General features: G+C 26.0%; 5 protein-coding genes and 1 pseudogene across 5 annotated transcripts; 3 read left to right on the top strand and 3 right to left on the bottom strand.

The window, feature by feature from the left end:
- The first annotated feature begins 3,758 nt into the window (after window positions 1-3,758).
- On the top strand, window positions 3,759-12,499 carry LOC145831706 (uncharacterized). The gene is made up of 7 exons (XM_082939021.1): window positions 3,759-4,629; window positions 6,671-6,779; window positions 7,915-8,140; window positions 8,779-8,876; window positions 9,502-9,672; window positions 11,234-11,321; window positions 11,657-12,499. The coding sequence occupies exons 1-7, from the start codon at window positions 3,770-3,772 to the stop codon at window positions 12,412-12,414; spliced, it is 2,310 nt and encodes a 769-aa protein (XP_082795147.1). The 5' UTR covers window positions 3,759-3,769; the 3' UTR covers window positions 12,415-12,499.
- A 1,171-nt stretch (window positions 12,500-13,670) lies between these two features.
- LOC145831810 (uncharacterized) lies at window positions 13,671-21,158 on the top strand. Its single transcript, XM_082939150.1, has 7 exons — window positions 13,671-13,772; window positions 14,878-15,010; window positions 17,173-17,254; window positions 17,632-17,703; window positions 18,805-18,939; window positions 19,606-19,688; window positions 20,573-21,158. The coding sequence occupies exons 1-7, from the start codon at window positions 13,700-13,702 to the stop codon at window positions 20,733-20,735; spliced, it is 741 nt and encodes a 246-aa protein (XP_082795276.1). The 5' UTR covers window positions 13,671-13,699; the 3' UTR covers window positions 20,736-21,158.
- A 9,938-nt stretch (window positions 21,159-31,096) lies between these two features.
- On the bottom strand, window positions 31,097-42,715 carry LOC145832567 (glutathione S-transferase C-terminal domain-containing protein-like). The gene is made up of 11 exons (XM_082939880.1): window positions 42,510-42,715; window positions 41,584-41,842; window positions 38,076-38,264; window positions 36,948-37,132; window positions 35,915-36,082; window positions 35,265-35,397; window positions 34,431-34,547; window positions 33,032-33,186; window positions 32,497-32,649; window positions 31,878-31,981; window positions 31,097-31,553 (listed from the first exon to the last, which is right to left on the bottom strand). Exons 1-11 carry the CDS (start codon window positions 42,713-42,715, stop codon window positions 31,414-31,416), a joined length of 1,809 nt encoding a protein of 602 aa, XP_082796006.1. The 3' UTR covers window positions 31,097-31,413.
- Window positions 42,716-92,804: 50,089 nt separating this feature from the next.
- Window positions 92,805-96,240, bottom strand: LOC145832568 (uncharacterized). The gene is made up of 5 exons (XM_082939881.1): window positions 95,845-96,240; window positions 94,794-94,936; window positions 94,468-94,606; window positions 94,083-94,202; window positions 92,805-92,953 (listed from the first exon to the last, which is right to left on the bottom strand). Exons 1-5 carry the CDS (start codon window positions 96,083-96,085, stop codon window positions 92,805-92,807), a joined length of 792 nt encoding a protein of 263 aa, XP_082796007.1. The 5' UTR covers window positions 96,086-96,240.
- Window positions 96,241-101,785: 5,545 nt separating this feature from the next.
- On the top strand, window positions 101,786-122,825 carry LOC145831486 (synaptotagmin-15-like). The gene is made up of 12 exons (XM_082938759.1): window positions 101,786-101,898; window positions 105,457-105,607; window positions 105,969-106,039; window positions 106,948-107,012; window positions 107,567-107,657; window positions 110,377-110,479; window positions 110,911-111,060; window positions 116,714-116,872; window positions 117,893-118,019; window positions 118,429-118,584; window positions 121,497-121,629; window positions 122,130-122,825. Exons 2-12 carry the CDS (start codon window positions 105,533-105,535, stop codon window positions 122,224-122,226), a joined length of 1,227 nt encoding a protein of 408 aa, XP_082794885.1. The 5' UTR covers window positions 101,786-101,898; window positions 105,457-105,532; the 3' UTR covers window positions 122,227-122,825.
- On the bottom strand, window positions 111,687-114,246 carry LOC145831623 (growth hormone-inducible transmembrane protein pseudogene; annotated as a pseudogene).
- Window positions 122,826-144,179: the final 21,354 nt, after the last annotated feature.

The raw sequence follows: 144,179 nt of genomic DNA on the forward strand, positions 1-144,179 counted from the left end.
AGAACAACATTTAAGGGCGTAGAGGGGGTAAACACCCTTTTTTGGTTTTTGATCTTATTTTATATAGTTTTTACTAAGCTTAAAGATGCTTTTTATAGATTTAAAAAAATCAAAATAGTTTTTGAGATATAGCCGGTCAAAGTCAAAGCCGACAATAGGATCCTTATGGGAGGGGCAAACTAAAACGTCAAATAACTAGAAATCACTAAAAATCTATCTCCTCCTACGTTTTTTGAGATAACTACCTCAAATTTTCAGGAAATGTTCCTTGCAGTATTTAGAAAATTCTGTCGGAACAGAATTAAAAAAAAATAAAAAATAATAAAAAAACTGTTTTTTTTGTTTATTTTTTTATATAAAATTTTATTTTTTTATTTTATAAAAAAAATCTTTCAGACAGAATTTTTTAAATATATCAAGGAACATTTCCTATAAGTTTGAGGTAGTTATCTCAAAAAACGTAGGAGAAAATAGATTTTTAGTGAAATAGTCTATTTTTGCCATTTTAGTTCGCGCCTCCCATAAGGATCCTATTGTTGGCTTCAACTTTGACCGGCTATATCTCAAAAACTATTTTGATTTTTTTTAAATCTGTAAAAAGCATCTTGTAGCTTAGTAAAAACTATATAAAATAAGATCAAAAACCAAAAAAGGGTGTTTACCCCCCCTATGCCCTTAAGTTGTTCTAACCTATAACATTTTTTAATATTCTATTGTTCTATATTTACTATAGTCCTATTTACAGTTACTGACATACTGGGTACTGTATTTTTTATCTAAAAGTATTATTGACTTTAATATAAAGATTTAAGTTATAAATGTTTAGTCATTTTTTCAAAGAATAAAGCTTTTGAGTTGTAGTCAGTTTTTTTTTGTTTTTATTTTAAATGAATGGACCATGTTTTTTGTCAACTATGACATTATTAAGGGCATAGGGAGGGGGTAAACACATTTTTGAAATTTGATCTTATTTTATATAGTTTTTACTAAGCTACAAGATGCTTTTTACAGATTATAAAAATAAAAGTAAGAGACAGCAATCTAATCCTGGGAGGTGCAAACTAAAACAGCAAATAACTAGAAATCACTAAAAATCTGTTTTTTCCTACGTTTTTTGAGATAACTACCTTAAGTTTTCATGAAATGTTCCTTGCAATATTTAGAAAATTCTGTCTGAACAAAATTTAAATTTAACTAAAGTTAAAGCTTTTGTTTATTTTTATATAAAATGTTTATTTTTTATTTTATTTTAAGTTTTTTCCAACAAATTTTTTTAAATATATCAAGAGTAATCCTAAAAATTTGAGGTAGTTATCTCAAAAAATATAGGAAAAGATAGATTTTTAATGAAACAGTTTTGCTGTTTTAGTTTGGGCTTCCAATAAGGATCCTATTGCTGCCTCCAACTTTGACCAGCTATATCTTAAAAATTATTTTGAATTTTTATAATCTGTAAAAAGAATCTTGTAGCTTAGTAAAAACTATATAAAACAAGATCAAATTTCAAAAATGTGTTTACCCCCCCTTATGCCCTTAATAATGTCATAGTTGAACACCCCTATGCCCTTAACTTTGAAATTAACTGTATGTTTTTGACATTCTTGGTATTTGTTTTAAGCTACTCAGGTGATAAAAAAATCTTTAAATAATTGAAAATAAAATACAAGTTAGAAAGTTTAAATATTGCAAAACAAAACCATAAAGGAACAAAAAAAAGAGTAGTATTAGTAAAGAAAACCAATTTTTGTTTCAAGTCAATGTAGGGTGAGTTAAATGTAAGTTTCAGAGTAGCTGTAAGAATTTGATAAGTTAAAAAATGATCTCCTGAATAGATGTTTTTTATTATTATTATTGGAGTTTATTGTGCGAAGATGGACTAGGGCATTAAAACCTGAGCCGCTTAAACAATACACACAAAAAAAGAAACAAACAAATTACAATCAATGTAAATTAAAAAACTAAACAATAAATAGTTAAAAATTACAAACAAATAGTCCTGTATGATCAAATATAACTTAGTATGCACAAAAATAAACAAAATAAATTCTTATATACAAACTAAGGGGTTGACTATAAAAGATTAGACATTTACAAAAATTGTATATAACAACTTATAATCTGTAAGGGGAAGGCGTTTAAAGTTAAGTTTTTTATGGTAATTTGTTTTGCATAAGGAACCTATTAAAAGTTAAAGAGTTTTTTTTTCTCAAGTTACTTTGAATTTTGTTTGATAGTAATATAATTTTTAAAGCAAAAATAAACATTACAAAATAAATTGTAATAAAAATAAACAATGTTGATACTCCTATGGCTTTACAATTTATGCTAATTTGGTTTGCATATGGATCTTGTTTATAAATGTTCCATATGAATATTAAAATAAAAATTTATTGTTAAAATGTTTATTTAAATGGGTAAACTGGTTTCAGAAAACATTTTTAATCGTTAAATTAATGAAAATAATTTTTAGTTAATTTGTACTTGTGCTTGATTAGTTATTTTTATGTTAGTTTTGATGATTAAAAAAAAAGTTTCTATTTTATTGTAGTTAAGATTTGTATTACTAATCATGCATTTTGTTTTTTTGATGGTATTTCAAATTGTTATTATGGATGGTTGTCTGCCTCTTTTGATTTTTAAAACTTGACTTTTTTTCAAAATTTGACTAAATAAAAATAAAAAAATGGTAAGGAACCATTAAACAACCACTGTCTCTGTCTTTTACAAAACACCAACATTGAAAAGATATTTTGTTTATTAAATTAACTTCATCAATTCTTATTCAAATAGATTTTTTTAGTTTACAAAGGATTTTAAATAATTAAAAAGAATCTTATCAAACATGGTCTTATAATTGCATTTTAAAGGTTTTGTAGCTAACTTAAATTTTTTTAACAGTTTTCTTTTATTGGATATAATGAATTTACTGTATTATTATTACTATTAAATCTTCTTTTTTATTGTTAATACATGTATTATATAATAACTTATGAAGACATTAAATTTTTTATTTCTATAAAAACTGAAATACAGTACAAATATATTTTATACTACTAAAGTTCACAAACAACATTTTAGTGAAAATATGCATACTTTAAAAAATATCTGATTCAAAGAAATGTTAAGACAAATATTTTTTGGTCTTTTTTATCAAGTCTTGCTAAATTGTTTTACACATGAGTAAACTTGAATACTTTTACTGTATTGTTTTTATAAATATTTTTATAAAATTAATACAACAAATAATATGTATTATTTCATATTTTATTAAATTTTTACAAAAATTTACTGATAACACATGTAATGCTGCTTCATATTTTATTGTATTTACATAGTATGTCAGTTTAGTTAAAAAAAAATTTAAATTACTGATAAATATTCAAGTGTTTAAATCAAAAACTGCGTGAGTTTTTTAAGTATGTAATGTCTCTTCAGTAAATTTTTAGTGAACCTTGTTTACAGCAAAAAATATCAACAGAATTTCAACAGTTTAATTACTAATTGAAATTATTTATAAAACATAAAACTGATAATATATATTATTCTAATAAAAAAGTTAATACTGCGTTCAAGGTTTATTAAAATTATTTTTTTTAGTACCAGTTCAATATGAATTGTAGGTTTTTAAATAACAAACTAAAACAAAATGTAAAATTTTAAACCTTTTTTTTTGTTTTGTCTAAAATGTTTTTTTAAATAGTTGATCAAATCAATCTTTTTCACTTTAATATAAATAAAATTGTAGGATAATTAACAAACAAACACAAAAATGTTCACGCAAGCCAACCAGCTGCACTTCAACTTGGACCGCAACGATTCAAACTCATGCTTGCTGCCGGGCCAGCGGTCCGTGGACAACCTCATCATTATTGAGAAGGTGGCAAACGACAACAGGAGAAGGTACAACGCCAGCAGCCAGTCCCAGTACAACGTGTCTGATAAATTAAAACTGGCCAGCAAGCTTGCAAAGTTGGACGTCTCAAACAACAGCTTTGGATCTTTTGCAGAGCAGCCAACAGCTAAAACAGTGAGGCCACAGCCGAAAGCAAAAGCTGTTGGCAGGCCAGTCAAACCAGCAAAAGCATACGTGCCAGTCAAGGCGAGGAAAGTTGACAGGCCAGTGCAGTACAAGAAGCCAAACCAGCCGACGTACTTGAACTCTAAAAAAGTCCCAACAGCACCGATTGTTCAAAAAACAAAGTTCTACAAAAGCAAACCAGTGCAGAACAAAGTGAGCTACCCGAGCTTTGAGAACGCCATGGGTGGTTATGACAAGGAAATAAGTTTAGTGGAGGACTTTTCAAAGAAGCTGAGGCAAATAATTAAAAAGGAAAAGGTTATGCAGCAGAAAATACTCAACAGGAGCTTGAACAACTCCTTCAACAAAAACAACAGCTTTGTTGCTCAAAAGCCAAAACCAAAGAAGCCTAAATCGCCAGCCAAGTCACCAGTGACAAGGTCCCCAGTAATCAAAAAGAAAATGCCGCAGAAAAAGAAATTAGAAGATGCAAAGTCACCACAGAAAAAAAAGGCAGAAGAACCAAAGCCAGCAAAACCGAAACCAATCTTGCAGAAGTCTTCCTCTACTGGCCAGGGCAAAGTGAAGAAGATTGACTCTAGGAGAGCAAAGTAATTTTACATTCAATGGTTTTTAGTGTAATTTTTTTTGTTTGTATAGCTTTTTATTAGGTTGTTAAGAGTTTTGTTTCTGGCAACCTTGCTGCAAAGCATAGTTGCCATAATGCAAAAAATCTAAAATTATGAAGACTTAAAAATGTATTTGTTTGTTTTTACTAAAAGTTTAATGCTTAAGATTTTTTGGTCTCTACAATTTCAGTTAATGTGCAAAGTCACATTCAAGATTTATCTGAGCTATCAGACATTTTTAACCCCTTGAAAAAATTCGAAGTAACTTTTGAGGTATGAGCGATCAAAGTTGGTGACCTCAGTAGGTTCCTAATGGAAGGTTTTAAATTAAAATGCATAAAAAAACCATTTCATTTAAAATCTATCTCCTCCTTAATATTTTAAGCAATCTTCTTCAAATTTTCACAAAAAGTGTATTAAATTTTAAAAATATTGAATACAGGAATTATTTTAATTTTGAGAAATTAAGTTTTTATTATAAAAATAACCAGTTTTTTTGTTTTTCAATCTAAAGATTTTATTTTCAATTTTTGTAAAATTACAACATTTAAAGTCTTTTAAACTGTAAAAGAAACATTTCCTGAAAGTTTGTGGTCTCTAGCTCCAAAAATGAAGGAGAAGATAGATCTTTTAAAATTCTGATAAAATTGACCCCCAAAAAATATGTGGTTGTCCATTTATTTGTATCAGAAATTTTATATAAAAATTACAATATCTCAAGCGTTAAATAATTATTTTTGATTCTATAAAAATTGGCTTGTATTTATACTTCAAGCTTTCATATAAGATCCAATGTTATTTTTAGTAAAAAAAAAATGTTGGACCCCCCTATGCCCTTAATGTTTAGATTTAAGTAATATGGTTAGGGTCCACCTTGTTTTATAAATTATCATGTTTTTTGTTAAGTCTTATCTTAGCTTTTAGACATTATAAGTGATAAAAATTAGTGAGATAAACATTATTTTTGTAAGACAAGAACTTAAATAACTACAAAATATAATTTCACTAATATTTTTTTGCTGTTTAAAATTTTATAGATAGTCCATTAATTATTCTTGGAATCATTAACTCAGAATAAAATTTTAATTTTGAAAAAGAATTTTTTTTTGTAAATTACTATTACCTTTTTTCTGTTTTATTCTAAGATTTTAATTTTGATATTAATAAAATTATAATTCTAAAAACAATAACCTGTTTAGGTAATGTTTTCTGAAATTTTAAGTTCTATAGATTAAAAGTTCAGATATATTTATATTTAAATTTTGAACTTCCAAGAAAATTTACTATGAAAATGTTTTGGTTCACATAGATTTGTAACAGAAACAATTTATAAAATAGATTATAACTTAAACTTTAGTATTATGATAAAATGCCTAATATTTAATACTTTAAGCTTTACTCAGAAAGTCATTCTCAAGTTTTCTAAATAGTATGTTTTGACCCCCATGGGCTTAAAAATATAAAAAACCAAAAAATTTGTTTATAACAAAAAGAAATTCAACCTTAAATAGTAGGGCATAGAATAGAAAAAGGTTTAGAGTATTTTTTTACAAAAATTAATATTTTTTATTAATATGAAAACCTGAAGTATGAATTATTAGTTGTTTTGAAAAAATAAAAACAAACTATAGTCAGTTTTGTTAAAAATTTCTGAAAAAAACATATGAAACAAAATTTTCTTATTGTGTATGTTTAAAAAAAGTACTTGAAGTCTGTTTTACCAAGACTTATAATACTTTAAATGCATAATTATTATTCAAAGGTTTTTTAAGTTTATTTTCAACTAAAATTGAGTATTACATCTACTACTATTTTAAGGTTAGGATGTTTTTAATAAACGTATAGACTGTCAAGTTTAAAAATAGTTTGTAAAAGTTGATAGACTTATACTTTGGTAACTTTTTTAACATTTTTAATTACCACTTTCAATACAGAAACTATTAAACTGTCCAACTGTAATACTTGATATATCAATACTGTAATACTTAATATCTTAATATTGTAATACTTGATATATTATTAGATTTATTGAGAAGCTTTTAGATGAGTATGACAATGAAGTAGAAAATAACTCAACTATGATGTCTGTGGAAAGCATGGAAAACCAAGAAGTTGAAAAAGCTGATTATGAGGTTAAATGTATTAAATGAGGCAAATAGATTAACAATCAATTTAAAATAAATAATTTGTATTCTCTCATTTATAAGTGTTTATGTTAGTACCAATCTTGTTAAGGGCATGGGGGATCCAATATTTAAAAATAAAAATTGGCTCTTACATGAAAGCTAATAGTATAAACTACAAGCCAGCTTTTATAGGGTATAACATTTCTAATTAGTTTTTGAGATATAGTTGTTTTTATAAAAAGTTTCTATTACAAATGTATTGACCACGAAATTCTCAGGGTGAATTTTCTTGGATATTTAAAACTTTGTTACCAATCTATCTTCTTTATTTTATTGCTAATTACCTCAGACTTTCAGGAAATATTCCTTTTATAGTTTAAAAGACATTTTATGTTGTGATTATAAAAGTATTAAAAATGTTCAAAAACATAATTTTTCAATAAAAAAAACAAAATAGCGGTATTATTTTAATAAAATTAATTTTTTATAAGCAAAATAATAATCCTGCACTAAATTAATTTAAATTCTTGTGATAGACTTACTGTAAAAAATTGAAGAAGATTGGTTGAAAAATGAAGGAGATAATATACTTTTAGTCAGTAGTCTTATTTGTGTTTTAGGTTTTTGCCTTGCACTAACAACCTATTGAGGTCACCACTTTTGATTGCTTATATCTCTTAAGTTATTTTGAATTTTATTAAACAGTTAAAAGTGTCTGATAGCTCAGATACTCTACAAAATAATATCAACTCTTAAAAACCAAGGTGGACTCCCCTGTGCCCTTAAATTGAGATATTTTGAGAAAAAAATTATAATTTTGAACAATTTTAACATGTTTAGAAGTAAAATTTTAATCTGACTCAAAAAATCTATCATACAAATAAAATTTTCATGTTATTATCAAAATGTTTTTTATATAAAAATCACATATAAAGTAGCTTTACAGTATCTTCTAAATGTTTTATACAATATTACTTAACTTTAAACTAAAAATAGATCCAAAAATGATGTGTACTTTTAAAAACCTGCAGGAAATTTTGAAAGCCTCAAGAAAATTTGTCGAAAATTTTTGGGCAACCCTGTATTTAGTTCTTATGATTTAGTAAAACAAACTCAAGCTTAAATAGTTTCACCCCCACAGAACCAGGCGGAGATCCCTGCAAGGTTCGAAATGGCCGACATCCGCAAAATGCTGAACCGCATCAAGGAAATAGAAAGCGATGAGCTGGAAATCAGGAGGAGGCACGAGAAGCTGAGCTACGGCTCGGCGGTTCGACCGATCAGGAGTCAGGGTGATTGTGACGTCACCATGCAGGATGACGTTGACAGGATGGAAGTGAACGATGGTGGAATGCTGTGCTATGAAGGTTCGGAGAAATAAAATAACAATATACTTTCCAGTTTAACATAATGGTTAAGAATTTTCGTTTATCTTTTACATATGTAAAACTGATAAAAATATGGCAATATCCCAAACTTTATTATTTAAAGTTTAGTTTCTTAACACCTAAACAGCCATGAAAAAATCCTTTTGTTCGATTAAAATAAATATAATACATTTTTTGGTTTAATTTAAGTGGAATATAGCTGTTAAAAAGTTACTTTATTTTTGGAAAAAAGTTAGTGTGATTAAAAAAATTTAATTATTTTCCTTTAATTTAAAATGATTAAATTATTGGTTTGTAAAATTTTGAACCACTAAAGTTTTTAATAGAAATTAATTTTCTACGGAATGAGAATAATTTGTTTGTTTTTAATTTTTCTTACAATGACTAAAAAGTTTATAACAAAAAATAAAATAAATTTACACATTTGTTACAATTTTCTTATATTTGTATCATGTTTTGTGATAAAGCAAAAATGTAAAGCTTTGTTTTTGCATTTCATTAGTTATAATTTTTACTTAATTATTTATTTTAAGTTACAACCTGGTTATAAGCATCTTTCCTATAATTTCTATTCAAAGTAACATGTAATCTATAAAGAATATTATTCAAACTTTTAGGAGAAAAAGTAGACGCTGAAAAAGAAGTGGTGAATAATAAAAAGAAAGTTGGAAAAACTGTGTTGAATTTGTCACCTGAAAATCTTCAGTCCATTCATGTTAGTTTGAATTGTTTTGTATGCTTTTATATATTTATATTTTACTATGCATAAGTTCAAAAATAGTTGGTCTGTGAGTTTTTGAAGGCATAATTTATTACAGGCATAAGAGCTTTACAAATTTTGTTATAAACAAAGAACATGAACATAACTTATTATAGCTCGGAATAAAAATAAGTGCTTTAAAGTCTCAAGCTTTTATAATTGAAACTTTTGTCTGTAAAAAAGTTTAACAAAAACTTATACATATTGAAATTATACATAGACTTTTTTATTCGAAAAAAGTTAAAAAGAATTTCTGTTAAATTGATATTTTATAAGAAATGTATGTTTATTTAAAGTTATACAACATTTGATTTTTTTATCTTCAAATATTTCCAAAGATTTCAATAGAAACAAAATTATCTTAGTAATTGTAGTTAACGAAATTAATTGAAAAACAAAAACTTAATTAAATTTTTGTATTCTATAAAAACTGACGTTCAAACTATTAGTGCTCATCAATAAAACAATAAAATTAAAAAATAAATCCCACTATATCAGTAAACTTTTTTTCACCTGACTAAAAGGCGTCAAGCACTAAAACACTGTAGCCACGTAATTATTTGGATATTTCAACCAACAGGACGGTAGAAAAGACTTTCTCCACCACCTGAAGCTGTCCAACCACCAATCAAAAGGCAGCTTCGACCCGTGGAAGATGGTGGGAGAAATTGCCGATGACCTCACAAGGGAGTTGTTTGACAAGATCGTCGAAGAGGAAGTCAGCGACACCTGCGATCACGTTGTTAAACAGGTTAATATGATATTGATATTGAGAAATTAATAATGAAAATACTTATGAAAATTTTAATTGAATAATAAAAAATGAATTTATAAAATTTAGAATAGCTTGTAAGGATTTTTTTTGGTAAAATAACAAAATAAGCTTGAAAAAAAAAACAGCTAACACAACAGCTAAAAACAGCGTGTTGATAAACAGGTACATAATTGTGTTTAACCTGATTGTTATGCTTATTATCATAAAATGGATTAAAAATAGTTTTTATGTAGTTTTGTAGCTCTTTGGGCTAAAAGTTGTCTAGCAATAAGATCTGCTACATTCTTGTTTGTTTACTATAGACTATATTTTTACACTATACTTGTTCAATTGTAAGGCGTAAAGTTAAAATAACAAACAAATAGTTCAGTTTTATTTACCCTATATAACGTTGTCTTAAAAATTTATTAAATTTTAATAATTTTGTTTATGTAAATACCAACTAATACAAGTTTAGCAACTAGTTAGGTTAATATTTCTTTGTCACTATCTTAAAAGTTTATGTTTGTTAACAGTTTTCACAGTATAAAAAGTGTCTTGTAATTATTTCTTCAATTTTGTGTTTAGTTTTAGGTTTTTGATGAATACTTTATATTGATTTACACAGGTTTACTAAACTTATTTAACTTGTAATTTTCAAATTGAATTTTGTATGTTTTAATAAATTATAATTATTAGTAGGTGGCCAAAAGACCTGGAATCCTAGAGTTTGACAACTTCGGCTAAAAACCTAAAATTTTAAACAATTTTTACATGTTAAGTAGTAAAAATTTGATTTGACACAAAAAATATATTATGTAATATAGATATGTTTATTATCTTAATATAAATTTACCTTAAACTTTATTTTAACATAATTTTAAAATAGAAATAGGCCCAAAAACGTGTATTTTGAAAAACCTGGAATAAACGCAGAAAACCTAGATATGTTTCTTTAAAATAGTTAGCCATTCTGTCATTGCAACTAGTTTTAAAATGATCATAGTTAAATACAGTTAATAATATATTTAAAAGAAGATTTAAGTTTTTATAAAAGTTTCTGCACAGCTGTGCTAATTAACTTATACAAGCTAACTCATGTTTAAGTTTTTAAAACATTATTGAGCGTATTTTTATGAAGTCTTAAATAACAACAGCAATAGGAATTATTGTAATACTCATTCTTTTAACTTAATATACCTGTAGTATACTAATTTTTTTATATATTTTTTTACACTAGTTTTTTTAGTAACTATTAATTAAAAATCTCTTGATAGTACACCAAGCGCTACAATGTTTTATTATTTATAATATTCAGTTTTGCATTACTAGAAGCTCTAGTGTTTCTAGTAGAATTTTTGAAAAGATAAATGACAACAAACTATAAAAAAACTCAGTAATAAATATTTTTAAACTGTTTTAGGTACAATATTTATTAGGTTTGTGCTACAATATTTTATAACATTCAGTTTGGCATTACTAAAATTTCTAGTGTTTCCAGTAGAATTTTTTTTAAATAAACGAAAACAAAAAACTCAGGTATAAATATTTTTTACAGGTGATAACGCAGGAATTTGCGGATCCTGGTAAAAGCCACTACACCCCGCCTCCAAGTATGAAGTCGTCTGTTAAATCTTTGAAATCAAGTCAGTCTGAACTTTTATATATATATCTACATAATAATAACTACAACTACACAATTTTTGTCAAAGTAAAATAGATATGTAGTTTGTGTACTTGTAAAAATGTTTATTATTAAAAGCTAAACACATTAAATTATGATAAGACTCAAGTAGTTGCATGTATAAGTTATTTTTATTTGATAAATGAGTTCTTTTTTCGTAAAAAATAAATGAGACCTTGTTAAAAGTAGCAGTAATGTATAACTTTTTAAAATACTTTATTACAACAAACAAATAAATTAAATGTTATTAAAAATAATAGTAATATATACTCTTTTTTCAATTACTTTATTGCACAGCCTCATCAAGCGAATCAAAACTTCTGGTTCCTTCCATCGAGTCTTCATTGAAAGCTGTTGACAAGAGCCCGCCCAAATCATCAACTGCAACCAAAAACGAACCCCTCACTCTCGTTTCTTCCAGGAAGACTTCCTTCAGGTACTCTCCGCTGAAGCTGTCTCCCGCCAAATCGTCGTTCACCAAAGACACCCGATCCACGCCGCAGGAAAAATCGTCCAGCGAAATTTTAACCGAGAAATCTTCTTCCAACGCGACTTCAACCCCCGTGTCATCGCTGAGAAGTAGGTCGCATCTGTCATCGAGAAGTAGGTCAAATCTATCACCGAGAAGTAGGTCAAACCCGCATCTTTCAACAAAGTCGCTCTCGTCAGTGGGTCAAAGGTCGACTTCCACCGTCACTTCGCAGCAGAGCACCCCGAGCTCATCCGGCAAAAGCGGGTCAAATTTAAGGTCGTCAGCTTACAATTACTCTACAAACTACGAAAGCGACGTTTCTGTGGCAAAAAGCAAAACTTCAAAGTCGGTCGGGTATTCCGACAATTTCGAGTCTGAGGTCTCTGGCGTTTCGAAATCGAGACAAACAAAAAGCAACGTCACCTCTCCTTCTAAATCTGCTGATGTCATTTCTACTCATGTGAACTCTACCAACGACAACTCAACTAATTACGAAGATGACACTTTTGAGTCAAAGGACCAGACTTCAAGTTGGAACGACGTCATTGACAGCTCGTTTTCCACGATTGCCACCAATAATTAACTGTGGTATTAAATATAACATTTTTATATAATTATGGTAGTGTTAAAATTGACTGACAAAAACTTTCGCTTTGAAAAAAATATGTAGTGTCGCTTTTACTTTACAAAATTTAGATTAATATAAAAACACTTTTTATTTTGTTAATTAAGCTTACATTTTTGTAATAAGACTCATAATTTAGCAACATTTCCACTAAAAATTAACTGTGTTTATAAGTTTTGAATAAATATTACTTTAGTAGATACATTTTGTTCTGCTTGATATGGTTTTCAACCGTAAGTTTTTTTACAGGGTAAAACCAAACAATTTACCACAAGTAAAAAGTATATCTTAGATATCTAGATAACTTCTTAGATAAGTTTGAATATTCTAATTAACGCTTTTATAGTATTTGTCTAAAACCGTATAATCAATTTACATACTTAAACTAAACTAACTCTTTTGTTTCTCTTCTTTCTATTTTTAAATTTGTGATATATGCTGCATTAATATTTAGAGCAAAAAAGTTGCAACAAGTTTTATGCAGTTTATTTTGTAGCATGTATTTGTAAACTAATACTGTAGTTTTTAAGTATCTTCACTAACCAAACAATTTAAAAACTACAAATATAAAAAAATGCCCTCAAAAATACCCTCAAAATCTACCTAATTTTGTCCTCTAAAGTTTTAACTGTTTTCAATTTGTAAAGTTAAATTTAGCATTTTATGAATATCAAACTGTTTATTTATGCTGTTTATTTTCATCTTTTATCTGTTGTAACTAAAAGTATAAGTCTCTTGTATAATGAAAAAATGTTAAAATCACACGCTGAGTCTAGTTAATTTAATATTTTTTACTTTAAAGGTATTTTAACATTTTTATGTATAATTTGTAAAAATATGTTAAGTTTTACTTTTAGTCTTATAGTTTGTGTCAATTGTTTTATTTTAGCTGCTTTCTATAATCTTCAATAAAAGTGAAATTTAAGTTCAATAAAAAACAGCATTCTAATTGTTATGTTTCAGTGTACCTTGTACACTTGTAAGTAACTGTTGTATAAATTTAGCGACTGATTTTTATCTTATGTGTTAAAATAATTTAATTCACAGATACTACATCAAAGTCATTTCACAACTACATCAACCTCAACATTACTTTTAACTGTTTTGAACTTTAATTGTCTGTATTGTATATTTATTGTTTCTATATAACTCAACTGTGCTTATACTAATTCTTCATTAGAGTAGCTAGCTGATGTATTAAACTGTGATTTTTTAGATTTATTGAAGTAGAAATTAATTAAAAATGGTGGTTCTTTTGAAAGAAGAGAAGAAAATCAAAAAGGAAGAAGAAACCAGTGACGACTCAGACTCTTCCGGTTTGTTTTATAATTGATATAATTAAAGTTATTGAGAAAATAAAAAAATTTTAATTAAATAAGTTTTGTTAAAAGTGTTGGCGATGTAAAAAATTTAAAAACATTTTTAACATTTTTAAGTGAATTTTGAACTTTCTTATTTGTAATCATAACTTCAAAAAAAAAAAGATTTTTTGTGATTTTACAATAAAACGTTTGATAGTTTTAATTAGACACAAATTGTTTGAAAAATTTAAACTCTACCACTCACTTAAAAGTATAAGCTGATAAAAATTATCAAAATAAAATAATCACTTTCACATTAAGTATGATATAACTTAAAAATATTAAGATGTATAACCTTTAAGTGCATAGGGGTCCCCAACATTTTTTTTCAAATTAACATTAGCACTTATTTCAAAGCTTAAAGTATATACTGTAAGGTACTTTTGATAGAACACAAAAATTCATTTAACTTTTGAGATATAACACGTTTTGTAAAAAATTTCGATACAACCCTATCAAATCAAAAATTTTCAAGTCCGATATTTTCAGAATTTTGAAAAATTTATTAAAATTTTGTCTCCTCGTTCATTTTTTCAAAATTTAATTCAAATATTCAGGAAGTGTATTTTCAATATAAAAAAGAACTTGTAGATGCGGATGTTTGAAAAAAATTCATAAAGGGATTAGTTAATATTTTAATTTTTTTTTAACAAAAATAAAAATATCTGTTTCCTACAAGTTGTTAAGTTTCTTAAAGATTACTCTGAAAAAGTTTTAAAACGCTCAATAACTTTAGGAGGAGATCGATTTTTAGTGAAATAGTCTATTTTTCCCCATTTAGCTTGCGCATTCCGTAAAGAACTTATTGAAGGCTCTAGCTTTGATCGCTTATATCTCAAAAGATACTTTGAATTTAAACAAGCGGTATAAGTAACAAGTAGCTTATCTAATTGTGTTAAAAACAAGACTGAATTTGAAAAAAAAAAGTGTTATCCCCCTATGCCCTTAACCCAAGCATCCTTAAATGAAACATTTGAAAAGTTATTAGCGCCAAAGTCTGAACTTTTATGTGCTACAGGTTGTTGTAATATATAATATTTTTAATAAGTATATTTCTCAGGATCATCTTCGAGTTCTTCCGGATCGTCATCTTCATCTGACGGAAGTTCATCTTCCAGCTCGAGTTCTTCTGAGAGCGAAAGTGAGCAGAAGAAGAAAAAACTGGTGAAGAAGAAGCAGGTTGAAAGGAAGAGGTGATTGTTATGTTTTTTATGTTTTTTTGTTTATTATATTTATTATTTTAAATATAAATTAGTCAAAAAGAAGCAGGTTGATGGTAGGGAGAGGTTCAAATATTTGTTTTGTTTTTTTATGTTTGTTCTATAACTTATTATGTTGTACTTATTTTATAACTGCTTTATTGATAATAGTTTGATGTAAGATAAAAATGAAGTAGTTAGAGTAATTTTTATCTTACCAAATTTAGAATAACTTTCTTTAAATATCAATAGATTTTAAATTAAAAAATGTTTTAACTCATTGAACATTTTATAACTAAAAATTAAATGCAACCATTAGATTAACTTGATGTATTTTAAAGTTTTTTGCAGATTTAATTAATTTTTTTATGAATTATAACAGTTAAATTTATATGAGGTAAGTTTTTTTTTTGTTTCTAGAAGAAGAAAAAAAAAAGCTTTTATCAGATATTACAAAGAAAATAAGAACTAAAAGTAATATTTATTATTTTACTTGGTGTTTCTTGTTAGATAAATTTATAATTATAGTTAAAATTTATTTGTTTACTTATGTATGTTATGCCGTAAATTATTATTTTATAAAACAGTTATAAAGTTGATAAAAGTAGACTGCTAAAGTTATTAAAATAAATAAAGTTCTTGTCATAAAAAATTAAGTCAGTAATTTTTTTGTTGTTTAAAAGCAGAGATCAAATAACAGGCTTGTCATATCTACATTCTACTTCTAGCTCAATATCATTTAGTGTCGATGACCTTGGAAATAATTTGTGAGATTAAATAAAAATGATCAGTTGTTTACTTGAGTGTTATTTTTTAATAAAATCTAGTTTTATATTTAAATTGTTTTTTATAATGCACCAGCAACTTTTAAAGTTTTCAAATGAAAAGGACTATTGTGTGTACAGTATTATAAGAGAAAGTTATAGAATATTATTTATTAAAATTTCCAATTAATGTATTTGAAAAAGAAACAAGTACTATTTTTTATGTACTGCCTTTAACTTGTAAATTGTTTTCTTAGTAATAACATATGTTTATAAACTAACATTTTTACATATTTTTTTATTATTATCTCATGTACACCTGAAAAAAAATTCGAACCGTTAACAATAAATATTTTATAACAAATCATATTGATAGTTTTACATATCTGCATTGGATATCTATCGCTACATGTATTTATAATTAAACGAAGATAATTTTATCACAAATTTTTGTAAATAATAACTTATTTATATAAGCTAAAACTCTTTACACAGATCCCTGTCAAGAGGTGATTAGTTATTTTACACATGCGTATATTTTTAAAACCATTTTCATCTGCCAACGAATACTGAATGTTTTCTTATAAACATATAGTTATTTAATATAACCACACACTTACAGATCGGTATCGAGAGGAGTTTATTTATTTAAATTATTTACAAATGCATCAAGTACTTATTATATGTAATATATAATGTTTAAATTTAATTTAATACAATCAGATCGCTATCGAGAGAAGCTTAATTATTTACATATGCATCAAATATTCATTATATGTATTTTTGTTAATTTTAATGTTTTTAATAAATCTCACTTACAGATCGGTATCGAGAGAAGCTTAACTATTTGAATTGTTTACATATGAATTAAATATTTATTATATGTATTATTCAATGTTTAAATGAATCTTACAAACAGGTTGCTATCGAGAGAAGCTTAATTATTTACATATGCATCAAATACTTATTATACGTATTAATTAATGTTTAAATTAAACAGATCAGTATCGAGAGGAGCTTAATTATTTACATAGATATCAAATATTTATTGTATGTATTATTTTATGTTTAAATCAAACAGATCGGTATATCAAGGAGCACAAAAACATCAGACTTGATAACCCTCTGCAACTATATACGTTTTTTGAGGGTTAAGCAAGTAAAATTCATCATTTGTAATTCCACCTTTTGTTGCACCTTAATATTAGTGCAAGAACTACTGAGTGTTTTCTTACAAACATATTTTCACATTTTTATTTCAAATTTATAGCTATTTAATATAACCACACACTTACAGATCGGTATCGAGAGGAGCTTAATTATATACATATGCATCAAATATTTCTAATATGTATTTTTGTTAATTTTAAATGATTTTAATAAATCTCACAGATCGGTATCTAGAGGAGCGCGCAGAAGGAGGTCGAGAAGTCCGATCCACGACAGAAGAAGCGGAGGGTCAAGAGCTATTCAGGTTGAATATATTATATTGAAATACATATGAATAATAAACTGATAAAAAATTTAAACGAGTAAAATTATATAAATTGTATGTTTTTTGGTTTTAGATATAGCAAAATAAAAAAAGTTCTTTGCAAGTTTTTGATTTTTATATTTTTCAAGTGATATTTTTTAATTTAAATAAAAATATTTATCTATGAACACGTTATTTTAAATTTCTAAAGTATTTGTTGTTGTTAAATAAAGTGTTCACATATGTTTTTGTTGTATTTAAATATTAGCTAATTTTATAACATACTTATTTCTATATACCATTTAAAAAAACATCGGTTACTTGCAATTTTTCACACACCAAAACATCAAGTTTCACTTATTATTACGTCATAACAGATTGCAGTTTCAAACCTGACCAAAAATGTCAATAAAGACCACATTGAGGAGATTTTCTCTAATTTTGGAGAGGTAAACTTTTATTTTTAATTATATATTTTCTATTTGCAACTTACTAAAAATCAGCATAAAGACAACCTATTAGTGATATATACTTTATGTTTATGTGTTAAAGTGAATAAGTTTTAGCATGTTAATTTTTTAAGCTGCTATACTAACAAAACATAGTAGTAAACTGTAATAAGTTAAGCCCCTAAGTAAAATTGTTTTGTACATTTTTTTGCTACAACTAAAGCGCCTATCAGGTGTAAATTACTTGACTTTTTCTCAAAGCTTTATTGTAATAGTTGATGTTTTTTACGTCTAAAAAATTTTAATTTTAACTTTTAATGCATATTATACTCATTGACAATAAACGTTAACCAGTAATAAGTAAGAGAGATAATTATACTAAATAGCAGTGGCGTCGCGTGGTATTTTTCCACGGTGGTGCAGAAAAAAAAATCGAGTTGCCGGTGCTTGGTTTGCCCTTACTTGAGTTGCTTCTGCTCGAGTTGCCTCTGCTCGAGTTTCTTTTACTCGAGTTGCTTCTGCTTGAGTTGCCTCTGCTCGAATCGCCTTTGTTTGTGTTGCTTCTGCTCTGCTTAGCTTTGTTTTCATTTTTTGTTTACAATAGCTTGTGGAATGATACTTAAGCCTGTACTGTTTTAGGGAATTTTCAACTTAGCTTACTACCGCAAGATATTGATTTTGCGGTAATTCTTGAAGAAATTTTGTTTTTTTTGAGTTCATTTGCGGCAGCCAGCTAAGAGTTTGCGGCAGTGAAGTGAGCAAAATGGTCGTTTTCTAAATTTTAGTTTTATAAGAGATTTTGTTCTAAAAGATAACGAAAACGTTATAGATACTTAATTTTTTCTTACAAAATTTTAAGGTGGTGCAATTGCGGCAGTGCAACACCCCACGCGACACCCCTGCTAAATAGTATTTCATTTTTGTTCATAACCCAAAAAGTGATTCATTTTCCCAAACTTAAAAGATATCATACATTAAATTTGTAATTTTTTTAAAATAGATGTGAACGGTTACTTTTACCAATGTTAAAAACCAATGTTCTAACAAAATAATCACCTAATCAATGTAAAAACTTGTATAATACATAAATGTAACAAACAGGTTAAGCAAGTATCGCTACCAGACAAGTTCACACCGAACAGGGGCAACAACATAGTGGCGTACGTGGACTACTTGGACAAAATGGAGGCTGACAAGGCCGTCAAGTACATGAACCACGGACAGATTGATGGACAGGTAAGTGTTTTGAGTTTGTATATTTTAACATAATAATAAATTAGTTGTTTGTTAGTGTTACACAAAGTATACATATTTTTAGTTTTATCGAATGTGTGAACCTTTTTTTATTCTTTAGATGTGTTCCATTTTTACATTAGCTATTTATACTCGCCTTATGCTTATTTTAGTGTCCTAAAAATATATGTTTCGCAGCATTTAGTAAACTTAAATAAAGTTAACTTAACTGTATATTTATTTATTTATTTTAAGTTACCCAAATAGTTTTAATACAGTAGTAGTGTTTATACGAAATCAGTTTTTAAACATTTAATAAAATTGTATGTATAAATTACTTTGAGTAATATATTGATTTCCATAAAGTTATTAAATGTAACAAATAATCAATAGTTTATTTACGATTTCTTTATTAAAAGTATATATTTTGTAATTATATTTGCACTTGTTAAAGCGTTTTGTACAAATATTGAGGTAGCAGCTATATAGTTGTTAAATAGTAATTTTTTTGTAAAAACTAAGACTTATATATAAAATATTGTAATTTTCAACATGATTTTTTAGTAACAGTGCGTATATTTTATGTCGTACTCTAGGTAGCACAAGTACTTACAAATATTATCAGTTTTATACTACTACCATTAACATACTTATAATTTTTTTTTGCAGGTGGTAACAGTGCGTTCAGTGCTTCAACTTCAAGATAGAAGGCCACCAATGAGAAGGCCCATGAGAAGAAGCCCGCCTCCAAGGTTTGTTAATAAATAAATAAATAATGCAAATGCTCTATAATGTATATTTTCAATGAGAAGCCCAAGTTTGTTTTATACTTGAATACTATTAATGTCTGGTACTTTTTTTAGTATCGTTATTAGTTTATAAAACACTTTTAAGAGATACCAAGTTCATTCATATAATCGATTACATATTTACTATGACCTTAAAATTCCTATTAAAAAAAGTTTTTACTTAATGGCACACATTTATTATTATAAAACTTTAGATTTAAAACGTTAAATTTACTACAAAATTTCCTAAGTTGTTTTATTGGAACCATATGAAATAGAAACAATTTTTTAAAGAATTCTGCTGATATTTGCTCCACACTTAAAAGCTGATAAATTACAGATTCATCACTTTTGCACAGAGCTTTTATTAGATTATTTTACCAGATTTAAAATGGTCAAAGTTATTTGAGTGTTAATTATTTTAGATTTAATACAGATAAGAGAATAAGAAGAATAAGTCTTCCTTTTAAAAGCGCGCTTAAGTAGTTAACATGCATTGTTTGGCTGTATTTGAAATTACTATTGTGGTTATTCTGCATAAAATTATAGGATTGTAAGGGATCATCTGCTCATAATCATGTAAGGGATAAAAAATATAAAGTTCTTCAAAGTATGATAACCACCTCGCTAATTCAGGTTCGGAGGGCTTTCAGCTCAGACATTTTTTTACACTTGAGCCTTATTATGTATTGAAAATACTTCTACGTTCTAAAACCTGTAAATTTCTTGCCAATTAAACATTGGCAACCAAATCAAAAACATTGGGAATAAATCAGCAGTATTGAATCCAAAAGCAACTATTAATAATATGCCTTTCTATACTTGACATGACATTCGTAACTGTTCAGGTTCGGAGGTCCGGCGCCGTGGAGGAGAGGAGGACCGCCGAGGGGCGGCAGGAGGAGCCCCATGATGAGAAGGGGAAGCCCCCCGAGAAGGAGGGAAAAATCCCCGGTTGTGAGAAGGAGGAGGAGAAGAAGCAACAGCGGCAGTGGAAGCAACTCGGATTAGATGGAGGTTTTTGGTGGAAATTAAATGAGAGTTTAGATAAATAATTATGGTTTTTATTATTTTAATATTTGTTTTTTCTGCACACATTTGAAATAATAAAATGTTTCAAGTTTGTTAGAATTTTTTTTTGATCTAAAGCAAAAATATGTAGTGAGCATTTAGATATAAAGTATGTAAAAGATAAATTTTTATAAATTTTAAAACTTTGCTCTTGCTTGATTTTCACCAAAGTCTTTATTTTCTTTTTATAAAAAGCTGTACACACAAGTATGCTTATTTTATTCCACGAAGTGAGATGTTTCAAAGAAAGCACAGTGGATTGTAAATGTTTTAGTATAAAGTTAAATCAAAATGTATGTTAGGATATTATCTCGTTTTAATTGTTAAGTTCTGTTGTTGTATATAATAAATATTTTTCTTAGTTTTGTATTGTAGTATATAACAATAATTGTTCGTTTGAAATAAATTTCTGAACTTTTTATTACTAAGCCAAACATAATAATGTATTAATCCAAAATAATGGTCCGATTAGTTTAATAAAAGTTTTATGTTACTTTATAAAAACTGCTGCAAGTAAATACTAAACAAAATTTTTTATACAAACTTTCGGATCAAGATCTTTTTTTTGTTTGGTGCTAATTTTCAACACTAGTTAGAGGCTACTAACTTTTTACTAAAGTTCAAACTAAATTATCCAGTAGAGGTACACCACAGATATAACTCAAAGCCATATATGTTCAATTTCCATTGGTTCGACTCTTGCACAACTAACTGGTAGCGTGAAAGAAAGACTTGACAAAAATTTTGCATTAAAAAGTAACCAACAAAATACCCTTATAAGGGGATCGTCTGTTTTTTCTGCAAGGTTGACCGAACTTTCATTCCATAAGTTGAATTTCCCGCTCTGAAATGAAATCTCAATCATCTTGGACTAGTCAGTATACGCCCTCTATACGTTGTTCACTTCCATTATACAAAGTATGATAATTTTTGTTTGTGAGTTTTATGTTTTGTTCGGACTATTAGATTTTAAAACTTTAACTATTAAATCCAAGGTTAGAATCTTATTTTCAATTTTAAGAAAAAAAAAAAGGAATTAAAAATTTAAATAAAAGTTTTATATTATTTTACAAATAGAAATCAATTTTCTTAACTAATTTGAGTAAATTAACAACAAAAATGCCAACAGTTTTTTAATTATCAGGTGAGTATGGTGTAACAACAATTTTTTCCTGGGATGTTTTGTAATAACTTTATTTTTTTCTTTTACATACGTTAAGTATTATATTATAGTATATTTATAGTATATTATAGTATATTTATTCCTTGAATATTTTGTAATTATGTTTTTTTACATACATTTAGTACTTTAAAGTTCAGTTAACTGGCATGATTTAATATTAAATAGATTTAACAAAAGGGTTGATCATACCTATTCGATCATCAGACCAGTAGACTGAAACCGGTTTCGTCCTGATTAGGACTCAACAGTCAGCCTCAGCCAAAGAATTAAATTAATCAAAGTATTCAATACAAAGTATGAAAACTTTACTTTTTGGACTGAATTTATTTACTTATTGTTTTAACATTTTGTAACAGTAAGTTAATTCAGGGCAAAAATTTTTGAAAGACTAAAACATGTAATGTTTAAAATTAAATAGAAATTCAAAGATTTACAAGCAAACTTATAACTTTTAACTATCTCTCATGTCTTCATAAAACTATGATTAATATAATAACAACTTAAAAAAACTCTAACAGTAACTTTTTTTTTCAAGTTTATACAAAAGATTGAATAATTATTCTCTTATAATGCAGATTAGTTTAGCAAGGTTGCAAAAAAACTTGACAATTAAGGCAAACAAAAAACCGGAATTTCAAACAGTTTTTACATGTAAAGTAACGTAACTTAGACAACATACTAAAATCTATCGTATACAATATCTTATAACATCATATACATACTTTAATTATCATATACAATAAGTTTTTTCTAAAAATCAAAAGGTTTAATATACAATATCTTATAACTTAGATTAAAGTTTTTATCATAGAACACATTTATAGTAGCATTACAGTGTATTATCAATACTTTTATACTGTTCAAAACTTTGTTTTAATACTTTAAAATTTAATTCAATACTAAAAACCTTGTAATTTCAAAAACCTTGAAAAAGTTTAAGAAACTTGGAAATTTTTTTAAAAATCGTTGAAAAGCGTGATTAGTTATTAATTAAAGTTTTAAAATTTCAGAAAATTTTATTTTACTTAGTTAAAAAAAACTGCCATTTAAAAACATTAATATGTAACCAAAATAACTTAAAACTTAACATATAATTATGGAGGAACTGTTATTTTGTTGTTGAAAAGTAATGATTTGAAGGCTGTGAACTAAAATTGATATGATTTTTGAGTGTATTAGGATCAAAACATTTTTTTTTAATGTTTTTTTTGATTAAAGTAAATAAAACTTTTAAATTCCATGTAAAATTGTTTTATTATATTTTATCGTTAATTCTAATTAATGATAGTTTTGTAATGTCTTTACTAGCGTCAGTTTTTTGAAAAAAGTTATAATGATGCAAGATTTTTTATTTATTTTTAACCAAATTAAAATGAACTAGGTTAATCTTAAGTTAATTTTAATTTGTGAAACAAATGTTTTAATTTATCAAGCGTTAGTTTATATCGTTAAAGTACTAATGAATAGAATAGTTTTAAACGTGAAAAACACTGAATTTCAATTTGCAGTGCGGAATTGTAATCATTTACCTGATTTTACTTCATTGAATATTTTAAATCTATAGAAGTACAACTCTTTAATAAACATAAGTGGGTATGCTGCTAACTTGATTGATATTTTATGGGTTTTCATCACTTTTTTATAATTTATTTCTTTATACGTTTTATTGTCGTAGAATCTGTATGTTAAACGATTGAAAAAAAGGCTGATGTTTTTTGTTAATTTAAGTAAAGTTTCATTTGCTTACAACTTTTGTTAAAAATGTTTAGTTTTGTGATTTTGAGATCCTTACTAGTTTAGATATTTAGTAGTAAGTAGCTATATGATAATATATTGTAAGAGTCTCTGCAAAAAAGTTTATTCTTCACTCTATTTAAACTAAAAATTAAAAAAAAATTTCAAACGACTAGTCAAAGTATATGTACATCATTATACTACTTTTCAATAATCAGTATAGTATATAGTGTACTATAAATAGACGACTATTGAAGTCTTATATTATTTTCGGAAGAAAGCTCAACGCGTAACCATTAAGTCTGAATAATAACCAATAAGTGGTAAAGTGCTCGATTTATACATATTGTTTATTGAACGACAAAAGTAAGCGCTCAAAATTTTTTTGTCCTCAGACCTGTACACATAAAACATTTCGTTTATCGAGTCGCACACCACTTGGATACTTTTAAACAATTTGTCTGGGAGTTATTTACACTAAAAGTTTACTTCCTTAGTATAGTCAAAAAAAATGCAATTATTCTGAGAACTTTTACATTTGAACTTACTTTTAAATAAGTTAAAGTCTAAAAAATATTAGTTGTGTTACAAGGACAAACTTATTTAAACTAAAAATACTTTGTCATTAGATGTACAACTAGTTGGCTAAAAGGTTTTGCATTTTTACTAAAACTATCTATCAAATCAAATTATAAGTTGTCTCGTAAAATCATATTAAAAACTGTAGTACAATTTTTTTTAAGGTTGATTTAAACAAATTTTTGGTTTGATTAAAGTTTAGGTGTATAAATATTAAACAACATTACTAGAAAACAGCATAAAAACTTCAAACTGTTATTAAGTTTCTAAAACTAAACTTTCTAAAAAAATAAGATATCTAAGTAACCTTAATTTATCAATTACACCTTCAATATTTAAAATAACTTTTAGTTGTTTCAACAGTTATAGTTTTTAAATGTTTTGTTTTCTTAGCTTCAAAAGTAGTTGTTAAAAACATGTTTGTCTTTTTCAGAATATATCGTTAATCTAATTAGTTTATACTACTACAGAAGTATTTTATTAGACATTGTATTTTCGCTTTCGCAAGTATTTTATTATATAAGAAATAAACAAAACCTAGTATTTGTGCAAAGTTATACAAAAAACAGAGGGCTGATAAACTGCGGTTTGCGGACCAAATGTGGCCAGCCAAGCAAAGTTTCCTGGCTTAAAACCGCTTTTTTAATGAAAACCAACTAATTTAGATACAGCAATACTAAGCTATTTTATGATTAAAGTTTAAAAAATATTCTCATTTATGTTTGTGAGGAGACAAATATTTAATTTTTATTTTTCCTTTAATACATTAAAATAAAATTTTTGAAAGGCATAAAAGCTGACTATATGGTATAAAGGTAATCGATTTTTTTTTTCATTCTTTTGATGTGTTAAACTAAAAAAAATGCTATAAATATGGTCCGTTCGTGAAAAAGCCTACAGACTTCTACTTTAAGCAAAGGGACAATCCAAGACATACAATTACAATCTACAAAATAAAGTTGAGAGACTAATCTTTTTGAGTTAAATTTTTTTCAATTTTTATAGAAATAAAATTATTACAATTTGCTGTGGTAGAACAATTCATTTTAGTAAGATTTTTAAATTTGTAGTTTTAAACTGTGCAAAGTTTTTATCAATATGTTTTTTTGTGTTATCAATCAAGAAGCTATCACTATTGACACATTTTTTGAAGTGTTTTATTATGAAATACATAATTGAAAAATGTTTTATTAAAAGTTGAATTAGATCTCCCATATTTTGAACTGTTGCACCGAAAATTCTTCTAAACTTGCATAGGTAAGAATAACTTCGAAGCTAGTTATAAAATTGTACAAACTTTTTGAAGCGACCGTATTGCAATACCTTTCGAATTAGAGTTTGCAAAAAAAACAAATACTGCGCTAAAAAACTTAACTACTTAAAAAAAAAAGTTTTAACAAATTTTCTATGAAACTAAAGCATGAAAGTAACTTAATACATCTTTGAATTTGAACTCACTATTTAAGGTAAAAGTATTTGGACAAAAGTTTGTTGTTATTTTTCTACACCAAGCCCAACATTTTATTTCAAAGCCTCGTAGATTGTAGCTTTTAGACTGATACTTTTCATGGATTAAAGAGGTGTAATTGATGGTTTGTGATTACTTAAACCTATTTTAATATTTTTACAGTTTAAAAATGTGTTAATCTAATAGTTGTTTTAAACTAAACAATTCAGAACTTTTTTTTGTTGGTCAGTATTACATTGTATACTTTATATTTTAAATGCTTAAGTTTATCCTTATTGTAGTTAAAGTACTTTATTAAATCTAATACAGATAATTTTTTTTTATTACAACTACTTAAGTTTTTACTGGCTCTTATTGCTAGTGTCAAAGTAAAACATAAATTTTTGCAACCTATAAAAACTCATAACAAAAATTGAAATTGTTTTCTTATCGAATCAAGTAGGTGTTTTGATTTTTTTGTATTCAATGTAATGTTAACTTTTTATTTCTTAGTTTTAAACGTATTTTTATCTAATGTGAAACTTTTAATCTTACTTTTGAGACTTATAGAACGTTTTAATTTTACCATATAAATATGTTGCTACTTGTGTTATACTATTCAAAGACTTTAAAAAAATAAAAACGGACTAAAGTGCTTTTAAATTAATAATTATAATTATCAAACATTTATATAAAACATAAATATTAAATATTTATGTGATATAGTATGACATACACAGCTTAAGAACGAAAGATGACCAATAATAAAGTTAAACTCAGAAAATAACAAGCTAACTACTTTTTAGTATGAAATAAAATTTAACATTAAAATAATTTTTAAAATATAACTTTCAATTTACAGCAGATACTTATGTATTCTTTTTTTTCTAAATAAGTTTAGTATTGGCTCTAAGTATTAAGTAAAATTAGAAATGCTAAGCACATATAAAACTCTAAGAACCACTAGCTTTTTAAGTCAGAAATATTTTAAATGATATAACTTTTAATACAATTAATACAAGTATCAACTAGATATAGTAGTAAAATGGGTATACTTTAATAGAATTTAAAATAGAAGTTTTACAGAACACCAGAGTTAAACTTAAGACAAAAAACGTTTAAAGTATTGGTGTAAGTTTTGTTCTAAAAACTTGATTTGTTTCAATATCATTTTAAAATTTGGCGAATAAACAGTGTTAAACATAAACGTACTAGTGTTAAACCATAATGATCAAAATAAATTATTATTTAAAAGATCTGCAACAACTTACAAGCTTGCAAAAAACATGTTGTTGAATTTCATACAACTAGTGCTTTTATATTGTTCCTTGAACTATTACTTACTTCTCTAATTTTACATAAAAACCGTAAAACTTGGTAAATATAAACATTTGTTACAACTTTTTTTAAACAGTAAGTTATAAAACTCTTTTACTTTAGTTACAACAATACCTTTATTTTAACTATTAGTTTTAAAATTGTAATAGTTTTGGACAAGAAACTTAAATACATAGCATAAACGTATAACCCGAAACAACTTTTTGTTTCTCAAAACAGTATTTTTAATTTCTTAACTTAAGCTATAATTAGTTTAAAACACATTGCAGTTGTTATTGCAGTAGTCTTATTTAATATAGATAACAAAAAATGCTCATATGATAGCTAAAATGATGTGTACAGGTCGCTTTTTTATCAGTAAACTTTTTTTCATAAACAAATTTGAGGATTTGCTAACTTCCAATATTTTTTCACGTCTCTTTTCAGTATAAATTTCAATTTAGGAAAAAATGTTCATTGTCTAAAATTACTCAAAATATATTCAATTGATGTATTGAACACTGTTTTTAATTTTATTAAACTGTTAAAGGTCTTATCGAAAGACTATTTAGCGCTAAGCCTGCTACAACAAAATAGTAACAATATAGTTTTAAAACTTTCAATTCAAGACTTTTAATTACTTCATAAAACATTAACAATTTGCATTGATTTATTTTTCCAAGTAGTTGTAAAGTTTTTTGTTAATTATCTCAATGAACCAAAAAGTTGTTAACAAAATAAAATTTATAGTTTGTGCAAACTTTCGTGCTACGTAACTACACTTTTAGAATTTTTAACGTCTGGAGACAGTCTTTGAGAAAACAAAAATTAGCTATCGCAACTTAGTTTACAAAAATCCAAGTATATTCAGTTTTTTAAAACATCAGAAAAAAAACTACTACTAGTAGATGCCTTTGAGAATCAAAGAAACTGTGACACCTTTTGGAGTTGTTTTTGTCTGGTATTATGGTTTTGGCAGACTGTGGATTTCAAAACCACTATATCCAGATAAAGATAATTTAGTCTTTTCTCTGCATAACTAACAGTAATAATAAAAGTTATTATTTATTGGTCAACAAAAAGCACTAAAAAATTTTGGTCCAAGGACCTTGTGCACGAAAAAACTTTTCGGTTATCGAGTCATGCACCAAAACAGTTTAACGTCATGTCTAGGACCTGTAATGAAAAAACTTTAGAATAAGATATAATACAAAGAGCTTTTTTCTTGTAAGTTTACTTGCTTACACAAATTAATAAAGGTTATTAAATATTCTTTATAGTACATATTTCTTAAAAAATAAAATTGATTTTTCTACATCCATATAAAAACTAAATATAAAAATATACGCTGGTGTTTCATATTTTATTCTTTAAAAAGTTAGTTATTAGTCATTACTAGCATATTACTACACTAACAGCTTTATATAGTAGTGACAATTATTGTTATTAGATAGTATGTACAACTTTATATTTTAATTGTTTTGTAGTTTCACCTCTTATAACAATGTTACAGTAAAGCTTAAAATAAATAAGAAATATTGAAAAATATAACCCTGTGTAAATTGTTATTCATATATTCATTTCGCTTAAACAATTTTTACCAGAATTTAGCTTTTTTATTTAAGTCTTTCTTGATAATTTTCATAACTTAACTAATTATAAGCATATACAACTTTTCTCTTTATTATCATTAATGAGCTTTTTTAGTTAAACTTGGTGTTGTTATAACAAAAAAAAATAAAAAGAAATAGTTTTTACTATTTCTTTAAATATATTCTAGTTCTATAATAAACTAAAAAAAAGACGCTCAGTATAGTTGGTCCTGGGACATAGTGCTCAAAAAATACTCTTCTGTTATCGAGATTGTTAAAACAAAATTTATTCGTTTTACTTTTTAATATACTAGCTTGGTATTAGTATACTTCCACAAAACAAATTAATTATATCCCAACATATTGTGTTTTTTTAACTGGTCATGACACAAAAAACAGTCCGATATATGAATTGATATATCGATATGATGTGAAACTTGCACGAGCGTACAAAGTTGCACGAAGACACTTTTGCACGAGAGGATAAATTGGTTGGTAATTTATTTTTTTACTATTACACTTAACCCTCAGTCGGTAGTTTTTTTTTATTAATTTATTTCAATTAATTTATTTTTACTATCACTGTTACCCTTACCCTCGGTCAGTAACTTTTTTTATTTCATTAAATTATCTTTAATTTCTTGTATTTTTAACTCCTGTTCAAAAATGTAATCCGTGCAAATTCGGCAACGTGCAATTTTGTTCTCGTTCAATTTAGACCCGTTTCCGTGAATTTTTTATTAATTTGTAATTATCCAGAGTTTACAAAACTAGTCTCTCTTACAAACATTATGATAAATATTTTTACTCTTAACTTGTGTACAAGTTTGAAGATAAAACAATAAGTTTCTGTAAACTTTTGAGTTTGAAAAAAAAAGTTATAAATTAGGGATCTCTAATAAAGTAAAGCAATATTTTTTTAACAGTATTCTTTGTAATATAATAATTGAAAGTTGTAAAAACAATTTTTTTGCTAAGTTCTTAAACTCAATGGTATTTTACAACAACGTGTTTAAGGTTTTATTTTTCGAAAACAAAAAATTATTTAGTAATTTTATTTATTGTTTCTTATATTTCTAAAACTTTTTAAATATAATTATTTTGTTGAAAGTTTGGTATATAAGCTGAGAAAAAAAAACAGAAAAGCAAAAAAAAAGATCAACTGATCAAAAACAGAATTTCAATGTTTAGATTTCGTCAATAGTTATAAAAGGTTATAGATCAGATATTCATAGATATACTTTACAAATAATGTGAAGTGTTAGGTTTGCAGAATTTCATAAATTTAAAAAAAAGTAAAAAAATCAAGACGAAGCAGAAAGACTTTGATTATTCATTATCCTTGTTTAGCTAATTATAATTGTTTAGAATTTTAATTACATTTTTTTTCGTATTTTGCTTGATTAACTAATTTTTCATGCAGTTATAAGGCTATATAAGTTTAAACTTTTCTTTATCTGTAACAATTGTATCACACTGATGAAAGTTTGTAAAAATATATTTGTGTTTAGAATAAAAAAACCTTGTTGGTTTTTAATAATATTGTATTGCAATAACATTGTAAAAAACAACAAGTAAAAGCTATTAAATTATATTTATAAATAATTAGTGTTTTTATATGTGTAGAAAAGTAGTTGGGTAATTTGTCTTACATTTTGAAATAAGTAATTGTTAGTTCTACAGAAGATTTTTTATATTAATTGAACACATGGTAGTTTTTATATACAAGGTTGCCACTCGTTTTTTCAAAATTTTTTCCAGGTTTTCCAAATTTCTTCCGTGTTTTTAAAAGTACACATTTTTTGGGTCTATTTTTAGTTTAAAGTTAAGTTTAAGGTAAGAAACTGTGTTAATAAAAACATTGAAAAGAAGCTAAAGCTATTTTAAATATATTTTTTACTAAAAATAGTTTTAGACGATGACAAATTTTTTTATTTGTATGATAGGTTTTTAAAGTCAAATCATAATTTTGCTACTGAACATGTGAATTCCAGTTTTTTTTTAGTGATTTTTGATCAAAATTCCAGGTTTTTCCAGGTTAGTTTCAAAATTTCTCAAATTCCAGGTAAAGTGGAAACCCTGTATATATAACTATTTTAAAATTTAAAACTAAATTAATAAATTATTTGAAAACAACAAATTTATCAACAGAAAAGTTATTATAAATAACTGTATCTAAACTTACTTTTATCATTTCGACTTTACTTTAAAAAATACAAACCAGCACTGTTATTCAAAATTATCTTTTTAGTTAATTATTTTAAAATTTAAACAAAACTTGCTAACCTCATATATAAATACAATATGAAATTCAAAAAACAGTTTTAGTTAAACTACCTTATTAACAACACAATTAAAAAAATAACAATCAAATGAATAATTTGCCTAAATACATACATCTATATTAATTGTAGTGTACCAGAATTAAAATGTTTTTATGTGTTTGTGAAATAAAATGAAAATCAGTTTTAACTAAAAAGCTCATTACATAAAAACTTTAAGTATTTAATTTAAACATTAATAAAAAAAATCTCACGGTGCAAAAATATTTTGCTAACTAACCAAAATAGCTAAATTTACTTTTTTGGCATTAAACATTAGCTAAAGTTCAAAAGATTTTAAAAATGTAATAAATCAAAAAGTGCGTCAAAATTTTTTGATGTCATCCTTTTTAATTAATCATAGTTCATCAAGTACAATTGACTAATTAAAACTCAAAACTTTCTAAAAACAAAAATAATTATCTAAAATCGATTCCTACATAATTCATCTACAACTCTTTCCTACTATCATGTTGTTCTTGGGCGTGCATTCCACGGGCATCATAGTGTTCAGTGTTGCTTGGTAACCCCTGTCCTCTGCTGCGCCGTTCCTATCCACATCCACCAATCCCATGCACATCTTTCCTATGAAAATATAGATGCATTAAATTTAAGTAAATATTTATAAAATAAATAAATATATATATATATATACATAATATATTTATACCGGCGTGCAATTTTTTATGAAAGTGTTTGATTATTGGTTATAAATTTTGAAAAAGTCAAAAAACTATGTACAAATAATATTTCTATTATCATCTACCAATCCAATACACATCTTTCCTCAAAATTTAAATATACTTTTAAGTATTTTAAAATATTCCACAGCTTTTTAGATGAGTTTATCAGTTTAAAACTTAAAAATCAATGCATATTTTAAACAACAGATTAGTACACATGACAGACCTTCGATGGCTTGTTGTTTGTCGAAGTCCCAGCAAGTTTGGTCTCCGGCTTGTCCCAACAGCTTCAATTCGTCGTAACTTATTTGCTTCGACTTGTAATTCTTACTGTGCAAAATATTATAGCAAAATACATACTTGTAGAGAAGTTCTTTTTTGTTATTGGTTACATAGATAATTTTTACAGTGTAAAGTATTAGTAAGTTGTTAACAGGTTAAATTTTAGGATAAAATTGTTATTAAACAAACTTATTGAACTGATATGCACAAGAGTAGTATTTCATTATAAGAATATGGATCAGTATGTATGAAAGACTTAAAAAAGCTTTATTTAAAGCCTAGTTTTTGACAACAAAGGTATAACAAAGTTTTTATAGATAAAACTATATTAAATTTCTGATATTGTATTCTACATAAAATTATCGTTGATGCAATTTAAAAAATTTTTTTTAATTTATCAAGTTGAAACAAAATTCTTTGACAAACCTTTAAAAAAAATTAAGAGAGTTTTAAAACAAAAAATAGTAGAAAACATTTAAATTTATTTACTTCTAGTTTTTACTCAAACATTTTAGATAAAAAACATTTTTCAAAACTTTATAAAAACCAAGCATTAATGCAACCTCTGCGGATACGATATGTCGTCAGTTTTGTTTATTTTTCCGTAGCAACAAGGCGACATGACGTACGAAGCGTTGCTATGGAAACACTTGTGCAGGCACATGTCGGTTGCCACCCCACATGCGTGCAGTGCCACCCCCACGTCAAAACTTCCCCTGAAATGAAACTCGCTTTACCGATTGTTATGAGTCCATAGAATCAAATAGTTTGAAAAAACATTTAACAAAACTATAAAAATTTTGAACATTAGTCAATATTTCTAAAAACAAAAACTATTATTAAATCCTCGTTACGTAAAAAGGTAACTTGATACTAAAATGTTGTTCACATAACTTTCTTTCAAACATTTTAAACAACTTGGTTATATTTTTTACTAAATACTATACTCACAAAAACAACTAATTTTCAAACTAACGTGTAGTAGCCGAGGTTGGTGTGGTATATGACCACGTTTTTCAGCTTGGGGTGCAAACATTATATATAACTATATTTATTTTCTACTAAACATTCATAAAAACAACCAATTTTCAAACTAACGTGTAGTAGCCTAGGTTGGTGTGGTATATGAGCACGTTTTTCAGCTTGAGTTTTTCCACCCTCATGTGCGCTCTCTTCAACGACTCCTCCTTGTTATCCAGCAACACCACTGTGCACTCCGGCATCAGGTAAGCGAGCACTATGCCTACGTGGCCCTAATATTTATAAAAAAATTATTAATAACAAAATAATAAAAAATAAACATTAATTAAAACACTTATAATAGTTTATTTTGAAGACTCACATCAAGTAAGCGAGCACTATGCCTACGTGGCCCTATAAAAAATAAACACTAAGTTGATGGAAACACTTTTATAACTATAATAAACCCTATTAATTAACTTTATTAACACATTTGTCAGTTTTTCTTACGTGGCCCTTGGAGTTTATAAGAAATAAATATTAAATAAAAGCGAGTAGTATGCTTACGTGGCCCTTTAATTTATAAAAACTTTATTGATAATAAAAAGTAAACATTAATAAAAACACTTTTAATAGATTATTTCGAAGACTCGCATCATATAAGCGAGCTTATGCCTACGTGGCCCTAATAATTATCACTAAATTGATAAAAACACTTTTAATGGTTTTAACTATATATTTATTAAGGCCCTAATAATTTGAAAAACTTTGTTAACACACTTGTCAGTTTTTCCTTCGTGGCCCTTGAAGTTTATATGAAATAAATATTAAACTTGTAGAAACACTTTTAATAGTTTGTTCTTATAAATTTTTAGGTAGTTCGCATCAGAAAAGCGAGCACTATACCTACGTAGCCCTAACAGTTTGAAAAAAATTAACACTAAATTAATAAAATAAGCGCATCAACCAAGCGAGCTTATACCTACTTAACCCTGTAAAATTAAATACAATTTTAAAATGTCAAATTAAATTGAAAATAAAATGGTAAATAATTTTCTAACTTTTTAAATCTTTCATAATGGTTGGCATTAAATAAGTATACCTACGTGTGCTTTAAAGTTTTAAAATATTCAAAATATACTATAAAAAAACTGGCTAGAAATTTACTTTACTTAACTTAAAGAATCTTATAATATGATATTGAAAATATCACTGAACTAGTAGTTTGAATACTTCAATAAAAGGTGGTTGTAAACACAATGATTTGCAAGCAAAATAAGTTCAAACCACCGACTTTTTTAATCAAAAACAGATTTCTATCAATTTAGTAGTAGAAATTTTAAAATAAGTTTTAAACTAAAACATTTAATTGCAGTAAATATTTCAAAAAAAGAATATTACAATAGCTGATATCATTTAAACAAAAGTTATATCTACATGACCCTGAGTTTATTAGTAAGAAATAAAAAAACATTTCTATTTAACCACGTTTTAAAGATGTTATATTACATTTATTTTACAATTCCAAACAACTCACCCCACCACAGCAGAATTCAACAATGGTGTCTCCATGTTTGCACACTTTTCTCACCCCGTGCACCAGGTTTTCTATCTGCTGGCACTTTCTCCTCGCTCTCAGAGTTGTTAGTTCTCCCTGAAAAATTAAATATTTTTATGGTTTTTAAACAAACTGATAAAACATAGTAATGTTTTCACATGGCCTTACGTTTCAAAATGGTAAGGAGTTCTCTTACTGCGAAATTTTAAGAATTTTTACAAAGTGAAATAAGTTACTACAGCATTGTAAAGTAAGAATTTAAAACTTGCAACCTCATTGCTATTTGGAAATTAAAATGGGATGAAGGCAGTCTTCCTCTTTTGATTTTAAAGACCGGAAAGGATTGAATTTTAGATAAACAAAAATAAAAAAGGGTTAGAACCATCAACAAAAATTAGTCAGTCTTATACAAGCACTTTGAAGAGATCTTTCTTCTATTAGAAAACAAACATTTTCAATTCTTATTCAAATAGATCTATTTGAATCTATATCTATTTGAATAAGAATTGAAAATGTTTGTTTTCTAATAGAAGAATGATCTCTTCAAAGTGCTTGTATAAGACTGTGACTGATTTTTATGTTGATTAAATATGATTAAATATGTTGATGGTTCTAACAATTTTTTATTTTTATTGTTATTTGTATTGAATTATACTTGATTACTACAAAAAAAAAGATTTTAAATTCAAATAGTAAAATAAAAACTTTTATTTTTGTTGAATAACGGCTTACCAACAACTTATGTATGAAAATTATTGAATTAATTAAGAAACTACATCTATGTTTTGTTCTCCAAACAGTCTACCAACTCACAGTGCAAGGGTGTGTCTCATCAGGAAAGTTTTCCCAGTCGAGGTTGATGTCTGTGACGTCATAATTGTCGAAAGTGACTTCGGTTCCGGTCTTCAGCAGCACCTGCTTCAAATCCCGCTTTATCGTCAGTGGCCTGTTAAACAGCTTGAATAGGAAAGAGACTACTTTAACATGAGTTATTTACCATTTTAAACAGACTCAAATAAAGTGTTGTAATAATTAGTAAAATAAGCCTTAAAAAATATTTATTTAGTCAAATTTAATCTTATATACACATTACATAATGATTTCTAGGGGGAAAATGATTACTTGACAAGTTTTTGGAATTAAGGTCATAGAGGGTAAGGCATTTTTTCACATGTTGACCTTGTTTTAAAGATCCTTAACTGAGCTAACAGTTACTTTATACCATTTTGTAAAATTTGAATTAGTTTTTGAGATATGAGGGTACAAAGTCGGAAAGCTCAATAGGTTTCTTATAGAAGGACTTTAAAAAAAAACACAGAAAAAACTATTTCATTAGAAATATATCTTATTCTACAGTTTTAAACCAATTTTTCTGAAAGTCTCTCAATTTAATCTAAATTAAGAATAAGCATTTCTATTACAGATTTTTTTTCATAGTTTAATTTTTTAGAATCAATACAAACTTAGTAGGCTTCTGATGGGGTTGTCTCTTTCCCTTCTTGTACTCCAGCAGCTGGTATTCTCCGTCCATCTTGCTTATTTTGAAGTCCCTGGACGTGGCGGGCCTGAACGAGAACACTTGGACTTTGCACAGCTCGAACGCTTCCAAAACGCCCGCTACTTTCTGTATTCTGTTGGTTGTTTGAATATTAAAATGTTATGACGATATGTGCATTAGAAAAAGCTAAATACAATAAAAACTAACAAATTATCCACTTATTAACACACTCAAAAAAAGTATTAAATTAAAGTAACAAATCATGTTTTTTATAGTCTAGTGTGCACAGAACTTGTTTTCAATAATTTACACAGCTTTAAAAAAAAGGTTAAAGACCATTGGGGTTGTATCACAGCTGCCAAAAACAATCGTTTAGAAATTTCTTGAAAACTATACTCTTACGAAAACATTGATCTCTTAAAATAATAAAAACATTTGGCTAAACAGCTACAGTGAACTTTATTTCTGGCAAGTGTTTTTTATTGTTAGTTGTTGAAAACTGCTGTGCGATGATTGTATAAGATTGTTTAATAAAAAGTACAACTTAATTGTTCATAGGATTTTTTTATTACTTTTTATTAAATTTATCGTTCTATTCTTGAGAACAGTTTTCTTTACAAGTAAAAACTTTCAATTTATACTTTCTAAATTCATTAATAACTTTCTTCATTTCTTGGTCACACACATTTAATTAAAATACTTATTATAAGCTTAATTTTATTGTTTTTTTTATGTTTTATCAAAACCTAATTTTACATATTTTGTGCAGCTGATATATTTTTTTAATATTTAAAAACTTTTAATGATAACAAAACAACTATTACTTTTTTAAAACACTTATTAATATGTTAAAATTTTTCAAAACCTTGTTTTCATAAAACGTTATTTGCTTTTTTTCAAACTTTAAATGCATGTAAGTGAAACAGCAGATTCATCACAAGTGATCATACTTTTACTTTATGACAGAATTACAATTACTTAAACACACAAACACCAACCTATCATACCACTGGGTTATCAGAGGTGTCCTCTCTCTGATCTCAGTTTGGGGAAAGTACCTCAACAGATAGTTGTGCACGCAGGGTATCAGCGAAACGTCAGAGAGCATGAAGTCTATGCCGTCTGCAAACACGTGATTCAGTACTGGAAGGTCTTTAGTGTCGACTGCTGGCGCTTTCTTTGCCTTTGTTAATAAACAATGTTTGTATTAGAAAATATACAGAAAAACTTTTGCTTGGTTTCAAAGTTTTAATATTGAAGTTTATAGAAATAACTTTTTGATTTTAAAAAAATGTAATCTGAAAGTAAAACATCGTACAAAATATAGCTTTCTTTGCTTTTGCAAACATGTAATATTTAGTCAGTTTTTAAGAAATATAAACGATATTCTAAAAATAAATTATAAAGAGTAAAATTCTGTTCTATTTTTGAATTTTAGGTACTGAATTGTTACAAATAATAGAACTTTAAATAAATAAGTAGTAAAATTCTTTTTTTTTTCTTCGAAATCATAACGTGAAAACAAAATTTCATACAGTTTTACATTGTAGCTAAATAATATTAATTTTTATTCAAACTTTAATGTCTTTGCTTCTAGTGTATTAGCTTGTTAATGCACCATTTAAATTAACTATTTTTATAAAATATATGTACTTAATTATTTAAACTAATTTTTCTTTTTTACTTAAATTTTGAACAGTTTACAAAATAATGTAAATTTCACAGCAGGGTTTCCCAAAAGGGCGGCTATCAGACCCCTTACTTTAGAAACCAATGATTTTGCGTAAAAGAAGATATTGAAAAATTGGTTTATAAAAACTGGTCAATATAGATTTTTAAGACTAGCATTTAAAAAAAGGTGATGTGTTTAAAATAATTTGACCACTTAAACTTTAGTGGTTAAAGAAATAAAATATAGTATAAAATGAAATCCAAAAATTGCAAGCAAAACAATATTTTGTCAAATATCAGTTTTACACAAAATACTTTACCTACCTTTTCATGATTAACCGGCTTTTTTTCAAATCAAGGTACGTGTCTTAGTAAAAAAAAGGGTAGGCTACCATTTATAAGAAATAAACTTCATAAATTAGTACAAGTAAACTTAATAATCTTTTTATTCAAACCTTCTCATCGAGTTTCTGCTGTTTTTTCGGTCTCATCTTGTGACTTTGGTGTTCCTGAACTTTGGACAGTATCTTTCGCTGGTACTTGTCCATGTTGTGTATCTTTATCGGTTGATTCAACAAATCTTCGAAATCTTGCATCACTTGAGGCAGGTAGCACGCTGGTTTTTCATGCGTTTGCATCGATTCCTAGGTTGTTTTTTTGTTAAACATACAAATATTTTTAAATTCAATTTGAATAGCAAGGTGAAAAATAACATTATTTTAATTTTTACACGCAATTAATTTTGTAGATTACGGGCTACTTGTTGAAAACTAAAAGCTTTACTTAAGAGTTTAGCGCAAAGTTTACAAAACTCATCTTCACAATCGCCACTTGGCAATCAAAAAATGACTGCCTCCCTTTATTATGTGTTGCCCCTTTACTAATTAATAACTTCTATAAACTATCTCCCACATTGGGCTAAATGAACATGGCTTTGAATCAAAAACTTAAATCTGAAAGTTTAGTACGACTACTCAAAAGTATTTTCAGACATTAAAGATTTTTAGTTGTCGCATTGATATAAGATGTAAATTATATTTACCTTTTTAGTTTTAAAGTTTGTATTAAGTTCTGCACCAAGAAACTTCTGTAAATTTGCAGTCTAAAACTTTTTTAAACTTTAACAAAATTTGAATTTAATTTTTTTCAACAATGCTAATATTAAATTAATAATTAATTTATAAATCTTTTTTGTAAAAAATGCATCTGAGTTTCTAGATGTTTAAGTGATTTATAAATACTTTTTATTTATTAAAAACTATTGTAATTATTTTTGTTGACTTATACTTTACTCCTAATAAGTTTAATTATATACAAGGTTGCAAAATGTTTTTGGAAACATTTCTCCAGATTTCAAAATTTCCTGAAGGTTTGTTAAAGTACACAATTTTGGGTCTATTTTTTAGTTTAAACTTAAGTTTAAGGTAAAAAACTGTGTTAAATAGTATTAAAACATTGAAAATATACTGTAAAGCTACTTTAAATGTATTTTTTAATTAAAAATAAATTTGTTGATGATTTTTTTTTTTATCTATATGGTAGATTTTTGTGTCAAATCAAAATTTTTCTACATAACATGTAAAAAATTTTAAAAATTCCAGGTTTTTAAGTCTAAATTGTCAAACTCCAGGTTTTTCCAGGTTTTTAATTTTTTTGACAACCCTGTATATACAATAATTTACTTTATTGTTAATAATCTGCCATTCAAAGCATTAGGATTTTAAATTATTTTTGAAAACTATGTGTTCAAAAAGTTTTATTTAGTTGTGGTAACAAATCAACATAAAAGATAAAACTCATAAAGGCGGAAAACAAATAAATGGATAAAAAATTGTGACTGTAACCTTATGATTGTTTTTCAGTTTAACTGTTTAGTTATTATATATTCAAAATGTGTTCAGTGTTAAGTCAATTTCTATTAAACAAAAAAAAATAATTTAGATGTTTAAGGAAACTATCAAAAAGTCAATTCAAAATTTCAAAAAACATTTTGAACCAACAATTTGAGACTCAAATTACAAATTTACTGTATGAACTGTAGTAAGAAAAAACCAAAAAAATAACTTTAAAAATATTTAAAACACAGTAAGAAATTTACAGGCTTGATAAAATGTAAGTTATACAAAATGTAGTTTAAAGTTTATAGTCAGTTCAAAGTTTTTTAGAAAATATATTCCAGGTTTTATAGATTTCTTCCTAGTTTTTGAAAGTGCAAGTTTTTTAGTCCATTTCTAGTATAAAGTTAAATTTAAGGTAAACAATTGTCTTCAGTGGTGTAGAAATATTGAAAGATACTAAAATGCTACTTTAAATGTGTTTCATACCGAAATTCATTTAAATAACACAAAAAAATAATATTTAAGATAAATTGTTGATAGCAAATTTAAATTTCTCTATTTTACATGCAAAAATTGTTTTAAATTTAAGGTTATTTTTTTCAAAAATTCTCTAACTCCTGGTTGTTACAGGTTTTTTTACAATCATGTAAATAAAAAAAAAATATTCAATGTAGTTGATTTTGCCAACTTTCACATAAACTACATGTTTTAAAAGAAAATTAACTAATCTAAACTTGTAATCAACCTAAAAAAGTGTTGATCAAAATAATTGGCAGATTCAATTAAAATAATTCTTTTATGTACTTGTTATTTTTTTTTCAAAATACAAAATATAAATTTATCAAAACTTTGCAATTTTTACAAACAGAAAAGACAACAATAAAAAAACAGATAAGTTGTTAGTAAACCTTTTACCCAAGTTTTTTTTTTTTTTTGCAAAATAAAAACTGTTAATGGTATTTCATTTTCCAACATTCTGATCAGTGTAATTTGAAGCTGCAACCTCAAAACAACAAAAACCAAATTACAATGAGTATGTTGTATATAACTTATTTTAAGTGTCTTCAGTTTTAAATAAATTTAATACTAACAACCAAACCGACCTGATCAATGTAGTTTGAAGCTGCAACCTCAAAACAACAAAAAAAAGAAAAATACTTTTTACTTTCAACCGACCTGATCAATGTAGTTTGAAGCCGCAACCTCAAAACAACAAAAAAAAGAAAAATACTTTTTACTTTCAACCGACCTGATCAATGTAGTTTGAAGCTGCAACCTCAAAACAACAAAAAAAAGAAAAATACTTTTTACTTTCAACCGACCTGATCAATGTAGTTTGAAGCCGCAACCTCAAAACAACAAAAAAAAGAAAAATACTTTTTACTTTCAACCGACCTGATCAATGTAGTTTGAAGCTGCAACCTCAAAACAACAAAAAAAAGAAAAATACTTTTTACTTTCAACCGACCTGATCAATGTAGTTTGAAGCTGCAACCTCAAAACAACAAAAAAAAGAAAAATACTTTTTACTTTCAACCGACCTGATCAATGTAGTTTGAAGCTGCAACCTCAAAACAACAAAAAAAAGAAAAATACTTTTTACTTTCAACCGACCTGATCAATGTAGTTTGAAGCTGCAACCTCAAAACAACAAAAAAAAGAAAAATACTTTTTACTTTCAACCGACCTGATCAATGTAGTTTGAAGCCGCAACCTCAAAACAACAAAAAAAAGAAAAATACTTTTTACTTTCAACCGACCTGATCAATGTAGTTTGAAGCTGCAACCTCAAAACAACAAAAAAAAGAAAAATACTTTTTACTTTCAACCGACCTGATCAATGTAGTTTGAAGCTGCAACCTCAAAACAACAAAAAAAAGAAAAATACTTTTTACTTTCAACCGACCTGATCAATGTAGTTTGAAGCCGCAACCTCAAAACAACAAAAAAAAGAAAAATACTTTTTACTTTCAACCGACCTGATCAATGTAGTTTGAAGCCGCAACCTCAAAACAACAAAAAAAAGAAAAATACTTTTTACTTTCAACCGACCTGATCAATGTAGTTTGAAGCTGCAACCTCAAAACAACAAAAAAAAGAAAAATACTTTTTACTTTCAACCGACCTGATCAATGTAGTTTGAAGCTGCAACCTCGCACATGTAGGTCCTGCTGCTCACCTCGCTCGAGCACTTGAAGCAGGAATGCTTGTAACCCAATAATTTCATGATGCTTTCATCTTCATGAGCAGATGATTTTACCATGTACCTCAGTATGTGGCACATGCCGCTCACAAGGTACGTGTTGCAGGGTTTCACCAGCACCGGCAGCTTGCACGCAGAAACTGTTGCCGGCAGGTCGGTTATCAGTTGTACGTTGTTGAACCTGTAGGTGTATAAAGTGTAACGATTTTGTTTTATAAAGTATTTTAACATTTAATTTTTGAACTTATAACTCATTAAATATTCTAAAAATTTTCAAAAAAGTAAACAAAATAATAAATTTAAATATATATTAGCTTAGTTTGTTTCAAAAACTGTAAATATAGTTTACTCAAATTGCATGCTGATAAAAACGAGAGCTTTCTCTAAAAAACTTTACAATTTTCTTAAAATTACTTAAAATCATAATATAAATATTAAAATTTAAAAAAATTTTTTGGTTGGTTTGTATTTGTTTACAGTAGCATCTTTTTCAATCTGAATAAAACAATATGTACATATTTGCATTAAATTATTTTAAAAACTAGAACATTTTTGTAGACATTGTGTTTTTGCTCTAATACATTTTAAACCTTCTTAAATAGGAAGTTTTTGTTAGTATAACAAAATTTTATTTTAGTTATATGTTTTGGGATTTAAAGACATAACTTTTATTTATTTGGTGATCTTTTAAGTTTTAAAGTCAATAAATTTAAATAATTGAGTAAAATGCTTCAAACCAAACATATACTATACAATCATTAAACTAAACAAGTATGAAATAGAAGTTATTATATATAGTTGTAAAAAACAAACTCAGTTTTAAACCAAAATACCATACAAAAACAAACCTGTTTTGTGGAATTTGAAAGCCGCAGTTGACCTGGTTGAAATAGTCTTCAGTTGACTCGTAGTTTCCATCAACCACAACGAACAGGTTCATTGGAAGCGGCTTGCAGAACGCAGCCACCAAGCCTATGACCTGAGTAGTGTTGACGTTCGCAACTTCCTCATTGGTTGATGTCAGCAATGTGCCGTCTACATAAATTGCCTCCATTTTATGTTTGATAAATTTTCTGTGAATGTCGATTAAGCTGTGAATGTTGTGAAAGTAGTTTACAAATATTTGGATATGTAGAAATGTTATAGTACACACTTGAGTTAGCTTTGGTGGTTAATTTAATTAGGATGTACAGATAGTTATGAAAAAAAAACTAACAAAAAACATTGTATAAATACTTTAAAAATATACATAGCTTCCATAAAAAATAGTTTACTGTAAATGAAAAATGAAGTGATAATAAAAAGGTGTAAACATTGCTGTAAATGTAAAAACAGTTTCAGTTATTTAAAATCTGAAAATGTGAAGTAGTTAACATTTGAATTAGCTTAGTTGTTGATTTTTTGAGATGCACATATATGAGAATTATACTTTTTAGTTAATTGTTATATAAACTTTTTTGAAATAAAATTGTTAAAAAAATGAAAACAGAACTATTTTTGTTACAGGAAGAAACTTTGTTAACTTGAGTTTAATAAAACTTAACTTGTTTATAGAAAAAGAAATCAAAAGCGGAATCAAGGAAAAAAACAATAGTAAGTAAGTTTAATTAATTTTAATTGTTGCCTAGTTCTTTTTGTCTTTTATTACTATTTTGATTACTTTTTTACAATATAAATTTAAATCTAGATAAATAAGCAAAAACTTAAAATTTAAAGGCAAAAAGCAAACTACATGTATGTTTATATATATTATTGAAAAATTAATTAAGTTTTACTAAACTTTTGACTTAGATAATTTTTTTGTAGGTAGTTTAGTTCCCAATCTAAGGGTGCAATAATGTTCTGTTTTAAAAACTATTTATCTAATTTTAATTATTCAAGAAGTATAGATGTTTTACAAACTGTCTTCTTGCTTTTATTGGTTGCACCTTCTATAAAGAATATTTAAACTTTTACTGCTTCTATCTTTTGATATATATTTTTGAGCATATTATTATTTTGTTTATCTGTAAAAAGTATCTTAAAGCTTAAACAAAACCAGGGTTGCTAAATGTTTTTATCAAATTTTTTCAGGATTTTAAAAATTATTCCAGTTATTAAAATTACACGTTTTAGAGTCTACTTATAGTTTAAAATTAAGTTTAAGGTAAAAAACTGAGTTAAATAGTTTAACAACATTGAAAAGATATCTTGAAGGATCTTTAATTGCGTTTTTAATACAAAGATTTTTTGTGTCAAATCAAATTTTACTACTTAACATGTAAAAGTTGTTTAAAACTCCAGGTTGTTTAGTGGTCTTTGTTTGAAATTCTAGGTATTTTCAAAATTTATCAAATTTCAATTTTTCCAGGATTCCAGATTTTTTGGCAACCCTGCAAAACACCACAAAGTAAGACTAAGTTGTAGAAGATAAGTAGGACCACTTAACCACAAACTTAACTTTTAAATAAAACTTTAATCTTATTTCTTATTTAAAATACAAGCCTTTTTTTATTTTTTAAGGCATAAGAAAACTTCTAAAACACTACAGTAAGTTACTTAAACTTTTTAGGTAAACTTTGACAATTTTTGGGAAATAGAAGTAGACAGAATAATATTTTAAAATTAAAGATTGCTGATTATATATTTTTTTGACTTCAAATAGTTGTTTAAAGTGAGTTTGCAATAATTACAGTACTTTTTATGTCAAAATTGAGAAATGTAAAAAATTCTAATGAGAAAATTATTTCAAATGACTTACTTTGGTATATAAAACTTATCAACTATGAAAAAAGAATGTACAGTTAGGTACAGTTGTTATTATTTAAAAGTATACCCTAGTTTTCAAGAAATGTTTTTTGTTTTTGTTAATTTTGTTAATGTTTTTTAAGAATCTAAAAGCTATAAAAGTAAACAACTTAAAATTTACAAACAAAGAAATTAAACTACTCAGTTTTACAAAACAAAAAAACTTATACTGGCCTATTTAAAATTTATGATTTTGAAAGAGTGACATTAAACAGTTTTAAATTGTAAGAAAAAATCGACCTTAGGGGGGTGGTACTGCCCACTTTGGGGAACCCTGGTTTAGATTAATAGAAGACTAAAAGCAAGAGAAAAATAAAAACAGCACCAAATAAAAATATACTATGTCTTATGCCCTAAGTATATAAAGCAGCTATAATAAATCTTACTTTATAGTATAAATTACAAGTCATTAGTTGTGCCTGGTTTATTTGAAGTAGCTATAATAAGTATCATTAATTAGGTTTAATGCTTTTATTTAATTATGGTTCATAGTTTCGATTTAGACTAAAGTTCTCAATAATAAAACTTTATTTGCTTTAAAAAATGTTGTTTAAGACTAGTGCAAAGTGAATAATTAAAAGTAAAAGACAAACGTAGAGCTATAACAAAACTAAAATATTTATACTTTATAAATTTTATTTTAGTTCTTGTTTTCATTTTTTTGATTTTATATTAGTTGCTCAAATTTTAATATTTTTTTTATATAGATTGGTAAATAATAATAATAATAAAATAAAAACTACCAACAACTATTTTTATGGTTATTTATGCTATTTATCAACATAAAGTATTTAAAACATCATAAGAGAATAACTTTGAAAAAATCGGTTTTAAATTATAGTACAGTTTGCAAAAGTATAAAACAGAGATTAAATGTTAGTATCTTTGTATTGATCAAGTAATTAAAGTCTTTCACTAAGCACCTTTTTTAACTTGAGATGAATTTATTACTAAGAATGGTCAAAAAAAGATGAACTTTCTTAAACCTAGAAGAAATCCTGAAATACCTAAAAACTTTTTGGAAATCTGTTGAAAATTTGTCAATAACCATTTGCTATCCTGTGTAAAAACATATTAAAGATTACAATTTGTTTTACAACTTTGTTTCATAGATTATTAATCCAATCAACAGGATCAATCTGAATTTGTGCTTTTAATTTTGAAATTAGTATAGTATTAAAGAAAAACGGCTTTTGAGTTGAAAAAAATGTTATTTATTTCTAACTTTGATATTTTTTTACCAAAAAACAACTTTGCTTATTTATCAAATTCCTGGTTAAACCTTGTGCCATAGGAGCTTAAAAACCTCTCTGAGTTGTAGGTTGCAAGATAAAAACTTAATGTATTACACATATCCTGAAAAAGTTTTATTATGATAGAATGCTTTGTGAAATAACTTGATGTAGGTTTTTTATAATTTAAAACAATAAAGCTTATTGAACTTTATAAATTTTACACAGCAAAAATTAGCTACTGTTTGTTTCAATAATTGTAAAATGATTCTGAGAATATTTGAAGCTTTTCTTTTTTCTTTGTTCCTTAATACTTTGTATGGAAAATTAAATGGTTAAAACTGCTGATACTGTTCTGCTACATAGACTTCTTAAGTAGCTTTGATGAAAATATACTTTGTATACATTTATATAAGTTTAATTTATTTTATTTGTAAGGGTGTTTATATTTGTTAATTATCAAGACCATTCAACTTTTATTAAAAGTTCATTTTAAGAAATTACAATACATACAACTAACAGCTCTTTCCATAGTTAACAAGAGGTCATAATTTAAAGTTTTTAAAAAGTAAAATTTTGCTTGATGTTGTGTATGATCCTTCAAACTTTTTTCTGTTATTTTACTTAAATGTGTATTTTTAACATCAAAACAAGTTTTACTCTCATTTAGTCAGAAAAGTATATATTTTTTAATATAATGTTCAAGATAAGCTTGAAATTTTGATGGTTTATGATGAAATCATTTTTTTTTCATAGGCATAAAACTTTTTATCAGTAGCTTGAATCATGTACTTTTTACTCAGATCAAAAAGCATTTTTGAATTTATTTTTTTTAGAATTCCACCTTTGAAGTAAAAAATAACCAACCTATATAATTAAACTTGTGAGTATAGCTGTTAGGCTTTTTAGCATCTTTATTTTTTTTTACAATTAAAAACTTTTTTATATTTTTTCTACAATAAACATATTTCACTCATTCAAAATCAAAAAAAAATTAATAAGGCTAGTATATGTTTTCTTTTTGCAAAACTGAGTAGTTGAATTTCTTTGTAAATCTAAAGTTGTTTACCTTTATAACTTTTAGATTCTTAAAAAAACTTTCTTGAAAACTAGGGTATACTTTTAAATAAAAGTATTTAACTGTATAAACTTTTTCCATAATTGATAAGTTTTATATACCATAGTTAGTCATTTGAAATAATTTTCTTAGTAGAACTTATACAATTCTCAACTTGACATAAAAAGTACTTTAATTATTGCAAACTTACTAAAAAGAAATATTTTAAGTCAAAAAAATTTATAATCAGTAAGTTTGGGGGCAATAATTAGTAAAGGGGATTATAAAGTTTTGAAACATACACTAGATATTCTTGAGTTGCAGATGAAAATTAAAAATTAAAAAAAACGTCTTAGGTGTATTTATTAGCAATTTTGAAACTAACACTAGATATTCTTGAGCTGCAGATGAAAAGCAAAAATAAAGTCTTAGGTGTTTTAAATGGTAATCTTGTTGGAGAGGGAAAAAGCGTTTTTAATTTCTTTGAAGGGGACAATTTGAAAAAAGAGTTTAGGAAACCCTGATCTAAATTCTATAAGGTTGCATTAGTCACAAATACATTCTTGTTGACTGACTTTACATGACATTCAAAACAACGGAAATACAAGTAAAAATGTAGTTTTATTAATTAAAGTTATAATCTAACTAAAAATTTGTAAATTACTGATAAAAAACTTTTATTATCTTTTTTTAATCCTAAAAATGGTAAAATTTAAAAACTACTTTACGTAATAATTGTTAAAAAACTAAAAATAAAAAAAAATTGATGTTTTTAAGGATTTTTGTATAGAAATCCAGGTTTTTCAAAGTTTTTTATGCCTAAATTGTCAAACTCTAGGTTTTTCCAAGTTTCCAGATTTTATGGCCACCCTTCTTACAGCAAAAATATAAAAAGTAATAAACTTTTCAAGTTTTTTTCATAACTTTAAAACTTTAGAATTTAGATTAAATGAGAATTTTATAGATTTGGAAAAAAAACAAGTGTTATTAAAAATGTTTCTATTAACTTTATTTGTTTCCTAAAACATTTGTTGTAAAGAAAGCTTAGCTGTATATCAGTTGACCACTGGGTTTCAATCTTGCAATGTCCAGCTCAAAGAGTTTTTTCAAAGCTATTATTAGGACCACTACAACATCAGGCCACTGTAATAAATTAGTGCTTTTTTAAGTTTCCTAATATCAAAGTATAATATCAAATTTTACTTTATTGTAAGAATATATAACACAGCCTTTAATAAATTAATTGTTCCTAATGTACAGACAAACTTTGATGTAGAATTAGATGTAGCTACTATATTTCCCTTAGTTGAGAAATTGAAGAATGCTGTGATATTTATAATATTCAACTAAAAAAATTTACTATTTTTGGACTGAAAAGAAAAGAATAAAAATCTTTAATGCCTTATAATATATAATGCTAAACCGATAACAGTTTTTGTCTAGTAATTTTTTAATTTATAAGCATCTTTTGCTCATCAAAAAAATATTTTGTTTAATTTATACTAAAAAGTGTTCTTAAGTTGGGTTTTAAAACAAAAAAATTTTTTAGTTTCAAAATTAGTTTTTTTTTTTTTTTTAATAACGCCACCGTCTTAGATACTTTTTTTAAGTACGGCCCGTAAAACTTTTTTTATTGTACAGCTAGCCGGTAAACTTAAAATCTTCTAAGTACAACCTCAACAATAAATCATAATTACAAAAATTTAAAGTTTTATAGTTTTACTATAAATAACTGCTGATATTAAATTTATGTCGGCGAGTGTATAACTAATTTATTATTATACTTTTTAATTTAGAATTTATAGCGTAGAAATATAGAATAAAAAACATTACAAATTGTTTTTTTTTTTTTGAGCTGCAAAAAGTTATAAGAAAAATTTGTTAAGAAATATGTTTTTATAAATTTAACTATTTCATATCTTATGCTTTTTTTTTGTTTCATTTGATTTGTCATACCTAGCACTTAAAAATCTAGCGTTTGCAACAGCTAAAATTACAAAAAAAATACTATGGTTTTGGTAATATTTAGATTATTTTAGTTACTTAAAATTAAAAAAAAGTTCTTAAAACTGCACAGGTTTATTTAATTCGTAAAAAACTTAAATTTTTCTTTTATCTTAAACAGAACAAAATTTATAACGGCTGTGTTTTCTTTACACGTTATATAATGTAAAAATAGTACACTAAGAAGGTTGTACTTACAACGTCACTAATGTATTAAATTTGTTTACTTTTTTTTAGTATATGGTTGTTTAATTTAAATTGTTTTTAATGCTGTAAGTTTTTGCTTTTAGTGCTGCATTATAACATAGTGCAAATAAAAATAGCTTACCATTCTTCTTAATATCAAAATCGGCACCTAATTATTCTTCAATTAAACTATGTTGCTATTACACATAATATACTAAGAGTAGACAAAAGTTTAAAATAAAATAGATTTAGTCAAAAAAGTTCTTTACGTTTACAATATTGTAATAAAACATTACCTTAATTAAAATAAGATTTAGACTTTAATCATAATAAAACTACAAATAGTTTATTAAAAAAATCAACTGACCTGTATAAGGTAAAATATATTTTGAAAAATTTTGATTAAAAAATATAATATAAGGAAACCTCGTATTTAAAACTGTTGTTAACATACATAACTGCTTATGTAAACGATTTCAATTTTTAACAGTTTTATAAACAGTTGGAAATAAGCATACCTACATATTATACGTTTTTGTAGCTATATTCCCATTCTAGTGCAACGTTTGTTACAACCCAGGTACTTTAATAGATTTAAACTGACCACGTTTGTTTGTCGCTTCGCTGAAACTTGACGTCCACTCTTATTTTTCCTAAACGTATACTAGAGTCGCTTGGTCAACAATTCCGGGCTTTAAAAAAGCTTGTAATTGAGACAATGTCAGTAATCAGAACAGTAGTTTAAACTCTAGACCAGTGTTAGTAAAATGCTGTTAGTTGTCACGCCTATTGAGCACTGACACAATTAAAATGAACAGTTCCGAAATTAAAGTACATACAAATGTAAAAAAAAAAACATCAAAAATTTAAATGCATTGACTAACCACAAAATTTAAAACCTAAACTCCAAAGCACATTTACAATACAGGTCAAATAAATATCTATCGAAAACATTACAAACATTTTATTATTTACAGAGGAAAGGCGCTGCTAACTATAGAATGAACGAAGTCCTAAATATTAAATCAAGTGTTTGGAAGTAAAAACTGGTTAAATTACTGATAATTTATAGTAATTCAATTGATATTTTAATTAAATTGACTTAAATAAAAGTTATTCAACTTTTTCGAAAAGACTAGTTTTGTTTGGAAGCAAAGTCCACATTTAAACTGTACGATTAAAAAATAATTTTTCGCCAAACATCATTTTAATTATAACTAAATGCATTTTTTTTAGTAATTAGTTACTGATAAAATTAAAAAAATGGATTATGATTTTATGGTAGATATATAGTTTTAAAAACCATTGGAAAAGTCTAAGTATTTTGTATTCTACAGAATAAATGTAAGTTTTGTTAGTATTTAATTTAAGAAATACAAGAAATTGTGCAGCGGTGAGAGACTATTCTGTATTTTTTTGAAGAGGTTCTATATGGTTAATATATATTATTTAAGTAAGGAGACCAGATTGACTTATTATTTTCAAACTTAAGACGAATGTATACGAAATACAATTTCTTAAGAATCATAATATTAGTAGATATAAAACTTGAAATTAAATAGTTGATAAACTTTGGTAAACGTTTTAAGTATGGTGGCTTTATTTTAAATTTTTATTACTAAAATTCCAAGATCTTAAAACAAAAGCTTATATTGTTTAGTACAAAGTCAAAAGTATAGGTAGACGTATATATCAAATATTTAGAACCTGTCACTTACTTAATTCTTTTTTTTAGCCAGAGTTAATTATATCTAAAGACTTTTTAAATTGAATTAGAAAAGATAAAATTTTTGTGTTGTTCACAAAGAGATTAATTTTACTACTAACATCACGTTCATTTATGATCATATAATTAAAAAAATTATAAATAAGAGTAGCCAATAACCCTATCTCTAGGCACTCCAAGATAAAAAACCTTATAATGTGTTACCAATTACTACTTTTTGATTTCTATCATGAAGGAATTTTTTGAACCAACTTACTAGAAACTATAAGTTTTATATTGCTAAAAAGTTTTAATGAACTAAAAATAAAAGATAGATTCAAAAGCTTTTTTGATATAGGTACAAATTACTTTAGTAGACTTATTGCTAAAAAGATGCATAAAAACTTCGATGGAGATTTTTTGAGCTTCGGCTTAGATTATTAATTTAACTATATTTTTTTCTGATTTTTTTTTTTTTCAGTTTTTATTCCGTTTTTACCAACGTTGTTTCGATTCTTATTACTAAAGTAGATTTAAAAAAGATACTTGCCAGCTAAGGTATTAATTTATGTCGTAATTAAAATATCTTAGATACTATATAAACTTAAGTAAAAGTCGTAAAGAAGATTAACTAAACGAGATTTAATTACCCTCGGACTTGTTATAGAAATAAAAATGTCAGTCTAAATTTTAAGGGACACGTTCAAAATCCACCCGCAATCAAAATCCACTCGCGATCAAAATCCACCCGATCAAAATCCACCCGAGTCAAAATCCTTCCGATCAAAATCCACCCGGGTCAAAATCCACCCGATCAAAATCTACCCGGTTCAAAATCCACCCGATCAAAATCCACCCGGGTCAAAATCCACCCGATCAAAATCCACCCGAGTCAAAATCCACCCGAGTCAAAATCCACCCGATTTAAATCAACCCGATCAAAATCAACCCGAGTCAAAATCCACCCGATCAAAATCCACCCGGTTCAAAATCCACCCGATCAAAATCAACCCGAGTTCATTTTTTTTCGAAATAAGAATTAATTTCTAATAGAATTTTGTAATATTGAATAAAGTTATATGTTTAAACAACTATTGCTATAAAAAAGAGTAAGTATTTATAAAGAAAGAAATTTTAATTTATTTAATAAAATAATTAAAAAAATAAGTTAAACAATATAATTAAACAGCATTAAAAAAAATATTCATAGTAGCTTTACAAGTATTTAAAATGTTTATAATTAATTAATGTAAGTAGTGTTGGTGTTACTTTTAAAAAAAGAAGTTAAAAAAAATTAAAAAAAAATACGCTCAGTTTTAATCCATTTAAACTTCCTTCTAATTTAATTTCCCAAAGTCAATCATAATTAAATAAAAATATTTACTAAGGATAACTCATTGTAAATTAAAATATCAAAACTATAGAAGTTTATAAATTAGAAGAATCTTTAATAACATTTATTAAACTAAAGAAAATTACAAAAATCAAATACCAAATAATGTAAATTTATGAAAATGTTAATAAAATGTTATATAAAGAAAATTAAAATATTAATCTAAAATTTTTGAGCTTTTTTTTTTGATGTAAAAAGTTTTGTGTTTTGTGCTTTACTTAAATTTCAAAATAGTATTACATACAACATTTTATTATATAAAAAATTTCAACTAACAGTGTTTATAAAAAATAAAATATAGATAAAGAATTATATAAAATTGCTACGTGATAATAAAATAAAAATCCTTTGTTAAATTTGGAAAAACTATCACCTATTAATTATATTTTAAACATTATTGTTTTCGACGTGGAAAAGACGTTAAAAGATATTTTTGGTGTGCGACTCGATAACTTTAAGGTTTGTTCGTGCAAGAGGACTTAGGACCAAATATTTTGAGCGCTTTTATTTGTCGTTTAGTAAACAATTTATTGACGTTTCTTTTATTAGTAATTTTTAAAAACAGAACATAAATTTTAATATAAAAATACGAAAACTAATTTACTAAAAATATAAATGAGGAATATCTAAGAAATCAATAACTGTTTTAAAACAATTTTATTGTTTTCTATCTAGTTTTTGTTACAAATATTTTTTAGTTATTTTTTTTTAATTTATACAATAATTTTAGCTGCTATTATCTTTTTTTCAAAGTGTTTAAGTTATTTGAATTTTATTTTTTTAAATGTTTTTTTTATAAACCATCTATTTTTGAAAAAACTAAAAATTGTTTCGTCTAAAGTAACTAAAGTTATAAGTTATTTTTAATTAGATAACAACTTAATTTGCTAGTTTTTAACTAATACTACAAATTAAAAAGCTAAACATTTTTCTATGAATTCTAAAGTCCTTTACATAAAACAAATATCGACTCTACAATTCATTGAGTTTGCTCAAATAGCTTGTAAATTGCAACTAAAAAAGTTAGTAGTTAGACTTGAGCTAGGGAAATTATATACTTTAGAATTGTAGTAGTAAACAAATAAGTTGAGTTTTTTAGAAATGACACTATATTTATAACAAATATTACAAAAAAAAAACTTATAACATTTTTAATTTATTATTAAAATGTTCTATTTTTACATATGTTCATTAAAAAAAGTATGTATTTCAGACAAGAGAGTTTAAATTCAAGTATAAGTTATTTTTATGAATTTTTGTACCCAACTTAAACAATCGTATTATTAATTTTATTAATAGGTTAAGGCCAGTTTTGAAACTGATTAATTAATTGGTTTTATAAAATTTAATCTCTTTTGGTTAACGTTTAAATTTTAAATTTAAAATTTTCTAATCTAAAACTTTTAATTTACATGCGATAAATTTTCTTGAATTAATTTCCGACAATTTAAGTTAAAAGCTATAACTGCGTGTTTTTAATTAATTAGTTGTAAACGTTTTATGTTTTTTTATAAATATAAAGTTGCATAGAAATTGTAATTAAGTAAGATAAATTATTATTTACTGTTCAATATTATATTGTTAATTGATATTTTTTAATTCATAGAAATGGAAATGTTATAATTTACCACTATTTTTTTTAAATATAATCTTCATATAAAAAAAGTCCATTTGTAAAAACTTTAGAAATTTTAAGTAATTTAATTAAAAATGAAACAATATTAAAATTAAACAAAATTTTATATTGGTTATAACGAATTTAAACGGTAAAGACAACTATTGTTATAATAAATTGTTTAGTAGACAAATTAACTTTAAAAGCGTGAAAATTTTGTCTAACAAATAAAACCGAAAATTAATAAATATTTAATTTAAAGTTAATATTGAAAAATCTTTAAATGGCAATACAGTAAAGGTAACTATCTAAAGTAAATTAGTGACCTTTTCTTAACAAAGACAACTTTTATAGATAAATATCTTGTTAAGACCTTTCACATAATAAAATTATATAAAAAAAACACAAACTAAATGAATTTTAAACGTTTGCCTTTTACTTTTTTGTAATTAAAAGTAACGAAGATGCAGTTGGATTTAATCAGAGTCGGCAGACAATTGTTTATCTCGGGCCGAATTTCATGTTTCAATTTTTTCCGCGAGCCGTTGTTTTATTCAATTTTTGTTTTTAATCTGTTTTAGTCACGTTTATCTACTTATAGGGATCAGGCCTGGCATATTTAAAATGTATATTTTTTCTAAAGTCGAAAACTATTTTCTTTAAAAACTTGTGTCATATTATTATTTCTATCACTATTTACAAGGTTATTTAAATTAAATAACAAATTTTTAATTTTCATGACCACTTATCTGTTTAATAATTAAGAAAGCAATCTATGAAACGTTTTGTGTTTCAGAAAACAACACGGTACACAACAACACAGTGATGCAATAATACAATTAATAAAATTTGATATCCATTTCCTCTTCTGGTTCGGTTTCATAAAGTGTTGTTTTTTATCTTTCTTTTAGTCTTTTGCATTTTGTTGATAGCCATTTCAGGTTGTCATTTACAAGCAACTCTCAGTGACATCTGAAAAAAACTAAGCTTAAAAAACAGGTGTAGATCATTATGTACACTTTTTATAATCAATTTCTATTATTTATTTGTATTTTCTTTTTAGTAGTTAAAAAATATCTTTTTTTATTTAATGCACAGCATATCACGTATTTAAAATTTTAGTGATTTTGTTAAACTAGTTAAAATATAAACAAATATTAATACTTTCATTTTAAACAGTGTATGTTTTTCTTTTAAAACCTTTAAATACCTTAATAATCTATCTAAAGTTTTTCGGGTTGCAACTTTTTGAAACAAAAAAAGTGCAACAGTTACTTCAACCCAATCACCGTGTTTTTAAAAGTTAAAAACATGTAAAATTGCCAATTAAAAAAACTTTGCAATATTATATAAGTAATTTATCCAAGTATGTAAACTTTTGTTGTTTAAAAGGAAAAGTAAAGTCTAAACTTTAAAGAAAAACTTCTAGATTTACTATCTGTCTTTTTTCACATCTAAGGCTTAAGCATAATAAATGGTTTTTAAATGATATTCAGGAACTTAAAAACAAACTATTATAATTTCTTTTTTTTTTTGAAAATTTCAATTTAAATTTTGTTTTGTTTAGCGGACCAAATTTACATGATCGAGGGCCACATATTTACACTTCGAGGGCCGCACTTTGCTGACCCCTAAATTAAATGGATTAATTTGTAGTATAAATGGTAGCTTTCACTTGTAATACTCAGTTTTTATAAAAATTATATCGTGTGACGTATTTGTTTAAAAATTACTTAAAAGTTCTAAATTATTAAATTTTATACCTAGAAACAGTAAATTATAATTGATTGTCGTGTAATTGTGATTGAGATAATACAAGATTATTTTTTCTGGCACATCCTTTAGTTTTCTAAAAGTTTTAACATAGTCATATTTGTATAGTAAATTTTTAATTTATTTATCCTGACGTTGTTTAACTTTTATTAGCTCTTATAGTTATACTTATATCAAAAACAACAGTTCCTTTAAAAGCTGCTTGCCGGCTGTAGCTATTCAAAATTATATTCAGTAATCAAAAAAACAAAAATATTTTTGTCAAAAATTCCTTATAATAAGCAAAAATACCAAATAACAACTCAAAAAACCTCACAAAATAAGTTCAATCTGTAGTACAGTTTTTATATTCTTAGGTCAATTTATAAGGGACAAAAATACAAGATTTTATAAGTGTTTTTTAAATAAAACTTGTTTAAGTTGGTACTTTAGAGTGGTGAGATTTGTTTAAATGATACTTGATTTAAAAGGAAATAAATAAACAAGGTGCTTGTTTCGATTCGGTTGGATTTTGACTTTGGTTGATTTTGTGTCGGTAGGATTTTGACTCGGGTTGATTTTAACTCGGATGAATTTTGATCGGGTGGATTTTGACTCGGGTTGATTTTGATCGGGTGGATTTTAAACCGGGTGGATTTTGATCGGGTGGATTTTGAAACGGGTGGATTTAGAGTCGGGTTGATTTTGATCGGGTGGATTTTGAACCGGGTGGATTTTGATCGGGTGGATTTTGAACAGGGTGGATTTTGATTGCGGGTGGATTTTGAGTCGGGTTGATTTTGATCGGGTGGATTTTAACTCTGGTGGATTTTGATCGGGTGGATTTTGATCGGATGGATTTTGAACCGGGTTGATTTTGATCGGGTGGATTTTGACTCGGGTTGATTTTGATCGGGTAGATTTTGACCCGGGTGGATTTTGATCGGGTGGATTTTGAACCGGGTGGATTTTGATCGGGTGGATTTTGAACACGGGTGGATTTTGATCGGGTGGATTTTGAACGCGGGTGGATTTTGATAGTATAACAAATTTTAAAGACTTTTTTTGCTCTAGGACTAAGTAGGAATTTATAAATTATTATTTAAATTCAAGACGGTCAATTGACGTAACATACTTTTGCGGTTTGTTACATGACATATATATTTTATTAGCTAGGTAATATCTAAAAACTATGATTTTTCACTTTATATAAGAAAATTATTTAATTTCTCCTAATGTTTGTTTAAATTCCAATATCTTAATAGCCCTATGGAAATTAGACAACAATATGTATAAGTTTTAACATGTAACTAAAAACTAACCGATAATCAAACAGTATAAGATTAGTCAAGAATAATACAAGGTTTACGCAAGACTTAAAATGTAACTTATAAACCGTAATATAATGATTTTGTATCTCAATATTACATTTGTAAAGGTTTAATTTCTAAGAATTTATTTTTGTTAAAGTTATTCTAGCTACGTAAGTTACAAGAAGATCCAACTTAAATAGAATTATCACTTCTACTTTATGAGTCCTACGAAGAAGAGTTCAAAATATAGTCAAACAATATAGTGAGTTGTATATAATCAAAAAATAATATCTATTAACATAGATTAAAAAACCACAGTAAAAGAAATAATAACGATTAATTAAAATAGTTTTAAGTTAATACTAACTAATGCTAAAATTATATTTTAAGTAACACAATAGAATCTTTATGTTTTAGAGTAAAAATTTAGAGTAAAAATTAAAAATATTTTATTATATTAATTACTTTGTAAGACTAGTTTGTTTTCGAATTAAATCCCAAACTAGAAAAAAATAAATATGTTTTTACAGATTGGGTTAGAAACGATAGGCTTAGAAATGATCGGGTTAGAAATGATTGAGTTAGAAATGGTCAAGTTAGAAGTGATCGGGTAAAAATGATCGGGTTAGATATGATCAGGTTTGAAATGATTGGGATAGAAATGATCGAGTTAGAAATAATCGGGTTGGAAACGACCAGGTTTTAAATGATTGGATCAGAAGTGATCGAGTTAGAATTGATTGGGTTTGAAATGACCGGCTTAGAAATGATAAGCTTAGAAGTGGTCGGGTTAGAAATGATCGGGTTAGATATGATTGGGTTAGAAGTGATCGGGTTAGAAATGATAGCGTGTTAGAAATGATTGGCTCCCATTCTGATCAGTTTTTAGCAAGCTTATTCTGATGACGCGGTAAATGAAATTAACTAATAAAGGTTTTTAAATGAGTGACTTTTGTTTGAATTTTTTAGTTAAACCAATTAAAAGACCTAAAACTTGCTATTTTAAAGTTTAAAATAGAAAACAATTATGCTTTTAAACTTAAAGTTATGTAGTCAAAAACTTTAATGAAATAATAAACCTTATAACTTCTAATAATGTATGATTTTAAAGCACCGTGGAAGCCAAGTTTTATGAATTCAATGGCTTGTGACGTCAAATTACTGCAACGAGTAAGCTCCGAGTGAGCTCTGACGTTAATGCATCATACTTTTTATATAAATATCGAAAAAGTTTTTTCTAATCAAATTTTCATTGAACTGTGAAGATATTACTTATTTGAACTTATTTAACAAAATGCCTATAGATTTAGGTAACAAAAAATACTTGATAATCAAAGTAAATGTAGTATTTATGATAAAACTACGAATAAAACAAGCTGAAAGATAATTTATTTTAAACATTTAAAATAACAAAAGGAAATGTTTAAGGAGCACCATTATAAAACATTAGTATATGCAACCACACATTAGAAGTACGAGTAAAATTTAGAAATAAAATGATAAAGAATACTGCAAATTTTTTTTTAACTTTTCAAAATATTTAAAGTTTAGAAAGTTTTACTTAAAATAAAGTTTAAGCAGAAATACTAGTACGTTTTAAAGAACTTTCAACCAGTATTTTTTGTAAACATAAACAAATTAAGTTTTAAATTTTTTTATCAAATTCATTTAAAGTAAGGAATTTTAAAAACAGTTAAACTAAGTGGCTTGTAATGTAATATCTCAACAAAAAATCGAGTTGTACTTAGCGTTATTAGATTTTGTATGTATTTTATTCTACAATATAGATATTTAAAGAAAATAACAATTTAAAAGAACTATCAAAATTACAAATGACAAAAAAGCTATAAGATACCTTTTATTTAAAAAAGTTTAAGTTTAATTTTTGTTTAAAAAAATTCTTTAACTATTTTAAGACTTCGAATCAAATTTAAACGTAGCAACATTAAGATAACAAAACAAAGCTTTTTAATATAAAAATTAGGACAAAAAAAAAACTTAATATTTGAACACATTTATGTCAAGATAGAATTCACTTTAGCTTAGAAACATGTAAAGAAGAAGAACTTAAATAATCTTATAAACTCTTGAAGCTTAAAAAGATATGATGAGCACTGACAGATCGAAAAAATTCAATCGTGCAGCTTTTAAGAGGTCGCAGTTCAGTGACGTCACAATTAACGCGTGTCGCCGTAATCCGAGTGAACTCTGACGTCATCAAACTCGTCATCGTCGAACTGCCTCTGTTCAAAGTAACTCTCCTTGAACTGATCGTATGCCCCCATTTCAAGACATACAACGTTCTTCTTCTTCGTTGCCGACTTCCTCTTTCTCCTCCTGTACAAGATGACGGAAACTATGATGATGGCGATGAGGAACACGAAACCAGCTCCTCCATAAATCAGGTAGTTGGTAGGGATACTCACGCTTCCTTCGTTTTTAGGGGGTATGTCTGTAGGGTTGTCAGGTGGTATGGTTGAACCTGGAGGATTTTTAGGAGGTATGGTTGAACCTGGAGGGTTGTTAGGAGGTATGGTTGAACCTGGAGGGTTGTTAGGAGGTATGGTTGAACCTGTAGAGTTGTCAGGCGGTATGGTTGAACCTGGAGGGTTGTTAGGAGGTATGGTTGAACCTTGAGGGTTTTTAGGTGGTATGGTTGAACCTGGAGGGTTGGTGGGTGTGGTTGTCGAGTTGCTTGGTAAGGAGGTCGATGAAGGTGTTTCGGTTGGAAGTGTGCGGCTGGGAACTTCTGGTGGGTTACTGACTGTTGTGGGCTTGTTCGTATTTGTTGTACCTTCTGTAGCCTCTGGTGTTGCAGTCGGTGTGGTGGTTGGCACAGTGGAAGGATTTTCAGTCTCAGCTGTAGGCAGTTGTGTTGTCTCTTCAACTGGTTCAGTCGGAGCAACGGTTCCTGGCTCTGCAGGTTTTTCTTCAACTTCTTCCATGCAAATGTAGCTCAGCTCACTACTGTAGCCATTGTTACCAACCGCCCCGCAATTATAGCTTTCGTGATTTTTCAGAATAGACAATTGCTTGTCGAGCGGGTTTAAAACGATTTTCTGATCTTTCCTAGACGTTGGCTTTGGCTGGCAGCCTTTCACGAAAAAGTCCTTCATGCTTTCGGTGTACTTCTCACCGTCGGGAAAAACACTTTTAGTGTCAACCCCCGAAACGTGCCAAGCTTTAGGGGAACCGAAGCACTTTTTGGCATGAGAGGAAAGTGCTTCAACAGTGTCTTTGTCGTGAACAGTAGCCAAGCTCTTGCCGTGCTTCTCGCAGATTTTCTGCGCCCTTCCCCTTTTAAACGGCTGGTCGTGAAAGGTGAACAAGTTGCTTCCTATTTTCAACTCGTTGCAATCCATTTTGAGACTATTAAATAAATCTAATAAGTGTTATTAAAGCTTTAAGGAATTTTAATTTAGTACAAATATACTTTTTAATGTAACATAATATAAAGCAGCAGCTTCAAACTTAAGGAAATAACTATCACAAATTTATAATTTGTTATTGCTCTAAAAAGGATTAACCCCTTTTGCCTCATTGCAACAAGGTTTAGTATTTCCAAAGTTTAAGAAGATTTGGACTAGTAACTTTAAAAGTAAGGGGGCTGCAAGCCCTTTACTTTATTGAAAACTTTATTTAAATCTTTATTGGCCTAAATCAGAGTTTCAAAATAGTCCCTTTGAAGAAACTAAAAAAGCCATGACCTTACGTAATGTGTCTCACAAATCTGTTGTGCAAACTCTTTTATGTCTTTAATGTAATTTCTTGCACACTAGTGATCTACAAGAATCCCAATCCAGATCTTATTTTGAAATTAGGATTCTGCTAGATCCTATAAAATTTTCAAAAATTTTCCCAGTGTCTAATTTTAGTGATTTTTTTAATTTAAGGTAGTTTTATTACCATTATCAGATAGTTTTTTATGCTAATCATCATGAACTTAAAACATCTAGTGTAAACTTCATTTTTTCCTTTAATATAGAGTGTAAGTTCAAAGGTACCATATTATACGCCTAAGAACTTTATTAAGACCTGTTTTTCGCTTATCAATTCCAGACTACTACTGTAAGTTTCAAAAGTCTTAAGTAATACACTGGATCCGGATTTTTATTCTAGAATTTACAAAATTCAATTTGAATCTTAACCAAGGGAAAAAAATTAAACTTTAAACTTAAAATACTTATGCAACTATTAATGACTGTCAAGGGTTGAAAACGGCCCCCCTTTGCAGCTTATGGCCCTATGACTTACTAAAATGACGCCCCTCGCCCCCAAAGTGAAATATGCTCCATATTCTTGATCTCAATATTGTAAAATTTTAATGAAAAATTAATGACACTGACCCCGGATGCAGTATGACAAAAGAGATGATCTTTTTTTGGGCAATAATCATCACTCCATGGCACATTTCTTAAAAAAATACTGGGACACTAAAAGGGAGATATCATACCCTAATCTCATCCTTCCTACGGAAATGAATGATTAAAATTGATTAATAACATCACCATAAGTTTGTAAAATAACATTTTTTAAAGATTACTATCAAAAATTTCAACTAAAACCTTTTAGATTTACGTAGATGAACCTTTTATTGCACATTCATTAATTTTAAAACTCAAGTTGCATGTTTTTAGAAACCTTTTAATTATGTTTAGAAAATTCTTTTCAAATCAAGTATGAAAACTTTTATACAATAAAAAAAATATTGACCTTTGATTGGAAAATCGTATTGGAAGCAAAAAAGATAAATAATGATATTAATAACATCATGAAGCTCGATTTGAAAGCAATTTTTAAACAGAATAAGTGATTAAATTACTACTTTTAGAACAAACCTAAAAATTAAAACATTAAAAATTAAAATTTAAAACAATCATGTTTAATTAATCGACGCTGCTGTCTCCTATTTTTAAATGACATTTTTTTTGTTTTAATAATTTCAAAATATAATAACCAAAGTATAAAACATATAAAAATATTATATAACTAAAACTTCAAATGATTTAGATAGTCTTGAGAAGCGTTTTAAATTTAACACTTTTTAACTCTAATAAAAACGCTTAAAAAATTTCTCTACATATATGACAATACAGTAAGTTAAAAAGATTATTTAAAGTATGCTTAACATTTTATAACTAAAAAAGTGTTTATACACAGCAAAAATTGTTCACAAAATCAGAATAAAAATTAATAACTTCATTTGATGGTTTGATTAATTTTTTGGTAAAACGTTAGAAAACAAAAAATAAAAAGACTAGAATATTATTACAATAAATAATGAACAAAGAGATTAAATAGATATTATAAACTTATTTAAAATAAAGTGTTTACTGTAGTTTTAGTTATAGAACAATTGTTACAATACTTTTAATATTTTATTGTAATGCTAACGAGATAATAGTAGCTTTTAAAAATTTAGATCAAAGTGTTTATTTAAGCAAATTCCCAAAAAATTAATAGCTTTTTGTTTATTTTTAGTTTTAAAATGTTCAATTTTGTAATTTAAACTGATACTTTTACTATAATAATTACATCAACCCCAACATTACTTTAGTAAAAACATAAGTTTAGATTTTAAACTAAACCATGATTAAATACCTAAAGTTAGCTCCGGTAATATTAACATATCTTAAAATTTAGTCACTTTTAGTAAAAGGAAAAGCGTAAAAAAAAGTTACTACATCACAATGCCAATGCCGTGGTCGATTCCTACTAGTCTAAATGGTACAACAAGTTTTTATCAAACTTAAAAAATAAGTTATTAACTTTAAAAAAATCTAAGATTATTATTTAGATATTGAGCTGAAAAAGTTGGCTTTAATATAATCGAATAAAATTTACACCTTAAATTTATAGCTATAAACATTTTTTTGATAAATCAATGCAAAACTTAAAGGTTGATATTAAATTGTCTGCAGCTGTATAAATGTAGGTCTGCATAAGGTGTTATTGTATTCAAATATCGATTAAGTTTTAACTTTGAAAGTAAACTTCTATCATTCAATTCAGTCTTTTTTTATAATTTTTTGCTGACACAAAAGATTTCTTCAAAGATTTTTTTTCTACTTTTAGTAGTTTCTTATAAGCTGCAATGCAGTAATGTAACTAACTAAAACATTCAGTGTTCAAAACTATTTCAAATGATAATTACACTTGAAACATATTTTTCATAATACTGTTGTTTAAATATTTAACTGAAATTCAATGCAAAATTATTCAAAAAAATTAACATTTACTCAAAATTAAACAAATAAGTATTTCTTATCTAAACCATAACATTGGCACTTTGAACTTTTTGTAGTATTTTCGTAGCGCCAAATAATTAAATAACTTGTTAAATGTTCAATTGTTAAGTTTTTTGCTTAACAACTAAAGGTCAAAATTTTAGTATCAAATATTAAAAACTTATAATTTATATAAAGCTTTTATAAAACTTGGATATTGTAATAAACATTTTTAAGCAAGAAAAAAACATACTATAACAAAACAATGAAAATACTTTAAAACAAATTTTTTTCAACAAAAGTTAGGTGCAAAACAATTTGGTTAAGCTTTTACAGTAAAAAAGTAGTTTTAATTTTACTGTGTCTATATTATTTTTTTTAACTAAGCTTTTTTAACAGTAAATAACACTGCTTTAATTGAAGTTTATCTTTTAAGTTAATTTTTCAAACCAATAAAAAAAGGATTTCAAAGGATTAGTCTTGTTTTATTATAAATTAAGTCTTTTAATCTTAGTAAACAAAACAAGATTAAACTACAGTTTTTGTTAAGCTTTTAACAAACTGCAGCTTTTAGTTATTGAAGTAAAGACTAAACAAAACTTAAGTGAAGTCATATTACATTTTTTACTTTTTAAGTTTTTTAAACGTGGTCCAAAATTTCTTCAAAATAATTTCTATGAGTTTTACACAAACAAGTCAAATTATTTATAATTTTAACCTTTAAAAGGAGTTTTAAATTTAATTACTTTTAAAATATAAAAAAAACATACGAGCTGTCAATGTAGGAAAGTTAACTAACTTAATGATCTAATTAGTTTTAATGAAGTGTTTTAGAATCATAAAACTAAGTTTAGATAGCTTACTAAGTATAAAACTTGGTTAAATTAAAATTTTTAAGTTTTAATACTTAAATAAATCCTGCATTTTCGCAGAAACAGGTCTGCTTTGTTTTGAATTATAAAACTAAAATATTTTATAATTATTCATGAATAAAGCAATATTCAGTTTTTGAAAAGATTTATACACACTAACTAAAAGTTTGTTCAATAAAAAAACAAGACTTATTTTCTAGGAAACTAAAAAACAGTATCTAAATAACTGTGAAAGCTGTGGTTTATTTAAAAAAAGTAGAACATCAGTGTTTAAGAGTGTTAAAATAACAAAACAACAGATCAAAAAAAAACCAAATCAGTCTACTTAAAGCAGTTTCATAGCAATGCTTTATCAAAAAAGTATAAAAATTGACTTAAAAGAAGTTTAATTATTTCAAACAAAATAGTTTTTCAACAACTGTTCTGCAATATTTTAGTTTTATATCATTTAGTTAGATATAACTTCATTATATTAAAAAAATATATAAAGACGTTATACACTAAGTCATCATCTGTGTCTTATTTTACAAACATTTATTGTTTTAATTCAAACGAAAACTTATGAGTGGTATTAAATGTACCTTGACACTAGAACAAAAAAAAAAGCTTAAACAAATAAAACACAATTTTAGTTCAATATACAAAAAATTAAAGTTCATTTTACAAGTTATTATTCAACTTGTAATGATAGAACAACAGTAAATTTTTCTAATACGTATCACAAATTTAGATACATGATAAGTATAAAGAAATACTAACTAACAAAAACATAAGTGTAGGTTTAACAGACGACTACTTCTAAATAATAAAAAACATATACTTTTACTTTTGAAACTTTATCCTACTTTAAAACTGTTTATCAACTGACTCTTAAAACAGATTAGTTTAAAACTTATACAAAAAATAAGTAATCATGCCATGCTTGAATAGTTATAAGTCAAACTTTCTCCCTATATTAAAATCTGTTAAACTAATCTTTTTACAAGCTCAGGTTTTTTAAGCTTGCAAAATAACGCCAAGTTGTTATTATATTAAATATAAGCTGATGCAACTTTGTGTTAGTTTTTTTTTTTGTAAATAAAACTTGAACATATTATTACAACGAGCTGTAATATTAAATAAAAATGCTTGAAAATAATAAAAAATAGTCTAGTAAACACTATCTTTTATTTTTACCTAATTTTGCTAAGTTAACTAATACAAAAAACTAACTTAAACTTATTGTGAGTTTTTATTAACTCAACTATCAGCTAAATTTTAAGCACTCATCTGCAAAACAATATACAATTTACTAACAAAGAGCAAGTTATGAGACTTACAAGCTACTAAGGTAAAAACTTTACCTTTGCTAAATATTTATATAATAAAGAAAACTGTTAACATCAATAGTGTATGATTCAAAGGTTGTATTAATGAAAAACATATTTTAAATAAGTGTGTTATGCTAGTGGAACACTTTGAGTAGTATAAAAATTTTATTTTCAATAAATATTAACTTAATTTAATCAAAATTAAACTATTTTGTTTAAAAAATAACTTAACTAAAAGAATCTAACTCTAAGTTTTTTTTTTGTTCCTTAGGGTAAGTTTTTATTTTATGCCATAACGCTAGTAAAAAAAAATTTGTTAAACTAACTGCAATTAAACTTATTTTGCAGAAATAATTTTTTTAATTAACCACTTTTTATATACTTAAAAAAAAACAGAGATAAATAAATTAGTGAATATTTTTTACTTTTCAAAGCTTAATACCTTTAGCTTTAAGATTGCATTTTACGTTTGTTTAACCTTTTAATGCTTTTTAACATTTTAAAGTTTTAAGTTGTGAAGTTTTTATTGTGAAAATAAACTTTTAACTGTAATACAAACTTTAAGCTTTACAATCTGCTGGTTTTTGTCTGGATAAAGTTGAACTTAGAATAAACTTAGAAAACAAAAATTTTTTAAATTTTTCTTGCTAAAGTATCAAATAACTTAAAAATTGTACTTGCTTTTTATTTTTCAAATTAAAGCTTTTAAATTAATTTTTGTCAAGTTTATTAAGCGCAAAATAAAATAAGAATATAAATAAGCAAACTATTGTTTAGCCAAGTTTTTTTTTCTTATTTTGTAAAACTTATGAAAATGATCGCAAAAAATGTTTCCGATTGTTACCCCGATTAATTACTTTAGGTTTTAAGAATGTTGGTTATTAGGGATAAAGTTTATTTTTGAATAATTCTAAAAGTAAACTGTTTTCAATTTTTTCGTGTTAAAATATCAAGAATGTAATTCAAAATTTTACTTGCTTTCTCACTTTTGTGGTTGAAAATTAGTAGTTGTAACTTTGAAAAAAAACTTAATTTATAACTAATTGTTTTAAAGTATATCAAGCGCAAAAAAATATATAATTAAGCACATTAACTTATACCCAACGTTTTCTTAGTTACTTTGTAAAACTTTTGAAAATAGTTACAGAAAAGTTTTTAAATTTCTAACCTTGAGAAGTATTCTTTAAACGACTAGCTATATAAAAACACAACAGATTTATGTTTTTGATCCAATGGAATTATTTTTATCTAATTAAATATACCTTAACACAACTTAACTAAGTAGAAACTTTTTTCATATGAATTTCAATGTACTAATACAAGCTAAATTAAATAATAGAAAGAAAAAGAATTAATGATTTTAACTTGTAGGTACTTTATTTTGAAATAAAAAAATAACTCATAAACATAACTATTGCTTTCTATAAATAACTTGTACAAAAAACAGCTTAACAAGACTTAGTTTCAGTTTTACATAAACTTTTGAGTTTTACATTGACTCATCTAATTTGCAGCAACTTCGTATTTTAAGCCATTAAAAAACTAACTTATTATTTTTAACTACAAAGCAAATAAAAGCAAATTTATCTTACGGTTTTAACTTTACACCTTTGCTTTAATAATAAAACTTATATTTGTTGTCAGCAGAGTTTAGTTTAAAGGTTAATTAAAATTAAAGTACAGTAAAAAAAAAATATATGCTTATTAAACTTTCATTTATTTTTTTTTAGAACTTGTATTTTACACAAAGTAGAACTTTATGTTTTTATATTTAGTTACAGTATCTATTATAATTGGAATAATAAATTCAAAAGTATTAAAAATTCCTTATTTGAAATAGTTTTATATTTTTACTAAGCTGTAGCTCCTTTCTCTTTTATTCAAAAAATGAACTAAAAAAAGTTTCATAAAAACCTATTTGGACGATAACTTGCTAGATTCTTGTATCAAAAATTACTTAAAACATCGAAAAATTCAATGCTTAAGCTCAAAATAAAATCTCATTTTTATTAATCGAACTAATAAGAAAAAATTCCTGAAATCGAAATATTTATCGCATTTATTAGGATTTTTTTCAAAATGAGCACTTTTATCTTTAAGTGTTTGTCGTAGTTTAAATATTTTCGTTTATCTAATTACTTTTGAATGTTTTGTTGCTAATGTTAACTTCGGAATGTAAATAACGTTCGATACTTTTGAATTTTATTGTTTATTAATAGGAATTTATTTACAACTTTTTTTATACACTTTAATTAGGTACAATCATTTACAGTTCTTTATTTTTAAACTTATCTAAACGAACAACTTCATTAAAATACTTCAACAACTAATAATAAATTACCAAGTAAAACTATACAGCATTATGACTAAGAAAAACAACTAAACTTGTAATTGAGTTTACAATTTTTCGGTTTGCATATTACGGAAGCACGAACCAAAACTTTAAAAGTGCTCGATAAACATATTCTGATCTTAAATATCTTAATTTAAAACTTTTTATGGCTAAAGTGTTTATGTGCATCTATCAAGTTAACTTACAGTATAAAGAAATTGACTACATAACATATATTAATAATGTTTATAATTTTAATAGATTTTTAAAACAACAAAAATCTAACACCATAAGCGAAAAAAAGAAACAAGTATTAGTATAATCGCGTAAACCAACAAAATCTTTTTTCAATAGACTTATCTGTCAACAACTAGCATTAGAGAAATCGTTGAAACAAAACTTGCTAAGAGAATAACATTTACAAATAAGAAAAATTTTAACTGCACTTTTCATCTTTAAACTTTTTTTAATGTTGTGCGAAAATAACTTTCTTTTCCGTTTAGAATGTCTGTCGGCCGAATACTTCTCAATACTTTAAATTTTTATTGTTTTATGTCGCAGTAATTGAAAGAAAAAAGTTAAATTTAAACTTATGATGGACTTTTTTAAAATAAATTGTATTGATCTGCAAGCACTGGTGTATTACCTTGTTATGAACGGATATCTAATTTAACATCTGTTGTATTAAAAAAAAAAGATTGCCATACTATACAAATTAATAGATTTTTTTCTTACATTGACTGTTTTTATGAATTTAATTAAAAAAAAAATTTATTGCTCAAATGGTAGTTAGTTAATTTAGTTCGAAAGTTTATAAATTTTTATTTCGACTTTTTAAGGTTAATTGTTAATTCATAAGCTTTGAACAAACAAACATAAATTTTCACGCTAAGAAAAATAAACATTTTTTTTTTAAGGAGAAGTTTATGAATATCAAAAGGTATTAAACTTTTATACAACTGTAGTAAGTATAAACCTAAGCTTTTTAAATTAAAAAAAAAATTCAAAATACTTTTAATAAAAAAAAAATATTTCTTATACATTATTTACTATAAAAATAGTTATAAAAAAATGAAAAGCCTAGAATTTTCTAGCAAATTATTAATTATTATTATAGCGTATTTAGCTAATCTAGTAGTATCCAAGCTATTATAATGTAAACTGCTTAATGGTACGTCAGCGAAGAATAGTTATTTGTTATTAATGGCAAAACTTGTTTTCAAAAAATAACATTGTTATACTATAATACCCACAGACTTTTTCTAAATACAAATTGCTTTAATAACATACAATTTTGTTTCTGTGTAGTAAACTAAAAGTTTGTCGTAATAAGCAGCTAATCTTTTAACTGTGCTTGTAATTTATCATATATTTATATATTTTGTTTAACATTTGTTCTTGTTAGTACTATATGTACCATAAATTCTTATTTTAAAAGAAAATTCAGTATTTAGTTGTTATACTTTACGTTAAATTTTTGAACTTAAGAATATATTCACTATCAAATACACTATTTAGCGTTTATATAGCTATATAAAATTATTTAAAAGCGATTGAAAGTTTTAAACTAAAGCAGAAATTACTTTATTATAGTAAAGTTTATAGGGAATAACTATATTAATCAATTTTATATAAACTTTAAATGAGATAGGAGTAATTTACCAGTATATTTTAGTCACGAAATTTTTGAGAAACTACGAAAAAAATATTATCTCTACTTGAAATTTTCTTCAGTAATTTTAAAGAAACTTGTAAACCATTATAAATTATGCTAAGTTGTTAAAAGCATTTTAAAAGATTATAAGTATTGTTTATGAAATGCTGGCGTCTCTACTTTTCAATGTTCTTTTTATTAGTTCAAGCTAGGTAATAAGTACTTTTGCCAACCAGTTTTGATTGTTAGTTTTTGAGAAAATAAAGCCTACATGACATCGAACTTAAGAAATATTACTAACAACAAAGTTTTAATTCAGTAAAAAAAGCTATTTATTTGTTACTTTCCGTTAGTGTAAAATATTTTAAAGGTTATTTTACAACCTGTATATTTCATTGTTTATGACTTTAGTTTAAGTATGCTACTTGTAAAGAATTTACTCAAATACTAAATATATAATATTTGAAGCTCTTTAATAGCAATCTAACAAGTTTTTAATTAATTTTTATATAAAATTCTAAAAGTTAAAATTCGACTTAATTGGAAATAAAGATGATAAGAAACAATACATTACAATAACATATGTTAAAAAGACGTCAGAGATATTAGCCAGGAACATAAAAGCAGTATTTGAAAGCATCGGGGTAAAAGTACGTATTGCTTATAGATCAGAAAAAGTAGGGAAATATTTCTCACTAAAGGATTCAATAAGTCGCTTATATCATAGTTGTATTGTCTATAAATTTACGTGTCCAGGTGATCTGAACAACCAGTACATTGGTAAGACAGAAAGACAACTTTTCATAACAATTAAAGAACATGTGACTCCAACCAACAGTGCGGTATTTAAACATATTGAAAGTTGTGTATTTTGTACTAATTGTAAAAACATTTATAATTGTTTTGAAGTTATTAAAACGTGCAGTTCGTATAATAAATTATTATCTTCAGAAGCTCTACTAAATAAAAAACTCAAGCCAAATTTGAATAATCAGCTTGGTCCTGATAAAGGATCAAGAGTAACTATTAATATATTTAAATAATCCATTTTGTCTTAATTGTTTATAAAAATCAATTTTTGTTAATTACTTGTCATTTTAATTAGTTGTGTTTTTTACAAAAGATATAATTTCACTCTATTTATTTTGTGTTTGTTTAACTAGGTAGTGTTTAGCATTTTGATAAGGGAATTTGGACATTTAGAAAGCGCTTAAGTTTTTAATAAAGTTTATAATGAAAAATTTGTTTGTCTTGTAGTAAAATGGTACTTAATTACATTAAAAGGTCTAAATATATCTGAAGTATCAACTAATGTTGAACTTGTACGTTAAACATTTAAACTTAAGTATGTTGTTATTGTAAACTTTAACATAATAGTTTTGTTTAGATTTTTGATAAAATTATAAATCACAGTGTTTTTTGATTAACTTACAGTTTTGGTATAAATTAAAACTCAAAGTATTTAGTGAAAGCTTTTAAATCAAGTTTAAAAGTTCGCAAAATATTCTAAGCCTGATCCAATATTTAGCTTATTGTTTGAAAATAAAAATCAATACCTGTTTCTATTTGCATAAAGTTAAAACACTATTTTGCTGAATTAACTTTTATTAAGTTTTACTTACTTACTCGGTGTTTATTTTGTAATTTAAAATAAATATTTTTAATCTACTTCAAGTAAATTTAAGTTAGATTTTCAAACTTTATATTTTTATGTTTAATAAATTAAATTTTCCTATTCTTAAATCCTGAAATTAACTGTCTTAAAATTATAAATTGAAGCAAAAGGAAAATGTTTAACTGAATGAATTACGAAAAAAAAAAAGTATATATTTATTTTTCTAATAAGCTTTTAGCTCAAAAGTTGTAACAATGAATATACTGTTATCCAGGTAGTATAATTTAGAATTTTTTCTGTTTCTACTCACAGTCAAGTTATATCACCAAAGTTTTGATAAACGAAAATTAGCTGTCTAAGAAAAGAATCAGTTTTAAAGTTGTGTAACAAGTGTTTATACAAAAAAACATATATTTTTTGACCGTTACTTTTTGAAAGGAACTAAACCGTTATTATTTCAGCTACAAAGTAAAGAACTTTTTTTTTGTTTTTTAGAGCTTTAGCGTAAAACTAAAGAATTAAAAGTTTAACACGGTGGAATTTTAACTTAAGTGGTTGCACATGTTACGGTTTGGGGCACTTTTCAAATAAAAATAATTTTTCTTTCAGATCAAACCATAATTAAGGACAAAATAATCAAGGAAAAAGACGAAAATACTATGAATATAGCTTTCCACTTTAATACCTTTTATAAAGGAAGACTATGCATACAGTTGAAAACAAACTAAAAATTGGGAACATCAAAATCCGATCTCAGCTACAAATAAGCTTTAAGAAAACAGAAAGAAATGAAAATTAAAGAAAAAACAAAAATCAAATATTGCTAAAAAAAATGACAAGGGACGCTGATCTGAAGGGTGACATAGAAGTCACCAGGAAGAAATACATTATAATATTTATATTATATTGAAATATGTTTTAACTTTTGTTTTAAACAATGAACTTTTTGTGTTATTTTTTTTTTTGTTTTGTGTCTTTCGTTTAAGTGGCCTGGGTTTTGATGCCTAGGTCCATCCGATAGACTTGAAGTAATAATAATATAAAGCTCGCCAATGCTTAGAAAAGGCTGGAGGAAGAAAATGAGACCTCTAACGATCGTTCGCGTGAACTAGATAAGATCTGGAAATCTCCCACTACGCGCTGCAGTTGAGGACAATGAAAAGATCAAGAGAGAAGTACTGGAGCTGAAAACCCCTGCGGTCAATACCTGCAACAATTCCTTGCCAAAGGGCAAGATCTAAGACAATGTCCTGCAGCCGCAGACAATGAAAAAATACTGAGGGTTTAATCTTATTCGAGAAGAAAAATTGAACAAGAAGGTTAAGAACGAAGTGGAAGCATTGATGAGAAAAATGATTAAAGTTTATAAACAAGCTGATGATGGTTAAAGAGCGCTCTAATCAAAGACTAAGTTAAAGAAAAGAATGACTTTTTGAAAGAAGGAAAGCGTATTAACAATGCTTCATCAAGAAAAATGCAAACAATCTTAATTGAGGTGGATCGTATACCTTCAAAGTAAGCGAGACAAAAACTCACCGAATGCGCAATGTCAACTCGCGACACTTCTACTTAGTCTTCTACACTAAAAAGCAGAAAAGCTCACCGGTTCTCCGCTTTTAATACCAGTTAACATGTACTTAACATCTAATGTATTTTAAGAAACTACAAATAAATTCTCAACGAAACCGAAATGTAGATGATTGCATTGGTAAAAAGAATATAAATATCATTGAAAAGCTGGAAATGATTGGAGGAGTTGTTGAAGAGAGCGAAAAGATTAAAGAAATTGCTGATGAACTAAAATCATACGGATGCTTGTAACCAGTAAATAATACAATTGAAAAATCTGGTGATTCAGCTTTTAACTCAACTTGTAAAGAAGTAAATTTTGCTAAATCCAAAAAAAAAGTTATGACAAACTGCTTTAATAACTCAACTACTTTTGCTTTAAATACATGCTTAAAAATTCATAAACAAAGGACAAACCTTTGTTAAGTTAAAAAAAAAAACTAAATACTTGTTGTGTGTTTGAGAGACAGTTAAAAATCTCAAAAAAAGTTTTTCTCGGAGAAAGCTCCATCAAAAACCGATCAGAATGAAAATCACGTCACTGAGCTGCAAGTTATGAGAAATCCCGTAGCTGAAAAAAAAGTCTAGAAATGGAAGCTAGATCCTCTAACAATCCCTCGCCAAAAGGAAAAGAACAACTGAGTTCGCGCTGAAGTAAGAAAGAAGTGACTGACAACCTAAAATAAAAAGCTGATGAACATATCTTGCATAAGATTCGTGCACGTACATGGTTCAATGTAGTTACTCGTCTGTTAAGGTCTTGCCACTAAAAATGTGTTAAAAACAAAATGCAAAACATATTCAAAGATAAAAAAACTCCTAGGAGCAACAACTTGAAAAAATGCAGCACCAGATGGCAATAAAAGAGCTCAATTCAAAGCATGAAAAATGGCTATCCAGGACCAGCTCAAAATGGTAAAGACAAAAAACGCTGACCTGGAGGTTAATATGGAAGCTTTAGTTCTACCTGAAAGACCAAGATCGCCGATGATCAAAATAAGTTGAATGAAAAACAAGCGGCAACCAGAAGTCTTCTACAATCCTAAAACATAAGAAGCTCTGGAAACCTACAAGTCCGCGCTGTCAGCTGCAATCGGCGAGACAAAACCCACCAAATGTCACCTCGCGACGCTTCTACTCAGTTTCAATCTAGATGACAAATCTACTCAATGCACAACAAAGGAAGCAGAAGCGTCAATTATAAATGAGAAGCTGAAATCTGCACAAAACACGATGACGGAGCAAATGACTGAAAAGAAGAACTCTTCAGAAGAAAAACTTCACAGATTAAAAGAAGCTATTAAGAGGAAAGCTGTAAGAGCTTGAAGCAATGAAACAGTTGAAATGAAGGAGCTGAAAGAGCTAAAGGCAATGAATTCTCTAAGCAAAATGAAAAGCGAACAAGCAACTGAAATGCAAACCGTACAAGAAGCGAAACAAAATAGGAAACCACTCGGAATGCAACAGCCCGAAAAAAAGCAGAAGTGTCACTTATGAATAAGGAGCAGGAATCTGCACAAACACGATGACAGAGAACTCTTCAGAAGAAAAACTTCTTTATTTAAAAGAAGCCCTTAGAGAAAAGCTGGAAGAGCTTGAAGCAATGAATACCCATAGCAAAATGAAAAGGAAATGCAAAGCGAAACCGCTGGAGTGAGCCACCTGGAAGGCAACAGCCCAAAGGCTTCCCAAAAAAAGCCATAAATGTTGAAACAGCAGGCCTGCTGCGTAGAATATTCAAAAGATATAACGCTTCACTTCATTTAATGTCAAGTGTAATATGTATTGTATTCAGCAAAGTTTGCTTTTGTTTATAGTTAAAATACAATAATAGTATATCAAGAAGTAATAGTTCCAAAATCCAAAAATCAGAATAAAGTAAAGAAGGCCGGTCTTTTCAAAATTATCAAAATACAAGCAGATGTTCGTGAAAGGTATAAAGACTAAGCTAGAACAAGTTATGAAAAAATATGAGAAAATATTATTTAAAAAAGAAAAAAAGAGCTGAAATTAATTTAAGTTGAAACAAAATAATTGTTTGTTCTGCATTATACTCTAAACATGTTGAGTGAAATACAAAGTTGAATACTGCATACTGTTATGAATACACCATGCACTGTATTGAAACTACTTCTGCATAAACTGAGTTTTATTTGAAGCATTTGCAAAACATCATCAAGATTTTTTCTCAGTATTTGTTTAAAATTTCGACAAAAACCATGTAATTTAGAAGATATTTCCTAAAAATAACAATAATTTAAAAGCATACCATTAAAGTTCAGATGGAACGTTTCTGAGGAGATTTTAAAGAAGATCAAGTTAAAAGTCACAAACTTATGTGCTGATATTGCATCTTTAAGTAAAAAGAACAACTATTTGTTATCTTTTTTAAGTTTCAGATTGTTTAAAATAAATATCGAGAAAAGAAAACTTCTTCTTGTGAAAGGAGATCCAAGTTAAACAAGTTTTAATTAACTTTTATTTATAAGATGCTTACACAAATGTATATGAATTTGAAGGTAATACTTTTGTCCGTTGCTTGAAACAAACTGTTGTTTTTATCTGAAGCAATATTTGCATTTAGAGATTTCAAATTTACACTACATAGAAATCCATAAGCAGTACTGTTTCTTCTGAAGACATATTCCCAAGACGCTTACTAACTGCTCTCTAAAACGAGTAAATAAGTTTTTCAACCCATTATAAATAATTGTAAATTTAGACATAAAATGAAAAGCAACTTGTTTGTTTGCAAGTTTAAAGTAAACAGATAGTTAAGAAAGCCAGAAGACAAGTTTAGTTAATTTTATAGTTACGTCACTATGCTAACTGCAAAAATTTAATGTAATACAATCTTTTCAAATAAATCTACCTTTTGAGTTCGAAACTACTTTTGTCTTTAATATATTTTATAACCTTTTTAATTCAAGTTTAAGTGTCTTACAAAGTAATATCTTTCAAATAGGCATAAAAGTTGTTTAGAATATGCTTTTATAATAAAAAAATATTTATAAGTGTTTTCAAACTTTAAAAAGCTTATAAAATCAATAATAACTAATCGACTATGCAGTTTTAAACCCTTGTAGTAATATTAGAAATTAAAATTATTAGAATCGAGTTGTATACGTTTGAGATTGAGACACTTTTAAGTTTTAATAAATAAAGTCTTTTAATGTGAAAAAAAAGGAAGCCTTTCATAACTAGCTTCAAACTTTTAGTTTTTACCAAACTAATAAGAGTACTTTATCATTACTAAGCTATTAAGATTTTGTACAGAAACTCCATAGATATACATTTAAAAACTATTAGTAAGCATTTAAAAGTTGTAGTCAAATAATCATTAAAGGTCTTTTTGATTTTTTTTTATCTCAACTTTCTAAATACAACGCTTAATTTTATTAAATATATCATTTGAACTCCGGCTTTTACAAACAATAAATTGATTTTATTTAAAAATAGAGTTGCTAAAATGATTGTTAATTGTTTAAAATTTTTGTAAGTGTTCAAATTACTGAACATAAAACTCAAAGAAAAACTAGAGCATTAGATGTTTTGTTCATTAATTTAAAAATGCTAATATAACTGTATCAGTTCTAGTTATCATTTTTTAATACTAAAAAAATAATCAAGAAAGATTTTTAAAGTTAAATAATGTATAACAAAGTATTTCTACTTTTTTGTAATACTTATCATTTTAATTATACTATTGCAATCAGTTTTTTAGAATTAATATCATTATATGAACATCTATAAACAACATGATAAACTTACATTATTATTTATGCAGATAAGGGTTTCCCAAAGTAGGCCATGAGTAGCAAAGCGGCCAAAGGGGGGCCATGAGGTCATTATCTGAAACTTACACTAGTAATCTGGAGTTGAAAACTAAGAACAAAAAAAAAGTCTTAGGTGTTTTGAATGGTAGTTTTTTGAGTAATCTTGTTTAAAGGTGCCATAGCTTTTTTTTATTTCTTTAAAGGGGGCCTTTTAAAAAAAGCTAAGGAAACCCTGTTGTAGATAAAGTATTTAAATAAATTTAAACTATGTATTTCAAGCTTGTCTTTGTTATCAAAAGCTTCTCTTAGCTTAACGAAAATTCAAAACAATTTGCAATATTTTTTCGCAAAATATAGAGCGAATTAGTTATACTCAAACAACAATGCTATTTTAAAATTTATATAAGACGACTTTGCTAGCTTAATTTTATATATAAAGTTAGAGGCTAGCGTTAAGTACTACAAAGCTAAAGTTTAATAAAAAGAAGAATGTTATACCAACAAAAGTTAAGCTGTTTTTAAAATGTAAATAATTTATAAACAGTACTAGCTAAAAAAGAGAAAGTCTGAGAAAGAAGTTGCTAAATAAAAAGTAACCTATATTAATCTCGGAAAATAAAAAGTTATGTTTTTATTATTCTTGATATGGTATAGAAATTAGAAAGTGTAATATATTTAAAGAGATTTACAAACAGTTTTACAAGTTGTTTTATTGAAATTGTACGACTTTATGGCTTTGTTGTATTTCAATCATCAGTGAATAAATTCATTTTCATTCAACCAAAACACAAAATTTTTTTTTTTTAAGTTAATTTCAGTTTTTATAGTAGAATTATTTTATAAAAACACATACAAGAGTTAGAAAGTATACATTTTGTGCTGTTTTGTACAACTTATCTGCTTCTTTTGTGTTTGCTTCCCGAAGAAGGTGATTTGATCTTTATAAACTTTCGAAGTCTAAAGATGTTTTTCTTAAAAATGACATATTTTATAAAAAAAACTTAAAATAAAAAAAAATTTAACTTTATAATGCACTTTTTATTCAAATGTAGTTATTACAATTTTAATTCTTTTGAAACTATTTAAAAACCTTATAAAAAAAAAGTCTTCCCTGATAACGTCTTCAATTATTAATAAACTTATATGTTTTACTTATATGTTTTGTAATATATACTTAATTTATTGAATTGTATTTTATTAACAATGATATCGTTACTAATAATTTTTTATTGGTTTCTCTTAAAAAGTAAAAAAAAAAACAATTCTAAATACTACATGTGTTATGTTTGTTATGATATATTTACTTTCGATTGCTTAAAGTTAAAGGTCTTTGAGTTATTAGATCTTTAAAGTTGTTAATTTTCTAAAAATGTTCTAGATATTTTTTTTTATAAACAAAATAAAGTTGTAGTATTTTTATGAAATACTTGTTTAATTTTTTTTATTAAATACTTTATACCGTAAAAAATTATTTTAGTTGATGAGATTATTTTTTTATACAACTATATCAGTTTACTCGTATTTTATAAACTAAACTTAAGGGTTTGATTTTTCGAAAACTACCTACTTTAATTTTATAGTCTTGAAAAAAAAATCAAAATACACAACCATTCATAAAGCATTGTTTTTAGTTACAGATGTATTGATTAACAACCTAACAATAACTCTGGTTATTATTCATTTTAATTGTAAATACTCAAGTAGGCTTGTATATTAAATAACTTTAGCTTTTAAGTAACAACCTTAAGTATTGTAGCATGTATTATATAAAACAAACTACTGAAGTTTATTGGCGTTAAGGATTTTTTCTGTGTAAAATTTTAGTAATGTAAGGTTAAAATATGTGTAGATTAAGTTTAATATAATTTCATTAAAAAAAAATATCATTTTTTGACTACAAGAACCATTAAAGAAAGTAGTCTAAACTAGTAAATTAAACTACAAAAACAAATATTAAATAATAAAATAATAATAAATAATATAAATAAATAAATAATAAAAACAAATAAAAAAAACCTATTTAAATAAAGTACATTACTAGTTTTAATAAAAAATAAACAGTTTTGTCTAATACTGATTCTATATCATAGAACACTTCGGCACATTTTTTGAATTGATTTTTTTTAATTTTCAAGAACTTAGTTTTATAATTTTCAAAAACTTAAAATGTGGTTTTGATCAAACATCATTTATAATTTTTCTGTAGTCATATTCCTGTAGGAGCACTTAAACACTTTTATTAAAGTTTTTTTTATTTTTGAAGTTTTATTTTATACTTTTTAAAAACTTTCAGTAAATGAAAAAACTGTTAGATAAACATTTACTGTAAAACTTAAATAACAATAGTTGAAGTTTAAATAGAAAATTTTTATAAATTAATCTTTGAAGTGTATAAGTAATTTTGGAAAATATTTTTATTCTAATGTAGGTATTATACTTTAAAGTAATTAAAAAAATTAAATAGTAGTGAAAAAATAAAAATTAGTTGTCAGTGATTTATAACCCAGTAAGTTTTTTAAACTCATTCGCTTTACAAAGAATGATTTTATACATGTGTTGTTAATATATCTAAAATTTTGTCTTCAAATGTAATTTCTAACAAAAGTTTCAAAAATTAATACTTTTGGTAGATTTGAAATGATGTAAAACTTGATCTAAATTACTTTATACCAATAACTTTATTCTAAATGAAGATTGCGATATCACGTTTGTAATTTTTAAAATAACCGAATGACTTAGGCCAATTCAGTCGAGTTCCTGCGACTTTAAATGTGTATTTTTGTTTTGTTTTGTTTAATACTTTAACATAGTTTGCTTTTTTTGAGATATTTTTAAACACTCAAGCATTAAAATCATTAATAATTTTCTGCTAATGGATAATTCTAACTTTTTAAGTTTACTAAAGATTACTCAGGTTTTGGCTACTCGGCTTATTTTTGATTTAATCTTAGACTTAAAAATTTGTTTTTGTTTTCTGTACAGATTAGTTTAGTTTTAGATTTCTTTCACATTGATGGACTAAAACAGTTTTATAGGCTGATTAACATTATATGTAGTTTAAATTAAATAAAAAACATAAAAAATAAAAAACTTAAAATAAAATTGATTAGAAAAGAAATGTCTAAGCATTCTCCAACTTAATTAAATAGTTTAGAACTACCAGTTTTAATGTGAATTAATTTTTTTTTAATCTGTAAGTTATAGTATAAAGGTTTAAGGTTTTAAAGTGTTTGTAGTAGTTAGATTGATTTAAGGTTAAAAATCTTAGTAAAACAACTCAAGCTAAGAATTAATATTTGTTAAAAGAAATATTAACATTTTTGACTTTATAAATATTTTAATACAAAAGTAAAAAAAAACCGAACTTTAATAAAATAATAAACAAAAATATAATTGTTTTTATTAATGAGCTTTTAAGTTGGCTGTTGGAAATCAATTCTTTTTTAATTTTTATAGAATTAATTATTATACAAAAAAATCTAAAAAAATTTTTTTTTTCTGAATAATAGTGATTTTTTAATACCTTTTGAAATATAATGTTTTCAACATATATAAAAATTAGCTTCAGAATTGCTTTCTACTGCTTGGTTTTAGAAAAACAAAATTGTTGCATCCGGATTACACCAACAAGTATTAGTTTTAAGACCTTTTATGTCTTTCTGTATTGAAATAATAGTTAGTATAATAAGTCAGGAAAAATCACTAAATAAAAATATTGTACTTAAGATTTCTTTCTACATGTTTAAATACTTTAAAAAATACTGTTTATGTATTGAAGATTTTAATAGTAGTTTTTGCTGATATAGAACAGAAAATATTTTACATGAGCTTTGTATTCTAAAATTAATGCAATCATTTATACAATTGTTAATTTTGAGCAATGTAAGTATTTGATTTTATGTAACATTTATCACTTTTTGTAATTTTTATTGAATTTTCAGTTTTTTTGTAAAAACAAGAATTTCCAACAGAGTTTTTTTTTAAATGGTTTTAAATTGTTCACAGTGTGTTTGTGTTACAATTAGCCTCATGTAAAACAAATTTGAGCTTAGAAGTCCGAGGTCGCAATTTTCGGATCCAATACATTTTGCATTGGGTAGTTTTTAGAAAATCCGTCGGTGCCAATGTGAAAGTTTCTTCAAATCATCTAAAATTTTGTACAGAGTGTTTTTATGATATTTCCGAAACATAAAATTTCTTTCAGCTGGAAAATCAAAAGAACCTGTATAAATAAGAACCCTACTATATAGTCATGTTTATATGCAAAATTACTTTTATTTTATTTTGGATCAGTTGTAATAAATTTTGAAACTTTTTAGAAAAACAGTAAAACAAAACAAAAGTTAACAATAAACTACAGTGACATGTCACCTTGGTACGCACTACCTAGGTACGAACTACCGGTATGATACGCATTTTTAAGCCAAAAACGCCTTGTTCAAAATATTTTTACGTTAAAATTAAAAATTAAATCTATATGTAGTATTAAAAAGTACTCATTTAAAAAAAAAATTAAACTGTATTTAAATTAAACAAATAAGAATTAAGTAACTTAAAAATAAAGTATGAACTAACAAATTTTATATCTATTACAATATTTTAAACAGCATATTATAGATTATGTTTTTAACGATATATACAGTGCAATTTAAACTTACTTACCCCAAGGTTAAAAAATAGAGACAAAAATGCTTAAAATCTCATACACAACTTAGATAATAGTACTATTAAAATTTATATACTCAATGATTGAGCGATAAAAGCTTATAAAATTCTAAAGTAAAATTTAGATAAACAAAAGTGTGCACATACGAAACAAAATGTTAAAAGTACACTTATAAAGTAACTAAGCACTCTCTCTTAAATAAATTTTTGCTAATATTGATTTTAAACCACAGTCTAGTATGAGCACAATACCATTTCTTCCTAAAAGCATCACGCCATTTTATTCTTTACTCGTGGGTTTTCTACAAAAACAACCAGTTTAGAAAATAACGACCAATGTTTTCATAAATTTTTATTTATTAAAAGTTAATTGTTAATTACATGTACTATCTTATTTTTTATGATACAAGTAAAGAGATAGAATAAAAAAAAAATAAAATTAATATAAACTGCAATAAACGAACATAAACAATTACTTACATATAGATACTTGGATTGATCAAATAAACAAGACTTCTAATATATTTTTAGCAGTATGTTTTGTTTTTATTATGAAAATTTAGTTATATTGAAAGTTATGAACATATTATGAAAGTATTTAGCTTTAAGATTCATTTCTAAACTTATGAGGCGTTTAACATGTCTGTATAGAGCTTAAAGTAATTTATTTCAGACCAAAGTTTCTCAGGTACGCAACGCAGGTCGGGTACCCACATTTGCGCTGTGTATAAATTGCGTACCTAAGTAACAGGTTACTGTACTTTAACCGACTGTACTCTAAATGACTTGCTATTCTATAAAAACTATTATCTTAGCTAGATTTATTAAGACAATGCATATTTTTATTTAAAACAATAGTTTACTCATATACTTTAAGTAAATATTCTTAATTTAAAAAAACAATGTTAAATTTTTTTTTATTCTTTTTGACATAAAATAACTGAAGTTAAAGCTTATATAAATGAAAAATAGCGTGTGTTTACTTTTGAAATCTATTAGTTGTACAACCATAGAAAAGGTAAGGTTGCTGAAAGGTTTAATGTGTTGTCATAGTCTGACAAGCACAACAAAAGATAACATTCTATTAAAGATTAATAATATCTTATTAGCTGTTTTTCAACAGCTTTAAAAATTATGATGCCAAAGGTTCTACCCCAAGAAATATTCTATTGATCAACGGGAATCTTCTTGTATTTATACTATATGCGTGTAAATGTTAACGGTTTTTATATTCTTACGTCACAAAAAGCTCTCGACGCTGTTAGCTATTTTGACTAAAATTTATAAGTAATTTTCTGCACATTAAGCATTTTAATATGTATTTACAATTATTATTCAATACTACAACTATAAAGTTAACTTTTTAAAAAATACTTAAAAAAAATAAAATTTTAAATCAAAACAAATTGTATAAATTATATACTAAAGCTCAGATTGACACAAAACTATCTTATAAAAGTTATTTTTACTTTCTTTTATTTGTTACGACATCCATTGTCAAAAAGTAAAGATCTTCAAAACAGTTTTGTTTACATACAAAGTCGAGTATTAGCGAGTGCTTTATATTTACTTTAAATTTTTAGATAGCAAATGTTAAAAGTTTAAATTTTATAACAATTAAGTCCTTTTTGTGTTCGGGTTTACGTGTTAAAATTTTCTCCAAAGTTTAAAATTTCAAAGTTCTTATCAGCTTTAATGTAATTCAATTCTCACAATTGTTCTAAATAAACAAAGATTTAAGAGTCATTATAATGTTTTTAATAAAATAAAAAAAATACGTCTCTCAGTTTACGATTTATAAAATATGTTTTATATTTTAGTTTTTATTTATTTTGTTTAAACTGCCGACATTATTGCATTTGATAACGAAAAAGGAAAATTTATTTAAACACTACTTTCATACTTCAAAGAAATAAAACTTGATTAAAATTACTTTAATTTCTTTAAGAATTTAAAAATTGTTAAAAAGTTATTGTTTTATGCATTTATACATGGTAATAAATACCTTATAAAAATTATTTCAGACTATTTACTTGATTTTGTTTTGTATCGTTTTTTATTATTGTAAATAACAAACTTTCCAATTCTTTTAATCTACTCGCATACCGACTTTATCTAATTAAATATATTACAAATATAAAACTACTACAAACTAAATACTTTAAGTTTATTTTCACACGAAGTATCTGAAAACTCTTTTATTTTTTAAAAAAAGTTACACCATAGTTGAGAACTTTTTTTGCAATTATAAAAAGGTACAAAAAATAATTATTGTGTACTATCCTAACTTATTAAAGTAAAAGAATAATTAATTTTATAAATTAATGTAATATAACAAAATAGTGAGATTTAAATGATAAATTGCTGGAGAGCTTCACAGTTTAGGAGCCTTTACATATTTAAGATATAAGTTCTATTGAATTTACCGCTTTACGAATGTTTCTCGCTTAAGTTTGATCACAAGCAAATAAACTAACAAGTAGCAATGGTGTAGCAATGGTTTAAAACTTTTTATAGTTCTAGCCGGGTATTTAGGTGATTAGGTAATTAAATAATTAAGTGAGTTTACGTATTTTTCGGTTAAGTTAGTTACCGTTAACATAAAATACAACAGTAAAGCAAAATATGAAAAACAAAATTATAAAATACTTAAGAAAAACAAAGGTAGGTAAACTAAACTTAGACTTAGTAAATTAACATTTTAAATAGGATATTGTGAAACGCCTAAATTTCCACACCAAAATCGATCTAAAATTTAAAAGTTTATTGTTGAATGCAAACTCAAGTTACTCCAAATTGCAGAGTGTACACATTTTTCCTGGTCTAAATTGGTTTGTACGATGAATGATCTCCCATTTGATTATTTTTTTTCCAACTGATGTTGTAATTTTTGATTTTGTGGATGAAATTACTCAGTCTTGTACTTTTTTTCTTTATTGCCATTCTAAAGGATTGCATATGATCTTAACATCTAGCTTTAAATCGTCTTCCAGTTGATCCAACAAAAATATTTTCTTTGCTTTTATGCATAACTGTTACTTTATTTATGACTTTTTTATTAAGACATTATCAGTTAACTTGACAATTAACTTTACATCTACATGACTTACTGTCTTCAACAGTTGTTTATATGAATTTCGAAGTGTTTTTTAATTGTGATTGGAAATTTCTTTTTACTAGTTAGACATACAGGATTATGTAATCTTTAATGTTTTTCTATTAAATATTACTTCGAGAACCTGAATTTGGAAAATGTCTAGATACACCTTTTAAAAATTCTGTTTCTATATTTTTTATAGGATTACTGGAAGGGAGATTGTAGTAAATCACCTTCTTTTTCCTTAACTCTCTTCTTGTTTATCCGATAGGATTATCTTGAACATACGATAGTGATGTTTTAAAACCGCTATTTTTTAAGGTATTTTTATAAGAAATTAAGTTTTTTTTGGTTTAAATAAGTATTATAATCTTTTTTGGATCATATATATAGTGTCTTCTTTTATAAAATATGGATGATTAAAATTTATGTTCATATAAATGTTCTCAGCATTCTCTTTTCTGAATTGTAGATATTCGTCTTTTTCCAGGTTCATAGTTATATCTAATAAGTCCACTCTTTGTGAACTTAATTCAATTTTTTACTTTTAGGTTATGTTTCTGAAATGATTTCGTTATACATTTCCTTAGTTGGTCAATAGTTTTTGGTGGTCTAACTTGTTGTCATCACGATAAAGGCCACAATTAGTTTTGTCAATTTTCTTATCATCAGTTAGCTCATTTAAAATAATTGAACTCACAAACCTCTGCTCCGTTATAGCTTCCCATTGGAATCTCAAAGAGATCATGCGCAAAATTCTTTGTGATCCAACAGTCGTTATTGAAAAAAAAATGTTTTACATGAGTTAAGTATGGTTTTAATTTAATCGTTACTAACATCAACATATTTCAAATTGAAAGGAATTTATTAAGAGATCTTTAAAAATGCTTTTCATATATTGTTTTTCAAATGTTGCCTTATTTTTGTATTTTATGTTAAGGGTAATTAACTTTACTGAAATTTACTTAAATTCACTAGATTTTCTAGTTACTTTATCACCTATTTACCTGTCTAAAACTATAAAAAGTGTTTATCCATTGCTACTTGTTAGTTTATTTGCTTGTGATCAAATCTAAGCGAGAGACATTCGTAAAGCGGTAAATTAAATATAATTTTTCTTTTAAGTATAATATAACGAAATTTCATAACTACAATTGCTAAAAAAATTAATAAAGTTTTTAAATTTTCAGCTGAAGTTTTTTTTTGTTGCAATTGTACTGACACTTAACTTATTTCTTAACAAACTAACTTAAAAAATAAAATACAACAAATAACTTTATGCTTTTTTTACAACGTATTTTTTTTTAAATTAAAGTTTTTTACATTTTTTTTGTTATCTAATTTAGAATAAAATTTAGCTAATCACTAAACAAAGACTAAAAACCACTAAAAGACTTGTCATCATTTGATCACACAGTAGAGTTTAAAAAACAAACTATACTTATTTATTTTAGCAAAATTTTTATATTTAATGTTAATATAAAATTTTAAATTACTTGAGGGTAACCGAACAATAAATTTTTACTGTTTTTACTGTTAAACAAAACAAATTCGATAAAAAATAACAAACGATCTTAAAATTATTATGTATTTATTTATTTTAAAGTTTAAACTACAAATGATAATTTTACACAACGCTTGTAAAATCAGAAAGTACCTAGTTATAGAACTAGAAACTATTATTTTTTATTTAGCTAAAAGTGCTTTGATATTATTTTAACTTTTATTTCTTTATATTAGCTCATAAGGAAAAAAAATATTTCAAATTAATTATAATTAATACGTGTTGAACCAGTTTGTAAATAATTTTTTGATATAAAAAACATGTGTCTGAGAATCAAGTGATTATGAGTTTTTTACTTGTCAGCAGTTTAATCATAAGTATTTTAATATGTACTTTTGACAAAATAAAAACTAGTCTCTAAGAGAATAGAAAAATATTAAAGAGAGTATAAGTTGAATAAAATTATAAAAATTAATAATGTTATTAGAATAAAGAGATAAATGATTAGAAGTTTAAGCTACATCTTATAAAGTCTAACTAGATATGTTGTAATTTTTGCTTATGAAATTAATTAATGATAAAATTTAACATATATATATATTTATGTATAAGTCATGTTCTTTTTAAATTGAAAAAAAAAATATTTTACTTAAAGTTAAATTAAATTACCTTAATATTCAAGCTGACAAAAACTTAATCGAAAAACCAATTTTTTTTTGTAAATACGACTAAGTTTTATCGGCTGCGTACTTCTTTGTCCATTCCCTGCAAACTCTGTCGTGTTTCTTGCGATTATTAACGTACTGTTCCGCAATTTCTTGTACAAGACAGTCATCAGGGTTGCAGTCGGTAAGATAAGATTGTATTGACAACAAAACCTTTTCTACAGTTAAAGCTGGCGACCATTTACAACAAAGAATGTCTAAACCGATGTGGCCTTCAGAGTCAATATTGCAGTGGTAGACTTTGGTCCTGAAGGTAACTTTCGGTGGCTTGAACGGATAATCCCCAGGGATGCTCAAGTCTAAAATGAATTTTCCACCTTCAAAAGGAGTTCCTGGAGGTCCTTGAATCGTAGCTTGCCACTCAAACAAATTGCCTTCTTTCAAACAAGCATTGATGTAAGTTGGTGAATTTATTCTAATATTTTCAAGCTCCATGTGAAGTCTTTCTGTTGCAACGGATGTTAGCCAATGATCGTAATCTAGAGAAGCAATATCTGAATCACTATTTGTTTCAGTATCACAATCGCTTTTTGTTTCAGTATCAGAATCGCTTTTTGTTTCAGTATCGGTATCTCTTTTTGTTTCAGTATCAGAATCGCTTTTTGTTTCAGTATCGGTATCTCTTTTTGTTTCAGTATCAGATTCGCTTTTTGTTCCAGTATCAGAATTGCTTTTTGTTTCAGTATCAGATTCGCTTTCATCATCCTCACTAAAGCACGCAAATATATAAATTGGTGGATTTGCTGCATATTCATTAGGCTTTTTACAAATTCGTTTAAGTGCGAATTTATCTGATGAAAGAAAATTTTCCTTAGGCTCAGTAGTTTGTAGCGAGCTTTCAACTTTTTTTGTCTTAATTTCTTTAAGTTTTTTTAAAGAAGTCATTACTTTTTGTTCTTTTATTTCAATTTCAAAAGGGTCACTTTGTATAAAACCAGATACTGAAAGTATTTTTGGTTCATTTTCCATCATTTCTGAAGAAGATGATGGAGCTGAGATGTCATTTGTTTCCAGATCTCTTCCTTTCATTTCATTACATTTACTCTCACAAGCCATCACTTTATCCTGTTTAACCTCATTCTGATCCAGACTATTCCTGAGAAGTTCAGATAAATCAAAGACCAGTTTCTTTTCAACTTCTATTGATGATAAACACTGTGACGTCATTTTACTAAAATATATACGTCTATGTTGTTTTGTAAAATATTAACTTTCAAAAAAGACACTTTTGGAAACAAAAATTGTTGCATTAAGTTAATTACAAACTTCTTTGCCGTATAATTTAGCTTTAAAATTCTACAAGCAGCTTAAATAATAAACATTATTTATATTTTCCAAGTTTCATTCTTAAAAATATAAATGAAAATACATTTACATTATAAAAAATAATTTAGATAATGTATAGTCTTCACGGATAGAAAATAGAACAAACTTTTTAACAAAAAAAGCTTGTTTTCAAGAAAAAAATTATCATGGTTTTACTACTGTTAATAAAATGATTTTCCGATAATACAAATAACCTTTAAAGGTTATCGCAAATTTAAGCATTGTAGTGTATCAGTAATTGGTTATAAACTAATTTAGCAAATACATGACTATAAAAACAATATACTTACTAATTTTATTAAAGTAGACAAAACTATAAAAACAATGAGCAAATAAGTATTAGTGTATATCATAAATTTACTCATAAAATTCTGAGTTTAATTTTAATTTAAGTTTAATTAATTATCAAAAACTGGTTAAATCTTATATTCTATATAAACCATTTCAGTGCTATTTACAAAAATTCTTTAAAATCACATAAACAAACAACAAAGTTAATTTTGTAGAAAATAAACCATTTAATAACTGAATTTGTTTCTGTCATTTGCACTACTTTAAATAATGATTACCGGAAGTAATACAGTTCTCAACCACATTTAATTTGTTTTTGAAGCAAGAAAAACAATTTTTTATCTGTTATGCAAAATAGACTGTTTTAAATGGCACGTAAAAAATAAAAATACTAATAACTTTATTCAAAATTCCAATGTCTCCTCGATAAAGCCTATAAAACTATCATTTTTAAAACAAACAGTCAGATAAAGTAACAAACAGTTTAAAAACTGCTTAAAAAAAGTTCAACGAACGATGTTTCAGTAATGCAATACAATGAATTTACTAATTATAAATTTTAAAACTTATAAATATTAATACTTATCTAATAAACTTAAAAATTGAAATATTGAAATCAACAACATCAGAAAAAAAAAGTGGCCGTATTGTATTAGTAGTTTAATTTAATTTTTTTTTCTAGATATGTAAAAGTTGTAATATTTTTAACTTATTTGTTTTTATTGACTAAAAATTTACAGAAAAATATATAACGTACTTTTAAAAAGAATTTTCTAAAACTAAAGTTGCTTTAATTTTAGCTTAATTTGTACAAACTAAGCTTATATTTGTAAGAATTTATAAGTATTCACTACTTTTGTCTTTCTATACAACATCTTTTTCTCAAAACTGAAACTTATGAGCTCTTTGTTAGCTATATATTTTCATTAATAGTCTAAAAATAAAAAAATTAAAACTCATTAAATGTAAAACTAAATACAAAGATTAAACTTTTGCTTAACAGTTGATATGTAACTTGTTTTTAAGAACCATTGCTAACAAAACTGTTCAAAATAAAACAAAAGTAAGGAAAAAGGTTTAAACTTCTCTCTTTTTTTTTGCTGTAATATTCAGAAGATAAAACCATTCTTAGTATTTTTATAACGTAGTTGAAGTATTTTTAATATACTACTTCGTGAGTATGTTTCATATTTGCCAAGTAACTTATTTTTATTTAGCTGTGTTAAAACAGCTTTTAAATTGTGTAGACACGATTTTTGCTATGTATGCATCGTAGTAATTCCACATGTATTTGCTGTATTTATACTCTAAGCTATCAAGCATTACCAGTATTTTTATTATTACGTCACGAAAAGCTTTTAGTGTTTTTAGTTATTCTGACATGAACTAATTTTTGCGAGTACTCTCTTCTAGTACTATTTAGTTGAAGTAAGTGTTTTAAAAACTATATATATATATACTAATATTACAAAGTGAATACATAAATGTAAAATTAGTTTAAGTTTAAATAGTAATTTTATTAAACATTTTATAATTGTGTCATTACAATTGTATCAAAACTTAAACCAGCAAATAGTGTAATATAAATTGTACTTAAAATAGCTTTATGTTCCTTTCCTTTTAGCGTAACCAAACTACTGATAATAATAAAATAAATAAAAAACAAGTTTTCATTACGTACAATGTTTAAAATTTATGACTTTTTATCTTAATCTTTAATATTTCAATGTTAGCTGTTTAAAACTTGAATGTGGTGTACGACTCGATAAACGAAAGGTTCCTTTGTACACCAGGTCCTTAGAACAAAATTTTGAGCACTTTTTTTTTGTTCAATAAAAAATATTATCATTGAATTTTTATTGAAGTTGTGTGTATATACAAAAAATATAATTAAATATTTTAATTTTTGTCCTCTATGCTAGAAGTTAAATTGTTTTACTAGTTTTATTAGTTGTAATGCTCAGAAGTATTAAAATCGTAATAAAAAGAAATTTTAAAAAAATGTTTTGTTATTTTCTATTTGGCACATAGTCTAATACATTATATGTTATAATATTTTAACGACAAAAATAAGATGTTAATATTATTTGGTCCTAGGACCTACTGCTACTACTGGGACCTACTAGATTAAAAAAATTATAAATAAAAATAGTAATAAACCTAACTCACATGGAAGTTAGTTGCAAAAAAAAAGGGTAATAATTAGCTTAAAGTTTGCAATTGATAAAGGTTTTACTTAGAATGTTGAAGATATAAGTTCAAAGTTCAAAAATCTAATCTAGCTTTATGACGTACTTATCTTGCTATTTGAACTGATATACAAATTAAAATGCTTTGTTTTTGCTATAAATTCATAAAATTTAGTTAAATTGTTTTGTTGAAGAAGGTTTATATAATCAGAACTTATATTTTGGGATCGTATTTTAATGTAGAACAAGTTTCTAGAGGTGAATATATTTCCTTACGATTACAAATAATTCAATTTACTAATTAAAAAGTGATAGTTTAAGTTTTAAAGCAGAGTTTCTGAAAATGCATGCAGATTACAAACAGTTAGTACATATTGTTCAAGTTGATCTTTTTGTTAGCATTGGTAACCTCTGTTATTCTAAAATACAAGTTTTGCAGATACTGTATACGTTTTTAATTTTCCGATATTGTTGAGGATGGTACATTTTATGTCGTAATGTGCTTTAAATGCTAATTGTATTTTGCTAGTTCGGTTGCAATTATAATTTTTAAAGCTGTTATTGTGCCTGTACCATCTACTTTTAGAATTGTTATTGGTTGAATCTATATATTTTTTTATTTCCTTAGATGACCTCGTTGTTTTGTACATATTTTTTTAGCATTATTGCCACAGCTGTTTGCAATTTCTTAGACATAACTTCAAACCTGACTAACAATATCTACAAACCATACCGTAAAAAAAAATTCAGAAATAAGATATGTAAACATCAAATAAAAACTCTGTTTTAAAACAAATTTTAAAGTAAAGTTATGAATTTGAATTGGAATAAGTTTTTGAGAAAAAGTTAACATAACGTTAATAGTTAAAGGTAAGAAAAATAGCAACTGTTTTCTTTTTGATAATTAATATTTTTTTAGTACTACATAAAATAACGTTGCAATAACACTTTTTTCTAATACACAGTTAGTTTTTTGAACAATAAAAAAAAGGTCAATAACTTTGGTTCTAGGACCTAGTGTACGAAGAATTTTTCGGTTATTAAGTTGCAAACATGAATACCTCTTAACGTCTGGCCCAGGACGAAGTACAGTGTAGTTAAAAAAAGATAAATTTGATAATATACTACAAATTGTGTTTTTTATATCAAAAAGACTACTTTTTGCTTTTGGTCATGCTTTTTAATTCTAAAACAAAAATTGTTTTAATTTATACTAGTTTCCATTAAAGGAAAAACAGCCATTTTCTTAAAAAAATATAAATAAGTAAGACTTTTCATTCTCATTTAGAAGTAACTATTGTTTCATAGCTCATGATTTCCCAAATTCACTTTTATAAACGCCCCCTTAGTAGAAAATAAATAAATAACTGCCCCTAACCATTAGAAATCGCCCCTTTACAAGTTAACTTTTACTTTTCTGCTTAATATATGCCCTCTGATAGTAAAAGTCGTTGCTAAAGGATTACTTTGCCTACTTTAAGAAACCAAATTCTTATAACTTATTTAACTTTTTTATCTGCATAATGACGATTAAGTTCAATTTCACCAGTCTTCTATTAAATAGTCGTGCGTAGTGTTTCCGTTTTGTATTGTTAACATTTGTCACGTTTATATTACTAACTTCCGTATACCGTTATTCTGTCGTCAATTTTTTTTCTTTGTTAACAAATGCACATGTATCTTCATACTTTTATAAATTATACTCGGTTTAAAAGATTTAACTCAAAAATATAAAACTATGAAACACTTTAATACTCTTTTTTGAAAATGGTTAAACAAACAAAATTGTTTTAAGTTTGTGTATTACTTTGGATCTTTATCAATTTAGTTTTCAAATTTCCTTGTTTGTTGTGCAAAGTATAAGGATATGCTGACGTGTTAAGAGTAATAACGGAATAAACTCAGAAGCTATTTCAAACCGTATGTTGTAACTTATAATAAGCTTTCAAAAGTATAAAAACTGCCATGAAAAACTTTTAATACTAAATATACTTTGTTAGTTCATACAAAAGTAGATATTCTTTATCAAATTTACGGACACTAAAAAATAATTGAGTAAATTGATTAAACATGTAGAAAATTTTTAAAAGAAAGCTCATCGTGCGAAGAGACGTAAATATAAAAAATATAAGTTTGTTTTTATGGCATCTTTAACAACTATCTAAAACTATTTTTTTATTTAACTTTTCTTTATGATTAAAAGTAAGAAAACGATTTGACTTGTTAAGATGTAAGTCAGTATCTACAAAAAAGCATAGCTCAACATTTTATTATAACTAGGCTATATTTTGTTATTAGAGAAAACAGCTATCTTATTTTAAAATAACATGTTTTAATATTATTATATTTTTAATGTTGAATGAGAGAAGTAGAATTCAAACTTTTAACAATTTGACTACGAAAGCTGACAATTTTAAAAACATAATTTCGAAAACGATTTTATAAGATACGTGTACATTAATAGCAATACTAGTTTTGTAAAGTCAAACAAAATGTTTACTTAGAAACAATAAGACATAATCTTTAAAAAATTTTCACATCAGCTATGTTTTAAACGTATTTTTATTTATTTTTTGACAGTTTAGAATAATTCAGGACTTAAAAAAGTTAAACTTTTTGAAAGTTTCAAAAAAATAAAATTTCTTTCGATTTTAAAACGTAATTTACTACAAATTTTATAAAAGCAACAAATCGAATGATATCAAACTTTTTACAGTCATGCGATAGAAACAAAAGTTGAGATAATTGCTTCATAGAACAATACTAAAATGATAAAGAGTGTTCAGGTCTTTATCAGTTTCAACAAAAACATAAAAACTGTAGTAATGACCAAGAAGTCTTATAGTATATACATAAAAGCTTGAAATTTTTTAAGAAATTCAGATATTTAATAATAAATATAAAGTTGATATTCTTAATGTATTTTGATAGAAATTACCAAAAACATTCAGTTCTTGTTTGGTTGTAACTCAATGTAATCGTCTTCCTGGTAAGTATTAAATTTAATTACCTCATAGTCATGCACAGTGGTCATTTCGACATCTACATAGTCTTCGTTAACGTTCGTAACATCTCCGTACTTATTTTTACTTTCAACTGTGAACAAAATTTCGTTCAGATGTAAGTACATACTTGTTTAAAAACAATAGTTAAACTAACTCTTAGAGGGCAGTCTTTAAGCTCATGTTTTGCAAAAAAAAGATGTATATAACAAAGAGTGGCAATTGTTTTTAATTTTCTTCCAAGAAGCTTAATAAAAAATGAGTTCGGAAAAACCTGATTTAATTCAAAAAATGATTTTTTGCTAGATAAACAATATGTTATAAAGAACTTATTGACAATTTATTCCAAATCCTAAGATTTTAACTTAATATAAATAAAAACTTTTTTTTTATATTCAGTAAAAACAAATGTAATTACAACATAAAAACAAAAATATAAAAACAGTTTTATAAAATCAACATTACAAAACCTTAAACCAATAATTATAAAAATATTCAATCATATGTAGAACACTATAATGTCGTAAGTTATAATGGATGACAACCTATGAAAATTAAACAATACAAATTATTAACTCGATTTCATCATAATATTTAGTAGTATTTAATACAAAAGCAGTATAAAATAACCCGAGTCTGCTTTCTTTAAAGACCTCAGCTTTAAAACAAATGCAATAATAAGAGCTATTAATAATGGTACTGCGACTGCAAGGGACACATGCCCTTGATTTATGGTTGATTTTAAAGGTGCAGTTATAACAAACTGCGCAGGAATGATAAGTGGTTCGTTTGGAAACCGTGTTGTTTTTCTGACTTTTATGATTGCGTTAAATGTTAAACTTTTTGTTATTATGTCCTGTAAGAAGCATAGTGAGCAATTAACACATTTCTAGCATCAAAAAAAATTTTCAATCAGTTTTTGGTAAGTTTAGATAGAAGTTTACTTAAAGATTTTACTTACTTTACACACTTAAATAATTTATTGTTGAACATAATAACATAAGATGCTTTGTATATAATTTTTAGGTAATGTTGAACGATTCTACTTATAATTAGCTGAAATATCTGACTTCTAAAAACGTCAAAGAGACCAATTGTGTGTAACTTGACAAATTTTTATAACCCATTTGTACGTTTGCTCTAAAGTTCTTGACACTGAAATCACCTATAAATAAACTTAAAATGAGCTAATTATTAAGTTTAAATTATGACATTTAACTCACTAATCTCTACCGAAACGTCGGTTGCTTGTGGTTTTGATCGTATTTCAAATATGCAGCTGTTGTTAGTTAAACCCACATTCCAGTAACATATAAATTTTGATAGATTAGCAGTAGGAGAAGCTGCATGAAAGTAAAAACTGTTTTGAAGATAAATTTTAAGGATCAGTCTTTCTGCTGACTTGTTAAAAATGTTTTTTTTTTAGTTAAAGCTTAAATAAAATTTATATAACTAGTTTTACAATAATAAGAAACCGGTGTTTTTAAATTGATAGAAAACTGTTTATATAAATAAAGCAGAAACTAAAATTAAACAGCTGTTTTAAACTATACTTTTATATTATAATCTTGTATCAAAGGTCAGCACAAAAAGTCTGATGGAACTCACATATAACGTTAAGTTTTCGCACAGGTGATATCCCTTGGTTGCTATACGCATCTAATTCAGAGAATAGTGATAGAGGCTGACATGTAATATTTTTTCCATCGTCATCAAGTGTAACCAACTTTGAGTAGTTTTGCATGCTCTGTTGACAAACATTACCTTAAATGATCTTTTCAATAGTTAAGAACAATATTCTAACTATTAGCTGTATGTTATTTTTAAATACAAATGTATGTCTAAACATGAAATAAACGAAAGTAAAAGCATGTATTGTACTTAAAATTTGTAAAGTTTATTATCATGTTAGTAAACGAATGTTTGATACTTACAATCGGTTGTGTTGAACAAAAATCATCAATACAATATTTAACAGATTTTATATCTGGAATAGCTGAACCGCAAGAACAAGATATCTCAATGTTATTTCCTACTCTTATATTTAAATTTCCCACAATAGTGACATTTTTTGGAGCTGTCAAAATTTATATATGATCAATTAAAAAGAAATTGTTTTTTTATGTGTTTTATAAACAGTTGTGAAATAATACTCTGGTATTTGTATGAACGTATCGTTTTAATGTATTGCTTTAACGAAAAAAACAAAAAAAAAAATTTACTTTAAAAGATATTTAAGTATTAACATTAAAAAAAAAATTTATTAAACTAAAAAGTTAACATAACTTTTGGACAAAAAATTGAAAACAAGCATAAAATAGTTTCAAATTAAAAACAATTTATGCATTTTGATTAAAGGAAAAAAGTGGATGTACTTTAAATATATCAAAAACAGAATTTAATTTTAGTAGTGTTTTTAAATTTATAAGTAAAATATATGCTGAAATCTAGGCTGACTTATTTGAAAAGTATTTAAGTTTTTTTAAAATTTATTTATTAAAGTTGTAGGACTCTTTTAATAACATATATAAGTACTAAATAAAAAATGAAAACATGTTTTTAGTTATCTTTTTTTAAAATATTCAGCTAAAGAAAATATGTAAGTTGTTCTTTTAACTTCAAAAATATCAGTTTTAATTTACTTGACTGCAATAGTATACCTTTATATTAAAGTTTAAATTTTATTACTTTTATACAACATGTTATTACTTGTTGATTTGGGGAAAAAAACTTATCTATTTGAAACGTGTAGGAGTCTATTATGCACGAATAAACTTTTGCACGAATGGAAATTTTGTACAAAGACATTTTCGCATGGCGTTAATTTTGCACGAGAGGTCACTTTTGCTCAAAGATACTTTTGCAAAAAAGGGTCAACTTCGTACAAAGAAACTTTTGCGAAACATTAAACTTTCTTAATAGAAAAGTATTTATTAAGTTTTTGGTTAAGTTTTAAACATTAATTAAGTATCGAAAACAACTAACTTTCAAAGATTATGTTATTTATTCTGCAACTTTTTCCTACCGATTTATCATCTACCAGCGAAAACGTCAGGTTAATTTTTGTATCTTCAGATGAGTTTTCAAGCAGTCTGACGTAAGAGTATATGACATCATCACCGTTGTGAACCCTATTTTCAACTTCAAACCATTTTAAACGTTTTTTTTTCTTTTTTCCAGGAAAAATAGTTACTACTTGAAAAATAAAACTCCTCCACGTTTCCATTTCGGATAAATTTGCATTTGTAGCGTCTGACTTAAGATTTTTGTGTCATGTAAGCGACAAAAAAACTTCCTTCAAAACCGCTCGCCTTTTGCGTTTTGGTTCTTTCTCCGTGTCCTAATAGATAGTACCCTTCTTTGACTAAGTTCGTTCCACAGTTCTCTAAAAAGATAAAAAAGTTTTTTTATAAGAAAATAAAATCTAAAAATAATTCTACCTGGAACTCGAATGCGATTTAATAGTATTGTACCAGCTGCTAAAATTAAAAAAAAAAAAAGTTCATTTTGTTAAACTTGTTGAAGAAAAAGTTAAAAATTAACTGCAATCTTTTGATGAGTCATTGTGCCTTTTTTGCATTTGATAAGTATAGAGAAACGAATTTTAATACTTAAACTTTATTGCACAACTATTTAGAGCTTTTGAGATTCATTGTGCAAATCATTGTGCCTTTTTTGCATTTGATAAGTATAGAGAAACGAATTTTAATACTTAAACTTTATTGCACAACTATTTAGAGCTTTTGAGATTTGTAAAAACTTAAAATACGCATTTCTAAAATACAAGATTACTTTATTAACTTTAAATTAGCGAAATTATGAAAATGTCTTGAACAATATACAAAGTAATTAAAAATGTTCAAACACTTATCCTTATTATTCACACTTAGTATAAGTATCAGGAAATTCATATTATTTTTTATATTTATAAGCTTAAGTTTTTTTTTGTTTTCGTTACAACTTTAAGTTGTTTAATCAATTTTTTAGCATCAATTATAAAACTAAGTGAAAAAGTTACTTTATTACACAAAAAAATATTTTTGCACAACAGAAATAAGTTAAGAGAGTTAACTATTTAAGCTAAATATTATCTAAAACGTAAAAAATTTCCTTTTAATGGATCGAAGCCTGTTATAATTCAATGATTCTGTAAATTATATAAAAATAGAAACGCTATTAAGTATTAGGTTTTTAAACTTTACTGAACATTGAAAGAAGTTTGATTTTAGAGTTTTGCTTATATTTAAACAAAGCTAAGATTAGTTGCTGTAAACATAAATAAATATTAGATTTTTTCTAAGTTAAAACTTACTTTTTTATTTTTAAAATACTTAATCATAAAGTATATGCATATAGACTTCGCTATATTTGTGTGTTAGTTTTAATTAATCATTTATATACATTTCATAAATTTTGAGATTATATAACTCTAAAAATAAGTTGTTTTAAAAGCATAAAAACTATTTAGTTCATCTTACGTTTTATATCTAAATGCATTCTAAGCATTTAGTTAAATATAAACACAAAAAGTTTAGGCAAGTGTAAACTTAACAAAATAAACCCTCTTTTTTAAATCCTAGTATATACAACTTATAAAGCAAAAAATAAAACATGCTTGAGTTACATATTAAAAAATTAATGATAACAGTATTAGTCAAACTTGTTTAAACTTTTGCGACCTACCATTAAATTAAGTTTTTCTTACTTAAAAATTGTTTAAATTTTCTCTAACTTGAATATTTATAAAGCTTTTTTACCAAAAATTGTTGTTTTAATATGATTTTTTTTGTATCATCACTATCTAGTTTTTTAATTTTTTTTTGTAACATCAAAGCTAGATTTTACCGAATCGTGGTCATATGAATAATGTCAACAAAAATATTAAAAATTACGTCATCTAAAATATTTTAGTGCAACTTTCTCCAAAATTTCTTTCCTATAATAAAACTAGAGCGAAGTTTTTCACTTAGTTAGCAGTCCTGCTTAAAAGTTAAAACTAATAGTGGTGTACCTTTTTATTTATATGAAAGTATACGCTAACAATTATAAAAAAAGTTTGAAATCTAAAAACAGAATACTTTATTTATTTTTTCGAACTTTATTTAAAAGCTTTTTATTTTAAACACACACAAAAAATGTTACCTAGAAGTGTACGTTATTTTTGAAACGTAAAACGGAAAATTGTATCACGAATAAAACACTGCTTAAATTTAACATAATTTTTAAACTACCATTCAAGTAACTAGATATCTGCTTCGAATTTTTTTAATAGTCTTAGCTTTGCATTTGTATTGTTTATTTTATTTAGTTTTTATATACTTTTAAAATGGTCAAAAATACTTAATTAAATAAACTGTTATAATTTAACTATATAGTTTAGTTTTTCCAGTGCTATATAATTACAATATTAATTTGCAAAACTGCGTTTTTAGTATGTTTCGACTTGATTCTCTAAACGGTATTTCATTTTCCACTAAAAGTATACTTTATTAGCTAGTTTTATGTAGACTTTCGGAATACTTGTTTTGCGTTTTACAGATAACAAGTATTTCTTTATATACAAGTTTAATATTAATTTCAATTTTAACTAGGTTTTTGATATTTTATTATTTTCTATCATAACAGCGATTCGTTTTAAAATAAAAAAAAATATGATGTTATGTGTTTATGTTTTGTTATTATTTTATCAAAATGTTTTCAAGCTCAATAAATATTGCACAAAGTCTTGTATTAGTAGTTTAAAAACTGCTGTTTGAAAACTGTTGTTTGAAAACAGATTTTATCGTAAAACAAAAGTTTTGTTACTTAGTATTTGAGCATGACGAGCACTGGTTTACATAATCATATCTTGTACAGTACATAAAAAAAAAATTGCACTGAAAAGTAAGAGAAAAAAAAAACGTTTTCTTGATACTAAGAAACATGTTTAAAGGATTAATTTTTTTTTTGATCAAATTATTAAAACCGATACATAGAAAAAAAGCAGTGCAAAAGGTTTTAAAAAACGTTTTTTAGATTTCGTAACTTGATTCTTTTTAATGTAATTAAACATGTTTTAAGAATTATTTCTGCTACTTTCAGTCGTTAAAAGCGCAAAATGATTCAAATTGTTTACTAAGATATTATTTTTTGTTTTACTCATAGAGCTGTTAAATTTAAACGTTTAATAATAACAATAGAATTTTAAAACATAAAAAAAATATTTTTAGAATAAATAAATATTGTAAAGATTTTTAGTACGAGTTAAAAGCACAAGCTGAGATTGAACTTAGTAAGAAGATTAAAACTTTTAAAACTACGCCAATTTACATATTCAACACAAATTTGAACGGTTTTAGAGTTTCGTTTATTTACTGTAATCTCAAAAAAAAAATAAAACAGATTTCTGAAAAAACTTATTAGCTTAAGTAATGCATAGCTACTCATATAACTAACAAACATATATTTTGTCTTTTAGTGATAATTGTTGTTTCACTTAAAAGATTAAAAGTACTAGAAATAACTTTGAAATTGAAAAGTAACAAAGTTGGAATACTAAACTAATAGTATTTATAAAAAGTAAATGTTTTTAATTTTCTTTTTTGTTTTGTATGTCATAAAAATATAAAAATAATAATAAAGCAATTTCTAATTTATTATTTGTGAAAAATTTTATATTTTAAGTTTAAAGTTAAACATGTTTTACAAAGAAACATTTTATATAACTTAAGAAATCACTTTTGCAACAATTCAAATAACATTTTTGACACACGTTTCAAAAATGACATAATGAACACAAAACGATAAAAATAGTTCTTAAAATGTCTGTTTGAATTAATTATTAATTAAACAACGTCGTATTTTTTCGAATAACAAATACAAGTCGATCAAAAGAATAAGATGTTACAAAGTATTAATTTAGAAAAAGGGTATTCTCTAGTTAAAGGCACTTAAATTATTTTTTAATGTTTTTATTTTATCTAATTCGTTTTATAATTAGATTTTGTTTATATAAAATGTTGATTATACTTCGAAATAAACTCGAGAATCTGATGCAACCGTTTAGCTTTTTGGACCAGAAGAATTAAAAATATATTAAGTAATTTTTTTTTATAATTTCTAAGCTCACTTAATGTTTTGTGTTCAGCATGAAGCTTTTATTCTATACTTTTTTTTTTAAACTAAATAGAAATCTGTTTGATAAAAAGAAGTTTTACTTAACCGAATCCATCTTCATCAAATGTATATATTTCTATTTATTAGTATGATACTTATAGTTTATATTACATCACAAGCTAATATTCTGTAAAAATCTTAAGGTGCACAACTATTATTAATGCAACTTGTTGACTTTTTTGTTTTATAAATACTGCAACAATTGAAAATAGCCAAATATATTAAAAATGATTTTACTGTTAAAAATCACCACAATTTTAGTTATATAAAAGTAAATTTTAAAACAATTTCAAAAACTATACTTTAACAAATAACAGCATATACATGTAGCACAAAGCAAGTGCGCTGACCCACAAACACACTTGCATTAAATTTTAATGCGACACTCTTGTTGTTTGAACGCGACACTTACAAGCATAATACATTGGTGAGTGGCAATTTTCAAGTGGCTTCATTGTTGTCAACTTACGAGTGTCGTTGAACATATTGATGTGTAATTTTCATTTGCAAGTTACAAGTGCGAGGACAAGATCACTAAAAGTTTTTTTTTAAGTGTAACTATTATTGGTTAAGATTTTTTGAGACTTTTTTTGTAAATAAGAATCGCATTTTGTTAATTACAGCAATAAACAGCTTTGGTATTTAAAATAGATATGTTTTTTTTTCTATAAAAGTTGTGGTTTTATCTATTTTATGATCTTTCTATATTTAGTTTTGTTTCATCAATCATTTAAACTAAATAACTAACACAGTTATGTTAAATTTTTAGTCATGTATAAATCTTTAATCTTAATTTACTGGGTTTTATAAACACGAAGGTCTGTAAAACAAATATGTTTTAAAACTGCTTTGTATACTGAGAATAATTAAAAGTTAAAATCAGTGTCAGAAGAAATATATTCTTAAGAATAAAACTAAAACTTTATTTACAAAACCTTTTCTATGCTACTTTTTCAATTGAAAATCATTCTTAAAAAAAACATTATTTAAATATTAGTAGTTACGTCTTAAAGTCGGGCAATTTTAAGAAAAGTTGTGCAATTTGATTGCATAAGTTGCAGTGCAAAGCAAAAGCAAACATTTATTCGAATCTAAGAAACGACTATATTTGCTTCTATGCAGAGTCACGCACGCAACGCCACTTAAGCCGATTAAGAGGCAGCTTCAAACTTGACCTTTTTTTCTCACCGCTTTAAAACACTCGCTGCTGCAAAACGGTTGAATACACACGCGAGACTCGCCTCATGCGATTTGTTTGTATAACTGCCTGTGCGTGTGAGAAGTTTCGTTCTCAAGCACTTCTGAGGGCTGAACAAACTTGTTTTCATTACGCAACTTTGCTTTCACACGTTACAATGAGCGAAACAGTTTTAAGTTTTTTTTTGTGAGGTTTTTCGTGGAAGCGTTTTTATTTTCAATGTGAATTTGTTTTCCATGACGTTAGTATAAAAAATGAGTTTATTGTCAAAAAACTGAGGGTTATTCGATAAAATCACAGATTTTTTATAAAACATTTTAAGTTAGTTTATTAGTTTAGAAAGTTTAGTGTTTGCATTACAAGCAGTTGATTAGTATTATAATGATTTATATTATTCTTACGTATGTACTACTGTAGACAAGTATTTATCTTAATTGTTATCAAACTTTTGTGTATTCGTATAGAAGTGCTTTTTTTTGTATATTTAAAACGAATTTTGACTTCTTTCGGTTATTTAGCTATAATATAATGCAATAGATTTAAGTGATTATTATGAATTTGATTTTTAAACAGATAATTTATAAAAGGAAGAAAAATACCTACAAATTTAGATTCAAATTAAAATTTCATTCGTCATCACTTTTATCTTTAACATTGGCCTAATAAGCTTTTGTTGAATTAACCCGGTTAGTATTTGTTTTTTACTAAAACTTAGCATGTTTTTCGTATGTTTTAAAATAAATTTAGATAAAATTTTTAGAATTTTGAGTTTTATTAATTTATATGATTAAAATTATTTTGTAACTGATGACTCTTAACGACATATCGATTCCAAACATCTTCGATTTGTTCATTTTGTTGTGTATAATAATTTTAGAGGGTAAACTACCAATTAGGATGTTTAAAGATAAGTGATAACGTTTTAATTTTTAGTTTGACGGTATATATACTAAATATTCTTTTTTTTGTATCTTTACGAGGTCTTGAATTTAACAAAAGTCTGTACCAAGTCAATTTCATAGTAAAAAACTTTTGAAAACCTATTTTTAAATAGTATAATCAAATGTAATTACAAAACAGTTTTTTGTATACTATTTTATAATTAGTTAAGCATTTCAAACTTATAAAACAAAACCATGCCAAAAAATAAAAATAAAAATGTGAGAAAATAAAACTTAAATCCATAAGTGCTTAAAAACTTTTTGTTAAAAGTATTTAAGTGTGCTTAAAACAATTCATTAGTTTTTAATAAAAAAATTTGTTTTAAGTTTTAAAGGTAACAAATTTTAAAGTAAATACAAAAAATTGAACTATACACGTGTTATAACTGAATGTAACTGACTTACAAACTCTACTATAGTTTGAAAAGAGTTTTAAAATTTTCAAAATCTGTTGTGTTGTATGCCGAAGTTATTAATTGCATTTCTTGCGTACATAACTTAAAAATGAAAGTATTCTATGAAAAAAGTCGTAAAAAAAGTTATTTTGTTGTTTGTTTTATATGAAGTAATTATTCTTTTTTACTATTTTCATGTATAAAATGAAAACATCTGTAGAATATAATTTTATTTAAAAAGTTTTGTGAATTTTGATAAAAAAATACAGTTTATATAGTACTCATAATGTAAAATATAATTTTTAAGTTCCTTAACTAATGTAGATTTTATCTCGTTCATTTTTTAATTTTAAAGCGAATTAAATTTAAAACACCATTTAAAAATTTGTTTATACCTTGTTTCTTCTTAAAAATAATTATTTGTTTCTTTAGAAAAGCTAAACTTAAAGAAGTTTTCATTAAGTTATGTTTAGTTTTCTTTATAACGCGCTATCGATTGCTAATTTAATTATTGATTTTCTTAAGTTTGTTCAACTTTCCAGATTTTACCAAAAACCAATAAACTTTTGTTTTAATATTTTATGTGGCGGTTCCTTTAAACTTGTAATCGTGCTTTACTATGTTTGAACTTATATTCTAAATATTTTCGTTAGATGTAAACGCTTTGGCGTTTAATTATTGGATAAGCTGATTTTTTTATAATATTTTATCCAAAAAACAGTTTACACTTAAGTATTTCCAATATTTTTTACTACTGTTAACTAGTTATAAACTTGAACAGTTTTGTAAATTAATTACTATAATTGAGGGTATAAATACAAAGTGTTTAAAATGCTTGAAAGTTTTATAGCTACCACTGAAATATTAAATAATTACACAACTAGTACTTTCATATGCGGAAGGTTTTTTTTATTTATAATTTGTTTTATGAATTTAAAAAAAAATATTTTATTAGAAAACAATTAGCAAATCGATATGATAAACACTTTCAAAGTAAAAATACATAAAAGTTTATAAAAAATTGCATAAATTTTAGAAATCATAAACTAATTTAGTTTTGTTGTGTTTTTAAATTAGTTTAAAAGTAAAACAGCTTAACTTTACAAAACCATAGATATAAAACATATGTATTGTTATTTAACATATATACTTATCAAAAGTTTTTATTTCTGTTAGATTGTCATAATTTCATGTTTATTTAGGTATGTTTGAACACATAAACGATAACATCACATTTGTAACACATTGCAAATCGACCGTCTTTAAAATGTTTACTGTTGTTACATTTTGTTTTTTTGCGAACATTACTTTTTACAAACGAAAAAAGCAGAAAAACAAAAATTACCAGTGTTTATTTAATAAAAACACTTTAAAATTTGTGTCTTGTGGTTGTTAACTTTAAGTGTCTCAACTCAGATTTGTGAAATATACAAAAATAAGTGCTTTTAAATCATAAAAATTAACTAATTTTAAAATGCTAGTAAGATTTTATAAAATGCTTAAGTACAATAAATATACCTGTTGAGCTTATAAAAGCTTTTAAAAATTTAAATCTAACAGTATTTTTTGTAACGTCTAGTGTTGCATTTTATTTCAGAAAACGAACTCAAACAACCTGATTACTACTTTAAATGAACTTATTTCGAACTTAAATAAGTAATCAATAAGATTTTTTTTACTAAAATAAACACTTTAAATAAAGATACGAATTTTTATAAATTAGTCATAACAAACCCATTTAGCCTATTTTCTTCTGATAAGTTCACAGCTTTTTTGCAGCGTTCACTTTCAAAGTTTTCTGGTTTTTTTCCAACTTTGTTTGGAAGTCACGTTCCAGTTGACAACTTTTGATTGTTATTTGATTGGCTCCGTGTGTTATTGCAACAATTTCGTAATAAATTTTATTTTTATTATTGATTTTCAACTTGCCCGTTCGATGCAGGTCTGCTTGTGTTTCACTTTGTAAAATTTGTTTGACTGTTTCTAATGGTTTAAAAGATATGTGTTGTTTCAATAATATTTTTGATGATGAGATAAAAAAAAAATTTTTTTTGGTTGAACTCACTTTACTTATCAAAAAAAAGTTGTTTGGCAGTTTAAAGTTATTTAAGCTGTTATTGATTTACACATTCTGAAGTATGAACTAGTGAAAGCAAAAGCAACACTCTTGCCAAGCTACACTGTTGAAAGTTAAAACTAACAAAAAAGAAACGAAAATCATAAAATTTTCGCCAAACGTCGCTATTGATCCTACTTGGTTTGCGCATGTAATTAGTGGAAAACAAAAAAAAATCAAAGTTGTTTTTTCTATTTAATTTTCAAATGAGCCGCACGCAAAGGCCATTGTCTCTTGCGATTAGATGGTTATCGTTGAAAAGCAGCAGCTCTCAACTGAAGCAATCCATAATAGCTTCGCTGGCTTGCAGTACGCTTGTGTTTCAGTTTTTTTGATAAGTTTTAAAAAAGATGCACAATAACAACGTCGTAAAATGCAGTTTTTACAAAAGCGCGCAGGAAAGGTGCTTTTTGAACAGGTGACGTAGTTTGTTTGTGACGTAACAACAATGTTTTTGCTCGCTGTATACTTTTTGTTGTAACTTTTTTTTTTTAATCAGAGCAGTTTTTTGAACAAGTTACAAATAAAAGATTATCAAATATAAATAAACAAAGTCTAACTTGATCAAAGAAAATTTATTATAAATAAAAATTTACGATTGTTATTTAAACATTATTTTAAATAAAGTATAAAAGCAAATGAGTAAATTGTACTTATAATTTTTAATAATTTAATTCGAAGTTGTCTAAAAGCTAATATCGGTGAAAAGTTTAACACAATTCCAAAAAATTAAAAAAGCAAACGATATTTTAAAGTAAAGTAAACAATTTTTAAACAAAACAATTTAAACAGGGAAAGCCGCAGCTTGTACTGTTCATCTTCAAAAAGTTCCCTAAATCGAAACAAGCTAAACAGGGCCAACACCATTATGTCCAGATACCCCAACATCCCCAAAAGTGTCCCTTTCGCCCTTCCCCCCATGTCCGCAGGCTCCGTGAAAAAAGTTCCTTTTTTTTTTGTTTTGAAATTTTTTTTGAAGTGAAAAAAACCAAGTAAAGTGTACTAATTTTTAAAATGACATTTAAGTTGTAAAGTTTGATGGGTTTTTTACCATTTTTTAGCATTTTTTATCTAGATTTTTTATTTAGCTCATGTTGTGTACTAAAAATTTGTAAGTATATATATATATATATATATATATATATATATATACATCTGTTTTGTTAAAGTTACGAAATAGCATTTGATCCCATAGTGTTTTTTTTCAAGTATAAGTAGTTCAAAAGAGTGTCAAAGTGCTTCCTTATTATTGTATCATCCTAAGCAAGATTTTGTGAAAAAATTTCTACTGATATTTTTCGTAGGACTCAAGATTTGCAAGCAGCTGCAATTCATCCCCTTCCCCCATGCCGACAAGAAGAAACAAAACATGCAGGTGAAACATTTTATATAATGTGTAAATAATAGTATGCTGGTGAAATGTAATAACTTAATGTTTAATAATAACAAAAAGTGCAGGTATGAAATATTATTCTGTGTGTAAGCCATTATAAAATTTTGAAAAATTTTAGGTAAAGCATACAAATCAATAACTTTAAAATAAAGTTGTAAGTAACATACATTTTATAAGTTCGTCGTAAACAAATAATTGTACGATTTTTAAAATACCATTACTAATCACTTCAAAACATTTTTTTAAAGTTGTGATTTATTAAAACTTGTAAAAGCTTAGATATGTATGCTAATTGTGAAGTATACTATTTTATTATGACATTAGTACGTGTAAAAGGTGTATAGTATAAACAGTACAGACAAAACCTTACACATTAGAGAAACTTGTAACACATATGCTGCTGTTTAAAGTAAAAATATTTACAGTATATGAAAAGACGTTACAGTGTTAAAACAACTAGATTAGTTTTCATTTTTGACTTTTGTTCAAACTTTATATTTTTCTGCAGTTTACCTTTTTAGTAAACCAATGTTTCCCATGATAGTATACCAACGCTTTGTTTTATAAAGCTATTTGCACACATTAAATACCTTTTCGCTTTTCGTTTATTTTTGAGAAAAATATTTGCTAACAAGTTTATGTTCATATGATTCGCTTTCATCTGTGACAAAGTTTCTCTAAAACACATAACCAGTAGTTTCCACGTTTTTTTTGCGGCTTTTTTTTAAATTCTAATGTATGGTCACTAATACACTGTGTCGCATGGTTATGTTAACTTTTGCTTTGTATTTTCGAGAAAATTACCAGAAAACCTGTTGTCATATGATAGTCTGAACACAAACAGTCATATGAAAAAGCAGATGATGTTATTTGAATTTATAACACTTTAGGTTTCACAGCTCGGAAACAAACAACAACAATGATGACGTGACAATGCTCAATAATAAGCATGAAGGTTAGAGAGAGTTCGTTTGTATTTTAAAGTTTTGTGTTGAACATATGTTACACACATTTTGTTTGTTGTAAAAGCTTTCGAAAAAAAAACTGTTTACAAGTTTATAAATTTTGGTTTTTAGAAGGTTAAGTTTAATTCAAACTAACTGACTTGCTTTATCACCAATTTTAGTTTTTGGTATATTTTAAACGTCGTAGTTAAAGACAAAGTTTTTGAAAAATATCTAAGGTTTTATGCTTTGTGTTATAACAATAAACTAAAACTTATGTAAATGATTAAAAGTTTTCAAAAAGACGTACATAAAATTTTAAAATTGTATTTAAAAATTTCAAATATATTTTTTTCTTTCACTGGTAGAAATTTTTACTTAAAAAAACGTTGGTCACTTAGTTGAATAAAAATACTTAAAACAGTTACTTAACCCAACGATTATAAATTTTTCCTTTTGGTTTCACAATTTTGCACCTTAAAAAAACTCTAGTAACTACTAAGTCACTCTCTGCTGGTTGAATGCAGTATTAGTATTTCTACTTCAACTATTTACATATTTAAAGATACATCAGTTGCAAACGACAGCCAGGTTTTGCACCCAGTCATGACAACCAACACCGCTGAAATGCTCGGAATAAAACCAGAGTTGTACAAGTTAGTTGTTTATAAGAAAGTTTTAGTATACAGTTATAATACAGTTGGGTTTGTTTAGGAAATAAATGAAGCGTTTGTATACTTTGTTTTGCTATTTACTTTTTTAAATACTTTACTTTTTCCTTCAGAATTATATTTTCACATTTGAAGCAGCTTTTTTATGAAATCAACTCAGACTTGACTTAATAGTCTAGAGTTGTACAAGTTAGTTGTTTATAAGAAAGTTTTAATATACAGTTGTTTAGATTCTAGAAGAACATTTCAATTTATGTTATAATTCGGTCATTCAAGAAATAAATAAAATCTTTGTTGTTAATATCTATTTTGTCAGGTGTTTTGTTAGAGTTACACAAGTTGGTTGACTGTAAGAAAATTGTAATGTTCACAGTTGGGTTTCTTATGTAAATAAATGAAGTCTTTTTTTTCATAATTTATTTTTTTATTCTACTCAATTTAAGAAAATTGTAATGTTATTTATAATACAGTTGGGTTTCTTATGTAAATAAATGAAGACTTTTTGCATTTATAGTTTATTTTGTTAAATTTTTTACTTTTTCATTTAGAATTAAATTTTTAAATTTGAAGTAGCTGTTTTATGAAATCAACTCAGACTTGACTTAATAATCAAACAAAGCAACGATCAGCTGTTTAAAAAATAACAATAGATGAATTTAGAATAAAAACAAACTACTAGTTATACTTATACTAATTTAGAGAAATTTCTTTTAATTCAAATTTTTATTTCAATAAGCCTTAATCTGATAGCTTCAAAAAATTGATAAATCGTACTCATACTTTGGTAAAACTTGCTCGTTTTTAAGAACATTTAACGTTTCAGTACTTGTAACCGTTTTAACGCACTTAACTTTTAAACGCAGGCTTAAAACGAAACTCTCTAAGGACTTTTAGTTTTAAAAGCTTTTTCGTATAATATTTTAACGTTTTAACTGAAAGTTGACTTAAAGTTCATCCATTTTACGAGACATGTGTCGTTTTATAGCATTTCAGTAATATTATTTGCTTTTTAAGTGATTAGTAGATTTAACTAGCTAGGTTAACCATGGTTGATATTTTTGTACAAATTTTTCTACTTTTATGCAATGATAAAAGCTATCAAAAATTTAATAAAATTTTCGTTATATTTAAAGATAGTTAACTTTTAAGTAAGTTTTGTTTAACAATATTATTAAAGTTAAGTTTTTCCTGTTGTAAATGTTGAGTTGCTGTACGTTTAAGCATTTACATTAAAAGTAAATAATTCATTTACTATAAATCATTTACAAGGTCAAAAAGTTAGTTTTATTTTTTTAAGAAATTATAAACCTTTTTGCTTTTCACTGTAAGTTTTTCTGACTAATTTTTTAAAAGTAAACAAAGTTTGCAACACCGTAAATACAGTAGCAAAGTTTTGTTTAAATTAAATAGTATAAGTACATAAAAACACTACGTAATGTTTTTAAAACGATTGATATTATTTTAAAATCTTTCATTTAATTAATCTCCACACTACATTGCTAAACATACAATAATTATCATTTAAAAATATATTTTAATGAAATGCACTTCGTGCAGAAAATTAAAAATACTAAAAACCTTAATTTTTAACAAACTTTAAAACAAGATCCATTGTAGCTTCGCCGTACTTCTATCCATGCATGTTATTACATTTTGGTATACGCTAGTATCTGTATTTTAACACTAGAATATTAATAAATAAAAAAGTATTTAAAGTAACCCATCACAAATTAAGTGCTTGGTGTAAGTTATGGCACCAACTCCGAAACATAATCTATTAAAATAATTTTAAAGTTTTGCAATGAAGACTGACATAACAAGGCCAAGTAGACACAATAGCTCGCCATTATTTAATGTTTTTTTTTGTCAACGGGCATCTTATTTTCAGCTAACATCAGACTCTCTCCACGCTATTATTTTAATAAAAGCTGTTTAAAATAGTTTGTTACACTTTTTTGTTATACATAACAGACAGTCAACAGTAATAGATTGTTATTGTTTCGATATATGTTTTTGTCAATATATGATACTTTTATAGCAACTGACGCAACGCACAAAATTTTCACAAACAGTTTAACAAATAGTTTAAAAACAAACATAATACTGGTTTATCATAAATATTAAACATAATAAACATAATAACACTAATAATAAAAAACTAATAAAAAACTAATAATAAACATAATAAACACTAAACTATAAACATACATTCAGCAGTAACAGCTCGCTTGTATTGCAATATTTTTTGTTCAAGTATAATATTTTATTTTTAATAGACACTCAGCAGACATAGACCATTGTTATTTTAAGATACTTTTCACAATTCAACATAATTAAGTTCATATACTTTTTTTTATTATACCCATCACCAAGAGAAATTTAGAAAAGATAATTTTACTCTTCGCTAGTGTTTAAATTATTTCTTATTTTTAGTTTAATAGTTTATTACTAACACAAAGTTAACAGAAAAAGATTATTCTTATTTTAGTAAGTTTTTTTGTTAGTTAATTATCATTAAATCGTAACAGACACGACACATAAAAGTTTCACAAACAGTTTAAAAAAACTTTTTATAACAATTCAATATATACTTAACATAAACACTAATTTATCAACAAAGGATCAGCGGATATAGTTTGCCATTATTTCTTCAAACAATTATTTGCAAAATATTGTAAATTATTTTAGTCATATTTTTATACAGACACTCAGCGGAGATAGATCTTCCTCCATCGAGGATCGGAAGGGTCTGGTTCAAGCTGGTGTACGATGGTGCGGTGGAAACCCTAACCGTGGAAATATTGAAAGTAGATGCATTCAGAGTATAAACAAAATTCAAACAAACTTGAAGTTAAAAAAAACATTATGAGCACGTGTGTTCAAATAAATAAATATAAGTATTTCGCTTGCCGTGGAAATGTTGAGATTAAATATTTTCTGTTTAAATACAGTGTGTTTTATAATATATGCACATTATTTAAAAGCATGTTATCAGTCAGTGATAGTCAAGTATTATAAAAACTTAAACACGTTATTTTAAGTAGCTCCTAGTTGTACCAATAAAATGTTTTGAATACTAAATTAAGTTAATATTAAAATTAAAAAGTTAAATACAAAAACTAATTTGATATGAGTTTTCACAACGAACTGTTGTCGATATAAACATATTATAACATTTATTCTACATGTAATATTTTAATGTCTGTTTACAAACGATTCACGAAATTTTACCGCTTAGGTCAAGCAGCTTCTACCACGTGATCACAGCAACACGCCGCGCGACAGTTTCGTCAAACTGTTCCTCCTGCCGGACGAGAGGTTCTCCCAGCAGACCAAGGTCCGGCCGAGGTCGAACAACCCGACGTTCGGTGAAAAGTTCGTGTTTCAAGTAAGTGGAATTTTGTTAATCAGTACAAGCAAAAAATTTAAGTAAAAATGTAATGAAAAATTAAAATTTAGAGTAACCGCAAGTTCTTAATAACAAACTTAAAGGAAACTTTTCACAGTTTTAATGTTTAAATCTATCTAACTTGTTTTCAAACAATAAGATTAACGAGGGTATTGTAGCTTCCATACTAGTTTAGTGATTAGTAACTAGTTAAAATTATTTTGTGTTTTATTATTTCGTTTTAGTAACTAACAAAAAAGTGAAATTCACAAAACACCTTGAAAATTTTACTGAACAGATTTTGTGTGCTTAAACAAACAGTTCTGTTACAAACATGATAGTTGTATTTTGTATTTGTTTTAAATTTTAAGTTTACTTTCAAAAATACTGAAAATAAATTGCAGAAACCCTCGTAAAAGCTGGTAAAATAAAACTAAAAACTTTTGAAATATATCTATTGCAAAAACACTTTAAACATCGTTTTCAGTAAGAACCACTGCACAAAACAGAACAAATTTTTTATTCAAAAACAAGTTTCTTATGCTATGTATACTTAAAACAACTAAAACAAACGTAAAACTAATTAAGTTTACAAAAAATACAACGACAAATTAGTGTACGATTATATTAGAGCAAAAAACGCTGTAAAGTTCACTTTCTCTTGTTGTTGTTGCCCATTATCATCAGCATCCTGACGAAAATGTTCACTGCGTCCATGTAGATGCTCATTGAATTGTTCACCGGGTCGAACACGTTCCTACCGGGCAACAAATCACCACTAGGTGGCGCTTTCTTCGCGTTGTCAATCACCCGCTGCGTGTCGTGCAGGATCATCAGGCAGAACAGGATCAGGCCGCCGTACATGGACAGGGAGAAGAGCGTCAGGCCGGCGGCGGACGTCGGCGGGAGGAAGGCGGCGGCCAGCGACGACAGGAACACCACGAAGAGGCCGGCTCCCAGGGGGGCGCCCCACGACAGAAACTTCTCGTCGGGGGCGCACACGGCCACCGTGGACAGGCCGCAGCAGACGCCGGCGGTGTAGACGGCGGCGCGGATGACCGCCGGGCCGCCGAAGAAGCACAGCGGGGCGATTGTAGCCCCCAACACGGCGTTGTGTAGCAACAAGGTGAGTTGCTTGGGGCCGAAGCCCGGTTGGTAGGGGACGGACTGGCAGAGTATGCTGGAGCCGATGAGCAAGGCGAAGGTGATCACCATGCCGACGACGCCGTTGTTGGCCAGCAGGCGGAGCAGGGATGGGTTGCGGGAGACCAGGTAGGCTGAAGCGGCGGTCGCACATCTGTCAGGAAGAAAAAACTGATTGAAAGTAATTCGTAGTTACTTAGCAAACTAGTCAGTTCATTCAGTACTTTATTTTCAAATCAAAATATTAAGTTTAAAGGTCACATTTATGAATTACTTATTTATAGAACTAGTCAGTTTGGTCAGTACTACACTTTATTTTCAAACCGAATGTGATAAGTATAAATTTAGCTACTATAGGTCACATTTATGCGATGTGTACATATGTTCTTAAAAACAGCAAAGTTTGGTACAAATAGTTAAAACGTCATAATTCTAATAAATTCTTCTTATTTTCTTGCTTTATCTCTTGTACATTCTAAATACATTTCAAAACTTAAAAACATTAAAATTTAAAAGCATTTTATATTATTCTATAACAACTTATTATGTATTAAAAAGTTATTGAAACATTTATTTTTTCAATACTACAAAAACTGAATTGACCTCAAAAATTAACATTACTTTAATAACACAAAAAAATGTTCACAAACTAACACTGAAGAAGTGAAATAGAAATAAACGTCTCTGATTCGCTGTCTTACGTAGCCGGGCCACGCCACCGATTGGTCCAGCAGGCTCGGTTGCCTCGACAACCCGAGCCCGTAGTAACAGAGGGCGCCCACCCCCACCAAGCTTCCCGTTGCTACGGCCGCCTCCCCGGCTTTGATCGCTCCGAAACCCCTCGCTTGTTTGCCTATAAATAAATAGAAAACTAAACTTTTTTTAGACATTCATTAAACAGCCTACAAAAAAAGTTTTAAGAAAAAAGTTTTAATAAGATAAAATTTTAAAACAGTCTTAAATTTACAGAAGAAGTAATTACAATTTTGACGTCGATAAGGTACTTATCTCGAACCTAGGAAAAAAATATGAAGCAGTTTTGAGACAAACCTTTTAAGCACCAAATTACATTAAGTTTTCTAAAATAAGAGTATTATCTATTCTATTTTATTTCAGATTCTTAATCAAAAAGCTAAACTGGTAATACTTTTATAGACCACTTACTTTTCAAACTGTTTGTAATTTAATCATTTTAGTAAGCTGGATGTATGAAAAGTATATTTTGGATTGTAAACAAATAATCAAAAAGTAATATTAAAAAAATGCAATTAAGTAATCAATAAACACTCATTTGATTAACTCTACAACATATTAAAAAAGAAACAAAAAACTGATATAGCAAGAATAAGCGCAAAGAAAACAGCGACATCAAATTGAAAACAAACACATTTTTCGATTAAATGTGTTACATCTTTTATGATAACTTATTTTTGCTACTTCTTTAGCTAACACTTTAATAAAGACAAGCTAACTTCAAAAAAGACAGTTTCACTGAAAACAAATCAATGGCTCTTTAACTAGCACACCAACCTCAATCTAAAACTAATAGTTGATCAACTGACATGATTTTTTAAGTTAGATTGTTACTACAAAAAGCTTGTATATTGTTTTGGACTTCTAGTTAATTTCATTCCTGTTTTTTTTGCATGGTTGTTAGTTATGTTTTGTTTGCATTAATCCATAATGTTAACAAACTTCATATAGTTTTATTTCACTGTTTTTAGTTCGTTTAACTTGAAAAAAATATATCTTGAATTCCACTTATTTCGAGATTTAGTGCGTACCTTACACGTATACGTACCTTATCGACGTCCCTACTGTATTTTTTAGTCACTTTATGTTCAAGTTCAGATTCCTGTATAAAAACTTTCTGTACATTTATCAATCGTTAAATGCTAATAAATGTTGCTTACCGGGTCTGTTGTTCTGAAGGAGCCTTCTCGTTAGCTGAATGTTTCTTGTTTGTGAAAACCTCGTTATTTTGCCGGACACTTTGCTTGTGCTTCGAAAACACGAAACTAGCAGTTTGCTTTGGAGAAGCATCTTTTGTTTGGACGGAACAAACGAATAAAAGTTAAGAAAAAAAAGTTAATCAAAGTTTTGCTGAAATGTTTCAATGTCTTTTTTTAAAGCAAAAATATTCAAAGTTGTCACAAAAAAAATTACATGGTTGCTATGGTAACTCAAATTTATTTAACCTAAATTTTAAGCTTTTGTTTGGTTAACATAATTTTGAATTTAGAATACATCAATTAAATTCTTTCTTTCAATTTATTTGTTTAGAATTCAGATTTATAAGAACAAAGTATAGTTCAATTTTAATGTAACTTTACTTGTTAATTTTAGAATTACAGCATTTAAGAAGCAACCTAAGTAAATTTTTCTCTTCGCCTAAACTTGTTTTTTCTAAGTTTAACTTTAATTTCACTAAAGTGTTAGTTTGCAATATTTTACAAAACTTTAAAAAAAGTATTTTAAGCTTATTTAAACAGTTGGTAACAGTCAAGTTTAATTGATTTTATAGCTATATTTAGTTACTAAAACTATGACTACATTATTTTTTCAATCGATTTTGTTTAGCAAACTTGATACATAAGTTTGAAAAAATTTAAACCACAAACTTTAAACAATGAAAGATATTCAAATATGCAATAAAAAAGTAATTATTTATACCAATGCATTGTACGAAACTGATTTAAATGCAGACGGTTTCAAACGAAACAAGAGCCATTAGCGAAAAAATCGTGTAAAATCAAATTTTAAGTCGGGACACGACAGATTGCTCAAAACATCGATTTGTTGGAATTTTGATATTTGTGACGTTTTTGCACACTTGTAATGAAACCTCTTAGCTTCCACGCATATGCTTTCGTTACGTTCGTTGCAATGTGCGTATATGAATATGTAATGCTTTAAAACGCGCTTGAACTTACAAAAGCTTGTGATTAAAATTTAGAGCCTTCATGTTTATTTTTTATTCTAGTGAGTTGTAGTTTATGTAAAGTAAACAAATATTGTATCGTGTCATTCTTAGAGAAAGCTTGATTAAAATAAATGAAGTTGAGTTTTGAGATTTTAAAACTTGCAACTAGTAAATAATAACAAAAAAAAACATGTTAACTACAGCACTACAGCTTTAAAAATATTAAGTTAACTTTTTAACCTTAAGCAAGTTTATAAGTTTAATTAAGAGTTTGTAAAACTATAATGTTTGCAATCGATTTTAATTGAACTAAGAAAACTTAAATATTGTAAGTTAACGTTATAAGTTTACAAAAAGTACACAATATAATGATTTTTGTGAAATGTGAGTTATACAAGTATTTTGTATGTAAAACAAAAGTATACATTACAAACGTTTTACAATTTTTTTGTACTTAAAACTGGTTATGATGCAAGAAAATAAATATTCTACTTAGTTTGTTCGATTCTTTTTCTTTTTACTAAATTTAAAGCATACTTTAACTGTTTTGTTAAAAATTTTAAGCAAACTATTTTCATATGCTGTTTTTATGGTGTCTAGCGAAAAATGTTTATTTAAAGCAGCACTAAATTAGCTTTACCTACTGTATTTTATCAAAGTTAAACTAAGTAACACTTGAAGCTTAAAGCTGTGAGTAATAAAACTAACTATAGAACGTCACTTTCAACTAAATAAACATTTTAACGCTAAACTTAACAAAGGCTCAATTTTAATATTTAAAAGGTTATTTTTGATTTTTGATGTTTGGTTAATTTAACGCAAACACTTAAAAACTAAAGTATTTTATGTGTGTAGCAAAGTTTATTTTGCGAATTTCCATTAATGACTAGAGATACGTTGCAACACAGTAATTGAATGACTAACATACTTTGTGTAGTTTTTAGGAGAAAGAGGTTAGCATTTATTTGTTATTACAGTAGCATACATTTAAATAAACAAAAAAAAAACATTTTAAAGTTAATATTCAGTATTAAATTTTATTTTATCAAGTAAAAAGATTTTACCTTTTAAAACTTTAAATTAAAACTTGAAACATATATCTAGTTAACAGCTAGGTAATATTTTTGAATAATACCTTTGAATTACCTAAGTACAACATATCATATTTTTATTTTATTTTTAACAATTGTAAAGGAATTAACTTTTACAATTATTTTAATATAATTTTTTTTTTGTCTCAACCAGGTATCGAACTCAAAATTTCACCGCGTTCGACTTCCTATTCACTATTTAATCAATCAATATAATACAAAATGCAAAGTTAAAACAAAATAAGTATAACTTTTCTATACAAAGTTTCAAACTCGAAACGATGCCTTTGAATTTTTAGTTTAAGATGATTAGTAAGCTAAATCGAAACATCAAAACACTTCCTCATTAAACTTCCCAGGTCTCCAAATTTTTGAACATGTCTTTCTTACTTTATAGAGTTTTTAATCGTGATCATTGCGTTTGCATAAAACACCGTGTTGAATAAATCTCTATTTAATAAGCTGAAACAAAACACTTACTCATCAAACTTCCCAGGTCTCCAACTCCGAGCTGCGACGCAGATGCCTCCGCCTCTCGGTTTACGACGCGGGAAAGGGAGGGCGCCACCTGGTGGGTCACGCTCTGGTGACTCTGAAGGAGATCGACCCGAAAGAGGGGGAGTACCTTTGGCGAGATTTGGACGACATAGCTCATGTGAGAAGTTTTTTTTAATTTCAATTATTTTATATTTTAATTATTAATTAAATAACTTTGGTGAGACTTGGATGACACCGTGAGAAGTTGTGTTTATTTAATTGTTTTGCAGGTCATAGTTTCGTCTACCTTTATACTAGTGACAAGACCTTAAAGATATTGCTTGTATGAGAAATTTGTTTATTGAACATATTTTTTTTATTGATGTCGCTTTTTTGAATTTATTCATTTTTACTAGAGGGATACTGAAAACAACATTCATTTAAGGTTTAATTTTGTTACTGTATTTCGTTTGTTTAGTTAACTTTTTCTATGTTTATTATTAATTCCTTTAGTATGTAAATGTTATATAAACTATTGAAACATCTTCGCGTTATCGCTCATATCAGGATTAAAGTATTAAAATAAATAAACAAATTTTGTTTGTAATACCAATATTATAGCAGATTTTATACAACTAAAACACTAAACATTTAGATAAAGATCAATTATTTAGTGTTCTTCTAATCTAATCATCTTAACTAAAATACTTAAATTACTTGTATTATTAAGTTAACTTTAAAAAATATTCTTCTATTTCTTAATGTATCTTCTTACTTGGCATTGCACGATTCTACATTTTAAATTTAATTTGTTTTTTTTTATACAAAAACGTGGGGACTATTAAGACTATTTAGTTTTCATATGTTACTGCTAGCTTGTTTAGCAAGTTTTTTTTTACTGTCGCACCTTAAAAAACAACATGAATCTAAAATGTATGATGTATTTTCTTCAAACACACTAACAAACGGAAGGCGTATGAAATAAACTAAAACTCTACTTAACTAAAAAATATTCTACATCAAATGTTTTGTTTCTAAAAACATTTAGTCACAAAAGACTGCATAACTACACAATTTAAAACTAAAAATAGTTCAATAAAATTTTATTAGATATACAAGAAAACACATTATACATTATACATAGCATAACTATTTATTGAACATAAAACATCATAAATATATTTAAATATAAAAACAGACAGGGGATACAGGCACGTCGATAGGTGAGCTGAACGTCGGTCTCTCCTACATTCCGACATTATCCAGACTGAACGTGGTGGTCGGAAAAGCGAGGAACCTGCGGAAAGTCGATCTCCAGTCCAACGGTATGTTTTGTGTTTGTTCGAGAAAGCTTGTTTTTAATAGTGTGTTTTGTCTAAATATTTTAAATATAAAAGCGTTTATTAAAAGCTCAAAACAGTTTTATACTTATTTTTGTTTTAGTTATTTACTTTTATTTTTTGAACCAACATAAACTTCAAATGACAAATCAAGTTTACAAACCAAAATGAAAAAAGTAGTCAATAATAACTAATTCTTAATATATCAAAACATACAAATACACTTGTTTAACATGTTTTATGTTTATTTCTGCAAAATTTTTGCAAATCTAAAATTTTACAAAAAGAAATGACAAATAATACTACCCCTCTAAAAGCCTTAAAGCAACTGAAAACAACTGTTTTATCAACTGTTCTCAAAATTTATAATATCTAACAAAAAAATCCAATGCAGGAATATACGTGAAAATAGCACTGACGCAAGGCCACAGCACAGTTAAAACGAAAATAACTTCAACACTGGACGGCGCTCTCGACCTCAACTTCGACGAATCGTTTTCGTTCAAAGTGCCTCCCGAAGACCTCGATAAAAGCTGCTTGTCTATAATGGGTATGGTTTTACTAAGTAATATTGTTACTTTTCTTTAGTTTTTATTCTTAATTAAAAATCTTATATAAGCGTAAAAATAAAGCATTTCATGTTCTAAACTTAAATGGTTCTTTACAGCTCTTTATACTTAAATTTGTAAGTTGTATGGCTTTAAATTTATACAGCTTTTGAGGAGTTATTTTAAATTAAAAACATAAGTAAATAACCATAAAGGTAAGAAATTGTTACAATCGTTTAAAAAATTAATCTTTTTTGTGTTAAAAACTGAAGTAGCTGATAATACAAAACTTTATTTGTTTTACTACCACTGAACATCAAAACACTAACAAACAGTTCCAAAGAACAAATTATCTAACTCTATTTATTAAATTTTTATGACTAAGTCGAGATAGTTGCAACGCTTTACTTTGGTAAAGTTCTAAAACAAACAAAAAAACTACTGCTATAGTAAAACAAGATAAAAGCTCTACTGATTTATTTTTTAACCAAATCAGTACAGAATAAACACCAACAGTTATTCAAAGCAACAAAATGTGTAATATTTTATTTATCTGAGTGTACCTACTCAAATGTAAAACTACAGTGCAGGTGACGAAAAAAATACTTTAAACCAACAGTTTTAACAATACCTGCAACTTCACTTTTTCGAATATTTTGAATTTTCATAAGATAAGTTCTACAAGCTTAGTATTCTACTTATAACTGTTTTCAGTATAAAAAATACAGTATTGAAAAAAAACCCTTTGTAAGGCATATAAATAAAAACACATAGTACAATTCGATTTTATAAATTCTTACGACGAAGTCAAATTAGTTGCAAAGCTTTTAATTAATTATTCAATGTTTGGTAAGCTAATTAGATATTATCATTTATTTTTGTTCTGTATGCATAGTTACGCATAGCCGATCCCGGCTAATAGTGGGACTTTTAATAAGCTAACTTAATTAAAAGAACTAGTAGCCCACAAACATTGTAGTTGTTCAAATATTGTAAGCAGTGGCGTCGCGTGGTATTTTTTTAGGTGGTGCAGAATTTTTAAAAAAATCCCTAATTTTAAAACTCTTTTTTTATCTTAAATAAAGACGTTTTTCTACAACAACTACATTAAATTGCTAATGTAACTTAAGAAATTTTGTTTAAAAATAAAACATTTATTTTTTGAAAAAAAAAAATATTTAAGAAAACAACTTAACAAAAAAGTAAATACTTTGAAAATTAAAGCAAATATAGGAATGTTAAAAAAAAAATTAATTAATTTAAAAGACTCAAAAAATTTTAGCTTACTTATGAGTATTGATTTTTAAGAAGGTTTTAAAGTTAAAACTAACAGTAGAAAAATTTAGACAAAACATTATTATAATAAAAATACAGCAACTTTAATAGTTTTTTTTATTTTGCCTCAACTTTATTTAAAAAATATTTGATTAAACATAATTCTAAGAATGGTTATTTCATTAATATTTAACTTAACAAAAAAATAAATGTCTTATCAGGCTTGGCAAGGAAATTAAAAAGTCTACAAACAAAAAAAAATTCTTCACTACAAAAAAAGAAACACTTTTTTCACTATTTGATATTATTTTATGTAGTTTTTACAAAGCTACAAGATGCTTTTTACAGATTTTAAAAATTCAATATATTTTTTTAGATATAGGTGGTCAAAGTCAAAGGAAATAAAAGGTTCCTTATGGGAGGCACAAACTAAATCAGCACTTAAAAAAAGTGTTTACCCTCCCCCCCCCTTTTATGCCCTTAACATCTACTTTAGAATTATTTGACTGAAATTATTTTATAAAGTTTTAATTTTACTACAACTCATCTTTTATATGTATAAAAAATTCATATTAACTTTTAAGATATGGTAACTCACAGTCAGAGGTACAAAAGAATCCTTATTAATATAATATAAACTCAAACAACAAATAAATCAAATCACTAAAATCATATCTATTTTTTTTATAAGTTGGCCTTAAAATCTTTAGATGTTTCTTTTATAAAAAAACAAATTGCTAAAATAGATATTTGAAACACTAAAAAAAAAAAAACAAAAGTTTTTTTTTTGTATATATAAAAATTTATATTGATACTTAAAAATTTAAATTTCTTTTTAATAAAAGTAAACAAATTTTATAAAACTTAGGATGAAAAAGTTTAAATAAAAATTGCTTTAAGAATGATGAAGAATAAATATATTTCTATTTTCTATTAAAATAAAAATCGAATTTCTTAGACTTTAGTGATTTAAGGTTCTTATCTTTTTTTTTTTTAATATTTCATTCATGACAAGTTTTGTTCTTTTATTGTCCAGTTTTAATAGAAGTGATCTGTTAAATTTAAAAAATCATGTGGGTACATAAACTCAAGTTTAATCCTTTGCAGTAGCTTAGCTTTGTTTTTATTTTATGTTTACAATAGCTTGTAGATGATACTTAAGCATGTCCTGTTTTAGGGAATTTTCAATTTAGTTTACTTACTGCAAGATATTGATTTTGCGGTAATTCTTGAAGAAATTTTGCTTTTTTGAGTTCATTTGCGGCAGTCAGCTAAGAGTTTGCGGCAGTGAAGTGGGCAAAATGGTCGTTTTCAAAATTGAAGTTTTTAAAGAGATTTCGTTCTAAAAAATAACGAAAACGTTACAGATATTTTTTTTTCTTACAAAATTTCAAAGGTGGTGCAGTTGCGGCAGTGCAACACCCCACGCGACGCCCCTGATTGTAAGTATAAATAACAAACAAGCAACAAAAAAAAAGTTGTTACCTTAATCTAAACACCAACAATGCTACAAAACCCAAAATAGGCGATTATTGAAGCAAATAAATAAATAAATATACTGTTACCAGCTTACGATCAATTACTGTATTAATATTTTGTTAATAGTTTATTTAAACACTATTTAAACAATTTCAAACAGTTCTAACAACCCGTTCTCGAGGATCAGTGAGGCAGATCGCAACGTCACTGAAAAACGTCGTGACGAAGGGAAAGTACCGAAACAATTGCAGCAAGTACGGGAGAATTGCAGTGGGCAGCTTCATGTACTGCAGGTCTGTATGTGTGTTTTTATCCGTAGTATAAATAAGACTTAAAAGCTTAAAAAATATGATAAGTATGTTGTAAGGTAAAAAAACTCATCATCTATCGCAAGTCGCTAGTTTTAAAATGTGACGAGTAAAAATTGGTGTAAAATTAATTTATATGATATGTTAATTGGGCAGTTTCGTGTACTGCAGATTTTTATAACAACATAGATTCTTATATTTTTTTAATACTTGATATTAAAGGTATTTATTTTAATATAAAATTATATTAATTTGTTTATTCACACTTATCTTTTGTATATGATATAATATTATTTGTCAGCGAAACTAGCTCTGATTTGCTGATTGGCAAAAATTTTACTATTTTTTGTTTTAAGTTCTATTTAAGAAAACATTTTTTTTTCTTTTTTACTTGTTATACGTTAGGGTACTGAAAGTTCTTATTTTAAACGAAATAAGATGAACACTTTATCTTATTACCCATCAAAACAAATTATTTGTTGCAGGAATCTACAGCTGATGCACTGGCAGGAGGCAATTAGCAAAAAATGCCAGGTCGTTTACAAGTGGCACCCCTTGAGTGAAGTAATCGAAACCCTGTGACGTCACAATTGTTTGATTTAAAAAAAAAAAAATTGTGGCTAATAGTTTAGAATTTATGATGGAAAAAGTTTTGTGGCTTAAATGGTTATGTATTCATCTGTTGTGGAGTTTTGCACAAATTAATAATTTATAGAAATATCAGCTGCTGGTTCAAGTAAGTTGTATAGAGATGTATAAAAACTAAAAAAAAGTATTTAGTTTACGATAAAAAAAAACAAGCACTTTTGATTTTTTTTTTGCGTTTTTTATACACATTTTACTGCATTATTTTCATTTAATCATATTTTATATCTTTAGCTTGTATTTAATTACGGTTTTGAAATTTAAAACGTTTCTTTAAAGCATAATACCCTTATTACTTGTTTTATACATTTCTGGTTGTTTCTAATGTATAGTGCAACTCATTATGACAAACAAAGTTTATTAGCTTTTATAAATCTAAACAAGCTGTTTACTTATCATTTATTTTAATGTCGCTTTATATTTTCAAAAATAAATAAAAAATATTAGCTATCAAGTTTAACACTTTTTAAGTTTTGTGTATTAATGTAAATCTCTTTTATTTTTTTCTAAACTTCTTTGTAAAACAAAATTAATACTGTTTTTCAAACGCTTTATAATTTTATATAATATTAGAACAGTTATATATTGCAAAGTTGGCAAAGTTTTAGTAATAAAGTCTACTTATATTTTATGTATATAATTAATTTTTGATATTTTTATATTATCTTTTATTCTACCTTATAGTAGCCTTTTTTTATAATTTTTACTGTTCTATGAATGTTTTTAAATTATTTTACCAGTACGCTTGCTTTATCATTTTTATATTTATGTCGCTCTTAATTGAAATAAGAAGTACTTGTGTCTTTTATTGTAAGAGCTAATTATTATAAATTAAAGTTAAGCTTAGTAAAGTAAAGCGCACATACAAATGCTTTGTGTTGTTACGAAAGTAAGGGTTACTCTAATTGCCTTTAAAGTAAAACACTATTTAAAAACAGAAATTTCTTGTTTTTGCAGAGTAACCGAATTATTGTAAACTAATTTTAAATAAAGTGACTTTTTTTTTTGTGCATTTCCCTTGGTTAATCGATTATATTTCCTTTAGATGCATAGCTTTTAATTACAATAAAAACTTTAAAAAACAACATTAAAGCACAAAATACTCCTTAAAAAACGTTTTCTTAAAAAGGACTTTTACTTTATAACCTGCAGTAAAGGAAACATTTGAAAATTATTTGCCAGTTTGTATTAGATGTCAAGTTTTTGTTCATAATTACAATAAAACTGTGCGCGTCGGTTACAAGTACAATGTCACTTCTGATTGGCTAATATTTTAACTATTTTTATTTTAAATATTATTTAATGAATTTTTTTCATTTGTTTTTTAAATAATTGGGTAAGGTTGGTTAGGGTTTAGGGCTTAGATTAAAATTTTGGGTAAGGTTTCTTGGAGATAAGGTTACAGATTTTATTAATATACTACTTCAGGCACGTAGCTTATGTTTCAATTCTTTAGCATAAAAAGACCCTGCTTTTTTAGCTTTTAGTATGTTTTTTATACTTTGTGTTGCCCTCCTGATAGATAATTTTGAACCATAAACACCCTTTTGCACTTGTAGTGTCCAAAATGAACAAACTAAATGCATACATTCAACTCAGCTCAGATTCTCTTAATCGAAAAGTAATGCATTGTAAAACTACTTTTTTAAAAGCTATAGAGTTTTTTAACTCTATAATGTGAATAAATACTAATGAATGTAATACTAATGTTATTTAAAAATCATGATCTTGCGTTAAAAATATGTCACTATAACGCAATAACAATAAGAAATATAGTGACAAGTTGAGCTCGTGCAGGAGTAACTCGTTAACTCGAGAGGAGCTATTTTGTTTGTAAGAGTTCTTATAAAATAAACTTTCACACCGACTGAAATAGTTTGCTTGAAAAACATAAACAGTATTTTTATACAAAAATATAAATAGTAGTAGAATCAGTTTCAAAAAAAATGTTATAAAACAGCCTATAATTTTTTAAAAGACGCTTCAGCTTTTTACTGTTACGCTATAGCAATGATAACTGAATGTTGCATGTGTTTGACGATCAGACTTTGATCTGTCAATTATATGACTTCTAGTTTGCTTCAAAAACAAAAAAGTGTTTTTTTAACAAAAATATAATTAATAGTGGAATCTGTTTGAAAAAAAAGAAAAATAAACAGTTTTTTTTGAATCATATATAAAAAAAACTTATAATTTTTTAAAAGTGATTATTTAACGGCAAAAAAAAAAAGTTCTCAAAGTATTTGGTCCTAGGACGGGGTGAAGGGAGAACCGTTTGTTATCGAGTTGCAAACCACGCATACTTTTTCAACGTCCAAGACAATCAAAGAAGCTTTTCTGTTTTTCCCATAAAAGTTTAAGCATATAGTAAAACAAAAAGTTACGTGTGAAATGAATTGTGAGAATATAGAAACGACTGATTGTTGCATGAGTTTTACGATCAGGTTTGATCTGTCAACTATCTGACTACTACTGCTAGCCAGCTGGTTAGACTCCTCACCTAAGACTCCTCAGCTGCGTGTACAAACTTAAACTACTTACCAGTGGCGAAGCGTGGTATTTTTATTAGGGGAGCACAAAATATATTTAGAAAAAAACCTTAACGTAAAACTTTTGTTTTAAGCTATATAAAAACCTTATTTTAAGTACTGCAGCTGAAATAATTTTACTATATTAAAAAAGACTAGTTAACTTTTCAAAATTAAGCATTTTTTAACAACTATAGCTAACTTTTTTTAAATTGAAATTCAATTATTTTTTTATACTTTGAAAATTTTATAGTAACCAACATCAAATTAGTACTTAAACTTTTATTAATAAATAACAACATTTATATTAAAATAAAACCTTTAGAATGTATTTACGAAAAAAATAACAAAGTTATTAAAAATTATAAATAAAAAATGTTTATGTTACGAAAATTCGCAAAATTTGATGCTGTTTCTACTAACTTAAATGTTCGGTTTTGTATTTGTATCAAAGTATCAGTATCTAAAAGTTCAAAAATAAACAGAAGGTATGAGTGATAACTGTATACAAGGCAACTTATGTTGCTCCACAACCCTTACGGTTGTCACTTTTGTAAACTCAATAAAACTTTTTTTGAAAATAAGTATAAAAAAATCATAATTTAACTCCAAAACAGTAATAATACCGTAAAACATACGGATTTATTGTGGAATTTTTCTAAGTTGCCATTTATACAGTTGTTACATATAATTCATCATTTTATCTATTTTTCAAGTTTTAAGATACTGAATAAATTAATACAAAATACAATAACATTAGAGGTAGTTTGAATTGCTTTGTTACCGCTATGACGTCATAACGCGTCATTTCAGATGTTTTGATTTTTGCGGATTCGTAACTTTTTCGAGCTATTTGAGATCCTGTAACTACTGTACTATCATTTTATCTCAATGGCAAAGTTTTTTAAACGAAAATAGTTTCAAAACATTACAACTGCGACCAACGCAAATTGAGCACTGTGTGCTGTACAAAAGAGTTTATATACTGAAAGGTTACTACGTAACAGTTGAAATTGTAAAATTCGAACAAAAGTGTTATTTAAGAATTTTTGCTTTGTCAATTCAAGCAACTTTACTAAACTTTCTTTTAAACATGCTAATAAACTTAAAAAAACAATTATAACGGGAATTTAATAATAATGGAAAACTTCTTACACTGTTACAATCAAGGTATTGAAAAAATTTTATCACTAAAAAGTGGGTAGCTGTCTAAATTACGCAAGCGTACAAAATTGCACAAGGGGACAAAACTGCACGAGTGCACAAAATTGCACGAACAGAAAATTGCTCGAAGATACTTTTGCACGAATGGTCACTTTTGCACGAAGAAACTTTTGTACATGCAGACAATATTGCACGGAGACAATTTTGCACGGGTTCATTTTTCTAATTAATTTTCGTTTTTTTTATACTTTTTTAAAATTTTTTTATCACTATTACCCCTTACCCTCGGTCGGTAGCTGTTTTTTTAATTGTTTTATTATTATTATTGTGTTTATTAATTATTTTTTTATTTTTACTATCACTGTTACCCCTAACCCTTGTCCTCGGTGAGTAACTTTTTTCTTTCTTTTTTTTTTAAATTAATTTTTTGTTTTTTTTTCTGTTTTTCTTTTTTTTACTCCTGTTCAAAAATGTGATTCATGAAAAATTGACCATTGGTACAAAATTGTCTTCGTGCAATTTTGTGCCCTCGTGCAAATTTAGCTTTCTGCAAATTTGACTTCGTGCAATTTTATGCACTCGTGCAACTTTGTTCTCGTGCAATTTAGTTCTCTCGTGCAATTTAGTAACCTCGTGCAGTTTGTCTTCGTGTAATTTAGACCCGTTCCCATAAAAAGTATATTATATTTTTTTTCAGAAATAATTGTACTATTTTATCATGCACATTTTCTTAGAGATATTTCTTGGTAATTCGAATAATAATGAAATATAATTAAAAAATTTTGATGAATATTATCCGAAAAATGATTTTAAAAAATTATTTAAGCATTTTAGTTATCTAAGTTTCTTGTCTTGAAAGACTAGTTAGCGTTAACAGTTTATGTAAACATATGTAATTACTTGAAAAAAAAGGTAAACTATATCGTTCAAAAACTACCATTTATAATGTGAATTTTTCAGATAAAACTCCATAACTATATATATATATCAATTTTGTACATATAGTCTTTTATTACTTTCTTTTATAAAACAATGATAAATGACATTTAGAAAAACTTTCAATGATATGTTCATTAATAATATGTATATACAAAGCATTCATTATTTAATTCTAAATTTATTAAAAGTTTTACGTTAGAATTAAATTTCTGTGCTAATTTTAGAAACAAATAGTTTTTTTATTATTAAAAGACATATTAAAGGACTACAAACTGTTTTTTAATCTTTACTTTTGTTTGTGAGTAGTAAAATAACTTCTGTGAATACTACTGAACGTCACACTCTATTAGACAGTTCAAGTACTTTTTTACGCTTGATTGCACTATTTGTTTGTATAACTTATCTTAAATATAATTATCAACTGTAAAATTGTAAAGATAAAATAATTTGAACAATTACTAGTGTAAGAAATTAAGTTATCTTTTTTGTCTATATCAGGGGTCGCAATGCATTAGGTGGAAGCAGACAAAAGTATGATATTCGCTATCCACTGTTGTAGTTTACATAACAGACTGTTGAGTTAACATAACAGAATGTTGAGTTTTAACTACCTATTTCCTAATTTTTTAATTATTTATTTTAAGTTTTTTTAAGTTAAAAAATTGATTTGAAATGCTAAGTCTTAAAAATTTAAAGTATTTCACTTTTTTAGATTTTATCTAAATTTTAACTTATTGAAGTATAAATTTTTTTTAAGAACTTTTGACTAAATAGAAGTTATAAAAACAATTTCAAACACAAAAATTTATTATTTAACATTAGTTCAACATTTACCCAATCGGATATTTTATTAAATTAAAAAAAAAAGATAAGACCAACTTTCAAATTTATATTTTTAATTTTGTAACTATTAAAGCTTTAAAAGTAAAAAAAAACATAAATGTATATTCTTTTTTTCTTGGACATTTGAATAAATTGCTTCATTCTGCTCTATTGTATAAACTTCTTATATCTGTAAGTAAAGTAAGATTTATAATACAGATATATATACTATTGGTTTATTTCTCATTTAAGTTGAACTTGTTTTAATTTTAATAACTTTGTTTAAAAAAGATATGTATAAAACCTTAAACATTTTTATTTAATTGAAAACATTTCAGAATTACTCAAATAGTTTTATATAAATAAAATTTAATTATTTACGTCGTTTATAATACGAATCTAGAAAAGTTTTATGCAATGTTTAAAGCTATATAAATAAAATTTATTTATTTTTTGAATACTTTTATATAAAAATAATTTTATATAACTCAATTTATTCAAAAAATTAATCAAACTTAATGCATATGTTAATTTTTATTGTAAGAAAGCAAACTTACTATAATTCCTCATCAGAGTCAATAATCTGAATGACGTCATCACTTAACTGCTTCCAAGATACTGTTAAGAATAATTAAAAGTAAAATAATTGAACCGTTGTAAATAAAGTAGAAATAAAACGTTTTTTTAAACGTGAAAAATAATCATTGTCAAAAAAGTTAAAATTAAGTAAAAAGTAGAAAATAAATTAGTTTGTGTCTTACATTAAATATTAAATAAACTGATTGTTACTATATATATTAATTATAAAAAAAATTTTTAAACTGTCGACTTAATCAAAAAAAATGTTTTTTATAATACAGAAATTTAAAAAAGCTTTCATATTGAAACGTTACAAATACTAAATGCAATTTTGGACTAAAAAATAAACAGAAACAAATAAAAATAACTTTAATTTTTTATTTTATACTTCTTATAGAACTTTATTTTTTGTTATAAATACATAAATCTAATACTAAAACAAAATTTAAAAAAACGATACGAAACAAAATAAATTGAATTATGTGTTCAATCTGCCTTTTATTCTATTTTAAAACACAACAAGTTATAATATAAAAATCAATAGTGCATAAACTTTTAATAAGAGTTACTACTAAAGTCTGATAACTTTCGTTTTATTAGGAATTTTTTTATATAAAATATTCGATAGATACACTCTTAGACTATCAAAACTAAAAATTTGTAAAGATTTATAAGTATTGACCTTTAAAGAAACTCCATTTCTATTGCCAGTCAAACGCGAATTAGGCCATCATTTGTGTGAACCAGTATTAATTACTTTTATATTTATAATACATAATTTTAATCACACTTTTGTTTACTTTTGTAATTAATCTAGACCTCAATATACAAAAATTTTTAATGTTTTAAATATTTAAATTAATAAAACATTTTAGTTTTAACAAACCAGGACGTTTAGAAATTCTAATTTCTTTATTCGGTATACTCTTCTGTGTTTGAATACTTTTCTTCATTGATTTATTCTGATACACTGAACCATCATTAACGTCAATAATCTCAATGACGTCATCATTCAACTTCGTCCGAGGTTTTTTAGCTGTAGAAAATTTATTTAAAAAACTATCTAAAATTTTTTAACAAAAATTTTTAATTAATTTTTTTTAAACGTAAACATAGATTTATATTTCAAATAAAGAAATAAACAGATTAATAAATTAACTGAAAAAAATAAATTTTAAATAGATTGTAATTTAAAAACATTAAAACAAAATAAAAATTATTGTTAATAATAACTACTGAAAAATATATTATTTAAAAAATTTCGACAAGAAACAGTAATATTAATTATATTTTAATAGTTTAAAAAATTGTTTTCAATGTTGAAACGTTCTCAAATAATATTTATGTTGTTTGACTAGAAAAACAATAAAATCACGCAAAACTTTTATGTAACATTTTCAATAAACTATCGGTAAAGATATTAGTTGTTTCAGAGCTCCCTGTTTTTATATATAAGCAGAGAGTTTTAATTTTAGTTTTTAAGTTTCTACTAATACAGGTTGCACTTTTTGCAATAAAAGCACTGTGGGACTGCAAATAAAATAAGCAAAAAATTAAATATAATTTTTATTTTAAAACTTGTTGGTCGAAAGCCGAGACTTTACACATTTAGTGCATAAAACTACCAAAAGATCCATCCCTCAACAAAAGTTGAGCCTGTAGAGATTTTTAAAATTTTTATTTGTTCAAATTTTAATGTCTCAACAGTGAAATAAAATACTAACTAAATACTACTTTTTAAAAAAAGTGTTTTTTAATTCTTTTTTTAGTTTACAAAACATATTCTAAAGACTTAATAAATAAATTGGTTAGTATTTTTATCAATATTTTATAATTAATAAAAGGGTATACTAACATTTCCCACCCCAGGTAAGTTCTAACCAATTAATTCCCATTAGAAATAATTACCTACCGATGAATCAATCACCCGAGTCAAGTTCCATCCGATTAATTCTAAGCTATTCAATTCCCACCTGAATCAAATCCCATCCGAATCAATTCCAATCCGAATCAGTACCACCCAAATCAAATCCCACCCAAGTTGTTCGTTTATTTTGCAAGGATCTTTTTTGTTTAGTACGAGGTCATTTTCATACAGGATCATTTTTGCACGAAGTGTCACTTTAGGGCGAGGAACCATTTTTGCATGACATCACTTTTTAACAAGTCATCACTTTTGCACGGATGACGTTTTTTCACAGTAAAAACTTAATCAATATAGTTACATTAAAAATCAGTTAAACTTAGTCAAGTATAAGTTTTTTAAACGCTAAAATAATAAAATAAACCTAAAACTAAATTTTAATTTCTACTATACAAAAATTTATCTGTGTAGTAAAATAATGTTCAAATATAATTTAACTCAGTTTAAACCTAAACTTTAAAAGATGTTTACTTCTAATTTGAAATTATTTTTTACCAAAATACTTAAAAAAGTATTAAATTAGCTTTTAGTAATGATTAGTTTTATTTTAACTTATATTTAAGTTTAGTTATACAATAATACGTAATTAATGTTTAAAAAGGTAACTGTACCTTACATATAATTCAAGTTAAGTTTTTCAATAAATGTATTTAAATAAATATTGTCAACTTAGTTTTATCTTTTTTTTTTTCAAAAGTCAGCCGTGCTAGAGCAACGACTACACAAAAAAAGGCACCATTTAAAAATTAATTACATGCTAACAGGACGCTTTGTGCAAACTGCAATCATAAAAGTAGATATCTTTTGGAAAAATGACACCTATGCAAAATATCTCTCCGTGCAAAAGTGATGCTGTGTTAAAATATGATTTAAAAACTGATTCGGGCGGGAAATGATCGGATAGAAATTGATCGGGTGGGGGATTTAATCGGCTGGGAATCGATCTTGTGGGATTTAGCAGGGTGCGATTTGATCAGGTGGAACTGGATGCGGGTTAGAACTTAGTGGTTCTGAACAGTTGAATACAGTTAAAGCATTATATTATCAATCTTTTCCTTTTTTCGACTTTCTATTAAACTTTTCAAAAATAAGGCTCTTTCAGCACGATTATACTTAAAAGTCAATAAGTAAGCTAAAAAGAAAATAACAAAAGGAGTTTTAAGAAGCGGATTTTATTTAATTTATAATTTTTATTCAGTTTTAGCCGAATTATTTTTCAAAAACACCTTATCGAACCTTTTTTTAAATATTATTAAGTACATCTAGTAGAAGTTCTTCTTTTATTTTCATAAAGACTTTGAATTTAATATCTACCAAACATGTACAAGCTGTTACGAAACGAAATTAATTGAGATGTGAGTTAAATTTAATTTGTTTAAGTTTTTAAGAAATTTAGTACTAATACTAAAAATGCATCGAGTAAAAACACTTTACAAGACCAAGTAACTAAAGTCGGATGACTTTTGTGCAATTAGGAGCTTTTTATTATTTATTTTGAAAAATTCAGTTGATATATCCTTAGACTACATTAAGTTTAAATATTTTTATAGTTTTAAAATATTGTTTTTTTAATAAATTTCATTTCTATTCCAGTCAAAGTCAATTTAAGCCCATTGTGTAGAGAAGTGTTTATCAAAGTATGCACCGGTGAACACTATTGTGTAAAAAATATATTTTGGGGTGCACGAAATTTGTTTTGGGGTGCATTCAAAGTCTTTCTAAAATTCAAAACTTCCACTAGATGTTCTGGAAGTCTCGATAAAGAGCAAAAAAGTCTTAAAGTTATTAAGTCTAATTCTTAATCTTACACTAGTTATTCTGAATTTCTTTATGAATAGCAAAAGACACTTCTCAATTATTTATGAAAATTTATCCTCAAACTTATACTAAATATTCTTGGGATCTTGATGAAGAAAAAAAGAGGTTTTAAGTGTTTTTAAGGCTAGTTTTTAAATTCAGACTTGATATTCATAATAAAGAGTACATTTGGTACGTAGATTTTCTGTTTTGCGATTTTGATTAGCTTGATTACCGCTGGTGTATGGTCAACTAATTTTTATTTTTAAACTTTAATCATACAATTAAAAGTAAAAATTATTTTACAACTATAATGGAATAGTGGACTTTAAAATTGAAATAGTATAATTATTTATATCTATAGCTTTATAACATTTGTTTAACGCAAAATAACAATAGTTATTGAAAATTATAAATAAACATGTTTAATTTTAACTAAAAAAAATGAAACAAATTAAATGTTACTATGCATATTAATTACAAAAAATTGAATTCATTTAAAACTGTCGACTAAACCAATAATAATCTTAATCATAATTTTGAAAATCAAAAAACGTTTTTAATACTAAAACGTTCACAAATACTAAATGTAATGTTGGACTAGAAAATAAACAGAAACAAATTTGAATAACTTTAAAACCTAATTTTAAATCTTAATTCAATACTTTGAACATAATTTTAATTTTCTGTTGTTAATACATAAATCTAATAACTAAAAAACATCTAAAAATGATTCGGAACAAAATCAATTAAAATGTGAGTTCAATTAACTTTATTTATTATTTTAAATCAAAAACAGTAATAAGATAACCATCTATAGAGTAAAAACTTTTTGTAAGAGTTAAAAGTCTGAAAACTTTCGTTTTAATACATATTTTTCATGTTAAAAAATTACAATAAATACACTCTCAGGCTATTAAAACTAAATACTTGTATAGATTTATAAGTATTGATATTTAAAGAAACTCCATTTCTATTTCCAGTTATACACGAATTAAGCCCACTGTGTAGTGTGAACTAGTATTAATAACTTTTTATTTTAAAATACATAATTTTAATCACAATTTTATTTACTTTTGTAATTAAACTAGACTTCAGTATACAAAATTGGAAACATTATAATTATTTATAACTACACATTTTAACAAAGGTATGCACATTAAATATTTTACTCTAAACGGTTTCGGTGGCAAAAAATTTGCTTGAAGAGGTCGCAATTTTTGCCACCGAAACCGGTCGTGAATAAAATATTTAATTTGCACACCTCTATTTAAATAAGCTCTTTACATTTCATCAACTTGAGCAACCTTTTTTAGTTAAGGCAATTAACCATATAACTACAAATTAATAAAACATTTTAGTTTTAACAAACCTGGACGCTTTGAAGTTCCAATTTCTTTATTTGATATACTCCGCTGTGTTGGAACACTTTTCTTCATTGATTTGTTCTGATACACTGGGTCATCATTAACGTCAATAATCTCAATGACGTCATCATTTAACTTCGTCCGAGGTTTTTTAGCTGTATAAAATTAATGAAAAAAATATTTAAAGTGGTGCAAAATAAGTAAAGCTAATATTCATATATTTAAACATAAACAAAAAACTAAACAAACTAATTAATACTTTCTAGATGTATTGTATACTTAGTTTTTATTTAAAAAAAAAACAAAATAAAATCTAAATAATAACTACTAACATACGTCTTATTTAAAATTTGTCGACTAAGAAAACAATAAAACTAATTATAGTACAATAAGTCAAAAACTTGTCAAATATTAAAATGTTCTCAAAGGGTATTTGTAATGTTCAACAAAAAAAAACTTAATAACAATTTTTTTTTACTATATTACTGATAAAGAGCTCCCTGTTTTCATCAGGGTTGTCACAGATCAATCTGAGAAAAACTATCAGACTTTTCCTGACTTTTAACTAAAATTTTCCTAACTATTTTTAATCAAACTCATAAATAAACTTACTCTCACTCTTAATACATAATCTAAAACTTAAAATTATACCAAGCTTTCAATTCAATTATTACACAGGTTGTAACAACATATTTTTTTGCTGAATTCTACCATCAAACTTCCATTAAACTATTTGAACCATCTGTTTATGATAGATGTATTTGCAATAAACAGCTATCTCTATTAGCAAAATTTTTGTATTTTTACCCTATAAACACAGCTTGTCTGAAAAAAGACACATGTTAAGTTTACCCTTATTTATTTTTAAAATATAAGTTTTTCTACTAAAAATACTTTTTTAAACTCTCCAAAACTTTTTTTATAAATTTAAACAACTTTGAAAAATTTATAAAGATAAAGCATACACATCATTTTCTTACATAAAAAACTAAACTAATTTATTAGTCATAAATAACTCAATTATCTACTAAAACAAAAAACACTTTGATTCTAAAAGTATGCTAGATAAACGTTTGTGTATACATCACAGTATCACTATGGAAATGTCCTTGCTACAGTTCATCAATACTAAAAAGCTTTCAAAAACTGCTTGATCAAGTAGAGTACATGTTCAATATGTAGATAGAAAATATTTGCAGTTTTATTAAGGATACTTTATTTATTTAAACTAGTGAAGGCATTGGAAACTAAGTAATTTTGTAAATTTCTAGGAGAATATCGAATTTATTTCTGACTTTAAAAAATTTGACGGTTTTGGAAAATAAGGAATTTTGTAAATTTAAACTGACAAAATCTGATTTTTTTTTAATTTTTGTCAAATTATCTGACTTTTTTTTCAAAAATCCTCATTTTTTCCTGACTTTTGTCATTTTTTAGTTTTTCTTGACATTTCCTGATTCTCTGACCTTGTGACAAACCTGCCTTACATATAAGCAGAAAGGTTCAATTTTAATTTTTTATAAACTTTAGACACTATTCTAATGTTACCGGTTTGATTTATTTCAGTAAAAGTATTGTAGGACTGCAACCAGACAAAGCAATAAAAAAATAGAACTTTTGTTTCAAAACTTGTGGGTCGAAAGCCAAGACTAAAGCGCATTTAGTTCTTAAAATTAAACCGAAAAATTCATCCCTTAACAAAATGAAGCCTGTTGGAGATTTAAAAGGTTTTCTATTAACTCAAGTTTTGATGTCACTAGGAATTTGAAACAACGTTTAAATAAATTACTATTTAAAAATTACTTTAAGATAATATTGTTTTAATTGTTTTTTATTTTACAAAAAATATTTCAAAGACTTAACAAATAATTTTTATCAATAGTTAACAATTAAAAATATGTATACTAATATTTCCCACCCGCGCTTAGTTCCCACCCGCACAGTTCCTACTTGATCAATTTCCACCCTAAAAATCCCTACTCAGACTAATTTTCTCCTGATCAACTCCCACCCAAATCAAATTCTTCTTAACTAATGCCCACCCGATTAATCCCTACTCAGATCAATATCCACCCGATTAATTATAAACAGAATATATATTTATATATAATTTTATACTTATTACCACCTGAATCAAATCCTATTTGAATCTAGTCCCATTTAAATCAATTCCCACCCAAATCAATTACAGCCCGAATAAAACCCATCCGATCGATTCCCAGCTAAGTTGTTTGTTTATTTTGCAAGGGTCTTTTTATTTAGCACGGGGTCATTTTTATACGGTTTTTTTTTTGCACAAGGCGTCACTTTTGAACAAGTAACCGTTTTTATATGACATCACTTTTAAACAATTAGTCACTTTTGCACAGTTGATGCTTTTGGTTAGTAATGACTTTAACATTATAAAACTTTTTTAGAATAAATTAAACTAAGTTTGGTTTATATTTTTAAACGCAGAAAGCAATCAAATAAAACTAATACTTTTTTTATTTCTACAATACAAAAACTTTATGTAGTACAAAACATATTATAACAAAAATAAACTCAATTTAAAACTAAACTCAAAAAAATGTGTATTGCTAATAAAAATTTTGCAAATTGTTATTTAAATAATTTATGAAATATTATTAACCTTCAACAGCGCATAATTAAGTGAAGACATTTAAACCTGGTAAGATGAAAAAAAAGATATCAAAATAAAAATTTAATCAAAAACAAAACTTGAATTAAAAAATTTGATCCCTGTATTGTCCGTAATTTTATAGTTAAAATATATTTATATTTTTACTCTCTTACATAGTTTTAAGTAAGCTTTTAGTAGTACTTAGTTTTATTTAGTTTAGTTTCATAACATAGTTTAGTTTCACATAAAATACAGAATTAATCTTAAAGCAGCTAAAATTAAAATTCAATACAACTTTAGTACCATAATAATAATATTACCTTTTTAATAAATGTGTTTAAATAAATATTTTCAGCTTAGTTTTATCAAATTTAAAAAGTTAGCCGTACAAAACTATGACTGGTGCAACTAACTACACCAATGTAATGCAAAATGCAGTCGAAAAAAGTAGATATCTCTGGGAAAAGTGACATCTATGCAAAACTGATACTATGCAAAAATAACTCTCAGTGCATTAATGATGCTGTGTAAAAGTGACATTTAAAATTGATTGGGTTGGAATTGATTCTGGTGGGAACTGATCGGATAGGATTTGATCGGGTGGGACTTGTGCGCGGGTTGAAACTGAGCATTTTACAAAACATAGGTATACTTGTTATTTTTTTATGTTTCTTTTTAATAGACTCTCTATTAAACATTCTAAATACAAAGTTTTTTCAGCATTTCTAGACTATAAATATGAATAAATTATTTATATCTTCAAATTTAGTAAACAAAAAAATATTATCAAAACGAGTTTAAGTAAGCGGATTTTAGTTAAATTATGTTTTCTATTTAGTTTTAGCCAACTGATTTTTAAATAAACCTTATCGAACCTATTTTTAAAATACTATTTAAGTACATCTAGTATAAATTTTTCTGTTATTATTATAAAAACATAAAATTTAATATTTACAAAACATTTATAATCTGTTACGATACTAAATTATTAAATGTGAGTTAAATTTATTTTGGTTAGATTTTTAAGGAGTAGTAATATTATTAAAAATGCATAGAGATAAGAGAGACACTTTATTAGAGCTACTACTTAAGGTCAGATAACTTTTGTGTGGTTAGGAGTTTTTTATTATCAAATTTGAAAAATTTAACTAGTTATCCTTAGAATACAACAAATTTGAGTATTTGTAGTTTTTTTTCAAATTGATTTTTATATATACAATTTTATCCAGTTGTGTAGAGAAGTGATTATCAAAGTATGCAACAGTAAACACTACTGTGCAAAAAATATATTTCAGGGTGCACGAAATTTAACTTGAGGTGCATGAAAAACTATTCTAAACTTCAAAACTTACACAAGATATTCTAAAGTTCTGGTTAAAGAGCAAAAAATGTAAATAGTAATTTTAAGGCTAATTCAGAATTTTAACTAGACATTCTGGAGTTCTTTATAAAGAAATAAAACTAGTTCTCAATTTGAATAAAAACTAAAACATAAAAAAAAGAAGACTTTTAAGTGCTTTTAAGGCTATTATTTAAACTTTAACTAGCTATGCTTAATAAAGAGTAAATCGGGGTAAACAGATCTTTTGCTTTGTGATTAGGGGTGGACAGATTTTGATTAGCTTGATAAAAACGGTCGTAGGGTCAACTTATACAATTTTAAAGACTATAATTAAAATAAACTTTAATTTAAAAAACTTGAAATAATTATTTATATTTATAAACTTATACTTTGCAAACAGATTTTTTATTTTGCGATTAGGGGTGGACAGATTTTGATTAGATTGATAAAAACGGTAGTAGGGTCAACTCATATAATTTTAAAAGCTATAATTAATGTAAAACATCAATGTAAACTTAAATGTAAAAATATTGAAATAATTGTTTATATCTATAAACTTTTAAGTTTTTTTAACCAACCAGGGATTTTTTGAATATCTTCATCATCAGAGTCAATAACATGAACAACGCGCTTCCAAGATTTTGTCACTGTAAAAAATTAATAATAAGTTATAATAACTGAACTGTTTTAAAACAAATAGTACACATTTTCGCAAACGTAAAATAATGAATTGTTTTGTTGTAAAAGTTCATAGAAAAAATTATAAGTGTTCACTTAACAGTATCAAGCTGTTTCGTATGACGAGTGTGAAGTTAGCCTGGTAACGTTTTTCAAGAAGTTTTAAAAAATGTCCAAACTTAAGATCCAATTATTTTCCTTATCTTAATAGCTATGTTTATTTTTCCAGAGAACAGTCCTTTGTGTTTCATTAAAAAAAAATCCATTTGATTGGGGCTTGACTTTTAGTGTTGGGCCCCTTAGAAAAAATGAGTTTTTTTATCAATTTTTACTTAGCTTGAATTCATATTTATTCGTTAATCAAATATGTACAACATTTTTTATCCAACTGTTAATATTTTGTACTATTTAGCCTTATTATAGATTTCCTAATTCCGAAATAAGGCCTAATAAAACAAAATATTAACAGTTAAAAAAATATTTGATTAACTTTGTTCACATATAAATATTAAAAAAAAAAAATCTTACTTTTTTTTTTCGAGCTAAGTAAACATCGATGACAAAACTCATATTTCGTACTATTTGGCCTTATTTCGGAATAAGAAATTCTAGAATAAGGGTAAATAGTACAAAATATTAACAATTGCAAAAATAAAGTTTTGTGCGGAATTGATTAAGTAATAAATATGAATATTAAAAATAATAAAATTATACTTTTTTTTTAATTCGAGCTAAGTAAAAATTGATTAAAAAAACTCACTTTTTCTAAGGGACCCCACATTAAAAGTCAAGGCCCAATACAATGGATTTTTTTTAATTAAACATAAAGGACCGATCTTCAGAAAAAAAAGTTTTCATTAAGCTATTAAAATAAGGAAAATAATTAAATTTAAAATTTTTACATTTTTTTTAATTCTTGAAAAACGTTACCAAGCTAACTTCACACTTGTTTTTGTATGATTGTTAATAAAAAAAACAGTTTAGCTTTTAAGTAAGTTCAATACTAAGAAGTTTATATATTTCAAAACTGTTGACTAAGTAAAAAAACAATCTAAATTATAATTTAACAAATTATAAAAATTTTTAGTTTTAAAAACTTAACACATACTAATTGTAATTAAAAAAAATTAGCTTTTATTTTAATTCTTCAAATACTAGTGTTAGTGCAATATAAAAATATATTATCTATTAAGTTTCGGTGGCAAAAATAAATACGACCTTGGCAAGTATAAAGAATAGTGAATTTCTAAATAGATTGATGCTTATCTATACTGTTGTTTGAAAACTTATTCATGCATGAAAATCTATTCTAATCTATCATTATGTTGCATATTCAAAACTTCAATTTATAAGTGTGAAATTGAAAAATTTTAAAGCAAAGTTTAAGTTATAGTGTTAGTTGCTAAAAAACTCTCTATTTCAATAAGTAAACAGTTATTTTTTATCTAAAGTTTTTAATAAATGCAAAACATCGATCTACTTTTATAAGTTCTACTTTATTCAATAAGAGATTCAATTAATACCAACTGTTTATTAACTTTAAACTAATAGTTTTAATCACGTATAGTTTACATATATATTTGAACTGGACTTCAGAATAGCAATTTCGAATTATTTTGATAATTTCTATCTATGAATTTAAATAACAAACCAGTGTTTTGTGAACTTTCGGTATCTTCATTTGGAATAATTTGCTGTTTTAGAGCATTAATCTTATTCCGAGACATAAAAATACCTCGCTGCATTTTCAAACTCTGATTATTTGGACGATTTTGCAGTATTTTTTGACTTTTACGTATTTTTGGAACCTGATAATTTGAAAATTTTTGCATAGTTGCTAAACTTTGCATACTTGATATTGGTAATGAAAACATTCTCTGAGTTGGTAGAGTGTTTTGAGTTGGAAAGATTCGCTGAGTTGGTAGAGTGTTTTGAGTTGGAAATATTCGCTGAGTTGATGGAAACTTTTGAGTTAGGAAGGCATTTGTTGTCCAGCGAACTGGAGTCTGATACGTAGGAAAAGTTCCATAGCTGTAATATATTTGAACTATTAAGATAAAAAAATACTTTAATACAGCTAGCAACTGTGAAGGTAAGTATGTAAGAATATACTGTAATATTTACTGTTTAGATTAAAAAACAATTAGTATTTAAAATAATGTAAAACACTTTAATAAAACCAAAGTTATGAAATGTACACTTTTTGAAGAAGATCATAACTACATAAATAAAATAATCAATATATGTTTATTAATTTTCAATTAAAAAAATTAAACATAAGTCAATCATTTTAAAAAGTTTACTTACTAATTTCGTTTAGCTAATCATCAGAATAAAATTGCTAAACACTGATATAAATGCAGTGTAAATTTAGATTAAAACATTAATTTTAAAATACCTAACTATAAAATTGTTACTTCATTAAGCATAAAAGTCTGTTTAAAAGCTTTTAATTAGATTTGGATTATACTTAGCTGATTTAAAATTATTTGTAAAACAAAACTAAAAAAGCAAAACCATTTAAGATCGTAGAAATTTTACCTAAAACTAAATTAAATAAAAAGTAGAATACAAAAATACGACAATAAACGACAATAATAATACTAAAAACACGCTATTTATAAAGTTTTTAATTGTAAAAATCGCATTATTTGCAAATTTTCGATTCACAAGTTCTAATTTTTGTTACTAAACTTGTTACAAAACTTTCAATATTTTTTAACAACTTTTAGTTTATAGTAGGTCTATACAAAACAAAACTAATACTTTTATCAGTAATAGTTTTGTAATACTGAACTTTAGAACAATATAAAAGTTATAGTCTTCCAAATATGTTTTCTTCATGAAAGACCTAAATAAATAAAAATTATAAGTTTATTTTTTTTTCATTATTTTCTCTTTGATTTTTTTTTTTGTTTTACTAATTAACGATCGGTGATAGCAAAAATTAACCCAAAAGCTGCGATATTACCTAATTTGCTGCATTTTTAGTTCTGATACATTAAAATAGTTTTACCCTGCTAAAATCTTCTGTATATCAATATTTTCGAATGGTCTATGCTTTGTACTGGACTTTTTTAATTAATACTTAAATAAAATATTTTTCTTTAATATTTCAATTTATAGTACTATGTATATCAAGAGCAACTGAAAAAGATTTCGTGACGTTTTCTTAATCAAATTCGAATTAAAATTGATTTTATATGAATAACAAAAGACTTGAGTTTCTGTAAAAATTTTAACCTAGATTTTTAAAGATTTAAACAACAATGCTTATGTAGTTCTTTAACTTTTTTAGAATAACAATAATAGCAAATTTCGTTTTATAGTCATGATTAAATTTCTTATAAAAGCATGTATATATCATATTTTCTCACTTTTTTAGAAAACCCCAATTATTTCCTGACTTTATTTTTCTTTTTGTTTTTCCTGACTTTTCCGGACCATGTGGCAACCATGTATGTTGATTTATTTCTTACATTATTGTGTATTTAATCAGTTTAAACTTAATGAGAAACCACTTGATAAGAAAACTGAAATCTAGAGCTTTTGTTAAACAGTACAAAGGTCCTAGGTAAAAAAAGCCTGAAACTTTTTTTATATTTTTTGAAAAAAATGTTTAATTACTTTTTTTAAATCTGGAACGCTTCGGAAAAAAGCTAAATAACTATTCAATTATTATACTCAGCTGCTCTATTTAAAGTAAACACTAACGTCACTCACGTAGAGCAAACACAGAAATATTAAGCAACAACAAAAAAACTTATGGAAGCTCCAACTAACTTTCTTTCCAGCTTTTTAGCATACAAATATATTTGAAGGAATTTATGCAAACCTTGAATTTAAGAGAAAAAAATAAATAATTTTTTGTTTATGATATTCAAGTACTACAACAAACTAAATTTAGAATGATAGCAATAACAGTATCACTCTATAAGAGCAAACATAAAAATAATTAAGCCATAAAAGTGAAAGCTCTAACTAACTTTCTTTCCAACTTTTTAGCGTGCACTAGGTACTTGGGCGTCACAACATTGCTGCTCGCCACAAACTCAGGAAAAATTAATAAATCGCCCACCGCAACGTTGATCACGTCCCCGTCACTATCTTGTTGGTACTCTTCATTGTCTTGTTTGAACGGGTAGCTGTACTTGTGGCAATATGTAGTAGACAAATCGTTTTTGGTGGAACTAGAGAATCTATGAATAGGATATTCCTTCATGTGCCTTAGGGGAACCTGATTAAAAAAGTGTTTTTTTTTACGCTAGAAATAAAGGAAGCTGTGTTAGAAAATTTAATGAATAAAACATAACAAACCAAACTCTTTTAGAAAGTTTAAAGTGTTTTAAACTTTTTTTGATAAAAAAAAAAATCAGAAATAAAATACAGTAACCTCTCGCTTATTTACGCACATTGTATCCACAGAAAAAGTGCGTAAATATATGAGAGATCGTAAAGAAACGAGAGGTACCAAATATACTCACTAAAATGGCGGTTTTTTAATATTGCTTCTAGTTTAAAGCAGACTGGGCACTTTCCCACTTTTAACAATTTGTTTACTTAATTTATAAATATGAAAATAACAGATAAAACTATACATATATTAAAAAAAAAGGAATTGAATTACTATAAAATAATAATACGAGTAGAATAATTTTACTATTTTAATAATAAGTAGAAATATCCTTTATCCTTATTTATATGTGACATTTATATTCTATTTTACTTAGCAAATTCAATTTATAATTAAGCATTTCTTCACAATTATAAAATGGTGTTTATTAATATATAATGCAAGACTGCTGTATCATTCCTTTGTGTTTTAAACTCTCATTATTTCATTATACTTTCATTATTAAAAAAAGTCATGTTTATTTCAGAATTTTTATTTAATCTCTTATTGTTTACAAAATTTCTGATATACTGAGGTATAACTAAATGTTTATCAATTAGTCAAGGAACATAAATTTACAAAGTCTAAAGATATAGAGGTGTGTTAGCATTCAAAAACATATTTTAACTTAAAAATATACATAAAACCTAATTTGTGCAATATCAAAAAAAAAAAAATATTTTTTGAATTTTATAGAATTCTGAAATGCGTAACTAAACGAGAGTGCGTAACGTCACGAGTGCGTAAAGATCCGAGAGGTAACTGTACTGATTTATTTTTCTGAAAGTCACTTGTTTGAAAATTATCAAGATCAGAAAGTTGAAATAATAGTAGAGCAAATTATGTTTGCCTAAAAACACAAGTAAAAATTATAATCCTGGGAGGTGATAAAAATGGCGCAGCCAATGGCAGATGGTAATAACCCTGTTTGTAGGCTGTGCTTAAAAGAATCAACAGCCGTTATGTATGCATTAAAAAAGTAAGGTTGTTTAAATTAGAGGAGCGAATTCATATAATCTTGTCGACACATGAAAAAGTTCCTCTTAAAATACAATTAATTTTGAAGTAATTGATAGTCAATTAAGTGTTGTCTTTGTGAATTTTAGTTGTTTGATTAGTTAGATGGAAGATCAATCTTTGTACTGAATTTTTGTCATGCACAATATAACGTCATATTGTTTTTTGTTTTTTTGCATAAGTTTTGCATCTTTGTTTAGTACAGTACTTTTTATTTTTAGTTTAAGTGGTTGATGATTGAAGCTTTATGAAAAATTAAAGCTTTATGAACCATATGTACCAGTATTTTTTGAATCGTACTTTTCCAATAAATTATTTGAAAGCCCTTCAAGTGGGATCTGTAGAAGGTGTTCAAGATTAAACAATAGCCTTATTTTATAAACAAATATATGTATATATATATATATATATATATTTATATTTATATATTTATGTAACTATATAAAAACTATAGTTTATACAGCTGTTTCATACATGAAATATAAAATTTCATGTACTCCTCAGTAAACTAAAGTTTAATACAAAAGTAAATAGAAATTTAGACTTTGAAAACTTTTATTATAATTGTGACGTAGTAATGATACAGTTTGTTGTTCAGTTAGCTGAATTTAAAAATAATACGCTGTAGTTGTTAATTTATGCATTTTAGGAAACTTTAGAAAGGTTATTTTAGAAAAATGCTTTAAGCTATTAGAAAAATTTTTTAGACTGTTGGAA

The sequence above is a fragment of the Thalia democratica genome, chromosome 3, assembly GCF_965202585.1.
Source record: "Thalia democratica chromosome 3, ktThaDemo2.hap1.1, whole genome shotgun sequence".
In the NCBI taxonomy this organism is placed as follows: domain Eukaryota; kingdom Metazoa; phylum Chordata; class Thaliacea; order Salpida; family Salpidae; genus Thalia; species Thalia democratica.

Coding starts and splice junctions, on each gene's coding strand:
- LOC145831706 (XM_082939021.1), top strand. CDS start 3,770: ATGTTCACGCAAGCCAACCAGCTGCACTTCAACTTGGACCGCAACGAT. Junction 8,877..9,501: donor AAAATCTTCAGTCCATTCAT/GTTAGTTTGAAT, acceptor TTCAACCAACAG/GACGGTAGAAAAGACTTTCT. Junction 9,673..11,233: donor GCGATCACGTTGTTAAACAG/GTTAATATGATA, acceptor TATTTTTTACAG/GTGATAACGCAGGAATTTGC.
- LOC145831810 (XM_082939150.1), top strand. CDS start 13,700: ATGGTGGTTCTTTTGAAAGAAGAGAAGAAAATCAAAAAGGAAGAAGAA. Junction 17,704..18,804: donor TTTTCTCTAATTTTGGAGAG/GTAAACTTTTAT, acceptor TGTAACAAACAG/GTTAAGCAAGTATCGCTACC. Junction 19,689..20,572: donor AGAAGAAGCCCGCCTCCAAG/GTTTGTTAATAA, acceptor GTAACTGTTCAG/GTTCGGAGGTCCGGCGCCGT.
- LOC145832567 (XM_082939880.1), bottom strand. CDS start 42,715: ATGGAGGCAATTTATGTAGACGGCACATTGCTGACATCAACCAATGAG. Junction 36,083..36,947: donor ATAACCCAGTGGTATGATAG/GTTGGTGTTTGT, acceptor AACAACCAACAG/AATACAGAAAGTAGCGGGCG. Junction 35,398..35,914: donor CCCCATCAGAAGCCTACTAA/GTTTGTATTGAT, acceptor GCTGTTTAACAG/GCCACTGACGATAAAGCGGG.
- LOC145832568 (XM_082939881.1), bottom strand. CDS start 96,085: ATGGAAACGTGGAGGAGTTTTATTTTTCAAGTAGTAACTATTTTTCCT. Junction 94,607..94,793: donor TTTGTTCAACACAACCGATT/GTAAGTATCAAA, acceptor GTTTGTCAACAG/AGCATGCAAAACTACTCAAA. Junction 92,954..94,082: donor CGACGTTTCGGTAGAGATTA/GTGAGTTAAATG, acceptor TTTTGTTCACAG/TTGAAAGTAAAAATAAGTAC.
- LOC145831486 (XM_082938759.1), top strand. CDS start 105,533: ATGTCCAGATACCCCAACATCCCCAAAAGTGTCCCTTTCGCCCTTCCC. Junction 106,040..106,947: donor AGAAGAAACAAAACATGCAG/GTGAAACATTTT, acceptor ATAACACTTTAG/GTTTCACAGCTCGGAAACAA. Junction 107,658..110,376: donor ATAAAACCAGAGTTGTACAA/GTTAGTTGTTTA, acceptor ATTTTTATACAG/ACACTCAGCGGAGATAGATC.